At 42.8% G+C, this 130,189-nt stretch overlaps 22 protein-coding genes and 1 long non-coding RNA gene across 28 annotated transcripts in view; 10 read left to right on the top strand and 13 right to left on the bottom strand.

Moving 5' to 3' along the window:
• The first annotated feature begins 15,507 nt into the window (after window positions 1-15,507).
• LOC115771159 (carboxypeptidase B) lies at window positions 15,508-17,124 on the top strand. Its single transcript, XM_030716731.1, has 3 exons — window positions 15,508-15,753; window positions 15,825-16,715; window positions 16,774-17,124. The coding sequence occupies exons 1-3, from the start codon at window positions 15,683-15,685 to the stop codon at window positions 17,069-17,071; spliced, it is 1,260 nt and encodes a 419-aa protein (XP_030572591.1). The 5' UTR covers window positions 15,508-15,682; the 3' UTR covers window positions 17,072-17,124.
• A 639-nt stretch (window positions 17,125-17,763) lies between these two features.
• Window positions 17,764-19,221, bottom strand: LOC115771102 (carboxypeptidase B). The gene is made up of 3 exons (XM_030716662.1): window positions 19,146-19,221; window positions 18,201-19,091; window positions 17,764-18,144 (listed from the first exon to the last, which is right to left on the bottom strand). The coding sequence occupies exons 1-3, from the start codon at window positions 19,217-19,219 to the stop codon at window positions 17,838-17,840; spliced, it is 1,272 nt and encodes a 423-aa protein (XP_030572522.1). The 5' UTR covers window positions 19,220-19,221; the 3' UTR covers window positions 17,764-17,837.
• An 8,516-nt stretch (window positions 19,222-27,737) lies between these two features.
• Window positions 27,738-29,170, bottom strand: LOC115771081 (carboxypeptidase B-like). The gene is made up of 3 exons (XM_030716632.1): window positions 29,100-29,170; window positions 28,141-29,043; window positions 27,738-28,076 (listed from the first exon to the last, which is right to left on the bottom strand). Exons 1-3 carry the CDS (start codon window positions 29,168-29,170, stop codon window positions 27,779-27,781), a joined length of 1,272 nt encoding a protein of 423 aa, XP_030572492.1. The 3' UTR covers window positions 27,738-27,778.
• Window positions 29,171-29,326: 156 nt separating this feature from the next.
• On the bottom strand, window positions 29,327-30,840 carry LOC115771207 (carboxypeptidase B). The gene is made up of 2 exons (XM_030716807.1): window positions 29,867-30,840; window positions 29,327-29,639 (listed from the first exon to the last, which is right to left on the bottom strand). The coding sequence occupies exons 1-2, from the start codon at window positions 30,838-30,840 to the stop codon at window positions 29,327-29,329; spliced, it is 1,287 nt and encodes a 428-aa protein (XP_030572667.1).
• A 788-nt stretch (window positions 30,841-31,628) lies between these two features.
• Window positions 31,629-44,910, bottom strand: LOC115771173 (carboxypeptidase B). 2 transcript variants are annotated; one of them, XM_030716755.1, is made up of 8 exons: window positions 44,845-44,910; window positions 44,666-44,759; window positions 44,462-44,564; window positions 44,353-44,397; window positions 33,287-33,950; window positions 32,312-32,422; window positions 32,071-32,225; window positions 31,629-31,920 (listed from the first exon to the last, which is right to left on the bottom strand). In XM_030716755.1, the coding sequence occupies exons 5-8, from the start codon at window positions 33,899-33,901 to the stop codon at window positions 31,629-31,631; spliced, it is 1,173 nt and encodes a 390-aa protein (XP_030572615.1). In that variant the 5' UTR covers window positions 33,902-33,950; window positions 44,353-44,397; window positions 44,462-44,564; window positions 44,666-44,759; window positions 44,845-44,910. The 2 variants fall into 2 exon arrangements, with proteins under 2 accessions (XP_030572615.1, XP_030572616.1); XM_030716756.1 differs by lacking the exons at window positions 44,353-44,397; window positions 44,462-44,564; window positions 44,666-44,759; window positions 44,845-44,910 and adding an exon at window positions 37,834-37,943.
• On the top strand, window positions 36,695-38,073 carry LOC115771174. The gene is made up of 2 exons (XR_004018921.1): window positions 36,695-37,045; window positions 37,843-38,073. It is a non-coding gene; the product is annotated as an uncharacterized LOC115771174 (long non-coding RNA).
• Window positions 40,782-43,044, top strand: LOC115771171 (myosin-2-like). Its single transcript, XM_030716754.1, has 2 exons — window positions 40,782-40,903; window positions 40,971-43,044. The coding sequence occupies exons 1-2, from the start codon at window positions 40,901-40,903 to the stop codon at window positions 43,005-43,007; spliced, it is 2,040 nt and encodes a 679-aa protein (XP_030572614.1). The 5' UTR covers window positions 40,782-40,900; the 3' UTR covers window positions 43,008-43,044.
• An 85-nt stretch (window positions 44,911-44,995) lies between the features above and the next one.
• Window positions 44,996-46,385, top strand: LOC115771206 (carboxypeptidase B-like). The gene is made up of 3 exons (XM_030716806.1): window positions 44,996-45,066; window positions 45,124-46,026; window positions 46,088-46,385. Exons 1-3 carry the CDS (start codon window positions 44,996-44,998, stop codon window positions 46,383-46,385), a joined length of 1,272 nt encoding a protein of 423 aa, XP_030572666.1.
• Window positions 46,386-47,272: 887 nt separating this feature from the next.
• Window positions 47,273-48,902, top strand: LOC115771267 (carboxypeptidase B). Its single transcript, XM_030716883.1, has 2 exons — window positions 47,273-47,934; window positions 47,985-48,902. Exons 1-2 carry the CDS (start codon window positions 47,383-47,385, stop codon window positions 48,804-48,806), a joined length of 1,374 nt encoding a protein of 457 aa, XP_030572743.1. The 5' UTR covers window positions 47,273-47,382; the 3' UTR covers window positions 48,807-48,902.
• LOC115771265 (nuclear valosin-containing protein-like) lies at window positions 48,882-53,179 on the bottom strand. Its single transcript, XM_030716881.1, has 9 exons — window positions 52,764-53,179; window positions 52,464-52,587; window positions 51,823-52,161; window positions 51,684-51,749; window positions 51,232-51,620; window positions 49,916-51,169; window positions 49,520-49,852; window positions 49,234-49,458; window positions 48,882-49,167 (listed from the first exon to the last, which is right to left on the bottom strand). Exons 1-9 carry the CDS (start codon window positions 52,818-52,820, stop codon window positions 49,096-49,098), a joined length of 2,859 nt encoding a protein of 952 aa, XP_030572741.1. The 5' UTR covers window positions 52,821-53,179; the 3' UTR covers window positions 48,882-49,095.
• Window positions 53,180-53,260: 81 nt separating this feature from the next.
• LOC115771266 (sphingomyelin synthase-related 1) lies at window positions 53,261-56,809 on the bottom strand. Its single transcript, XM_030716882.1, has 4 exons — window positions 55,866-56,809; window positions 54,469-54,972; window positions 54,235-54,401; window positions 53,261-54,174 (listed from the first exon to the last, which is right to left on the bottom strand). Exons 1-4 carry the CDS (start codon window positions 56,521-56,523, stop codon window positions 53,785-53,787), a joined length of 1,719 nt encoding a protein of 572 aa, XP_030572742.1. The 5' UTR covers window positions 56,524-56,809; the 3' UTR covers window positions 53,261-53,784.
• A 1,328-nt stretch (window positions 56,810-58,137) lies between these two features.
• LOC115771250 (akirin) lies at window positions 58,138-60,384 on the bottom strand. Of its 2 annotated transcripts, XM_030716850.1 has the most exons (4): window positions 60,107-60,379; window positions 58,771-59,156; window positions 58,330-58,695; window positions 58,138-58,275 (listed from the first exon to the last, which is right to left on the bottom strand). In XM_030716850.1, exons 2-4 carry the CDS (start codon window positions 58,997-58,999, stop codon window positions 58,265-58,267), a joined length of 606 nt encoding a protein of 201 aa, XP_030572710.1. In that variant the 5' UTR covers window positions 59,000-59,156; window positions 60,107-60,379; the 3' UTR covers window positions 58,138-58,264. The 2 variants fall into 2 exon arrangements, with proteins under 2 accessions (XP_030572710.1, XP_030572711.1); XM_030716851.1 differs by lacking the exon at window positions 58,138-58,275 and having other exon boundaries at window positions 58,319-58,695; window positions 60,107-60,384.
• Window positions 60,385-60,828: 444 nt separating this feature from the next.
• LOC115771205 (glutamic acid-rich protein) lies at window positions 60,829-64,764 on the top strand. Its single transcript, XM_030716805.1, has 5 exons — window positions 60,829-61,196; window positions 62,161-62,601; window positions 63,430-63,528; window positions 63,770-63,821; window positions 63,884-64,764. The coding sequence occupies exons 1-5, from the start codon at window positions 61,152-61,154 to the stop codon at window positions 64,762-64,764; spliced, it is 1,518 nt and encodes a 505-aa protein (XP_030572665.1). The 5' UTR covers window positions 60,829-61,151.
• An 841-nt stretch (window positions 64,765-65,605) lies between these two features.
• LOC115771248 (translocation protein SEC63 homolog) lies at window positions 65,606-69,502 on the bottom strand. The gene is made up of 4 exons (XM_030716849.1): window positions 68,947-69,502; window positions 67,868-68,577; window positions 65,940-67,203; window positions 65,606-65,868 (listed from the first exon to the last, which is right to left on the bottom strand). The coding sequence occupies exons 1-4, from the start codon at window positions 69,068-69,070 to the stop codon at window positions 65,690-65,692; spliced, it is 2,277 nt and encodes a 758-aa protein (XP_030572709.1). The 5' UTR covers window positions 69,071-69,502; the 3' UTR covers window positions 65,606-65,689.
• Window positions 69,503-92,580: 23,078 nt separating this feature from the next.
• Window positions 92,581-100,877, top strand: LOC115771190 (serine-rich adhesin for platelets). Its single transcript, XM_030716784.1, has 4 exons — window positions 92,581-96,853; window positions 97,404-98,181; window positions 98,253-99,696; window positions 100,082-100,877. The coding sequence occupies exons 1-3, from the start codon at window positions 92,762-92,764 to the stop codon at window positions 99,683-99,685; spliced, it is 6,303 nt and encodes a 2,100-aa protein (XP_030572644.1). The 5' UTR covers window positions 92,581-92,761; the 3' UTR covers window positions 99,686-99,696; window positions 100,082-100,877.
• A 30-nt stretch (window positions 100,878-100,907) lies between these two features.
• LOC115771195 (TOX high mobility group box family member 4) lies at window positions 100,908-103,309 on the bottom strand. Of its 3 annotated transcripts, none has more exons than XM_030716793.1 (2): window positions 102,025-102,458; window positions 100,908-101,906 (listed from the first exon to the last, which is right to left on the bottom strand). In XM_030716793.1, exons 1-2 carry the CDS (start codon window positions 102,037-102,039, stop codon window positions 101,187-101,189), a joined length of 735 nt encoding a protein of 244 aa, XP_030572653.1. In that variant the 5' UTR covers window positions 102,040-102,458; the 3' UTR covers window positions 100,908-101,186. The 3 variants fall into 3 exon arrangements, with proteins under 3 accessions (XP_030572653.1, XP_030572652.1, XP_030572651.1); XM_030716792.1 differs by having other exon boundaries at window positions 102,181-102,458; XM_030716791.1 differs by lacking the exon at window positions 102,025-102,458 and adding an exon at window positions 102,946-103,309 and having other exon boundaries at window positions 100,909-101,906.
• Window positions 103,310-103,384: 75 nt separating this feature from the next.
• Window positions 103,385-118,709, top strand: LOC115771191 (2-oxoglutarate dehydrogenase-like, mitochondrial). The gene is made up of 9 exons (XM_030716785.1): window positions 103,385-103,674; window positions 103,740-105,114; window positions 105,177-105,504; window positions 105,572-105,644; window positions 105,704-106,829; window positions 106,894-107,048; window positions 107,297-108,194; window positions 108,257-108,411; window positions 117,962-118,709. The coding sequence occupies exons 2-9, from the start codon at window positions 104,887-104,889 to the stop codon at window positions 118,686-118,688; spliced, it is 3,690 nt and encodes a 1,229-aa protein (XP_030572645.1). The 5' UTR covers window positions 103,385-103,674; window positions 103,740-104,886; the 3' UTR covers window positions 118,689-118,709.
• On the bottom strand, window positions 111,900-114,843 carry LOC115771193 (AF4/FMR2 family member 4). The gene has a single exon (XM_030716788.1). The coding sequence runs from the start codon at window positions 114,444-114,446 to the stop codon at window positions 112,341-112,343; it is 2,106 nt and encodes a 701-aa protein (XP_030572648.1). The 5' UTR covers window positions 114,447-114,843; the 3' UTR covers window positions 111,900-112,340.
• Window positions 118,710-118,824: 115 nt separating the features above from the next.
• Window positions 118,825-119,625, bottom strand: LOC115771196 (protein OPI10 homolog). The gene is made up of 3 exons (XM_030716794.1): window positions 119,526-119,625; window positions 119,114-119,473; window positions 118,825-119,045 (listed from the first exon to the last, which is right to left on the bottom strand). The coding sequence occupies exons 1-3, from the start codon at window positions 119,553-119,555 to the stop codon at window positions 118,845-118,847; spliced, it is 591 nt and encodes a 196-aa protein (XP_030572654.1). The 5' UTR covers window positions 119,556-119,625; the 3' UTR covers window positions 118,825-118,844.
• An 86-nt stretch (window positions 119,626-119,711) lies between these two features.
• Window positions 119,712-125,156, top strand: LOC115771192 (ATP-binding cassette sub-family B member 7, mitochondrial). 2 transcript variants are annotated; one of them, XM_030716786.1, is made up of 6 exons: window positions 119,712-119,884; window positions 121,650-121,779; window positions 122,922-123,048; window positions 123,129-123,283; window positions 123,342-124,690; window positions 124,748-125,156. In XM_030716786.1, the coding sequence occupies exons 1-6, from the start codon at window positions 119,774-119,776 to the stop codon at window positions 125,000-125,002; spliced, it is 2,127 nt and encodes a 708-aa protein (XP_030572646.1). In that variant the 5' UTR covers window positions 119,712-119,773; the 3' UTR covers window positions 125,003-125,156. The 2 variants fall into 2 exon arrangements, with proteins under 2 accessions (XP_030572646.1, XP_030572647.1); XM_030716787.1 differs by lacking the exons at window positions 119,712-119,884; window positions 121,650-121,779 and having other exon boundaries at window positions 122,981-123,037.
• On the top strand, window positions 119,805-121,728 carry LOC115771194 (SET domain-containing protein 4). The gene is made up of 3 exons (XM_030716790.1): window positions 119,805-119,884; window positions 120,122-121,582; window positions 121,650-121,728. The coding sequence occupies exon 2, from the start codon at window positions 120,185-120,187 to the stop codon at window positions 121,550-121,552; it is 1,368 nt and encodes a 455-aa protein (XP_030572650.1). The 5' UTR covers window positions 119,805-119,884; window positions 120,122-120,184; the 3' UTR covers window positions 121,553-121,582; window positions 121,650-121,728.
• Window positions 125,157-125,365: 209 nt separating the features above from the next.
• LOC115771188 (vitamin K-dependent gamma-carboxylase) overlaps window positions 125,366-130,189 on the bottom strand; it is a 6,155-nt gene continuing 1,331 nt past the window's right edge. The window contains exons 2-4 of the mRNA XM_030716782.1: window positions 127,160-127,780; window positions 126,756-127,102; window positions 125,366-126,698 (exon numbers count right to left, since the gene is read on the bottom strand). Of these exons, the coding sequence (XP_030572642.1) occupies window positions 125,587-126,698; window positions 126,756-127,102; window positions 127,160-127,746 (2,046 nt within the window). The 5' untranslated portion in view covers window positions 127,747-127,780 and the 3' untranslated portion in view covers window positions 125,366-125,586. The remainder of the gene's footprint in view (window positions 126,699-126,755; window positions 127,103-127,159; window positions 127,781-130,189) is intronic.
• LOC115771189 overlaps window positions 128,703-130,189 on the bottom strand; it is a 2,265-nt gene continuing 778 nt past the window's right edge. Inside the window, exon 1 of the mRNA XM_030716783.1 lies at window positions 128,703-130,189. This exon is cut by the window's right edge and continues 778 nt beyond it. Coding sequence (XP_030572643.1) covers window positions 129,645-130,189 — 545 coding nt within the window. The 3' untranslated portion in view covers window positions 128,703-129,644.

Below are 130,189 nucleotides of genomic sequence, written 5' to 3'. Positions count from 1 at the left end.
CCCAAGCCGGGTCCACCCACTCCTGAGCTGTGTCTGTGCGTGCAGGATTCGGATTCAGTGCAGAAACTGCGCCACGTTTTTGTTCGGCATAGGATTTATAGTATGTTTGCAGATGTGTTTGGCTTTCTTTGGCTGTGTGTGTGTGTGTGAGTGAGAAATGGGCGTGTCTCTGGCATGGGCTGTATGCCGGGTAATGCATAAGGCAAATTGCTTGTAAGTTCAACTCGTATTTTGCATTGTGTTTCACTTCCGACAGTTAAATTAAAGCCATTGTCTGCTGCCCGCTTTGGTGTTAGTTTGTGCGCCTAACGTAACAATTGCCAGTCGGACGCGTTTTTTATCTACAACTAACCGCAACAACAACAACAGCAACAACAACAACTGCGGGCTGTACACTCAAACAGCCAAAGTACGACAGCGAAAATAATTTGTTAGCCTAAAAGTGTGCTACAAATCTTTGGCTGACCCGTTTCCGGTTACCCTCTAATTACATATACAACTAAGGCTTTTCTTGGCATTTATTTCGGGCTATATATGCTGGCTTTTGCGGTTTTAATTAGTCAAACACTCGTCGACATAGGCTAATCGCAATCTCAAGTTGATCTAAGATTATGTAGCAAGAGGGAGCGAGAGAGAGAGAGAGAGAGCGGGCGAAAAAAAACGAGAGAGAGGGAAAAGGAAAGGAAATCGTTAGGCATAGTGCTGACAAAAAAAGTTATCGAACAGCTCTCGAGATTCATTTCTACGTAAAATAAGCCAATAGAAAAAATTTTTTAAAAATATAATATATCGTTTAAGGATTAAGGATCGTGGACTAAGCATTTGTTTACTAAGGTTCAAATTTAGCCCGCATTTTGCATATGAAAATATTTATAGCTTGCAATATTCTCAGTACAACGGGCAATTTATTATTTATTATTATTAGTTATTATTTATTAATTAATTCAAGAATTAAATTATTGCTTGATAGTTTTGAAAATATATAACAAAACCAAGCTTTAGCAAAAACCCCAGATTTCCAAGCTCACGAAGTGAACCACATATGCCTTAAATATTGAACCAAACCAAGAAACATGTTTTTGAAGCTTCTAGCCCTGATGCTGATTATTAACTGATTGAGATTACATTCATTTAATTCAGCTTGGTTTATCGAATACGCTAAATATAACAGCTTAGAAAGAGACGAAGCTAGTCTCAAAATGCGCTTGAAGCTGTAAGCTTTAATGTGCTTTTCCAGCACTTGCATCCAAAAGCTCATTGTCATAAAAAGCTGTTTAATTAGCAACGTTTGATTTCTGTCCACGAAATATATTCAAACGCACGTACATGTGTATATGCATTTATGTATATTGTAACCTAAGCCCGCTGAAAAAAAGAACTAGTGTTGGAAAACGACCCACTCAATGCAAAAAAGAAGAGTACTGCAAAATTGCATTCATTATGTGGCAGTGGCACAAAAGCTGGCAACGGAAAACGAGGCTAGAGCCAGCGGCGGTTGCTGCCACAATGCAGACACCACAATGACACAGAAAGTGTTGAGCTGCAAATGAGGAAACAATGCAACAACAACAACGAGAACAACAACGAGAACAACAACCACAGCGACAACAATGGGAAAAATGCAAAATGGGAAATGCTTGAAGTGGCAGGGCATGCGTGGAAAAGCAAACAGTGCAAATGCAAAACGGATGTGTAAATAATTTAGACGAGTTGCCAACTGCGACACACACACTCACACACACGCAAGCACATACACACATGCATATGCATATAGTTGTTGTGTATCTTTTTAGTTTATGTATCATTAAAAAATACTTACAGCAAGAGGAAGAATATAATGAAAGCCAGGCAGAGCGAGGGAAATGTGCCATTTGCCAACTGCAAAACAAACACTCGAGAGTGAAGCCCGGGTTTTGTTCTGTTTCGTTTCGGTTTCTGTCTCGGAACGTGCCACAAATGCAATAATTATATGCATACAAAGACACACTCACACACACACACGTGGCCGGCTTTTTTGACATGCTGCAAATTAAACAGAAACTTACACACACACACACACACACACACACCCATCGCTTTGCTCGAACTAAATTACTTTTTTGCGCCAGCTGCATACAATCAAATGCAAACGGGATTAAAAAGCAAACGTGTAACGGTAACCGGCAAACCTGCAACCGGCAACCGGCAACTGCGGCTTTGTCAGTCTCTAGATTCGAGAGCTGTTGTAAACCAGGTAAACCTGTTAAGCCAGGTAAACCTCTAACGGCATTTGCATTTGCTGCTGCTGCCACTAAAAAACTATGTTAATGTGTGAGCCGCACTCGCAATTTAAGCGAATTTAAGTCCAAGCTCTGTACAAATACCAAAGAATTGCCTTAAGGGCGCACACACACACACACACACACACACACAAAGTAACCGCAGACATTGAAGAGCGTCAGCCCTGTCTCTATAAATCTCAACGGATGTGTCGTTAACTGCTGCCGGCTAACGGTTTTTTATACCAGCTATGACAAGAACAAGGCCCCCTTCCACACACACACACACACACACACACACACAACCAGGCAGCCCACGCACACAGACAGGCAGAGAGAGAGACAGAGAGACACGCAGACATCGGCTCAATTTGCACGCTTCGTTATTCAATTAGACACTTCACACTCACACATACTCTCACACACACACACTCACACTCACACACACACACAGCTGGCATAATTTTGATTGATGGCCCAATAATGATGGTGATTTATCATATTTGCATGCTAACATTTTACTCGAAACGCGTTTTACACTTCAAAATTGCACATGTAATTGCTGCAACAATTTTTTTAACCATTCTAATTGTTTTAAATTTCCAAAATTATTTTCCAAAAAATAAAACTGATTTTATGTTAAGCTCAAAGTTGTATACCTAATTTCTCTATCACCATATATAAAAACCTCTCTATATATAGAGAACTGTTTGTCCTGGCAAAATGTCCCACCCCCATAACTCGGTCAAAACTCAACCGATTTCCATAAGGTTTAGCTTTTTGCTCATGGTTTTCCCTCCAGATTAATCTGGCATTCAAATCTGAACACGTATTTTTTATTCGAAATTCATGTCAAAATCTTAGACCTAGTTTCTTATGTAGACATGGGTCAAAATTTCCCATTCCCATAATTCGGTCAAAACTGCTCCGATTTTTACGAGGTTTGGCTTTTTGCTCATGGTTTTCCCTCCAGATTAATCTGGCATTCAAATCTGAACACGTATTTTTTGGTCGAAATTCATGTCAAAATCTTAGATCTTGTTTCTTATATAGACATGGGTCAAAATTTCTCATTTCCATAATTCGGTCAAAAATCATCAGATTTTTACTAGGTTTGGCTTTTTGCTCATGGTTTTCCCTCCAGATTAATCTGGCATTCAAATCTGAATACATAATTTTTAGCCGAAATTCATGTCAAAATCTTAGCCCAAGATTCGTATATAGACGAGGGTCAAAATTTCCCATATTAATAACTCGTTCAAAAACCATCAGATTTTCAGGAGACTTGGCACTTTCTTCATAGTTTGGCCTCTAGATCAATTTGGCATCCAAATCTGTCAATATTATTCTGATTCTAAATTCATGTATAAAATAAAGTACCCTTAAATATCCCATATAGGTCATATAAGTTAACACGCGCAAGACAAATTGTGCTGACCAGGTCATTGGACCGGACGCTTGTGCAACTAAGTTGCCAACGGAACCTGACACCTGCATGCCTGCGTCGAGTGATCGCCGCAAGAACGGTCACGAGGCGCCAAGTCAGCGTTCTGCTGCCGGCTCTGCCACGAACCATGGGCTATGCTCCAGCGCTGCCGCGAGCCATGGGTTACGTTGTCAGGAGCTTAACTATGTTTAAGTTAGTTCTTAATTTGAAACTCAAGTGCTCAGTTGAGCCGAATAAATATTTTATATCGAAAATCGGGATCTTGTTACTGGCGCCCAACGGTCGAAGTACCCGCGATTAAAATCGAAAAATCAGTAATAATTGCATCGTGATGCCAACGCCGCGGTGACAATTAACAAATAAACACAAAAAAATTAATTAAATTAAATAAATAAATAAAAAATCGTATTGCAAACGCCGCTATACAAACTCTAAAAAACAAAACTAAAGGAAATTTCAACATTTGACCAGCGAAAGCTATAACCAACGAAAAACTACATAACTGCGCTGCACCCCGCATCGGCCACCAACAGCTGCTAGCATTTTGTCAGACGCGGAAATATGAAATTCATGTAAGTGGAGTGCTCATTTTGTCTGCTAAAAATAAAGTATAAAAGTTGTCTAGCAACGTGTGTCCAGAATTAGGGTGAACCAGTTAAAAAAAAAAAAAAAAAAATTTTCTGTTTATTTTAACTTGGTTAGAAACTTGATGTGTGTAAAATTTTTTACAAATCAAAAATTTGCATAAGGTTTTTATAAATCAAAAAATTTGTGCAGAATTTTTATAAACCAAAAAATTTTTTTGTAAAATTCTTATAAATAAAAAAATTTTTTTTTGTACATATTTTTATAAATACAAAAAATAGAAACAAAAAAAAAAAATAAATTATTTTTACAAATCCCGTAAAAACATATAAAATACCATATAAAAGTTCACTGCTCGACAAATATTCTGGGACTTGATGTTTAGAGTTAGAAGACGGACAGACAGTAGCGACGAAGAACTGATACCTTCATACCGAGAAAACAGGACAAATAACAATATGAGTGAACAACAGCTAAAAAGTCTGGAAGAGCAGATGCGTGCAAGCCTTGCCTGTCAAGCACAGTTATTTGAGCAAAAATTAGCAGCAGTCACCCAACAGTTAAATAGTCTTAGGGCGGTCGCGCCAGAAGTAGAAATTTACCAAGCTACCGAAATTATTCGAGGGAAAAGTTGCGACGAACCGCTAGACATAGTAAAGTCTCTTCCTGAATTTGACGGGAAACAGGACAACTACGTCTCATGGAGACAAGCGGCTATCACAGCCTACAAAGTTTTTGAATCCTACAATGGGAGTTCTAGGCATTATCAAGCCATAGCCATTATTCGAAACAAAATAAGAGGCCCAGCAGATGCAGTGCTTGCATCTTTTAACACAGTACTTAATTTTAAAGCAATTATTGCAAGATTAGATTTCACGTATGCCGACAAAACACCGGTACATGTGATACAACAGAACCTTAGTATCCTAAGACAGGGTGATTTGCCCCTCTTGAAATACTATGAGGACGTAGAACGAAACTTAACTCTACTAACAAATAAAACACTCATGACTTATGACCCAGCCTCAGCAGCGATTTTAAACGAAAAATATAGAATCGACGCGCTCCACACGTTCGTTTCGGGACTTAGAAAGTCAATTAAGTGGGCCGTTTTTCCGGCTCAGCCGCGCGATCTGCCAACAGCCCTAGCATTAGCACAGGAGGCAGAATCAAGTAACGAACGAGGCATTTTTATGGCAAATTATGCAAAACACACTGAGGAAAAATCTCACAAATCAATTGGCCAACGTTCCCAGGGCTCACGTCAGCAGGAAAACGATTATAATTTTCAGGAAAAGAGTCCAGTTTTCCAAAAAGGGCAAAAAGAAAAACAGGGACAACAGAAAGCAGGTAGTTCAAAGCAACGCTTTCACAATCAGAAAACACAGGGACAAGGTCCTGAACCGATGGAGGTAGACTCATCTTCGCGTTTTAGGCAGCCAACTCAGGCACAGAATGGCAAACAATCCCAAAAATATAGTGACCAATCAATGCGAAGTCAGCAAAGATTAAACCATTTGCCTCAAGAGAGAGGTAACGATGATTACGAAAATCATTCACAATCGGAAGCAACAGCAGTTGACGATGATTTGTCTGAGGCTGAAACTTGTAATTTTTTAGGGGTAGCTCCCTGCTTCCGTACATCACACGTACAGTAGCAGGTTATACCATTAAGCTCCTTATTGATACGGGCGCATCCAAAAATTATATAAAACCCCTTAACATATTATCACATTTTGTACCCGTTGACACACCATTTCAAGTAAAGTCCTTACACGGACACACAAAAATTGAGCAGAAATTGCCCATTCATTTATTTAACGTAAAGACATATTTCTTTATTTTGAAAGACCTTAAGGAATTCGACGGCATAATTGGCCTCGATTTATTAAAACAGGTAAATGCAAATATCGACCTTACAAAAAATATTTTAAGGTACGATCACGGTTCGGAACCGATAAATTTCTCTAAATGCCAAAATGTAAATTTTATACAAATCGATGATGCGGACGTTCCCACCGCAGTCAGGGAATCTTTTAATAAAATGATAGACCAGACGATTATGGCATTTGCAGACGTTAATGAGTCCCTACCCTACAACATAAACACTGTCGCCGTTATCCGTACGGATGGCGAACCAGTGTATTCCAAGTTGTACCCATACCCAATGGGCGTATCCGAATTTGTCAATGCAGAAGTTAAACAACTTCTAGCGAATGGCATTATAAGACCGTCCAAATCGCCTTACAACAACCCTCTGTGGGTCGTCGACAAAAAAGGTGTCGATGAAACAGGCCATAAACTCAAGCGATTAGTAATCGATTTCCGTAAATTGAACCAAAAGACAACAGACGACAAGTACCCGATCCCAACCATTTCGACAATACTGTCTAACTTGGGTGACGCCCAATATTTCACAACATTGGACCTCAAATCGGGCTTCCACCAAATAGAATTGGCGGAAAAGGACAGAGAAAAGACTGCATTTTCTGTCAACAATGGGAAGTATGAATTTTGCAGACTCCCCTTTGGGTTAAAAAATGCTCCAAGCATATTCCAGAGAGCAATAGATGATGTTCTCCGGGATCAAATTGGGAAAACTTGCTACGTCTATGTAGATGACGTAATAATTTTCTCCAAAAATAAGGAAGACCACATAAAACACATTGAATGGGTCTTGAGAAACCTTCGTGACGCAGGCATGAGGGTCTCCCAAGAAAAGTCTAAGTTCTTCAAAAAGAGCGTAGAGTATCTGGGATTCATTGTGAGCAGAGGTGGAATACAAACATCACCTGCAAAGGTACAGGCCATTAAGGATTTTCAGCCCCCAAAAACACTGTTCGCTCTCAGGTCATTTTTGGGACTGGCTAGTTATTATAGGTGCTTTATAGCAGGATTTGCCTCTATCGCGAGACCCCTAACGGACGTCCTAAAAGGCGAAAACGGCAAGATTAGTGCCAACCATTCAAGAAAAGTTAACCTTGAATTGGCACCAAACCAACTCGAAGCTTTTAACAGGCTGAAAGAAGTACTAGCTTCCGAAGATGTGATACTAACGTATCCTGACTTCAAAAAGCCATTCGACCTAACGACAGATGCGTCAGGCCATGGTCTCGGAGCTGTGTTGTCTCAGGGCGGGCGCCCCATTACACTGATTTCGCGAACATTGCGCGATAATGAACAAAACTTTGCCACAAACGAAAGAGAACTTCTAGCCATTGTATGGGCTTTAAAAAACCTCCGAAATTATTTGTACGGAGTCAGAAACTTGAATATCTTCACGGATCACCAGCCCCTGACATTCGCAGCGTCAGACAAAAACCCAAATGCGAAAATAAAACGCTGGAAAGCCTTTATTGACGAGCATAACGCCAACATTATTTACAAGCCAGGCAAAGAGAATTTCGTGGCAGATGCCCTGTCCCGCCAGAATGTAAATTCCCTCGAAGACTCTATAGATTCAGACGCTGCCACAATGCACAGCGAAGAGTCTCTGACATACACTATCGAGGCAACTGATAAACCGGTTAATTGCTTTCGGAATCAGATAATCATTGAAGAGAGTAGCATACCCACAGTAAAAACGGTTATTCTTTTCAAGGAAAAGGTTAGGCACATTGTTAATTTCTCTGACCGAAACACTCTCTTGCAAACTTTGCAAGACGTAATAAAAGCAGATGTCGCCAATGCAATACTTTGTGAATTGCCTATACTAGCTTTTATTCAACACAGGCTAGTCGAAATGTTTCCCTCCACCGTGTTCAGATATTGCAAGAATATTGTCACAGATATTACCAACAACACAGAACAAAGAGAAATCGCCACTGTAGAACATAATCGAGCTCATCGCGCAGCCCAAGAAAATGTGAAACAGATACTTCGGGATTATTTTTTCCCAAAAATGCGGCGATTAGCAACAGAAATAGCCGCAAATTGCAGAATATGCGCTATAGGGAAATATAACCGCCATCCCGTCAAACAAGCAATAGGCAAAACCCCAATACCGTCATATGCAGGCGAAATACTGCATATTGATGTTTATTCTACAGATAGGAAATACTTTTTGACTTGTGTTGACAAATTCTCTAAGTTTGCAGTGGTGCAAGCTATTCAATCACGCGCAATCGTAGATATTAAAGCCCCGATTTTACAACTAGTAAACCTGTTTCCGAAGACAAAAACAATATATTGCGATAACGAAAAATCGCTGAACTCGGAAACTATTAGATCAGTCCTAACAAATAATTTTGACATTCAGATTTCAAATGCGCCTCCCTTACATAGTACCTCTAACGGACAGGTCGAGCGTTTTCATAGTACGCTTGGAGAAATAGGTCGTTGCCTGAAATTAGAAAAACAGTTAATAGACACTGTGGACATAATTCTCCTTGCGACTATAAAATATAACAGATCAATACACTCCGTGACAGGAAAAAAACCAATAGAAGTTATTCACTCAACTCCCATAGAACTCGCAGCCCACATTGAAAACAAAATTAAATTAGCACAGGAAAAAAGTCTTGAACAAACGAACAAAAACAGAGCCCATAAAACCTATCAAGTAGGGGAGAAGGTATTGTTGAAATCAAATAAAAGATTAGGAAATAAGCTATCACCCTTATGCTCAGAGGAAATAATAGAAGCAGATCTGGGCACAACGGTTCTTATAAAAGGGAGGGTGGTCCATAAAGACAGCCTAAAATAACCCCCGTACTTAATATTTTTTTAAACTTTACATTTTATTTGGAATTACTTTATATTTTTGGTTTTACCTTTTATTTTGACTACCTAATACTTTTTTTGTATTTTACATTTTATTCTTACCTGGTTTAAAACTTAGATATATCACACTTTAATTTCGTTACAGCTTGGGATATTTGCTCGGACTGAAACTGACGTTAATGACTTTAACGACTGCAACATCAAGACTTACTGACTACTCTCACGCTGACTACATTCCCGTAACGGACGGAGACGTGACTATTTGGGACGAGTACGGCTACCTAGGACATACAACGAACATTACGTCATACGAAACCTACGCCGACGAGACTAGAAAGACACTGAACTTATTCACTAAGGACCATATGAAAAACCTACTCAACACGGACCTCGGACATATAGAATCACTAATAGACACACTGAAGGTTCACCACAGACACGCTCGTAGCATAAACTTGCTGGGAACTGCACTGAAGGTAGTGGCCGGTACACCGGATTTTGACGACTGGGAACAGATTAAGTTTCGGCAAGGACAGTTAATAGAAAACGAAAACAGACAAGTTGAAATAAATACCAAATTTCAAGCACGACTTAATGAAATTACAAAGACTTTGAACTCAATTCATAAAAAGGAAGACGCGGATTATGAACATTTATATGCAACCATTTTAGCGAAAAATAGAATAATTATTACTAACTTGGAAGACCTAATATTATCCATAACACTAGCAAAAGTAAATATAATTAGCCCCCTCATTCTGGACAGCGTAGACGTCAAAGAAATAGCAAATGAGCACTTCACAAATGTTAGCGTAGCGGACATTTTAGGTGTAGCCAATATTAAAGCCTTTCAAAATAACGATATGTTACACTTTTTGATCAAATATCCTAAACCTAAGTTAGTCTGCAAAAAAATAAATGTTTTTCCCGTTCAGCGTAAAAAAATAATCTTAGATTTAGAAAACAGCACGGTAGCCGATTGCGGTGTGCAAATCTTCGCCGTCTCTGGGTGCAAAGCCGCTACAAGCTCCACTTTCTGCAAGAGGTTGCAGAACACAACTTGCGCCCAACAACTGGTGTCCGGCTCCATTGCACACTGTGCCACTCGCCCTGGACATCTAGAACCGATTACAGTGGTTGACGAGGGCCTTATTATTATCAATGACGCAACCATCAAGGTCGAAGATAATAATGGCATCAGTCAGCTGGTTTCTGGCACACACCTGGCAACCTACGACGACTACATTACCCTGAATGGCACACGATACGTAAACCGTCGAGGCGTCCTTAGGAAAAAACCTGCGGTGTCCGTCACGTCACAAATCAATGTGACCAGCCATCGAGAACACCTGAGTTTGCCTTTCCTCCATGACCTTAGTCTGAGAAATCTTCAACGAATCGGCGATCTCCAATCTGAGCTGATGTCAAAGCCGCTGTTGAGCTGCTGTCTTACTCTTGCCCTTGTCTTGTTGTGTTATCTCGGCTTTTGGATAGTTCGTCGAAACTTGGCCCTTAAACGCCGAATAAAACAAACAGCACATTTGGGGAAACCCGAGGACGGCTCCCACTTAGCCCCGGGAGGAGTTAACACGCGCAAGACAAATTGTGCTGACCAGGTCATTGGACCGGACGCTTGTGCAACTAAGTTGCCAACGGAACCTGACACCTGCATGCCTGCGTCGAGTGATCGCCGCAAGAACGGTCACGAGGCGCCAAGTCAGCGTTCTGCTGCCGGCTCTGCCACGAACCATGGGCTATGCTCCAGCGCTGCCGCGAGCCATGGGTTACGTTGTCAGGAGCTTAACTATGTTTAAGTTAGTTCTTAATTTGAAACTCAAGTGCTCAGTTGAGCCGAATAAATATTTTATATCGAAAATCGGGATCTTGTTACTTATATATCGAATATATAAAATTATTATTATTTCTTATAACGATCCTGACTTCATCGTTGCAAAAAAATAAAAACCTTAAGGAAAGCCTTGAACCCAAGCACGGACTATTATCCCAGGATTTGCCAACATGCTATACATGCATAACCATATGAAGTATTTGTCATATGTGCATTTACTTTTAACGCTAATTGGTCTCTGGCAAAGCGTCGCGTTGGCAACGAGACCTGCAGCTGACCAAGTGCCTGTTGGTCTCTGGCTTACGGCTGCCTTGGCGTATACGCAATATTTGCTTTGTGTTCCAACACTTTTCACTGTTTGTTTGCCTGTTTCGTGCTCTGTGGGCCGGGTGGGGAGTCCATAAAATCCGGCTTAAGCCTCATGCTACCTGTGATATGTATGAAATTGTTGCTGCCACACACACACACAAACACACACACACACACACCATGCAACATGGTGTACAAAAAAAAGTAGGTCGCACGCATTGGGCGAGGCTAAGAGCAAACTGGATAGCTTCGGCTGGTGCTTGTGGCTTTGCCGACGGCTTGTGCCGCTGGTAAACACTCAAATCCAATTAAATTTAATACGACTTACTTGGCTCCGTTGTGTGTGTGTGTGTGTTGCATGTGTATGTGTGTCGCATGTGTGTGTGCAGTTCGTTTGTCATTTGCTTTGCGCGCTCTCTGATTCTCTGATTCCCTGGTTTTCATTTTGTTTGTTTTAAATTTTCAGCTTTGGTTTTTTTTTTTTATTCTTTTCTTTTTTTAATGTTATTACTGCTGCAGTGGCAGCCGCTTTCGTTTGGTTTACCTCGGGCTTGGCTTAATTAAAGCTTAATTTCTCGAATAACATTTGCCGCTACAAATGAGCTCAAACAAGCTAATTGAGTTTTGTGTGTGCGTGTGTATATAAACACAAGTGTGTGTGTGTGCTAAACTCTCTTTGTCAGTGTTTGCTGTTCAATAAATCCGAATGGGAACGCTCTGCAATTAAAATGTATCTGTATCTTACGACTCTCAGCGCGAAGCATTTAATGTATGCGACAATTTCCTTTCTATTGTGTGCGATACGTGTCTCACACTATTTGCAGGCACTGTTATTTGTACGTACAATCCAGAATTGTGTCATATGCAAAGCAAAACAAGTCTCTAGATGTTTCATTTATAGCTTGCCCAGAACTTGTCGAGTCCTTGCGAACTATGGCGTTTAATTTCGTTTGGAAAACTGACGCAGACAACTGCAAGCAGTGCTGCCAACTCAGCCGTTTTCTAGCTAAACTTGACTTGATACTTTGGCTGTAATACTAAAAAACGAATTACAAATTGTTTAAGCCAAAACAAATAAGAAGACACTTTTGTGTGTTAAATATATGCGAAACATAATGCTTTTAGCTGCCAATTAAGAAAATTGGCCACAGGCAGCGCTTGTTTTAATTAGCCAATTGTTGGCCTTAACACCTAACTACAAATACATCCGTACACGTAATAGATTGTAAATATTTGACACCGGGTTGGCGCTCATCGCACTTTACTTAACCCCCCACCACCCACCCTCGACCCCACGCCACACCGCAGAGTGTGCGCTATTGTTGTGGCCTTAATCCAACAACAATAGCAACAGCAGCAACAACAACAACAATTGCAACAACAAATACTCCACTCAATTTACAACTTTGGCTGGCGGTGAATCGTCAAGTTCAAGCCAGGGAAAACAGTTTGCCCGGCTTATACCCCTTTGGTCCGGCGGCGGGGTGTGCTGGCGAGTTGTTCAATTACTTTTTGCACGATTTGATTTTACATTTAACGATTTTTCGCACTTAATTAGAAGCGAGTGTCGATGTCAGTGGCAGGCAGCTACGGCTGCTCAGCCATGATTTGATTAAATGTGAAGATGAATTTTAATTAAAATCTTTGCGCAACAGCAACTTCGAAGCAACCACCCCTTATCCACTTCAGAGCCCACGGCTGTGCGTACAATTTTGACACTCAACTCGCCGGCCAAAGGGGTTCGGGTCTTAATAGAGCGATAAAGCCGCAAGTTCATGGCAAGGATGGCAGGTCCTTTGTGGGCATAGTCATTGTGTCATGGCATTCGGCATTTAATTTATGCAAAATGAAAATTAAAGAGCGCTCTGCCGAAAAACTTTTCCGTAATGTTTGGCGCATATTTATGCAAATGACTGTCTAAATGAATTTTCAAAACTACTTACGAGCAATTTGCCAGCAGCCTCGGCTATCAATTTCAATTAAAGACAAGAACTTTAAGGCATGTCGACAACTCACAGCACAGCCCCATCAAATACTTAGCAAATAATTTTACATAATTTAACAGCAAATTGCAAACAATGCCGCTTTATCTTTTGTCAATGCAAATACAGAGAGCGCCACAACTTTTGCCAAAGTTTTTGAAAAACAAAAAACCCAAAAAGCAAATGCCAAAATAAAAACACGGCCATACTCCAAAGTGCACACACACACACACACACACATTTGCTGGCAGTCACGTGCAGTACAAGATGCTTCAGTGTAGCGTATGACTGACTATAGGTTATCCTATAAAAAGAACTTAATATGTATTTATTATGTTTATATTACAAGATCTCATATCTGAATTTCTAAAATTTTTCTGATATCCAAATATTCTGAATGAATGAAGCGTAGTTTAGCTAGTTCATAGCTAAAATCCATTTGAGTAGCCGCAAATTAATCGATTTATCAAATTCGCTCTAACTGTGTACCGTTGGCTATACTAAAATTCCGCTTGCGGCTAGAGCTTTTACTTCTATAACAAATCGTAGCCAATTAAAACCAGACCATCATATAATAATATATAAAACTATAATATAAATATTGATCGATTTATAGGCACCTCGTCATACCTTTTTCAAACCTGAAGCATTTTTTTTAACTGAAGCTTTTTAAGTCTTCGATTTCGATGACACAACATTTATCGAACAACAAATTAATCGACTTATCGACTCCTCTCTATCAAAATACCGTTTCCCACGCTAAAGCTGAGCTTTCACAAAACATATCAAATTTTCAGTTATAGCTTCTGCTGTTTTCGTTACAGGGTATCAAAACTTTTCCGCACTGTGGCTTAGCGGGGGCATGAAGGGAATTGACTGTCGCGTCCAATGGGCCATTCAAAATTACGAGCCAACAGTTTCCGCAGTGTTTTTTGTCATTTCCATGCGCTCATTGTCAGTTTTAAGTAAGCAACTTTTTCTCTATTCTCGTTGTTGTTCCTGTTTCTCCTGTTTGTCCTGTTATTGGTCTCGTTGTTGTTGTTGCTTTTGCAGCAGCCGGCAAAAGTTGTTGGCCAAAACTGCCTACAAATGCAGACAAATGTGGAAAAACGCATGAAATGCAATAAATTTTCAAATATATTTTGTGTGCGCAGCAGAAAAGCGGAAATTCTTTTTTATTATTTTACCCTTTGAAAGGATGTATGAACTTGCTTTGTCGGTTTATATGACACTACCTACTGCATGCATCAAGTTTTAAGCTCGGTCTGTTTATAGAGTTTTTTTTTTTCAATTCTTCTTTAACACGCTCATCCGTAAACGTTGTCAGTCTTTTGGGAGGCAATCTTTTGTAGTTCTGCTTAATGTTTGAATATTTATTCTTATATTTATAGCTTCCTAATCTTTTGAGAGCCTTTTGATCTATCAATTCTTCTTTATCCCGCTCTTTCGTAAACGTTTTTGCTTAGTGGGACAGTCTTAAGAAGTTCTCCCTTATATGTCCGACTAAATTCAATTTAAGGATGCATTTTAAAGGGTATAAAAGTTGCGATAGTCTGCCTAAGACCTGCATATCGTGTTGTTCCTTTAACATAGACTAGTTTTCATTGTTTTGACTGGCAGAGTTTTTGCTTGGTGCAGTGCACAGCAAGTCAAAGCGATAAACTGATAAAGCTTCATTCTGCAAGCGATCAAAACCAAAAATGACCGCAGCCAAAGACAATATATAAATCAATTGTTTATTACGCAAGGCGAGTGACAAATTTACGACATAAATTGAAAGCGGGCAATAAAAATAGACAAAGTCGCAAACAAGACGCGTGACTTGCATCCTGCCACTCAAATCGAACTCCTTGTATATTAAAATTTTAATGCCAAATAAAGGATAGCTAGATAATTAACATAGATACTTGCACAGATAAATTGTATGCATTTTTATCTAGAGAGAAAATACAAATATAGCTAAAATTGGGCATTTCCCAAGGCAGTCAATGGAAAGTTCTTATCTTCTTCCATAGACAACAAACGTCTAGCCATATACCCTTTAAAGCTAAACAACCAGGGTATATTAGGCTCTAAAGAATATAGCTCAAATGCTTTGAACTATATAAATAATATTTCCATTACATCTGAACCCTTCCCTGCTGTATATCGAGCGCGTAGAGGGTATCTCTTGGCCGTGCAGTGCTGAGTTACGCAAGATCGCCCTGCGGTTTACTTATTAGTTATCAATGAACATTTTGTAGATTTCATTTAAAATTTTGTAAACAGTCAACTGTCATCTATCGTGTGTATTGTAAATTTTGAGAGATTTTCCAATGAACTTAGTCAAGCGCTTGACACACACAAGCCGAACGCTCACACTGATAAGACTGATAAGATTTTTCTGATCACACTTTTTTATCAATCGCTGGCATTGCGCATACGTCAAGTGCTGCGCACACCGGCTACTATATAAAGAACACAGCTGAGGCTCAGCAATTTATTAGGCGCTTTGAGCCGGAACGGAACAGAGCCAAATACAAAATCAAAAATGTTTCTAAAAACTTGCCTGCTGCTGCTGCTCTGCGGCGTCATCGCTCTGTCCGCCCATGACTACGATGGGTGAGTGGAGCTGGTCTTCGTGGATTGTCCATTGTGCGTCAGCTTATGTCCAGTTAATTTCCAATTTGCAGCTACAAGATTTACGACATCAAGGCGGACAACAGCTTCAAGAAGGAGCTGCTGCTGCATATTGCCAAAAATACGGAGTATGACTTCTTCAATATGCCACGCGCCTTGGATGCTGCCACACGGGTCATGGTGCAGCCCAAGGATCAGGCGGGCTTTGAGCTGCTGCTGAACGGTTTCGCATTGGAGTATACGGTGGTGGAGGAGAACTTGGGCAACACGTTGCAAAAGGAGCAGTTGGAGAACCAGAGCCAGCGTCTCGTGGCCCAGCGTAATGCTGTGCGCAGCATCAGCTTCACGGCGTTCCATCGTCATGCGGAGATCAATGCCTATTTGGATGAGCTGGCCAAGGCCTATCCCAGCCGTGTTACAGTGCAGACTGCTGGCAAATCCTACGAGGATCGCGACTTGAAGACCATCACCATCTCCAATGGCGATGGTAAGAGCGGCAAGAATGTGATCTTCCTGGACGCGGGCATTCATGCGCGCGAGTGGATTGCACCAGCGGGCGCACTCTATGTCATCTATCAGCTGGTGGAGAACTTTGTGTCCAATGCCGATCTGTTGAAGAACTACGATTGGGTCATTCTGCCCGTGGTCAATCCCGATGGCTATGAGTACACGCACACCAACTCGCGCATGTGGCGCAAGACGCGCAAGCCCGCGGGCAGCTCCTGCTATGGCACCGATGCCAATCGCAACTTTGACTTCCACTGGGGCGAGGTGGGCGCCTCCAGCTACTCCTGCGCCGATACCTTCAAGGGCACGACAGCCTTCTCTGAGCCCGAAACGAAAATCGTGCGCGACCTGCTGCTCGGCCTTTTGGGCCGCGGCAAGTTCTACCTGACGCTGCACTCGTATGGCAACTACCTGCTCTATCCATGGGGCTGGACATCGTGAGTAAGCCAAGCTGTTTGAGTAAACCAAGCTAACTGCTCCATTGCTTGATTTCAGCGATTTGCCTAGTGACTGGCGTGCCCACGATGAGGTGGCCCAAGCGGGTGCCGCTGCCATCAAGAAATCCACCGGCACCGAATACACAGTGGGTAGCTCCACGAATGTGCTCTATGCCGCCGCCGGTGGCAGCGATGATTACGCATTCGGCGTGGCCGGATTCCCCGTCTCCGTTACCATGGAACTGCCCGCTGGCGGCACTGGCTTCGATCCCACCACTGCCCAAATTCTGCCATATGTCACCGAAACCTGGACTGGCATTCGTGCCATGGCACAAAAGGTCATTGAAAAATACTAAAGCTGAATGTTGCAAAAATAAAACAACGATATTTTATACACGAAATTAAATGTGTGTGTGTGCCTCTGTGTCTGGCGTTCCATTTCCGTTGCCCACGATAAGTGCCCACCCATGGAGCGTGGCAGCATTCAGAGCGCAGCCCCAACAATGACACACTTGGCCAATTTGGCTCAAAGACCTGCTGTGTTGCATGCCAACACTTCAAGTTATCGTCGCCAATTAACTGGGCTCATAGACTCCACTCCCACAGTAGCATTTCGCACTTGTTAAGTATTGCTCTGAGCACCTTGAAAAATCGACTTTTCTATATAATTGTAATCGCACAATTTATTTTGTTTACTCGTTTGATTTGAGTTTTTTTTTAGCTACCTGATTTTTCTAGTTAAGCTAGTCGGGAGTGACCGACTAGTAGTTGCCCTGTATCTTATATCTAGCTAGCTTTACCAACGTCTTGAATTCCTGTTATTGAAATAACATTCATAATAAAAAGAGAAAATTAATCTGTTTTCTTAGTTCTCTAAAACTAGAAATCGGTTGCCCTATATACCATTTATTTCCAAAGTTATTACGGGTTTGAACCAGGGACTTTCCCTTTAACAGCTCTAACCGCAAAGTCATTTAGATAAAAATTTCTAAAGATATATTTTTGAATGAAGCTGTTCAACAACTTAGTATATTGCTTGTGGAAAAGAATTTATAGACTTAAATACTCGTTAGGTTACCCTAGGAGGGTTTTCCAATTTATTATACATTTAAAGATGGGGCTTTAGTTGAGTGGATACTTTTCAATCACCTTACGGGCCATGGCTTCGATGCCCACCCAGGTTTCCTTAACAAGCCTATCAATATCTGACGCAGGTGGATCAAAAAAATTGGCTCCACCAGCTGGCAGCTCCATGGTAAATGATATAGGAAAGCCCGCATTAAATGCATAATCATCGCTAGCGCCGGCGGCTGCATACAACAAGGTGGTGGAGCAGCCCACCTGGTAAACGGTGCCGGTTGCCTTCTCTATGGCATCACCACCAGCGCGTCCAACCTCATCCAGATCCTCCCAAGTTTCTGGCAGTTCACTGGAATATTCAACATTTTAGTAAAGGCAAGAGTCGAAGGAATTGTGGCCACCCACTCGATATAGCCCCAAGGGTACAGGATATAGTTTCCATAGGAGTGCACTGTCAGATACAGTTTGCCACGATCCGCCAGACTGTGTATGAGATCACGCACCACAATTGCCTCCGGCTCGGAGAACGCCCTTGGTCCCGCATAGGTCTCAGCGCAGGGATCCGAAGAAGCGCCAGTTTCATTCCAATGAAAACCAAAATTCCGATTGGGATCAGTGCCGATGCACTCGACGCTGCTCGGCTGGCGTGTTTTGCGCCAAAAACGCGTATCCTCCGACAGCTGTGTGTACTCATAGCCATCGGCATTGACCACGGGCAGAATGACCCAGTCGTAGTCCAGCAACAGCTGGGCATGCGCCTCATAGTTGTTCACCAGCTCACCAATGGCATAGACGACGGCAGCCGGTGAGATCCATTCACGTGCATGGAAGCCACCATCCATGAGTATAACATTCTTATTGGCCCGCCCATCCCCATTGGTTATCCGTATGGTCTTCAGCCAGCGGCCCTCAAAGCTTTTGCCCACCGTCTTGATAAACACCCGACTCGGATGTTCCTGGGCGAGCTGCTCAATATATTGATTAATCTCTCCCTGGGTATAGTAACGCTCGGTGCCCAGGCGTCCCTGGTAGGGATACCAATTGCGCAGCATGCGATTCGTTTCGAATTGGCGGCGCAGCGTAAGGCCCACATCATGATTAACAATCTTATAGCTCAGCGTGTGGCCGGTAAGCAATTCAATAAACTCCGGCTGCGCCTCAGGATGCACCATGATGTGGGCAGCTGCACCATTGTCCGAGTACAGATCATAGTATGACTCATTCTTAACCAGCTCAGACAAGAGTAAATTGACGGCAGCGCTGCGACTCTTTGTTGCCAGCTCATAGATCTTAAATCTGTTGTTCGGTTAGTTAAGCACTCGAAACATCTTTCCAGCTCCAACCACTCACCCATCATAGACGCCACCCTCAACGTGGCTGAGCGCTAGGCCGAGCCAAAACACAGCGAAACACAATATTTTCATCTTTACACGTTGCCGACACGAACAAAACTGGCTGGGTATCAAAATGATCAAGCTCACGAATTCTAATCAGAGTACCTTATCAGTTAAGAATTGCGTAAAAGTTTAAAAACCCACCCAAAGTAATCAAGAAATTGGTTGTAAAATCATAAAAATCGGCGTTATGCGTTGATAGGTCATTTTGCAACTAGTCTAAGCCCTAGGAGAGCGCTATTTTTGTTATATTTTATCTAGAATTTCTACTATACTAAGGCTCGCAAAATACACTGCTATAAATGATAACAACTTTATTGAAAAGCCATTCATATTAGTAAAATATATATTCGAATGTATATATATTGATATAAAACAGTTTTTCTTGACTCAAACCTTGTGCAAATCTGATGAGATTTGACCGAGTTATGGGGGTGGTCAATGTTGACCTATGTCTATATAGTATAGATGTAGACATAGGTCGAAATTTCAATCGATTTTCATAAGGTTAGGCTTTTTGTGAATGGTTTGGCCTCAAGTTCGAGTTGGCATCTAAATCTTGCAACATTATTTTTGATCAAAATTCATGTAAGAATTGAACCCTTAAATATCCTATATAGACATAGGTAGAAATTTCCCACACCCATAACTCCGCCAAAACTCATCCGATTTTCACGAGGTTTGAGTTTTTGTTCATGGTTTGGCCCTTAGAAAAATATGGCATCAAAAGCTGGACACATAATTTTTGGTCAAAATTCATGTATAAATAGTACCCTGAATTATCCTACATAGACATAGGTCAAAACTTCCCACCCCCATAACTCCGTCAAAACTCATCCGATTTCCACGAGGTTTGATTTTTTGTGCATGGTTTGGCCCTTAGAAAAATATGGCATCAAAAGCTGGACACATAATTTTTGGTCAAAATACATGTAAAAATAGTAACCTGAATTATCCTACATAGACATAGGTCAAAACTTCCCACCCCCATAACTCCGTTAAAACTCATCCTATTTTCACGAGGTTTGAGTTTTTGTTCATGGTTTGGCCCTTAGAAAAATATGGCATCAAAAGCTGGACAGATAATTTTTGGTCAAAATTCATGTAAAAATAGTACCCTGAATTATCCTACATAGACATAGGTCAAAACTTCCCACCCCCATAACTACGTCAAAACTCATCCGATTTTCACGAGGTTTGAGTTTTTGTTCATGGTTTGGCCCTTAGAAAAATATGGCATCAAAAGCTGGACACATAATTTTTGGTCAAAATTCATGTAAAAATAGTACCCTGAATTATCCTACATAAACATAGGTCAAAACTTCCCACCCCCATAACTCCGTCAAAACTCATCCGATTTTCACGAGGTTTGAGTTTTTGTTCATGGTTTGGCCCTTAGAAAAATATGGCATCAAAAGCTGGACACATAATTTTTGGTCAAAATTCATGTAAAAATAGTACCCTGAATTATCCTACATAGACATAGGTCAAACCTTCCCACCCCCATAACTACGTCAAAACTCATCCGATTTTTACGAGGTTTGAGTTGTTGTTCATGGTTTGGCCCTTAGAAAAATATGGCATCAAAAGCTGGACACATAATTTTTGGTCAAAATTCATGTAAAAATAGTACCCTGAATTATCCTACATAGACATAGGTCAAAACTTCCCACCCCCATAACTCCGTCAAAACTCATCCGATTTCCACGAGGTTTGATTTTTTGTGCATGGTTTGGCCCTTAGAAAAATATGGCATCAAAAGCTGGACACATAATTTTTGGTCAAAATACATGTAAAAATAGTAACCTGAATTATCCTACATAGACATAGGTCAAAACTTCCCACCCCCATAACTCCGTTAAAACTCATCCTATTTTCACGAGGTTTGAGTTTTTGTTCATGGTTTGGCCCTTAGAAAAATATGGCATCAAAAGCTGGACACATAATTTTTGTTCGAAATTCATGTCAAAATAGTACCCTGAATTATCCTACATAGACATAGGTCAAAATTTCCCACCCCCATAACTCCGTCAAAACTCATCCGATTTTCACGAGGTTTGAGTTTTTGTTCATGGTTTGGCCCTTAGAAAAATATGGCATCAAAAGCTGGACACATAATTTTTGGTCAAAATTCATGTAAAAATAATACCCTGAATTATCCTACATAGACATAGGTCAAAACTTCCCACCCCCATAACTCCGTCAAAACTCATCCGATTTTCACGAGGTTTGAGTTTTTGTTCATGGTTTGTCCCTTAGAAAAATATGGCATCAAAAGCTGGACACATAATTTTTGGTCAAAATTCATGTAAAAATAGTACCCTGAATTATCCTACATAGACATAGGTCAAAACTTCCCACCCCCATAACTCCGTCAAAACTCATCCGATTTCCACGAGGTTTGAGTTTTTGTTCATGGTTTGGCCCTTAGAAAAATATGGCATCAAAAGCTGGACACATAATTTTTGGTCAAAATTCATGTAAAAATAATACCCTGAATTATCCTACATAGACATAGGTCAAAACTTCCCACCCCCATAACTCCGTCAAAACTCATCCGATTTTCACGAGGTTTGAGTTTTTGTTCATGGTTTGGCCCTTAGAAAAATATGGCATCAAAAGCTGGACACATAATTTTTGGTCAAAATTCATGTAAAAATACCACCCTGAATTATCCTACATAGACATAGGTCAAAATTTCCCACCCCCATAACTCCGTCAAAACTCATCCGATTTTCACGAGGTTTGAGTTTTTGCTCATGGTTTGGCCTTTAGAAAAATATGGCATCAAAAGCTGGACACATAATTTTTGGTCAAAATTCATGTAAAAATAGTACCCTGAATTATCCTACTTAGACATAGGTCAAAACTTCCCACCCCCATAACTCCGTCAAAACTCATCCGATTTTCACGAGGTTTGATTTTTTGTGCATGGTTTGGCCCTTAGAAAAATATGGCATCAAAAGCTGGACACATAATTTTTGGTCAAAATACATGTAAAAATAGTAACCTGAATTATCCTACATAGACATAGGTCAAAACTTCCCACCCCCATAACTCCGTTAAAACTCATCCTATTTTCACGAGGTTTGATTTTTTGTTCATGGTTTGGCCCTTAGAAAAATATGGCATCAAAAGCTGGACACATAATTTTTGGTCAAAATTCATGTAAAAATAGTACCCTGAATTATCCTACATAGACATAGGTCAAAACTTCCCACCCCCATAACTCCGTCAAAACTCATCCGATTTTCACGAGGTTTGAGTTTTTGTTCATGGTTTGGCCCTTAGAAAAATATGGCATCAAAAGCTGGACACATAATTTTTGGTCAAAATTCATGTAAAAATAGTACCCTGAATAATCCTACTTAGACATAGGTCAAAACTTCCCACCCCCATAACTCCGTCAAAACTCATCCGATTTTCACGAGGTTTGATTTTTTGTGCATGGTTTGGCCCTTAGAAAAATATGGCATCAAAAGCTGGACACATAATTTTTGGTCAAAATACATGTAAAAATAGTAACCTGAATTATCCTACATAGACATAGGTCAAAACTTCCCACCCCCATAACTCCGTTAAAACTCATCCTATTTTCACGAGGTTTGAGTTTTTGTTCATGGTTTGGCCCTTAGAAAAATATGGCATCAAAAGCTGGACACATAATTTTTGTTCGAAATTCATGTCAAAATAGTACCCTGAATTATCCTACATAGACATAGGTCAAAACTTCCCACCCCCATAACTCCGTCAAAACTCATCCGATTTTCACGAGGTTTGAGTTTTTGTTCATGGTTTGGCCCTTAGAAAAATATGGCATCAAAAGCTGGACACATAATTTTTGGTCAAAATTCATGTAAAAATAATACCCTGAATTATCCTACATAGACATAGGTCAAAACTTCCCACCCCCATAACTCCGTCAAAACTCATCCGATTTTCACGAGGTTTGATTTTTTGTTCATGGTTTGGCCCTTAGAAAAATATGGCATCAAAAGCTGGACACATAATTTTTGGTCAAAATTCATGTAAAAATAGTACCCTGAATTATCCTACATAGACATAGGTCAAAACTTCCCACCCCCATAACTCCGTCAAAACTCATCCGATTTTCACGAGGTTTGATTTTTTGTGCATGGTTTGGCCCTTAGAAAAATATGGCATCAAAAGCTGGACACATAATTTTTGGTCAAAATACATGTAAAAATAGTAACCTGAATTATCCTACATAGACATAGGTCAAAACTTCCCACCCCCATAACTCCGTTAAAACTCATCCTATTTTCACGAGGTTTGAGTTTTTGTTCATGGTTTGGCCCTTAGAAAAATATGGCATCAAAAGCTGGACACATAATTTTTGTTCGAAATTCATGTCAAAATAGTACCCTGAATTATCCTACATAGACATAGGTCAAAACTTCCCACCCCCATAACTCCGTCAAAACTCATCCGATTTTCACGAGGTTTGAGTTTTTGTTCATGGTTTGGCCCTTAGAAAAATATGGCATCAAAAGCTGGACACATAATTTTTGGTCAAAATTCATGTAAAAATAATACCCTGAATTATCCTACATAGACATAGGTCAAAACTTCCCACCCCCATAACTCTGTCAAAACTCATCCGATTTTCACGAGGTTTGAGTTTTTGTTCATGGTTTGGCCCTTAGAAAAATATGGCATCAAAAGCTGGACACATAATTTTTGGTCAAAATTCATGTAAAAATAGTACCCTGAATTATCCTACATAGACATAGGTCAAAACTTCCCACCCCCATAACTCCGTCAAAACTCATCCGATTTCCACGAGGTTTGAGTTTTTGTTCATGGTTTGGCCCTTAGAAAAATATGGCATCAAAAGCTGGACACATAATTTTTGGTCAAAATACATGTAAAAATAGTAACCTGAATTATCCTACATAGACATAGGTCAAAACTTCCCACCCCCATAACTCCGTTAAAACTCATCCTATTTTCACGAGGTTTGAGTTTTTGTTCATGGTTTGGCCCTTAGAAAAATATGGCATCAAAAGCTGGACACATAATTTTTGTTCGAAATTCATGTCAAAATAGTACCCTGAATTATCCTACATAGACATAGGTCAAAACTTCCCACCCCCATAACTCCGTCAAAACTCATCCGATTTTCACGAGGTTTGAGTTTTTGTTCATGGTTTGGCCCTTAGAAAAATATGGCATCAAAAGCTGGACACATAATTTTTGGTCAAAATTCATGTAAAAATAATACCCTGAATTATCCTACATAGACATAGGTCAAAACTTCCCACCCCCATAACTCTGTCAAAACTCATCCGATTTTCACGAGGTTTGAGTTTTTGTTCATGGTTTGGCCCTTAGAAAAATATGGCATCAAAAGCTGGACACATAATTTTTGGTCAAAATTCATGTAAAAATAGTACCCTGAATTATCCTACATAGACATAGGTCAAAACTTCCCACCCCCATAACTCCGTCAAAACTCATCCGATTTCCACGAGGTTTGAGTTTTTGTTCATGGTTTGGCCCTTAGAAAAATATGGCATCAAAAGCTGGACACATAATTTTTGGTCAAAATTCATGTAAAAATAATACCCTGAATTATCCTACATAGACATAGGTCAAAACTTCCCACCCCCATAACTCCGTCAAAACTCATCCGATTTTCACGAGGTTTGAGTTTTTGTTCATGGTTTGGCCCTTAGAAAAATATGGCATCAAAAGCTGGACACATAATTTTTGGTCAAAATTCATGTAAAAATACCACCCTGAATTATCCTACATAGACATAGGTCAAAATTTCCCACCCCCATAACTCCGTCAAAACTCATCCGATTTTCATGAGGTTTGAGTTTTTGCTCATGGTTTGGCCTTTAGAAAAATATGGCATCAAAAGCTGGACACATAATTTTTGGTCAAAATTCATGTAAAAATAGTACCCTGAATTATCCTACTTAGACATAGGTCAAAACTTCCCACCCCCATAACTCCGTCAAAACTCATCCGATTTCCACGAGGTTTGATTTTTTGTTCATGGTTTGGCCCTTAGAAAAATATGGCATCAAAAGCTGGACACATAATTTTTGGTCAAAATTCATGTAAAAATAGTACCCTGAATTATCCTACATAGACATAGGTCAAAACTTCCCACCCCCATAACTCCGTCAAAACTCATCCGATTTTCACGAGGTTTGAGTTTTTGTTCATGGCTTGGCCCTTAGAAAAATATGGCATCAAAAGCTGGACACATAATTTTTGGTCAAAATTCATGTAAAAATAGTACCCTGAATAATCCTACTTAGACATAGGTCAAAACTTCCCACCCCCATAACTCCGTCAAAACTCATCCGATTTTCACGAGGTTTGAGTTTTTGTTCATGGTTTGGCCCTTAGAAAAATATGGCATCAAAAGCTGGACACATAATTTTTGGTCAAAATTCATGTAAAAATAGTACCCTGAATTATCCTACATAGACATAGGTCAAAACTTCCCACCCCCATAACTACGTCAAAACTCATCCGATTTTCACGAGGTTTGAGTTTTTGTTCATGGTTTGGCCCTTAGAAAAATATGGCATCAAAAGCTGGACACATAATTTTTGGTCAAAATTCATGTAAGTAGTACCCTTTTCACAGATATATATAATATATATATATACTTAAGGTATGTGGAGTAAGATATAACAGTTTGTGCCTATGTACGATATATTGCTATGTCTTAAAATTTATTCTACTTTCTATAGAAATGATATGGGTATTATGTACTTACCCCACTCCTCCTTTTTTGATATGTGTTTTATGACTTGTCCCACATCCCATTCATTCAAATAGTTAGTATATTTCCATATTTTCATAGGAGGAAGCAGTATTGATCGAAGTTATATATTGATGATAAATGCAGATATTTGTATCCGTATCCAGGTCTGTTTATGCTTGATATTGTTATTGTTATTGTTATTTAAATATAAATGATCATATTTAATATGTACATAAATAAAGATAGTAGATGTATATGTTATATGGTACAATAGAATAGCTCATGCCCAGGTCGAATTTGCCCTATCATATATTCTTATGCAGATATAAATGGCCATATTGAGAATTTATATAAGTAAATAGTATATGCAGATATTAAAAGATATAATTCTTATGTATATACAAATATTGTATGTATAGCGTACTCACCCCGCATCCGATACTGCTTGTTAGATATGTGTTTTATTTTCTTACCCCAAATCCCATCCATACGAATAGGTATTTTTGTCCATATTTCGATAGGAGAAAGCCTTCTTGTTCCAATTTTTATATTATTGGCAAATTCAGGTGTAATGATGGAGCTCGTGTCGTGGCTTAACATATTTTCTTCCTTAAAGAAACGACCAGGCTTATAATGTCGAAAGTAGATGCAACGTATAATAGCCCGTGCCCACAACTGATTTGATATACTACTGTTTATCATAATGAATATATATGTAAATGATATATGGGTTATGAACTTACCCATTCCTTCCCATCCATTTAAATAGTATGTATATTTCCATATGTCCACATGAAGAAGCAGTGTTGTTCGAATTTATATATTGATGATAAATGCAGATATAATATTTGTATCCGTGGACACATGTATATATGCATCCGTGCATGCATGCATACATGCAGACATGGATACATGCAGACTTGCATAAATTTATATTTGTATACACATATACATGCATACATGTATTTATGCATATATACATATATAAATACATACATGCATGCATGCATGCATACATACATGCATACATGCATGCATACATGCATACATGCATACATACATATATATGTATGTATATATATACATACATACATACATGCATGCATACATACATACATACATATATACATACATACATATATACATGCATACATACATGAATACATACATACATACATGCATACATGCATACATACATGCATACATAAGTAAAACAAAATAAATAACAAAAAAAACACAAAAAAAAAATACAGAAAAAAACACTAAAAAAAAAAAACACAAAAAAATACACTAAAAAAAACCAAAAAAAAAAACACCAAAAAAAAAACCAACAAAAAAAACCACAAAAAAAACACTGCACTACTAGCTACGCGTGAAAAACTGCAAAGCCTACTTGAATTCTTGAGAATCGAGGAGTAGAGCACTTGGTAGAAGTTCGTTTTATTTAAATTTGGTCTGCGTTTGGTATTAGAAAACAAACTTGCATGCAGACATACATATATAAATGTATACATACATGCATACATATACTAACACACACACGCCCACACACACACACACACACATACATAATACTTATGTGCCTTCATAAATATATAAATACTTGTTTAAAATATAATTAGAGAGTAAAGCCACCCCGGCGTGCAATTGCGAATCCTTATACCAACAAATAACTTTTTTTTAATGAAAACGCAGTTTTGGTTAAGCTAAACCTTAAATCTTCCTTTGCATCTGTGGATTACATTTTCCGATTTCGAATCTCCGCATTTTTAGAAGAAATTACCCGCACGAGTTATGTAAACTTAAGTCAAACATTCGACTTGAGGGCTCTGCTTTATTTAATACTTTTCGATAACCTTTTCGGCCATGGCACGAATACCTATCCAGGTTTCGGTTACAAACTCATCGATCTTGCTGGCCGGTGGATCAAAGCCCGTCAAGCCACCTCCACTCAACTCCATGGTGATCGATATATTGAAGCCGGCGTAGAAGGCATAGTCATCGCTGGCCCCAGCGGCTATATACAGCACATTTGTGGAGCTACCCACCTCGTAGACCGTACCGGTTGCTTTCTCTATAGCATCTCCACCAGCACGGGCCACTTCATCGAGATCCTGCCAAGTTTCCGGCAAATCGCTGCAATATTAATCATCATATTAATCAAGAGCATATGAAAAGAGAAGGATATTCAGCCACAAACCTGGTCCAACCCCATGGGTAGAGCAAGTAATTGCCATACGAATGGATGGTTAGGTACATAATGCCGCGATCCGCCAGTGAATGCATCAGATCGCGCACCACAACTGTCTCTGGCTCGGAGAAAGCGTTGGGACCAGCAAAGGTATCCACGCAGGGATTCGATGAGGCGCCCTCCTCATTCCAATGGAAGTCAAAATTGCGATTAGGATCGGCGCCATAACAGGTCTGGCCCAGATACTTATAGGGCTGACGAGTCTTGCGAAATATGCGAGCATAAGTGCCTGTCTGGGTGTGCTCATAGCCGTCCGCGTTAACCACTGGCAAAATGACCCAGTCATAGTCCTGCAGCAGATCAGCATTCTCTTCGAACCGTTCCACCAACTGGTCAATGACATACAGCACAGCTGCCGGAGAGATCCATTCGCGAGCATGGAAACCGCCGTCCATGAAGATGACCTTCTTGTTGGCACGACCATCCCCATTGGTGATGGTAATGGTCTTCAGTTCGCGCTTTTCAAATGACCAGCCGACAGTCTTGACGAGCACACGCGACGGATAACGAGCGGCCAGGTCATCAATGTAGTTGGTGATCTCCTCATGGGAATAGTAGCGCTCCGTGCTGAGGCGACCCTTGCCCGAAATGGGTGAGAGGCGTCGCTGCAGCTGCCGCTGGGCAAACTCCGCTGCAATCGTGGCGCCCAGGTTGTCATTTAGTAGGCGATGGCTCAACTGCTCTACCGACAGCAAAGCTTCAAAGTTGTCCAGCTGATCAGGACTGACAATGACACGAGAAGATTTACCCAACAAACGAGGTAAACTAAGGAAGTCATAACCCTGGAGGCTCAGCCTGTGCAGCAGCTCTCCCTGTGCAGCTGAGGTAGGAGTCAGCTCATAGATGCGATAACTGCAAGCAACATTTGTCAGGACTACTCAGCCGGCATAAGATCCTGATAAACTCACCCTTCATAGTCTTGATTGGCGGCCACCAGAGCCAATCCCAACAGCAGTGTCAGCAAGCCCAAACGCGACATGTTTACACGCGATCACACTATAGTTACGCGTGCCTGAAATCCAGCACTTAAATAGCCCAATCATATCTAATCTTAACTCGTAATCGATCTATAAATTAGAAGCGTATCTTTTGTATAAACCGAAATCAACGTCGTTGGACACAAGACTATCTTTATTTACGACCGAGTCTGGTAACGTCTTATCACCTCCAGGGCCATGGCACGCACACCCACCCAACTTTCGGTGACAATGCCTTCGATGTGCGAGACCCACGGATCGAAGCCAAGGAATCCGCCAGCTGGTAGCTCCATGGTTATCGCCACCGTTGCATTGGCAACGCCCACAGCATAATCTGTGGAATCACCAGACGTAGGGTACATCAAATGATATCCACTGCCGTAGCTATAAATGCCATTGGTAGCCTGTACGATCGCCATGGCGCCCGCATCCGCCACTTCCATCATATCAAAGTAATTTGAGGGGAAGGCACTGCGAATGGCAAGGTTAAAGAGCTGTTTAATAGGGTTTACTTGGACTAAAAACTTTCAAAATATGTCTTGACTATTATTTAACATAGACATATATTTAGCATAGAACATATATATCATAATTCCTCAGTCCAACTGAATCACGAGAATCCTTGCTCGATTCTCACATATTGGAATTATTCAAGTATATATTTTCAGGTAATTTAGAGGCATAATTCTTGGGCTTACCTTGTGTGACCCCATGGCAGCAAGAGATAGTTTCCATACGAGTGGAGTGAGAGGTAAAAGTCCAAGCGATCGCTGTAGTGCAGCAGCACGTCGCGTACCACCTGCGACTCGGGCTGATCAAACGCGTGCTCGCCGCGATAAATTTCCTCAGCGGGATCCGCTGAGGAACCTTCGTCGTGTCCCCACTCGTAGCCAAAATTCCGATTCAGATCGGTGCCAATGTTCTCCGGATCCCAGGTGGGTTTGCGCGTCTTGCGCCAGTAGCGCGAGTCTGTGTGAGTAAATTCATAGCCATCCGCATTAACAACTGGCATAATAACCCAATCATAGTCCTGGAGCAGATCGGCATGCTCCACATTATGGTCCAACAGCTGCTGAATGATGTACAAGGCGAATGAGGGCGCAATCCATTCGCGTGCATGCATTGTGGCATCGATAAGGATCACCGGCTTATTCGGTCTTCCATCCCCATTGTTGATGGTCAGCAGCTTCAGAGCACGTCCCTCGTAGCTCCTCCCAAACTGTTTGAGCAGCGCACGCTGCGGATATCGCTGGGGCAAGCTCTTCAGATACTCATTGATCTCTGCATGCGTATAAAAACCACCCAAGACATCGATGAAGGGCAACGCGGAACGCGACTTGCTGAGCTCATTCTCAGCACGCTGTTGCCGCAGCAGCAAGGACATATCATTCCAGAGCAGCTGATGTTCTATGTGATGTGTCTTCAGCTGTTTCAGCAAACTGTTCACTTGGTTGGGCGCCACCAGGACACGCAATCCGCTCTCATTGTAACTGCGCCGTGTGCCCAGAATGTCCCAGTGGGGCTGCTCCCGCGCCAGCCGACGCAGTAGCTCCAGCTGATTGGCATCTTGTGGCTTCAGCTCAAACACCTTATAGTCCTTGTAGTCCTGCCAGGCCAACAGGCCAGCGAACTGCAGCAACACCAGCACCAGCAACAATCTCAACGATGTCATTTGCGGCAAGTTCCGAAAAGACTATGCCAAAAATTTCGATACCTTTGCCATGGCAAGCCACTTATCACTTAATTGGAACTGCTGCCGACTATTAGACTCTGGGTTACGATACCAATAAGTCCATTTATCGTATGTACGTAGACGCTTCTGTTTATGGCATAGTGTAAACATAAAAAAAATCACCAATAAGTTCAGGGAGTATGAAGTACGCTGAAGAGAACTAGTTCCTTTAATGTATAGTTCTTCTGTGGAATATGCAATTGTTGATTCTTGAATAACGGCGGTGCTTATTATCCGATCTCTATATAACTTTAAAGCTGAAAGTTGACATTTAAATTAGTTCACATACAATATTACTCTAAAAAGTCGTAAGAGATGAATTAAAGAAGATATCCAGAAAGAAAAGTAATCTAACACAAGACTTAAATGCTTAAAATCGATATTTATCGGTATGAGACGGTGCGTGCTATCGATAATTTTAAATAAATCTAAGCTACGTGGGCATACAATAGCCTTTGCCTCCAAATTTGAGGTCTTTTACAAAAATAGACTCACCAATTATTATTTAAATTACAGATTTATCTGCTCTTACCCGTTACGCACATATTGCCCATTTACATTGAGTACAGGGTATTGATAATTTTAAGTTACCGATAACGAACATCAAACCGTGTATTTGTTATCTTTTGTCTCACTTTCTCACTTTAATGCCTAACAACAATGACACTAATTAGTTAAATTAACAATTATAAATTCAATTGCTTAAATGCTAAGGACGGCCAAAATACTTAATAGAGACTAACGTGCCGGATGAACTCGACGAAGCCGGCGAATGTCTCCTTGCAGACGTGTATGATATCATAGGAGGGCACATGGAATTCATCGCCGGGTAGCTCAACCGTGTACGACAAGGGTATGCCCAGGCTGCCATAGGCAAAGTCATCCAGACTGCCAGAAGCCTCGTACAGTATGGAGGCGGAGGTGCCGATGGTGTATCGTGTGCCGCGATATTTGCCGATTTGGTTGGCGGCCCGCGATGCCACGGAGCGCAATGTGCCCACGGTGGGTGGCACTGTGTTTCTGTATGGATGCGAAATGGGTGTTAAAATGTTTACAGTGCCAGCCAAAAATATTCGCATTTTAATTGCTTTTAGCAATTAATTGAAAAGTAAATTGAATTTCTTTTTGCCCCTCAGAGCTGAAAGCTCAGACCCCAAAGGCCGTACACACCTCGCATAGCCGTAGGGATAAAAAATGAATTTGCCGAATGAGTGCACATCCAGGCTGAGCTTCACACGATGACGATTGAATTCCAGATAGCGAACCACCGCCGATGTTTCTGGCTCCGAATTTGGCGCCGTGCCCGAATAGACCTCCGAGCAGAGCTGTATACAATAATGGGGTTGAAATTGTGTTATTCATTATATGGAGGTCAAAGTCAAAGTTACAAATGCTGCAACAGGTCGCTTACATTCTGGCTGGCGCCCTGATAGTTCCAGTGATTGCCAAAGTTACGATTGATGTCCACCCCGCTGCATGAATGACCAGCATAGCGATGGCGATTCTTGCGCCAGAAGCGATCCTAAGAGGCAGATAAATTAGAAACCAATTAAACACAATTCTACGGAAGTAATTCCAAGATATCTGCAGGCAATCTTTGAAGTTTCCATGGAATTAGATTAGCTATCGGATTTTCCTTATCACATTATTATTTCGTTCTTGCAACTACTTATTTGCAGAATAAACTTTTTAGTGCGAAAAAGGTTGAAATTAGTTTTCTGATATATGTTTTTAGCCTAACTTAGCTTATTTAAAAATGCTAAGTCTTAGACCGTCTATACTTAAATGATAATGAATAATTTTACCCTAATATTAACTTAAGCTTAGCCCAATGTATTCCTACATTTCAAGCTTCATCTTAAAACAAGTTTATATAAATTCTGACCTTGATATGTGTTTAATTTATTCTTGATTAAAGAACTTTCAAACCCAAGCAAGTAAGTGTGCTCTACTCGTGAGTGACCGACTACGAGATACCCTTTCAAGCTACCTTTTCAAACACTTTAACTTTTTCTAAAGTGGCCAAAAAAGATTTGTTCCCAAGCTGTATGTACTACATGAGAAAATACTTCTCACGGTTTGGGTATACATTTATAATCTTAAAAAAACATGTTTCAAAATCGATATTTATCCATGAAAGGAGATATCGAAAGAAAGAAAAATATATATATATATATGTATACATAAAGTCTCAACGATTTATAGATTTCGAGATCGAAACAGATGGACAGATTATCGAACAGACGGAGATGGATATCATTTATAATGTTAGAGATGCTTTCTTTTACCCTTAAGCTGTTTACCCATTTTACCCTTTGTAGCATAAAGAGGCTTATTTATAGCCCGCCATCAAATTGTTTGTTTGGGAGTATAATCTATTGCTTACCGTTGTGTGCGTGTACTCATAGCCATCGGGATTGACGAGCGGCACAAGGAACACCTCGACATCGTTCAGTACCCGCTGGAATGCGCGCAGATTGCTGAGCAGCTCGTAGGCCAAGTAGAGCACCGTCTGCGTTGTGATCCACTCCCTGCCGTGGGCAGCTGCCTGAATGTAGGCCACACGGCGCGGGCGAACACGCTGGTTCAGTGATATGGACAGGCCGGCAATGTGACGGCCCTCGTTGGAGCGACCCAGCGATTCGTAGCGACAGTACTGTGGATAACGTGCAGCCAAGCCGCTCATGAAGTTGAGTATCTCATGATAGCGCGGATAATGCGAGAAGAAGCCGCGTGCCTGACGACGCTGCCGATTACGTGGACGCTCCGACTTGCAATTCCCCGGCTGGCATTCATCCAAGTCATCGGCATCCGCATATGTGCTATTCGCTTCTAGCGATGCCATCAGATCCATCAGTGGCTGGGTCTGATATTCCACACCCAACTGGGACAGGCGCGACTCGAACTGTGGCTTACGCTGCGGACCCACCGTCAGCACAGACATGTTCCGGGTAAGCAGCCAGAAGTCCACCTCAGTATCGTTCGTCTGCAGATCGACCATATAGCGAAAGGCGCTCTCATCGCCATGCTGCACCGTGTACTTGGTATAGCTGCAGGAAATTGTGGTAAAAATATTCAAATAAAAAGATTAATAAATAATTATAATCATAAGGCAGACTAAGTCTTTATTGAGTTATTCAATAAATCTAGGAAGGATCCTGGTTCGAATCCTAATTATATCCGCTGACTCTGCTCGCAAAAAGGGACTGAAAAACCTTAAATTCGCAAAAGGAGGTACGCTTAAGTGCCTGACTAGTAGATACTCTGCGTTCAGGTAAACCTAAGCTACAAATTTCAAGTCTGTAAAGCATATAGTTCCCGAGAATGTGAATGCTTAACAAGAATATATGATTTGTAAGGTCAGAGAAGCCGCCTTTTAACTCTATCAAACACTTGCAACAAAACAGTATACCCTTTTTTAACCTGGGTTACAGGGTATAACAACTTTCTAACGTCACAGCTCTCATCATAACGTAGCTAAATGTTAAATTTAGCATAACTGTTTCCAAATGATCTCATAAGTTCTATTATAAAAGTTCTTGCTAAGATTATGAAACTTGTGTTCGGGTATTAAATCACATTTGCAGCCAGTTTAGATGCTCTCACAAACGAGTTTATGTTGAATATTTCATTTGTTCTTTTTGAAACCAATTAAGTTTAGGCTACATAAAAAAAACTTTTGAAATGTTTGCACGTTTTGAATCTTAGCCCATCAATGGGTTATCCCGATTACGTGCAATTGCGGCCAACTAATTGTTGGAATAATAGATATCCAATTAAAAATTCGAAAAACCCAATAAGATTGCTTCACACACACACACACACACACAGGCACCCAAAGAGCTGTCTTGATCTAATTGGACAAGAAAATTAATTTGTGGCGCCCAAAAATGAGTTGTTGATTCACAAATTTATGCAGAATGCTCGTTCTAGTTGTCGTCGCCTGGCCAATTGGCGTTTTGCCACCTCGCTTGAATTTGTGGCCAATTTATCATTTCAGAAAATTCCACAACGCCAGCAGACAAGATGAAGCAACAAGCTGGCCCACAAATATTGAAAATCTATGCATATTCATCTTGTGCAGCAGCAGCTGCTAGGGGAGGGGGGTAGGGCGGGGCAAGTAGCCAAGTAGCCGAACAGAAGACAAAGCTGCGGCTAATCACGTGTGGCAGTCGGCATACAATGAATAATATATAATTGAATTAAACGCCCGCCAACAATGTTTATCTCACACACAGAAACAGAAGGCAAAGAGCGGGCACAAATATTCAAAATTAAAAACAAAAGTTGGGTGTGACTGACGAGGAAATACCCTGTAGCCAGTGTCGAGAATCCAATCACAAACAAAGGGAATCAAAATCAAAATCGATATTTATCAATATTATGGATATAGGAGAAAATATTGAATAAATAACTTTCAAATTGAATTTGATACATTTTTATATCGATATTTATCGATATTATGCAAATGGAAAAAGCAATATATAATGTTATCTTATAAACTTCGAGATATGCCTAAAAACTTTTATTACAAATTTGTATTTTTGAACAATTAAAGAAATGGAAGAATGGAGATATCACCAAATATAATCTCATCAAGAACATACATATGTATACACTTTATGGGTTTGGCCTCAAAACCAATATACCCTTCGTTACCCGCTTTCAATGGTTACAGGGTATTAAAAATGAAAACCCCGCAGGCGGCCGCATAGGCCAACTAATTTTTCATTTTTACATAAAGAAACTGTTTACATGTGATTAGTTTGATTTTCATTTGAATTAAACGTAGCTGCTGTTGCAGTAATTTTCCTTAAATTATGGCCAAATGAAGCGCTATTGTTGGCTGCAACCTTGTCAAAACGATATCTATGCATATTAAGCATCTACTTTCAAGCATTCCAATTTTAAATGTTTTGTGTCGAAATAACAACAAAAACGACAAACTGAACACACGAACGGAACGGAAGGAAGCAAACATTTTGCGTGCTAATTAAAAATCAAGTTGTTGTTTTACGCTCGTTTTCAATTTTTATTTTCATCACTTGAAGAGATCTCAGTCCAAGCACAGTTGCTCGCATCCATTACACATACGCCGCGTGCGCCCCCTCTGAAAAAACAAATTCAGCTGAAATATCTTTGGGCAAACATTTGCACTGCGATCGCTTGGCATTTGCATACGGCATTTGCTGTGTCATCGGCGGATCGTCAATAGAAGCTGCCTTCTGCCATGGGTGTGATTTTTTTTTTGGTTTTGGTTTTATTTTGCAGGCACGCCTGACTAGCGTAACATTTAGTCTAAGTACTAATGTTAATGACAGCGTCTAATCACTGGCATTGACAGTCGCTTCTAATAACACGTTAATACATGTGTGCTCATGTGTGTGTGTGTCTGCGTGTGTCTGTGTGTGTGTGTGTGTGTGTGTACATATCTAGCCAAACATTTGCCAGCCACTGAGACCTCTCTGAGACTCTTAAGACCTATAATCGCACATAACTGAGAAACTTGTAAAGAAATATATATTTTTATATATTTTATTTTAAGATAGATCTGAAAAATTTCTCTCAGTGCATTTCACATTTCAGGATAAAAAATAAAAGATCCTCAACAGCAAATCCAACTTCTTAAAAAAAAACGATCTACCTATGCCTACACCCTAGCAATAGCCGAGGGTTTGAACCCGCATTCTCCTTATCTACCGAGCTGGAAAATTCTTACTTTAACTTTCCCCATCACATGAGCTACGTTAAAAATGTCATTAAGCAATTCTTAATTCAAGAAACAATTTCTTTCAGTTACAATCTTTACAGCTTACACTTGAGATTCAAAAATTTAGTGTTCCTTCATTGAAAAGTTAACGTTATTTAAAGCACAAAACTGCACTGAAATTTTTGCATATAAAGAGTTGAAAATATGTTTGGCAAACTAAAGGAATTCACTTTGAACTGGGGCTCCAAATTGTATCGCAATTCGCTGATCATATCTGTTTTGGCCATACCCTATCTAACATTCAAGTGTCAAATAGACAAACTGTCCACATTCGATATTGGGCTTATGTATGCCAGTATTGCAATCGGTGTCATCAGCTGTCTGGAGTATGATATGCAACGGCATTAAAAGGGAGGGTCACCTTTTGGGCAGTTGGTAAGTACGAATTACAAACAGACGATATTTTAAGCAGCTTCACAAACCGGTTATAAAGTGAAACGGTTCGTTTCGGTAAAAACAGTTTGCATTTTACCGGTTCGAAAATAAAGCCAGAGCCTGTATCAAACGTTATTTAAAATAATTTTCGATTTCTTTTTCTTTACAAAAATAAAATAATGTCCGCATACATATGTATATGCATATTTATATGTATATATACATATATTAAGTTAATTCGTATTAGATTGAAAAAAAAGTGTGACCAGCTAAATTTGGAAAAAAAAACAGCTACACGAACTGAACCAAAAGTCAAGGCATTGGATCAGTTTTGTCCTCCCTTTTTTGGATTTCAAAAATGAGAATAGTATTAAAATTTTAATATTTTGAAATTTTGACAAACTTTGTAAAATTACAAAATTGTTCAATATATAAAAAAAACTTATTGAAAATGCCAAATTTCGTGAAAAAAAGGCACCTGGTTAATATATCTGAAGCCTGAACCCAAAGGCAAGGTTCAGTTGTGCCCTCTCTTTTTTTGGATTTAAAGAGACGAACACTTGGCTAGTTATAAGGTAAAATTCCAAACCAGTTTACCAACTAGCCGGCAATCGTTAAATACAATTTTAAATATTATCAAAAAAAAAAAACAAAAAAGATAATAAATGACTGCCATAAGAGGGCCGCCTGACAGATGTGCTTAAAATATTTATATCAAAAAAATGAATATATATATATATGTATATGTATCTGAACAGAAATGTATTTATAACTATTGTGTTAATTACCCTTCATAGCCGGCCAGATTGTTGGAGCTGGTGCTGGAGCACGCCAAGCCGAGGAGACACAGCAGCAAACTGCACACGATTTTATAAAACATTTTGCGCTTAACAATTGGCCACAGCTGTTCGTACTTGTGTTTGTTGTTGATAAATTTGTTGTTTAGTATTTGATTGTTGCTATTTTTTGTTTTTGTTTTAACAAATTATGTATTAAAATATGCAGCTGAGCGCTGAATGTAGCATGGATGCACTTGGTTTTTTTGTTATTTGCTTTTCCTTCAACACAATTATAATAAATTTGTTTTTAGCTTTTTACTCGTTGGTTGCACTTGAAAAACTGATGTAACAAAACCACAAGCTTAAGTTAACTTAAGCTGAGCGCCGCCCAATTCGTGTGTGTCTCATCTTCGTTTCGGCCAAAGACTGTCGAATGGTCCGAAACGCGGCTCAGCAAGAAGACGTTGCCACAGCCAACAGAAAAGAAAAAAAAACAAAAACAAAAACCCAAAAAAAACAAAAACAACCAAAATTGTTTCGTTTCGGTTTTTGTAGAAAAGTGAGTGTCAAGGTCAGCCGTGTCCAGTTCAATCCAACGATCCAACAACCGTGGTCCAACCAAATACAAGACGATCTTTTTTTTGTAAACCCGTCACGAGACAAAATGCGGAAAGCGTTTTTTTCCAAAATGTTCGCGGCACGCGTCGCAGGTTTTTTCTTAGTTCTGTTTTTTAAGTTAATATATTTCGATTTTGATTAGAATTCGCTTAGTTCTTGCCAATTAACTTTTGCATAATTTATGCCAGTTGCTAAGAAGCCAATTTTAATGGGTTTTCGGTTTTTTTTTTTATATATTTTTCAAATGAAATTTAATGAATTTTTTTTTATTTTCTTTAAGAGAATTGATGGTGTTGATTTTTTATATTTCGAAACTTGTTTTAAACAATTTTATCACTTTGTTATCCGCACACACACACATAATTGTGGCTCAATTGTTGTTGTTGTTTTTTTGGGTCTAGTTCGGTTTTTGATCTTTAAGGGGTTTTGCATCCGCGTGTTGCGGGTCTTGAAGTGATTCTGAAGCCGTTACTTGTTTTCTTACTGGTTTTTATAGAGGAACTTGAACTATGCGAATGTCCGTGTGTGTGTGTGTATGTGTGTGTGTGTTATGCTTTGGGCCAACTTTGCGCTTTGTCTGCCTAATGTCACGGTCTGACATGGAGATACATAGCCATAGGCCATATTTTGCGCGCCAAATATCAGATTCCTGTTCTATTCGAATCGAATTGAAAGTTTGACAAGATGCGCGCCAGCTAAATTCTATTGGGCCAAGAGCTGATCTGAACTATTTGATTTTGCAAGGTCAATTATTTGAGTTGGCCGGAAGCGATGCTCGCAAATACTTGTGGTCCATTACACTTAGACCAAAGATGAGACGCAGAAGAAGCGCTTTAAAAAGCAACTGATGAGCCCATTAAAAATCCGACGATGCTTGGTTCGAGTTCATTAAAACATTAAGTGGTTGATTGGCAGTCGAAAAGATCTGTAAATAACCCGACGTCATGGCTGAACAGAAGCCATTCACAAATCATCGAGCGCAGCTCTTCGGATGATACCATTCTCTATGTCTCTCGTGACGACGTCTTAGTTTCTTTTTTTTGTTATTTTCATAAAATATTTTCGGTTTGCTTTTGTGCGTAATTATGACACTTGTTTGTAGCTTTGGGCACTTCCGCTTGACCGACGATATTTTCATTGATCCGATCTGCCATCATCGAAGATCAATAGCTATAGCCGTAGCAGAACTTTACGTTTCCGGTGCACTAGAAGAACGTCTATTCGATCGCATTTGCATTTTTAATTTAACCAGCTGTTAAATTTAATAGCTGGCTGGCTTAAATTGACAACTCGTTTTTGGGGTTCTAAATCATTTTAGTCTCAGCTTAATGGGTTCTAACTCAAAACTCAGGGCATTCAACTTTTTCAACTTGACCGCGTTGTCTGAATAGCCAAAAAAAAAATCGCCCGACATGCACAATTATTACTTAACAATCTTACAATATATATAGATCTATAGCGCATATCATTCAAGGCGTGCGCTAAACGAGTTTTGTTTCTATACCCATTAAAATTTGGTAAAATAAAATGTGCCACAACCGAATCTGCTTTAAAATAACTTATAATAACTATTAGCCTAACCAATATACCTTAAATTTCTAGATTAAGAGAAGGTAAGTTTCAGCTTTAAAAATGGGAAGAGCATTTGCTCTGGATTTTAATATTACAGCGTATCTGTTAGTCTAAGACGTTTAGCAACAGCACTCCAGTTTGTTTTTATTTGGTATTTCTTTTGTTTTGGTCTTTGTCAACGCCCCAATAATCATATGAAAGAGCCCTCCGGGGGCAAGAGACCCAGCTATACTTTGTGACCTTAACCATGAAAATAATCTTTGCCAGCTTCAATCTGTGAACAGACTGAGATATCTGTTTGTATGTTTACAACGATACCGCGAGATATTTATACTCTTGAGCTAGTTTGGATTGTTGGAGACCATAAAAACTAGGAACACCAACAATGTTGCAAGTAGCTGCAATCGCAGACCAAATAATACCTTTTCTTTCTCAAAAAGATTGCTGCAAAGTATTTAAAGATAGCCTTTCTATGCGATTTTCATATGCTGATATAATGGTGTGGGCTTGGTCGCGCTCTATCACGTAATCCCCCTCGCTCTCTCTCTCTCCCGCATTCTCTGCGCGTCTTTAACCATCTATTTCACCACCCTCTCCTTTTCTCTCTCTCTCTCTCTCTCTCTCTCTCTCTCTCTCTAACTCGCTGACTCACTAGCTTTCCTCCCACTCTCAGCTACCGCCTTTCTACGTGATTCTCATGAAACCAGGTAAGGCTTTTCTGCTTCTCTTTCTGTATACTTCAGTTGCACCTCTCGGTCATTAAGAGACACAGCATGCAAATCGATTATGTTCAAGAGTGTGCACTAATTGCGTCCAGTGTTCCCCAACCATTGAGTCAGTTTCACAGTATCCCTTGGAGGCACAACGTCGAGAATCGCAAGAAACAATGGTGAGTGCTACACTTAAAAGCTAGAGAAGAGAACAACCCACAGCCCTGTTAACAATCTCGTGCACAGTTCTTGATGACGTCGCTGCAATTGTGGCTGCTGCTCTTATCAGCCAATTTGCAAATGGAGGCATTCAGATATTACGACTATGACGACAACGGAGAAGTTAACTTTATGTCGAATGGACATGGTTACGGTCGTGTTGTCACAAAAAGAACATGTGAAAGTCATGAAGAGATTGCACGCTGGATCAACGAGCAGGTGGTGAGAAATGCGAAACTTACGAGCCTCAATCAACAGCTGGGCAAGTTATTGGATGCCTTGCATACGAAGCGCCCGGAGCAGATCGGAGACGAGCACTGTTGTTTCTATGAGAAGGACACCATGGAGAAGATATTGAAACACATGACGAGCCTCTCGGCCAGCAGTAGCATCGGCGTGGGCAAGCCTCTGGAGTCAAGCGGCGACATTGGCAAGGATCTGGACAGCATCCTGGACAGAATGAAAATACTGATCGGGAAAGACACGAAAACCTGCTGCGATCAGTTGATGGACAATCTTAAAGCCATGGAAGTCGATTTGGCTAAGCAATTGTATGAGCTTAGCCGCAGATTGAACGAACAAAACGAGGACAACACTCGGAAACGAGATAAGCTAAAGGTCAAGGAAGCTGATCTAGAGAAGAAGCTAAAGGATATAGCGCAGCGCATCGAGCAACTGGAGCAGAAACAAAAGGACAACAAGGCGGAGGCGGAAAAGTGTTGCAAGGAGCTGAACTCGCGAGTCGATGAGCTTAACCAACAGTTGGAGAAAGCACAAGCCGAGACCCAAAGGAAGGCCAACGAGCTGAAGAAAGAGCTGAAAGACTTGCAGGATAAACAAAAGGAGCAGCAGGATCAAATAAATAACATCCAAATAGAATCAGAGAAGCGCATTGGGAATATTAAATTAATAAAGGAAAAATGCGACAAGACCTGTGAAATAAACAAACTGGAAAACCAATTACTTCAGGGCAACAGCACAGAAAACAGCCCGCTGGCGAAAATAACACAATTGGAGCAGGCGGTTAACGAACACAAGGAACAGCTGGAGAAACTCGTGAAGCTGGCAACAAGTATTTCCCACTGCAGGCAGTTCCATGATGAACTGAAAAAAATGGAAACCACAGTGCAAGAGTTAGAAAAGCAAAAGACGCCCGAACCACAAGATATGAATAATTGTCCAGGACTGGACGAATTGAAGGCGGAAGTTAATAGGGCCAAGGCCTGCTGCAAGAACATGGACAAGTTGTCCAAAGATCTGGAGCAGCTGCAGCAAAATGTTGACCAAATGGGCGCCAATTACAGTGATCATATTGCCAAACTGGAAGCGGCTCTAAAGGATTTGCAGCAGCGTCTGAACGAGGCGCTGGACAAGTTGAACTCGGCGAGTTCCACGACTGTCAAGCCCACGACTGCGGGTATCGATGCCCAGGCCGTTGATGACCTCATAAGACAGCTGCAGGCCAAACTGGCTGCGACAAATGATTTGCTTTCGGTAATCCAAAAAAATCTCGAAGATAACGATAACAAGCTGAACGAAATCAAGGATGATCTAATCAAAAAGTACGACGAGCTGGCCAAGCTGAATGCGGAACGGCAAAAGGATGCGCAAGAATTTAAGAAACGCGCCGAGCAACGTCTCAACGAACTGGAGAAATTGCTGCTCCGATCGAATAATAATAATCATAATGATCCCGTCAAGCTGGATGGCAAAATTGTGCAGCGTCTGGCAGAGCTGGAGAAACAACACAAAAAACTGCGCAAGGATACCGACAAGATATTGGAGCTGGAACAACGAATTGCGGAACTGGAGGCGAGACTTAAAGATGCACTCGAGAACCTGCATGAAAACGATGCTGAATTAAACAAATGTTTGAGCTCGTGCAAGGGTCTGGACAAGCTAGACGATCTTATCGATCGCATCGAGGATCTGGAGAAGATTGCTGGCATTCCCCCAAAGGCCAGAAGCTCCACAATCCAGACAACACAGTGGACGACAACAAGGAGACCGCACGGCTCAAAAGGAAGCGTTGATCATGCAATGCCTATTTACGAGGTGAAATAATAATAATAATAATAATATTAATAATAATAATATTAATAATAATAATAATTATAATAATAATAATAATAATAATAATAATAATAATAATAATAATAATAATAATAATAATAATAATAATAATAATAATAATAAATTAATATACCTTTCATAATTCTTTCATGAAAAACTCATAAATTCATGCGCCTTTCTATGCGATTTTCATGAATTTAAGTTATATTTTTAATGCATATGTGAATCATATTTGTTATCCTTGGGATTATAATTTGGAATTATCGCAAGAAATACAGCTGGTGCATATAAATATGTTCTGTCTATCAAAGTACTCTCATATGAGCAAAGTCTTCCCATATATGTCATATATGTTGACGATCGAGAAATAAGTAAGTAAAAGATTGCATGGCTCAAGCTTAAAATTAACAAGCTGCTCACATATCTGCGAAACTGTAGCAAGAAAGGGTATTTAGCTTAAAGTTTTTGTTCTTCTAATCACATTTGTTTGAAAGCCCCTTATTTTAGACACGACTGTTCATGTTAACCGAGACTGTGGCAGTAGGTTAAATAAGGCAGCATAAATTTTTAACTACCTGTCAAATTGACGACATAACTTTATACGCCATCCAACTATGCCAAACTGCAGAACAAAGTTAAATTGCTCTGCCATATAAAATGCATAAATATGCGGGGCATAATAATTTCTGCCCGTACGAGTCCATGTCCTTCCATGTTGGGGCAGGTTTGAAGCAAACCAAACTGACAATTTTCGTTTATGTAATTTAATTGCTGGAATTTTGTTAATTCGTAGTCGGTTTTATTTCGTCATCAAATGCCCGGAACAGCTGCCAGGCCCAAAGGAACAAACGTCAACTGGGAACATTTAAGCCAGAATTTTTTAGTTGGCGTTCCGAAAAAAAAAACTTGTAGCCCTTTTTATTTTTGCCAACATGCTAATGACATAATGTGCATACTTCAGAAACGCCCCCTAACAGGACCAACTGACTGGCGACCTGTCTGAGTCCTTGCGTGTCTCTGGCAAGTAGAACCAACCAAAAAAAACCAAAGGGAATAATTTTAATTTATGATAGCAAATTCATGACTGGCAGATAGCCTAGACTGAGCAATCCAGAAGGTTTCCTGGCAGTGAAAAAGGTTTCCTAAATGCATTCTTCAATACATTAAGGGTATGCTTGAAATAGATCGTAAAAAATATTCTAGAGCCTGTTTAACTATTTGAACAGCAACAAATGAATTTCTAGGATTAAGTTTCATTTCCTGATAGCCTACATTTTACAGGGTATATTGACGTACCGTTATTATGTAGAATGTATTATGTAAAATCAACACGAACCTTGTTTTCCGTATAAATCAACTGGTTGCGTCGTTGGCGATGTTCCTGCAAATGCATTCGGATGTTTGTACGTAAATACATATTTGTATATAGGTTTGTATATATATACACATGTCTGTGCCGATTGTTCCGACCCCGCACTTTTCAGTTTTGCGTTGACATGACATTTGTCGGGCACCAAGTTACACTGTCCAACCAAAGACACATTTCATCTAAATAATGTTAATAAAAAATATAAACTATGTAGTTTAAAAAGCGTACGATAACTGGATTGGTATTCGAAACAGAACTAATTGTCCGTTTTCAAACTCACCTGTTCCGGACTCGGCGAAAAGTTAACACAAGTGAAATTAACTGTTCCACATTCCACTGTTCCTATGCGTCTTTACTTATACGATTATCGGTCTCTTGGTATTACAAAAGTTTAAGAAAATATATTTGAAAAGAAAAGAATATATTCAAAATGAATGGGAATCTATGATGATACTTTACCATATTTAATTCCCATGATAAAGACAGAATAAAGTCCATCTTCGATTTTGGTTTTGCACAATAGATACGCTTCTAATTTATAGATCGCTTTCGAGTTCAGATTAGATATGACTAGGGTATATAAGTGCGGTATTTCGCGTTTCGTGTAACCATGTCGCGTTTGGGCTTGCTGACACTGCTGTTGGGCTTGGCTCTGGTGGCCGCCAATCAAGACTATGAGGGGTGAGTCTATCAAGGATCTTTACTGGCTGAGTAATCCTGAGCAACTGTTGCTTGCAGTTACCGCATCTATGAGCTGACTCCTACCTCAGCTGCACAGGGAGAGCTGCTGCACAGGCTGAGCCTCCAGGGATACGACTTCCTTAGTTTACCTCGTTTGTTGGGTAAATCTTCTCGTGTCATTGTCAGTCCTGATCAGCTGGACAACTTTGAAGCTTTGCTGTCGGCAGAGCAGTTGAGCCATCGCCTACTAAATGACAACCTGGGCGCCACGATTGCAGCGGAGTTTGCCCAGCGGCAGCTGCAGCGACGCCTCTCACCCATTTCGGGCAAGGGTCGCCTCAGCACGGAGCGCTACTATTCCCATGAGGAGATCACCAACTACATTGATGACCTGGCCGCTCGTTATCCGTCGCGTGTGCTCGTCAAGACTGTCGGCTGGTCATTTGAAAAGCGCGAACTGAAGACCATTACCATCACCAATGGGGATGGTCGTGCCAACAAGAAGGTCATCTTCATGGACGGCGGTTTCCATGCTCGCGAATGGATCTCTCCGGCAGCTGTGCTGTATGTCATTGACCAGTTGGTGGAACGGTTCGAAGAGAATGCTGATCTGCTGCAGGACTATGACTGGGTCATTTTGCCAGTGGTTAACGCGGACGGCTATGAGCACACCCAGACAGGCACTTATGCTCGCATATTTCGCAAGACTCGTCAGCCCTATAAGTATCTGGGCCAGACCTGTTATGGCGCCGATCCTAATCGCAATTTTGACTTCCATTGGAATGAGGAGGGCGCCTCATCGAATCCCTGCGTGGATACCTTTGCTGGTCCCAACGCTTTCTCCGAGCCAGAGACAGTTGTAGTGCGCGATCTGATGCATTCACTGGCGGATCGCGGCATTATGTACCTGACCATCCATTCCTATGGCAATTACTTGCTCTACCCATGGGGTTGGACCAGGTTTGTGGCTGAATTTCCTTCTCTTTTCTTATGCTCTTGATCAAGATGATTTATATTGCAGCGATTTGCCGGAAACTTGGCAGGATCTCGATGAAGTGGCACTTGCTGGTGGAGATGCCATAGAGAAAGTAACCGGTACGGTCTACGAGGTGGGTAGCACCACAAATGTGCTGTATATAGCCGCTGGCATCAGTCACGACTATGCGTACAACGCCGGCTTCAATATATCGATCACCATGGAGTTGAGTGGAGGTGGCTTGACGGGCTTTGATCCACCGGCCAGCAAGATCGATGAGTTTGTAACTGAAACCTGGATAGGTATTCGTGCAATGGCCGAAAAAGTAATCGAAAAGTATTAAATAAAAGGTTCTGAGAATCTCATGAATTTAAGTAAGGCTCACAAGCCTTGAGGCTTTAGTGAAATCAATCTTAAATCAATTTATGACCGTTTTTTGGGTGTAAGTATGTGTACGTATGCATGTATGTGTTTGTTTGTATATGTGCGTGTATGTATGTACACTGCGCTGCGCTGCATAAATATGTATTTCTCATTATTGCCTTACTATGCGATTCTCATGAATTCAACTATGTCTTACCGGTTTTTACGCATACATTTTTGGGGTTATTCCTGTGTAGCACAGTGTTATTTAGAGGCAATCTCCAAAATGAATTTTCTTGTCTAGAACGCTTGAGTCCATAGAGAGCTACAACTGCTCCGATTCCGGGACGGCACGCCAATGTTGGAAGGCTTTTGTTGGCCGTACGCTTCCTTGTTTATTTGCATAGCACGTGCCTGCGCTTTTGGCCGACTCCCCCAGCAGGACCCCAAGCTGTCTGTCTGACATTTAGCATATTTGCGTTTTGTGGCAGCGCCAGTTGCAGACCCCGATCCAGAACGGATATACAAATCCAATTCCGCATTACAAGCTGCCGTGCCCAACTTATTAAACGTTGTCGCTGTCCCAATTTACCAAATGCGAACTCCATGCACGCCTCCGCCCACGCCGACGACCATAGATGATCCACTTTTCCATAATGCACATAATGTTGATAAAAACTTCGGCTGGCAAACGGTTTGGCTGGCACAATGGCAGCCAGGCCCAAAGGGCTCGCACGTATCGTGATTGTCGAGCAGCTGCTGCAAGTCGAGCGCCAGGTGAGATACTCGAGGCATCCAAGCAGGCCCTGGCCGAATTTGAAGCAGCTCCAGCAGGCGTACCAAAAAAAAAGAATATAAATTCATTTAGTATTCACTTTGCTGATTTGTTGTGTGTGAAAATTTTTAGTGCCAATTCTTTACCGTTCTTAACTGTTTTTCTTGGTTTTCTATTCTGTTGCCAATTTTTTTAAATTAATATGCAAACCACAAAACGTGCCAAAAAGTCAAAAGGGCGAGCTGCGCCCAAGGTTACCGCCGTCACGGTGCCGCTGCAGGCGTCCCGCCGTATGGTCATACCACGTCCGGATGTGCTGCACACCTATCTGGAGTACAGCCAGATCAATCAGTATTTGGAGTATATTGTGCATCGATATTCGAATTTCGTCAAGCTTTACACGCTGGGCATCACGCACGAGAAGCGCGAGGTGCGCGCCGTGGAAATCAATTGGATGAACGCCGACAATGTGGAGCTGTCGTCCGTGATGCGCATGCAGGCGGCCAAGAACGCCGAGCAGCACAAGAACAGCGGCGCCAAGGGTCCCATGGTGCTGTCGGGCGATAAGAACCGCAATATCATATTCATAGAGGCGGGCACACATGCGCGCGAGTGGATTACGGTCAGCACGAGTCTCAATTGCATTTACCAGCTGACGGAGCGATATACGCGGAACATCGAGCTGCTGCGCAATCTGCGCTTCATCATTGTGCCGCTGGTGAATCCTGATGGCTACGAATACTCGCGCACCAAGGTGGGCAATCACAGTTGGCCTCGACTCTTACTAATCCCTCACTTTTGCAGAATCGCAATTGGCGCAAGAATCGACGCCCGCATAAGGCCTCCAAGATTGTGGGCACCGATTGCAATCGGAACTATGATATATTCTGGGAATGCGGGCCCACGAAAACGCATCGCAACACGTACAAGGGTGAACGACCCTTCTCGGAGCCGGAGACACGTGCCATGCGCAACATACTGGACAGCTTGGCGCCGAATCTGTTGTTCTTTCTGTCGCTGCACTCCTACGGCCAGAGCATCATGTATCCGTGGGGCTATTGCCGCGAGGCGCCGTATTATTGGCGCGAATTGCACACATTGGCTACAACCGGGCGAACCGCCATCAAGTCGTACAATGGACGCGAATATCGTACGGGCAGCATCAGCTGCCTGACGAAACGCACCATTGCCGGCTCCGTGGTGGACTATGTCTACGGTGTACTGAAGTCGCCAATGGCGTTGGTAATGGAGCTGCCGTCGCGCGAGCTGGGCTTCCAGCCGCCCGTCGAAATGATCAGTCAGATTGGACACGAGAGCTGGTTCGGCATACGTGAGATGTGCAAGAGTGCATTCGATTTGCGGCAGCGCATCCGGCGTGACGAGGAGCCCATGGCGCCCAAGCCGCCAGGTGCCAGCAATTCCGGCGGCGGCGATAGCCCCTCCAATGTTAGCAACAGCGAGGGTAAAAAGAAATCACCGCAAAAGAAGAAGATCAAGAAGCGTTCCAAGCGTTCGTTGCTTACGCAACATGCCGAAATCCTAGAGCTGCAGAAGCGGCAACCGATGCGACGGGCAAAGACGGCGCCGCTGAGAACACGTGATGGACACGGCGATGGGCCATCCTAATTGACTGACTACTGACTAGGCGATGTGTGTGTGTGCGTGGATACATATATGTATTAAAAGTATAGACAGACGTCCTGGGCTTGGTCCCAAAGTTTATTTCGCTTGGGCATTTTTATTCTGTATTTGTGTGTTGTCTGTGGTTTCTCCGTATTTGGTTGCTCCATTTGGACTTGATTTTGTACATTCTAAATCAAATGAGGAATATGCGCAATCTCTCTCCGATTGCTGCCTGTGGTGTGTGTGTGTGATTTCTTAAATACTAGTACAACAGTGCCAAGCATTCAGGTATTCACTTGGTCTCAAACGACGGCACTCGCGGTGCTGCATACTTCTGACGCAGCTTCTCGTACACCTTGCGATCCTGTCAAGCAATTTACATACACCGGAATTAATACAGTAACAGCTGATGGCACAGGGAACAGCTTACCTGCTCGCTCACTGACGGACGCAGCTGCTTGAGCGCCTCCTCGAAATGCTGTTTGCACACGCACAGTTCGTCGACTTTGGTGTTGCCGTTGTTGAGCGATTGGCGCAGCGAAAACATTGAAGCCTGCTTCACCAGACCGGCCAAATCGGCGCCCGTATAGCCATCGGTTTGTGCGGCCAGCTCCTCCAAATTGACATCATCAGCCAGCACCGGACGCTTGCCATCCTTTGTTTTAATCGCAATTGGTAAATTTTCACAGCAAACGTTCGTTTCTCTCTCAACTCACCTTGGTGGTGGCTTTAAGTATGTCGACACGCTCCTGCTCCTGCGGCAAGCCCACATACAATATAGTGTCCAGGCGGCCCGGACGCAATATGGCCGGATCTATGATGTCCGGTCGATTGGTGGCCGCCAGCACATAAACACCTTTGCGCTCCTCAACGCCATCCATTTCGGTGAGCAGCTGATTGACAATACGCGTGCCGGAATTGTTGCCATCGCCGCCATCCGAGCGCTTGGGGCACAGCGAATCGAACTCATCAAAGAAGATGACGCAGGGCGCCGAGTTTCTGGCGCGCTGGAAACAAGCGCGCACCGCACGCTCACTCTCGCCCACATACTGCACATGGAAGATGCATATTAGCGAAGGTAACTGACAATGGGAAAACGCTGATTACTTTACCATGTTCATCAATTCGGGTCCTTTGACGGATATAAAGTTAATGCCCGCCTCGTTGGCAATGGCCTTGGCCAGCAAAGTTTTGCCGCAACCGGGTGGGCCGCAGAGCAATACACCCGATGGCGCCTCCAGGCCGAGGCGTGCCAGCATCTCCGGATACTTGACGGGCGCCAGCACGGCCAGCTTCAGCTCTTCGCGTATGTCATGCAAGGAGCCAATATCATCCCAGGTGGTGTCCGGCACAGTGATGAAGCCTTCACGCTTGGCCGACGGCTGCATTACCTTAATGGCCGCCATAAAGTCATCCAATGTCAGACAGAAATGCGGATCGGCGAACTCCTCGGGCGGATTGTCCAGGAAATTCGTCAACTCGGCCAACGTCGGCTCGTAAAACTCATCGGCTTCGACGGGCGACTTAGCAACAGTTTCGACTTGCTGCTTGGGTTCAGGTTCCGTTACTTTTGCTGGAGCAGCATCCGCCTTGTCTTCCACGTCCATGGGCACAGCAGCTTCGCTCACATCATTTGCCTTTTCGCCATTTGTGGCTTCTGGCTTTTCGGCTTCCGAGCTTGGCTTGTCCGCAACTTGCGCGCTAGGCTTGTCGGTTTCCGCGCTCGCTTTGTCAACATCATCCGTCTTCTTCTTGGCCTGTTCATCCGGCTTGGGATCGTTGGGCTCATCGTCGTCCAGCGTGACAGTGGTCATGTTCAGTTCGCTGGCTGCGTGCAGCTCACGGAACTTTTTCATTGAACGCCGCTTAACGGCAATGGTGGCGGCACGCGAGACCAAGGCCAGCAGATCGGCGCCCACATAGCCGGGCGTCAGTTCGGCAATTTTATCGTAGTTGAGCTTAGGATCAATGGACAGACCCTCACACTGAATGCGTAGGATCTCACGGCGCTCCTTGCGCGAAGGAATGTGTATGGCAATTTCATGATCAAAGCGTCCGATGCGCCGCAGTCCCGGATCCAGTGTGTCCGGACGCGTTGTGGCCGCAATAACGACCACAGATTGGCCAAACTCGGTGCCCTTAAGCTGATCCAAGCTGGTTATGAGCTGTGAAACAATACGGCGTTCCATATCCTTAGAGGCCCACTGACGATTGCCGGCAATGGCATCGATTTCATCAATAAACAGAACACACGGCGAATTGTCAATGGCCTGTTCGAAGACATCGCGTATACGCTCCTCGGACTCGCCAGAAATGCCGCCAATCAGCTCGGTGGCAGGCACCTCCAGCAGCGGCATTTTCAATTGCTATTAAGAGCAAATTATCTATATTAATATGCATGAATTATTATGTTACGCCCGCTACTTACGCCCGCAATGGCGCGTGCCAGATAGGTTTTGCCACAGCCGGGCGGTCCGTGGAGCAGAAGGCCACGTGAGGGCAGCAAACCGAGTTGAAAATAAAATTCAGGTGATTTGATATGTATGAGCATTTCGCACAGTTCTTTAAGTGTGCCATCCATGCCGCCAATATCACGGAAACTCTCTGAAGTGCGTGCGATCTCCAGTTCCTTTTTATATTTGCGCACACGTATCTGACCGCGTTCGGAAAATTCACGCGAATGCTGCTGCTGAAATTGTGCATGCTGCTGATGCTGTTGATGCTGTTGATAGCCATGCGCTGGTCCATGATGCGGCGGCTCTTTGCCGGGACCAGCCTCAGAGTTGCCCTTGGCCAGGCTAGCCGTGACGGCCACAACTAAAAAGACGAAGGGAAATGGTTTAATAAGGGATTAAGCGACTGTGATCCTTTGCTACTTACACTTCTTGGGCGTCATTTGACCCGTTGCCGAATTAACGCCCGGCAGGCCGCCATCCTGACGTGAGGCTTCAAAGAGTTCAAATAGCGTGCTTTTATCTTTAAATGTGTCATAAATGCATTCAATTTTCGATTAACTTACATTTCTTGGCCTGCACGCCGGCCGGCGACTGGCCGGCATCCAGCGGACGCTTCAGCGCTTTAACGGGCGCTATAACAAGGGCACCAGTTCCACCACCATTTGCCGGACTGATGGGCCCATCATCGTTTTCATCCCCGCTGGAAATGTCGATTGGCTCGCTGCTCGTCGGCTTTGTGGCTGGCGAAATGCGAACTGTTGTTGTATTGTTGTACAATCCCTGCATTAAGTTATTCATGATGCTGTTATTGGGCGCGTCTGCTTCGTCAGATAGTTCGTCTTCGTCGTCGTCTGAGCTGCTCGCCTTATCCAAGTTATAGCTGTCCGATACAATAGAAAATGCTGCGCAGCCGAGAAAAGATAACAAACAGTGGAAAATAGTAGATGTTAACTACACGAGGCTAGACGAGAATGTGCTGCACGTTTTATCACAAAACTATTGTACACTTGGTTAGGGTATGGCAAACATCAGGCTAGCATTCCGGGCCGCAGTCTTGGGCCGCATGTGGCATGCTTTGCCCTGCTTGGCAGCCTGCCCCAATACATATAATTGCAATGTGGCAAACGGCATTTGTTACATTCGCCGTCGACGTGCGGGCATGTCATGCGCAGTAATTTAACAAATATTTACTTTCGGCTCTTACCTTGATGCACAAGTTGTCTGAATGGTCCGAATTTGCGACGTGAATATTCAGGATATTTGCGCATTAACTCTTTGGTCATCTGCTTCACATCCAGGTAGGTTTCGTCAATGTGCTCCTCCAGATACTGCCATTAAATGATAATGCAAACAAGAAAAAAAATTACAATTTGCTATCGTCTGTCAAAATCTAACCTTGCTTTTGTCTTTTTTTTTTCTTATTTTTTTTTCTGCTTGCAATTGACTTGCCGGTTGCTTGTCGTAAATTAACAATTGACAGCTGGCTAAATCCTTCAATAATTACCTGCTTAACACGATTAGTTATCAAATGGTCGTGCAGTAGTGGTTTGACTTTCTTCATATTCTGTGTGGGCAAATTAAGAACTGCCAAAATTCACACGAGAATTATTTCGCGTTAACCGCTAAAAATACGACGCCGACGCTTGGGAAGAAGAAGAAATGGCAATCGCCAGCCTCGTTGCACGCCAATTATCGAATATCGCAACAGTGTTCGCAATGCGTCAAACGTTATATATTCAAAAAAGAAAATTGCTTATTCGATAAATTATTTAAACAAATTGTTGATCGTGTACACTTATGACCGTTGGGCTTTCAAATGATTAATGACAAATTGAAAATGTGCTGGCAAAATCAGCTGCTTAGTTCGACTATAAATTATCGACTAGAGCAGTATTAAAATACTACTATCGATTAAGTTATCGAACGTAAGCCAGTGCGCGGCATAATTTGAATTCGAATATTTTTTGCACTTCACATTTGAATTTTGATTTATTGAATTTGTGCGTTCAACAGAAACTTTGTAACTTACGACTAAATAACTTAGTTGTTGTACTTGCTTATAATTACATAATAATGCATTAAATAGTCTTCAATTATAAAACTTAACTGAGCGGAATGAGGATTATCATCAATTAGCTAAACAATACATTTCATAGTACAATTCCATGCAATTGACTGATTGACGTTTATCCAGTTTGTTAACTAAAAGTTATTTATCTAAGAGAAGGAGGGCCTGCTGTGTGGAAGTTGAGACTACCCGAAAGGCACTACGAGTGGTATATACACATATGTATAGATCTATACATACATATATATATGATAATACAGAAACAGGTGCTGCAATGGGAAAGTAGTAGAAAGTATTAGTATCAATTTAAAAAGTACAAATTATCAGTCGGTGTGTGTTCGCGTGTCTTGAGTGTGTGTGTGTGTGTGTGTGTGTGTTTTTCTTTTTCCACAATGTTTTGATTCATTCATGGAACGACGATAAACAAATAAGAATTGTGTGTTACAGCTGAACAGACTCAGAGTACTTTCTTCTCTGTGAACGAAGTTCTCAAATCTGTTGCAACAACTGTGGCAACTGCATCCTTTGTTGTCCGTTTAAACTGTTGCGGTGCCTGCGCGGAAGACCTGCGTAATTTGCTGCCCATCGCACTATTTCTGTTATCCAAGTCGGAGTTACGAAATATGTCCAATGATGGCCTCTGCGAAACCTGCTGCCTGGCCAGCCACATCCGATTGGCAATAAACACAGCCTGATCCTTAATGCGAACGATCTGCTGCACCAAAGAATCCATCAGCGTGCCAGGCGTATCAAATTCATTCGGTATAATGCCATCCACAGAGCTCTCAAAGTAGCTAAACATGGGAAACCAGATGCGCGTGCGCGTCGAGTCGCTCTGCATGAGGGCCTAAAAGGATTTTGGTTGCTTGATTAGATGAGGAGCTACACGAGCTATCCAGAAACTTGCCCGATTGTTGGCCAGCGTGTGATAGTAGAGAAATAGACGTGAGGTTATATAAAAGGCGACAAACACATCGATCGAATAATGCTCATGGGCGGCCAGTATAAAGAAGATGCCGAACATGTTCAGCAGCCAGGTCAGCGTGTGCAGGAAGTAAAGATTGCGCGGCGTATCTGCAAGGTAAGAAAATCAAATTGAAAAAAATGCAATTAAATTGAAGCCGGATCCGGTTCTACTCACATTCCGTGATGAAAAAGTTGAGGAGCGTCAAAGCCACCGTATGACCGCTAAACATATAATCGCCGCACGTGCGCACACCCTGTATGGACATGCCCAGGCCGCTCCAGATGCGATAGGCGCGCGTCATCCGTATGACCAGGGCGCCGAACACATCCACAGTCGGATCATCGATGGCAAAGTCCTTCTGGTTGCACTGCAAGTGTGTGCCCGGCACACTCAGCGATGTGATCAGCATGGTGACGCACCGGAGCAGGAACACGGTGCCGGCCAGTGCAAAGAAACGGCGCAGCAGAACCATCCGATATTTGTGGAAGATTAGGACAACCAGCCAAATGGTGAACAATAGCGAACCGGTTATTTCGCACATATTGAAAGCCCAGGGTATGTGCGGCACATTATCGAGAAATATATCCGGCAGTGGGGGATAACGTTTCATATCGGGCACACGCTCGTGCACGATCACCATCACAAACGATGTTATCCAAGTGACCATGAAAGAGTAGCCTGCAATGGGACGCAATTGAGACATAAATAAACAAAAGTAATTAAGTCTCACAGCACATTTAGCGGAAAAGCTGATGATGCCTTCTGGGCTGGAACACTTGGTGGGGGACGTGACTGTTTGCAATTCGAGGTAGGCACATAATATGAGACCACTAGTGTAAGCTGTTATATCGAACAACAAATTATGCTAATGTAAACACTTGGCTAAATCACTAAGAAAGACAAATGATATATTAATTTAAAGCTTAAAACAATTACAAATTGGCGCTTCTATTTAAAACTGGCCAACGAGAGTGTGCCCAGAACTAAATATTTCTACTAAACAACAGATTGGTATATTTTAAAGTGTGCTAAAACACCTTTTTATGACTTAAAAGAACGCATATATTCTCAAATAAATGTTTAAATGTTCCAACTTAACAAATTTGATGACAAAGTGTGCATGCTCACTGCCAAAGAAGTGTACAACTTCTTGAAAATTTGTGCACGCAAAGTTACACAAAAACGTATATAAAAAGAAAACAACAACAATTATATCAGCGCATGCAGCAAACAAAACATAGAGAACGTAAGTGGGAGAGAGACACATGCATTTACATATGTATGCTGCTTAACCTCCAAATCGAAATAACAGCAGCAGCGCGCGTCACTGGCGTAATAAAACTGTAACTAAATTCATAATTAAAGTGACGTACACGCACGCATGCGACACACACACACATATGAATGTGCATGCGTTCAAGTTGGAAAAACTGATAAGGCAATGGGAGTCCAATTAGATACAGATATATGAATGAAATCAAGGTTATTTATAATTGGTCAAGCGACCGATTAGACCCACAAATTGACCCAGCCCCCGCCCCCCCCTCCCATACCTTTACCATAATGCTCACCTAAACTGATTGCGGTCTTAAAATATTCAGGCGCCTCCAAAAGCTTGCTCTTCTCCTGCTGTGCATCGGACATGTCCTGTGCCTCCGGACAGGGACACGTCTCGACGGCCACATTGGAGGCTAAAAAAACATTGCCAAGCGATGTCGGAGAACCCAAATTACTGGAAATGCCCAGCACCAGAGGCGCCGACGAGACGGCTGGGCCGCCATTCAACAGCACCTTCTGCGCCGGCTGCTGTAGCTGTTGCTTTTGCCGCCACTGTAACTGCATATTGTAAACCGTTAGCCAGAACTTTTTCATCTCGCCAAAGGTGAGCTTGTAGTTCAACTTGTAGCGCATATCGCGCACATCCTGTTCCGTCAGGGCGAGCAGCACCTGGCCGTCAATGGCCTCGTTGAGCAGACAATCGCGCAGCTCATCCGAGTAGGGCTCCACGGTGCCCATCCATTGCTGCACATCGTCCAGCTGCCAGCTGGCCACACGCAGCACATCCGGCGGCGATCTTTGTTTGTTCTGCGGGTTTTTGCTTTGTACTATTTGCTCCCAGAATGGGGCATCCGTTTGGGTCGCGGCTGGGTTTACTTCTGGCTGCGCCGGCGAGGCCTGCACCGCCCGTTGAGTCACCGTGTCACAAGTTTCACATTCTTCGTCGCACATTTTGTTAGCTTTCTTTTCTCTCTCACTTTTTTTTTTTTTGTTGAATATTTTTTTTTTTGTTAGAGATTTAGGCGATTATCAATAAATTTGGATTTGGCTATTGTCTGGGTTTGCGGTTGGGTTTAACGGCTGCAGCATTTTAAGCGCAGGCCGTGCCGTTTACGCTTTGGGTATACAGCGGCACATAATATTGAATTTCAATATTTGTTGTTCAAAACACACACGTTCAATTTAGTTGCTCTCGAAATTCCAGCGACTGCTTGTTGTGTGTTTGGCTGTTTCTTATTGTGCCAGTGTTAACAGACGCATGTTGGCTGTGCCGTGTGGAGCAGCGCTGTTATGTGTGGAGTGCGGCCAAGTTCACGTGAGCGTTAAGCTGCGCGCAGCCAACTTCACGCTGTCTGTAACAGTGACACGGCTTAACACTATGTAAACGGTCTTGTAACTTTGCGCCAATTTTGAATATAGTTAAGAATGTTGTATATGTTCAGCTTTTGTTAATTTGAGTTAAAACTACCATTTGGTTTCCTCAATTCATCGCTTTTTCTTTTTATTTTAATATAAAAATGGCATTTCTTTACTAATATTAAGTTTAAATTACTAATGTAAAGTATTTATGATCTCGGCAATTGAAAAATAGATGTGTGTGTGTATATATCAAGTGAAAAATATTTATAATGAACATGAAACGTCTTCTCAAGCGTGAACATATATATATATTTATATATGAAAGCGTTCAATATGACTTAAATCATAAATGTTCAGTTTACTTGTTTTAAAGCAATTTCAATATTGCAAACGAATTATTATTCTGGTGTTTTCATTACTTTGCAAAAATGTACATCAAAGGAAGAAACAATTAACAAACGATCGTAGAAAAACAAATTCATATTTGATTAAGATACATAAACTTATTTCTCTCATTTCTTTTTCATTTTCTTTTTTTTTTGTTTTTATACAGATGCTGTTCACTCACTTCAATTGTGTTTAGGAAAATGATTATGCAAAAATAAACTATGAAAAAGTTATTTCATGAGTAGTTGATTTTTCTTCCTCTTTTAGTTTCGTCAGCTTTCAATCATTGCTATTTCGAAATACAATATAGTTTTGATACCTTTTACAATTATACCTTATACGCTATGTACCTAACATATATACTTTTTTGTTTTACCAATTTTTTTTTTCTATTTTTTTTTGCTTTTTATATATACGAAGCTACTGTTGAGGTTTCATTGAATTGTGTGTGTGTGTGTGTGTGTTGTTTTGCTTTCTTTTTTCCTTATAGATGTGTTTTTGTTGCACCTTTTGCAGTGTGTTGATTTATTTTTTATATATTAGCTTTCTGTGTAGTATTGTTCATACGTCCTATATAGATATTTGTCATTTTTATTTAGAATTTTCGTTATGTGAAAACGTAAATGTAACAAGTTTGTTTTGTTTTGTTTTGTTTGTTTGTTGTTTGCTTTGCGCTTAAGCCGTAAAGTATTTCTTCCCGCTTTGTTGCTTTTTCAATACATTTTTGTTTTGTTTTTTATATATGTAATTCTAGTTTTAAACTATAACTCTTTTTATATTTCAAAATATATAATAAACACAATGCAGTTGTTTTTTTTTTTTTTTTTTTTAAATGAGGGCTTCTATGTTGTTGTTGTTGTTGTTTTTCTTTTAGCATTTGCTGTTGCGGTTGGAACCACCGTCACATAAGATCGTAGTGCATTTCATAGTGAGAATTTGGGCTGCCTTACGACAAATCTGAAAGTAAATGCGATTAATTAACGAAATTAGGCCAGATATTCTAGGACTTACAGCTGGGCGCTGCCTCGTAACGACGCTGGATCTGATCGTACGTGAATTTCACAAAGGCATCATATTGCTCGGCCAATTTGGTGGTCAGCACCGATTCGTAGCGTTCGCGCAGCTGATCCTCGCGCTCCTTGATCATGCCCTCGCATATTAGCTGCACCTGTTTGAATGTGAACAAGGCCTTCTCGCCATGGTGGCGCATCATCAGATGACTCGGTGGGCTATCCGGGCGATGCGGACTCTCCGGTCCCATTTCAGAACCGCTCGACTCCGAGTCCTGCATACGCTCCAATGCGGCCGATGTAATAGGCAATTGCTTGCGCTTGTGCAGTCTTTTGATTTCATTGCACAAATTCTCAGCCATTTTATCTGCAAAACAACAAGCCAGCGGCATCAAATGATAGGTGTCGGTGCAGGTGGTATATTAATAAGATGCTGGCTTACCTGGCGACATCTTGGCCAATGTAGACTCCAGGAACGGACTGGGCTCATTGCTGTCTTTGGCATAGCGATTGCAAGGCGTCGTCGAGCTGTTATTGGCGGCATCATTGCTGCCGCTGCGCGAGGGCGAGCTGCTGCCGGATTGCCCGAAAGGATTGCAGCGACGACGTTTCGTTGGGCGCTGGTTGAGCGACTCCCAGTCCAAGGCGCGTTTGAGTGTTGCACATGCCATATTTATGATATAAATGTGCTCCGTTAACTTGCTCTAAATATAATAATATATCTTTATATATATATATATTCAATAGCTTAGTTCTTAAATTTATTGTTCTTATTTTATTTGATTTATTTTTGCTTATTATTGCCACACAGTTTGTTGGAAGCGTTCGCTGTGAATGAAAAAAGAAAAACAAATATGGAGAACAATCAATTGCAGAAACTAGAGAAGCGCGGCCAACTGAGACTAAATGTAATTCAAAAATGTGAAACTGGTTTCAAGGAAAACAGGATTCACCTGACACACACACACTCGCACAGTACAAAAGAAAATGGTGCTGCGATTTATGGCTTGGCAGCTGCTGCCTTGCTGCTTGGGCGACGGATAGGGCATTAAAAAGAAACCGAAGCAGCGATGCCCAATTAAAGGGAGTGTTCGCCACAAGCCAGCAACAACAACTTTCCAACACTACCACTGCTACAACAACAACAAGAACAGTACGTGCATAGCAATGCACACACGCAAGGAAGAGACCAAAAGGCAAAGAAAACTACAAGCGAGGCGAGTCAACCACCAAACACGCGCGCACACACACACAGACAGACAGGCACACACACATGCATACTACTAAACTACAACAATAAAACCGCGTATGCGTATCCTTCGAGCTGTACCAGCTGTTTTTACACAGTAACGCTGTCTCACTAATGCACACACACACACACACACACGCACATGCAGCTAATGAACCCAAATTACATTTGTATGGGCATGCGTGTGTAGCTTGCGCGTTTGTGTTCTGTCGTCATTTACAGTATTTTAAAGATTTTTAATAATGAATTATTAGTGCTTTTTTACGTGACGAACGCCATGCCAAAAGCAAAAATAAAAAAAAAAAAAGAGATTCGTTTCAAAGAAAATAAAATGACAGCAGCTTATACGCTGAATGGTTGTCTCGCTCTCTCGCACAAACACACACACACACTTGCAGCTGTGAGTTGGAATTTTGATTTCGTGAAATTTTTAAAAATGGTCGCAACGCATATCATTATCAGGGCTCTTAAGATTTCATTAAAGAAAAAAATGACAAGCTGCGATATTGTTGTTCACAATTGCACTTACATTGATTGATGTTTGCTTCTGCTATAATTTCTGCACCACTTCACACGCGTTTTATTTATTTTTTTTTGTACATACGCACGAACGTTTCAGATTCAGTTGAATTGTAAAACTAATTGTATTGCTATTGCTTATTGGGTTGAGCAGTATTTCAAAGGCCACTGAAATGCACTGTGCTGTTGTTTGAAAGTGTTACAAAGTATTTGATTTGTGAAATTTCTGTCTTTTTGCGATGTAATTTTCAGTTTTTTGTCGAACTCTTACGAAAAATGGACGACCGATGCATGCGTGACGACGATTCGTGAACAGAGAGGAGAGTTCAGCGATGGCAGAACGACAATTTCCACGCCGTTATCACAGATGCAGCCCTGTTATCGACGCTACGAGCTATCGATTAACTGAACATGTTACGTTTGGTATGCAGCTCTTTTAAATTTATTGCTTGCTAAGCAAATTTCGGATTTAAAGTTATTTCATTCCACAAAACCAAAATCTTCTTATACATGCTTAAGGTATTTGTTCAATAATAAAACAGGCTTAATCTGTAGGGAAAGCAATTTGCAATGCGCTCATTTTGCGGTCATGCGATGTACATGCAAGTGCTTAAACAAATTCTTTATACAAATATCGAATTCCTACCAAGTGAGTTGCTCAAGCTATGCAGTTAGTATTTTTCGTCTTAAATATTCGTATTTTCACCCCGCCTCAGTTAGGTCACATTGGATCGACCGAATAAAGTAGGCATAAAAGGCAGAGCTCGAAGTGAATTTGTGCGATTTATATTATTAAATATTTTTACACTTTTATAGAACACATTTTGTATACGCTTTCACAGCCAATTTACAGCGTATCTCAACGATAAGCCCAGTGCGTGCATATTTTTAAACAACATTACGTATCGCGGTAGGGGCCAAGAACAGACACAGCAAAAAGCAGAGCAAAGAAAGAAAGTTCTAAAAATATTTTTATCGTCGTGAAAGTCGATTTTATTTCGCGCAGCCAATAAAGCTTTAAATTAAAGACCAGCGGCGCATAATTAATTGCAAAAATGGTATTGAAAGTGTACGTCAGCGGCATGTCCGGCAACAAGGAGGTAAGTGCTGCAGTTTCGGTGTGGGCGGGGCAGCTGAAAAGCACACACATAATGACAAATGCACAGACATGTATGCATCTGTGTGTGTGTGTCTGTCTGATTGAATTGTAGGAGTCAGTGTAATGTTAATGGAATGTTGCCTAGTTAGCGAAATAGACATAAGGAAATACCATATTGCATATTCTATTTTATGCACATTCCTTTTGTTTGTTTTTGCGCTTGAATGTGCGCGTGTGTGTGTGTGTGAACGATGATGTAGTACGTACAGTCGAAACGTCATCTCTTTAGCGTTTGGCCTCTCCCAACAAAACAGAACAGCAAGTGGGTATTTTGATTGGCATACGCATGTGTGTATGTGTGTTTGTGTGTGAGCGAGCGTTTTGATGGTGGTGGCAAGAAGCAGCGCAACGACCGCAAACATTTCCATATAAGCTTATTTGTTTGTCTGTGTAAACGAATTCATTGATCACAGTTTTTCATATGCGTGGGTACGGGTTTGTAAGTGTGTGTGTTCGTCTGCATGATTCATTTGTGTGACACTCTTCTTTTTCCCTCTCTTTGTTTGATTCGCCTTTGCCAATAAGAACTCAAACAACGGTCATTGTGCAAAAGCAACAACGGCAACGCCCGTAGATGAGGGGGGTTGGGCGAAAGAGCAAAGCTTAAATGCGATTTATGTTCCGTTGTTTATTGTTGTAGACTTTTGAGACTGTCAGCTTCTAAAATAGGGTATGTAGACATTGTTGCATGTGTGAGTATATAGGCAATAAATAAAAACAACAGTTTATCAAGAATTAATTACAAGCATGCACTGATAAGTGCTGGAAGTGCGAGTGAGAGATAGTTTGTGTGTATATGTGTGTGTGTGTGTGTTCATGTTTAGGCTTGCCGGCATTTGAAAACCAGGGCTGGGCCAGCTAATCAAATTAACAGCTAAACTTATTACTGTTATGTGCGATTTTAGGTGAAAAAACGCCAACAGCGCGTTTTGATGATCCTGGACAGCAAGAACATTCAGTACGATACCGTTGACATCACAGAGCCCGGCAAGGAGGGCGAAAAGGAGCTGATGCAAAACAAATCGACTAGCAATGGCGGCACAGTCAGCGATCCAGAGCCGAGGCATCCATTGCCGCCGCAGATCTTCAACGATGACGAATATTGCGGTGATTACGATGCCTTCGATATGGCCAACGAGATTGATACGCTGGAGGTGTTCCTCAAGCTGGCGCCAGCTGATACAACGGCCGTGAGCAGTGCTCAAATCGAACTGAAGCAGGAGAACGGCGTCGCCAAGGAGGAGGAGGAGAAGAAGGCTCCAGCGGAGGGTGAAGCTGAAGCTGAAGCTGAATCTGGCGCTGCCGAGGAAACGGGCGAGGCGGACAAGGAGAAGGAGAAGCCAGAGGTTTGAGCGCTTTGAGCAATTTGTACTTTTCTGTTTACTGTTATGACGCGACAACAACAACAACAACAACAATAAGCCTGCACAGAAGCAACCACAATGACAACAACAATAACATTAACATTAACAGCAACTTCTACTAATGAGACGCAATTCAAGTTCGACGCCATCCACGTTAACAGTAGCAATAACATCAAAATGTACTCTAACAGCATTTCGGCAATTGGGCGCAATATAACGGTTTGTTCGAGCTTCTATGTTACCACGACTGCGGTTCTTTAAGTTAAGCTACGATATTTATATATAAAGCGCGTATATATATATATATAGATATATATATTTATGTCATGCATACTACACACTAATTTAATGAAGTGATTGTGTTCACGCTGCGGTCAAAATTACAACTTTTAATCAAAATGCATATTTATTTATAATAATACACTCACACACTTTTGTATGTCTGGTAACATCATTTGTATTGATAACATTTTGTTGAGAAACACAAACACTCGGAAAAAATTGCATATTAATTTAATACTAAATTGAATAGAGTGTATTTAACTATGATCTGTACGATTTGTGCGGCTGAGTTATGTTAATGCGAAAACATAAAAATCCGCTGAATATATAAGTAAATATTTAATAAAAACGAAGTATATTTGTATTTACTAAAAAAAAAACCACCAAAAGCTTTTATAACCCAAACTTAACACAAGCCGCGTCTCAAAAGCTCCAGCGTTTAGCAGTTGTTTAACAGCGCATGTAAGATAACAGCGATCGATTGTGTAAATGCCAATGTTAACATTATGCGCTCGTCCATTTTCAAAGCAAAAGGAAGAAGATGGCGAGCAAACGAGCGAAGATAAGGAGAAAGCAGCTAAAGAGGGCGATGATGCAGACAAAAAAGATGAGAATAGTGAAGAAAAGGTAAAACCTAAATGTTGTGTAATGCATGCTCGAATGTTAACATTAGACCTGTAAATGCGATCGAACAGCTAATCAGGCACGTTTCTGCTCTAAAGTTAAAGCTGATTTGAATAGTTTTAGAGAATTTTTACCGATTTTGTATAGACATTTAACCATTTTTACCATCCCCTGCCACACCCACAACAACAATACTCACTGAAATGCACCACATCCGCAATTTAAACACCAATCCCCACAACAGACTGAAACCTCAGGAGAATCCGAATCCGAAGAGAAGAAAGCGGAATCCACAGGTAATGTAAAGGTTGCGATCCCTTGGGACACTAATCATAATTTTTCCCCGATGCCGAGGCAGACAAGGCGGACGATAAGAAAGAGAAAGATGCAGAGGAAACCGATAAAAAAGATGGTGAAGGTAAGGAAACGAAAGAAACTGCGGAGAATTCGGGAGACGAGTCGAAGGAAAAGTCCAAGGAAGAGAAGTCTGAAGATGCCGAAGACGAAACGAAGGAGAAACCGAAAGACGCTGAAGAGAGTAAGAATGATAAAACTGAAGATAAGTCAGAAGAGGTAGACAAAGAAACTGAAGAAAAAGGAGAAGAGAAAGTAGAACAAAAAGAAAGTGAAGAAAAAGAAGAAGAACAAAAGGTAGAAGAACAAAAAGAAGCTGAAGAAAAATCCACCGCCGATTCAACTCCAGAGGAAGCGAAACCGGAAGACTCCTCAGCGGAAGAAGAGAAAGAAAAAGAACCGAAAGAAACTTCAGAAAGCGCAACAGCCGAAGAGGTTGAAGAATCAGAGAAAGACGAAGTAGAGGTGGAAGAATCAGGCAAGGAAAAAACGGAAGATGAAGTAAAAGCCGCCGAAGAAACTGAAGCAAAAAGCAAAACTGATGATGCTACAACAGAAGAGCAAGAAGTCGAAGAAGAAAAGAAAGAAGAAGTTAAAGAATCAGAAGACAGTTCCGATAATAAGGTTGAAGTTGACGAAGAATCGAAAGAAAAAACAGAAGAGAAAGTTGAGGAAGAATCGAAAGAAAAAACAGAAGAAGATAAAGTAGAAGAAACTACGGAAGATAAAGTAGAAGAAACTGCGGAAGATAAAGTAGAAGAAACTACGAAAGAAAAAGTAGAAGAATCTGAAGAAAAACCAGAAGAAACTGCAGCGGAAAAGAAAGAGATTAAAGATGACGAAGCAAAAACGCCCTCCGACGAAGAAGAGAACAAAGAGGAGTAACTAAAAAGAAAGAAATGGACGAACCACAAACTTACGAACGAAATGAACCACAACACAATGAACCAAACCCACGCACACGCACACACATAAAGAAAAACCGCCTCGCCCACACACACACACACACACATGCATACACGCACACATTAGCAAATAGTGAACATGTATTGTAAATAAGAAAACAAGCAACAAAAACAAAACCAAAGAAATTACTAATAAAACAAAAAATCTCTGGTGGAGGGTAATGAGAAAATGAGCGCAAAGCAAACAGAATTTACGCGAGTTTAAAACTTTCTTCCACAGCTAAAAGCAGCAGCAGAAAGAACAACAACAGACGCTCCGGTTCCAGTTAGAGTTCCGATTGGAACCGGAACCGGAACCAGCTCGACTTCGGCTCAGCTTTTGGACAGCGAACGCGAAGCAGCTGCGCAGTAGAAGAAGAGCAAGAGGCAAAGGCACCGTTATCTCAACTTCTTATCTTGTTTTTATTTTGAAAAATCGTTTTTTTTTTTTGTTTTTGTTTTGTTTTCTATATTCTATGTTTCTTTTCGTTTCTTTTGTATCCAAATAATTAAATATACAGTACATTTATATAATTACGTTTAGTACAGAAACATTAAAATGAAGTATTCTTTTACTTATTTATTTACGCTCTAGTTTCGGGCTCTTTATCCATGTTCGTTTGTCTGTTTCGTTAATTACAAAAACTAGTTAAAAAGAATATGCGAATAGTTTTCGCAAACGCAAAATCATTTACTAATTAAAAAAAAAATAAAAGTTTTGGGGCAAAACAAAATCAAAAACTCGTTAGATTAAAAGACGATTGTTCTGTGGAGGGGGGGGGGGGGGGGGGGGGCGGGGGGGAAATTCGCTCAATGTCATGAGAAACTCTCTCACTCTCTCCCTCTCTCTCTCTCTCTGTGGCTGTCTAGTCGCTGTCCTCCTCGTCGGATGTGTCCGTTGTGTAATCGCTTAGATTCTCCTGCTGATCATTGTGCTCCGGCTCCGATTCGCTGAGATCCCATTGGGGATGATCTGTGGGCGGTGCGGGCGCCTTTTGCACGTCCAGCTTCAGCTCCTGCTGCTGATCCATGCCCAGATACGAGTCTGTTAAGGAAAGGAAACATGTATTAGTGGAATCGTTTTGGATTTTTGGTGCCGGGTTGGGGCGCACTCACCGGAACGCAGGCAGACCGTAAAGGTGTAGACGCCGGGCCAACGCGGCGCCGTAAACTTAAGCTGTATCTCCTCCTTCTCGACGAGATTTGTGACATGGTAGGGCGCCGTCAGTAGCGTGCGCGACTTGCGATCGCATATGTATGTCCACCAGTATTCCTGCTTCTCCTCGGGGAAGAACGGACAGTGCACCGTGTGCGACATACGGGATTTGCCCTCGAGGCGTTCCCGCTTGTTTAGCTTGGCTTGCAGGCGTTCCCATTCCTCGTCATCATCGTCGTCCAGCGAGGAATTGTTTTTGTTTTGCTTATCCTCATCCTCGGAGCCGGAGCCGGCTGCAGACTCCACATCGCTGTGCTGCTCGCCGGCCTCTGACTCGGCATCCGAATTGGCTGCCGTTTGTTCATCCGTCGTAGTCGAGGAGACGGTGGCTGCCACAGCTGCCGCCTTGGGCTGCGTCTTCTTCTTCTGATTGTTGGCCGGCTTCTTGCCGCCCTTGCCCTTGCCGCCCTTGCGCGGCTTGGCCCAGGCGGAGGCCTTCTTGACGGGCACCGCAGCGGCGGCGGCAGCGGCTGCTTCATCCTCATCGCCCGCCGCTGCCTCCTCGTTGGCCTCGTCCTTGATGCCCTGCTTCTCGGGCACCTTGGTGTCGCCGAACAAGGTTCTCATGTCCTTGCGCTCCAGGGTCACGGTTACCGTTACGATCGCACCAGCCGTAACCACATTGGTGTTCTCATCGTCGATCACCTCGCAGCGTATGGAGAAGTCAATCAGCGGCATCTTGCCCAGGACACGCATTATGTTCTCGTACTCAAAGTCTGTCAGGTTCTTGAGCAGCATGCGGCTCTCCTCCGGCTTCAGCTGGGCGAACTGTTGCAAGTTCTTGACATGCCGCTTCTTGTTCATGAAATACAAATGATCCTCGGTCAGATGGGGCAGCTGCAGCAGCGGCGACTTGAACTCCCACAGACCCTGGATAATTATTGGCGACATTTTCATGCAGTTCTCGATGGTCTCGATGCTGGGCAGACGGGGCACACGACGGGCGTAGGCCATCATCACCAGCTGATGGACACAGCTGACCATCTCCTGCACCAGATACGGACACTTCTTCACAATAAACTGACGATCGCGCTCCAGCGTCTCCGGATTGAGTGGAATGCGTGAGAGATGGGCGTGCAGAATGGCGCGCGCCTTAATGGAATACATACGGCAGAGCGGATGCTCCTTGCACTTCTCGTTGAGATTGGGCAGCTGCCGAATGAGCTGTGCGGCAAATTGAAATAATTGAGAAACGTTAGTTATGTTAAAGGATTTAACAGTGCTGTTAGTTTACAGCTGTTTACATAAAGTGTACATAAGCTGAGCATGAAATTGAAATTATTGAGAAATGTTAAAAATGTTGAATAATTTAACAGTTCCGCTAGCGCGCTGTTAGGTTACAGCTGTTAACATGAAGTGTTCATAAGCTGTGCAGGAAATTGAAATGGAGATATGTTAATAATGTCTAAGGATTTAACAGCTCTGTTAGCGCGCTGTTAGGTTACAGCTGTTAACATGAATTGTACATAAGTTGTGCAGGAGATTTAAATAATTGAGAAATGTGAATAATGTCTAAGGATTTAACATTGCTGTTAGTTTACATCTGTTCACAGGAAGTATAGATAGGCTGTGCAGGAAATTGCAATAGAGAAACATCGATAATGTCTAATAATTTAACAGCTCTGCCAACGCGTTGTAATGTTACAGCTGTTATGAACTTAACAGTTCTGCTATCGCGCTACTAAGTAACAACTGTTATCATAAAGTGTGCATACATGTTTACACTCTGCATTGAACAGCTCTGCTAGCACGCTGTTACGTTACAGCTGTTATCGTAAAGTGTACATTTATGTTAACATTCTGCATTAACATGATTTTCCATACGTACCGCCGGGACCTCGTCGTTGTCCGACTGGCGCTCCACCACCTGTGAATTGTGGCGTTTGTCAAACTCCAGACTGGCCGCCAGCACCATCAGGGCGCGTTTGAGCAGCATGTGGGGTGTCTTGTGTATGAAATAGAAGTACATTTGGGTGGTGTCCAGCAGGACTTTGTCGCCGCTGAAGCGTATGGAGCGATACCACCAGACGCCCACAGCGGAGGGCATGGCCACCATAAAGACCAGTCCATAGAGACCCAGGACCCAAACGCTGTTCTCCTTCTCAACAATCCACGAGGGCAACGCAATGCCGAAGGACATGGCACCGGGGCCATCGGGATTGCCGTATTTCTCATAGTTCTCCTTGGCCACATCATCGGTGAGCGCCTGATAGGCTTTGCTCAGCATCATGAAGGACTTCTCATCGCCCGTCTCCTTATCGGGATGGAGTACCTTGGACAGCTTGTAGTAGGCCTTCTTGATCTCTGCCTGCGTTGCTGTCGGCGGCACATTCAATATCTCGAAGGGATCAAAGCTCGCCATCTCGTAGTCGAACTGGGAGACGCGATAGGTGAGGAACAGAAGCAGCGCCCAGCCGAGCACAATCGCCAGCTTGATGGCCAGCGATTTGAGTGTGCGATAAGGCTCTGCATTGGCCAAAATGATCTTCTTCTTCAAGCAATCTGGACACTGGCATTCATCCTTCTGCTTGCCGAGATCTGTGCGAAAAAGAGGTCAGAGATTAGAATCGCATGCGGTGGGAGAGAGAGGAAGGGAGAGGGAGAGATCGCGAGAGCCCTGCATGTGCTTGTCTCTCTTTAAGGTGTATGCATGTGTGTATGTGTGTGTCTGTGTGTTCCATTTGTGAAGTGAGCTGGCTTAAGCTGTTGTTGTTGTTGTTGCAGCAGTCACAGCTTTCACCAACACTGTTGAGCGCTCAATTGACAGCACTGTTAGAATAACTTAATGGAACGTGTCCATTTGCAACACATGTTTGTATTTGGGAAAAACACACACACACAAAGACACGCATACACGCATAGGCTTAAAGAGAGAGCTGCAGTCTGATTACAATCGGCGACACTAACCTTCTTTCTTTTTACGTGGCCAATAGTAAATCGTAGTTGGTATCAATACCAATGCTAAAAACGATAACACAAAGTAATAAAACGTGCCGCCGCTCTCATCATATTGAAATTTTTGACCCGCCATTTGAAAAGTAGTTGTTGCTGCCTCAGCGCCGACCCCCTAATTATTTACAAAAGCAGCGTTGGTTTGGGTTTGGGTTTTGGTGTGGTCTTTTTTTCCAAATCGGCTGGGGCCCCAGCTGATGTTTGGCACGCTGGCAGCTTGTAACTGCACGCGTTTCCAATGTTTTTATCCAATATGTTGGATCCAAACGTTGAGGAAGTCTTCGGCTAGTCCCAATTATAATACACAGCGGTCAATTGCACCATTAAATGCCGCGAGTTTAAAAACTTATGTATTTACAGCAGTCGTCAAATGACACGTCTGTACAGTGTGACCAAGCTGGATTGCATTGGCAAAACCGCAAACAGTAAGACCGTTTAGAAAAAATGTAGCATAAATTCCAGGGTAATTTGCGCGCTTTAGGAGTGCAACTTAGTTAAGTTTTTTGTTTTGCTGGAAGTTTAATGTATGTATGTTAATTGATGCAAACCCTCCGCAATGTTTTCTTGTTTAATTTTCGCTGGAAATTTATAGTTTTAAGATATAACGAAATTTCGACTAAATCTCCATTAAAACCGTTTGTCTAAACACGTCGTTAAAAGTTTAATTTTATATTGTAATGCTCGTATTGTACGTTTACTAATCAGTTTTTTGTTTTTATTTTTGGCAGCTATATTTAAATGATGTTGTTAATTAGGCATTTTAGCAGTGCGGCCACACTTTTCATTTAAATCGAATAAAATATCGATATATAAACTGTATAGCTTGGGGATATCGATACCACCTTCAAATTTCTGGCCACCGCAAGAATCTGATTATCACCGCTAACAGAATAGTGAGCGCGTTGAACGCGCAATGAGAAAAATTTTGTTCGCTGTCCAGCAAATTTGAGTATTTAATACAAGTGGCTGATTTTAATAGTTTTATAAACAAAACGGTGCATGTATAACAGATGGTGTGAGATATTCAAGCGTCATTAAAAAAGGACAGCAGAAGCGAACGCAACTAAAAAAAAATATATGAAAAGAAAAGCAAGGTGCCAAAGAAGAAAACCAGTTATGTATGCCGAGTTGGTGTATTTCCTTTTTGCTGGGCGAAAAATAAACATTTTTATGGCAAAAAAATGTTAAATGAAAGTGTTGTGTGCGCGTGTTTTAACGCTTTTTAATTATTTGGGCACAGCAATAGCAAGTGAAAAGTGACAATAAAAGGCAAGTTTATAACCAGACAAGGTTACATTTTCCATGACAACTTCCAAAACCAGAGACGGACCCCCTCCTCCAGTTTAGTTAAAACAACCGAAAGCCGATTTCAAGCGAATTTCTTGCGAAAAAACAAAAACCAAAAGTAAGTACAAGCCAAGCATACATACTTACAAATGCATGTGCATACTTACCGTAAAAAATATGTGTATATATATGTATGTAGCTGTGTGTATGTATGTGTGGGTTTTTGGCGTCGTCAAAGAGGCGGCGGCCGCCTCTGCGTCTGTGTTTGTATGTGTGGATGTGTGTGTGTGTGTGCATAGGCAGGTAGAAGAGCTAGATAAATAAGACTCTCAAGGGCAGCTAAGAAATTATATGTGTGATTTGTTCTTGTGCGAAAAAAAAAAAACAAAACAGTGTGGCGCATCTTGCATCTCGCTCCCTCTCGCTGGCCATCCTGGGGCAGGTGGTTACAGTTATTTGCGTTTGCCAAATTATTTTTGATGTTGCTAATTTTGGATGCCCGTGGCCTAATGCTATGCTAATTTTATTTGTTTATATTGGTCGCTCATCCCTTTTGTTTTGTGCGCATTTTATATAATTGCCGAATCGAAATCTTGGTTAAGAATGAAAAATCGATAAATCAGCGCCGCTGCAGCTGTTGGGCGATGCGTGGGCCGTGGGAGCCCACAGCGTAATTGGGGTAGGAATCGCATACACATACACATGCACATGCATACACAGAGTTGTATTTGTATGAGTGTGTGAGTCGCATATAAAACAAATAAGCCGCTTAATGTAAAAACGCCAACGATGCCCAACGTATTTTTGGCGGCTGCAGCAAAGCCTCTCACACACACACACGCATACATTTATGTGTGCATATGTATGTACGCATGCAACATTTCGTGCATTTCCCTTATGCACTTGTGTGCAAATAAGAAAAATCAATAGAGCTGTAAAATAAAGTGCCGAAAGCAAGACTCAGCCTAACAAAAACAGTTAAATGTGTACACATGTTATTAACCCAATTTCAATATGGCAGACAAATGTAGCGGCATTAGAGAGCAGGCCCAAGTGCGAGTGAGAGAGCGAGAGAGCAATGACTAGTGAATAAATTAAAAACGAACAGAAAAAAAAACAAGCTGCAAAACAACAACTAAGAATTTGGTGAATAGTATTAACAAAAAAAATGGTGTGACTCATGCGACGTTTTAGCCACATTTCAAATTAAGTGAATTCAAATTAAACAGTTTTCAACTGTTTTGTTTTTCTCACACGCTGCGTGAATGACAAATGACGATTGGCCAGCCCATTGGAATTGAGCGTGGGCCCTGAGCAGCTGTCCAAAAGTCAAGTGGCTTTCGCATGCGTCAGCGTAGTAATGCATTCTTATCGCCGTTAAATAGAAAAGTGCAGCGCAGCAATTTAAGAGTTTTCTAGCCGCAATAACCGTTTAATTTTCGCATATGATATCATATTTGTTGATTGTTTCAATTAAAGTGCTGGCCCGCAGAAAAGTTATGCGGAAAGCATGTGTGAAAAATTGTGCTATTTATATCTGTATATTGAACTTATCTCTTTTCATTTTAAACGTTTTTCTGCCGAATTTCCGGCAATCGATCAGCATTTATATCGCATGCGATATTTTCTGTTGCGACATCGTTTACATGCGGCGCTTATCACGCAGACAAAACTCATGCTTAAAGTGTCAGACGCATTTATTTACTTATCGACGAACATGCAAAGGGAGGCATTGTCATTATCTGTGATTTAGAGATGAGCAACTTATCGCGTGAGTCATTGCCAGATGTGAAGCCAACTGACTAATTATATGAATAATGTGTACTTAGTAAGTAACCAACAACGAACTGTTGTCCATTTACGATACATTATCGCAGTCACGGTCCCATCACTAAATGCTGACCTAGAATTGTTGTCCACCATCTCGCTCTCGCTCCTTCTCGCTCGCACAATGTCGTTCACTTATTTAATTGTCACGTCCATTGTAAACTGCGCTTCTGTGGCTGCCAAAGAAATGACGCCATATTGCGTGCCACACTCTCCACAAGCTTGCCACTCGTGTGTGTGTGTGCGTGTGTGAATGGATTGCGAAAGGGCTAGTGCGCTAACAGCTGACATTTGACAAAAGAAAATAACAGTCATAAGTTGGACATATGTTTTTACCGTTAGGTTGACACCCATATCTCCAAATACATGTGTGTGCATGCCCATGTATGCTTAAATAACTGCGCCAACAACAAATGCAAAACATATTTTTTCAATTTGTTTAATCAGTATGAAATATGCATATTGAGCTGTAGAATTTAAAGATTACGTCGACCTAAACAGATGTGTGGGTGTGTATTGTATACAAACATGAATAGGAGCATTGTATGTGTGTACACAATATATCGATATGTGTGCATGTATGATACATACATATGTATGTATGTGTGTATACAATGTAGTGTTTACTGTCATATCTGTCAGGTTTTGTTTTTGCATTTGACTTGCCGTCAAAGAACTTGCACTAGTAAAACGGGCCTTACTTTGATCTCCAAATGAATTTAAGAGAGGCAGCGAGAGAGAGAGCGCGAAATGTGGAGAGTTCGATTAGTTTTCGTCTGTGTTTGTTCGTCTTCGAACTGTTTGTTGTTGTGTTTATTTGCTTTTTGTTTGTTTGTGTGAAAGTGAGTCTAAATGCGTTTGGACATACGTTACAGCCGCTCTGTCTTCTGTCTTATCAGCATTCTCTCTTCTCTTTTCTTTTGCTTTCGAAGTTCGTTGCGGCTGCCCATTGCTTAGGTCATTTTTCCATTACAAACAAAAATTGTTACCACTTGCGACAGAGCTGATTTGATTATTTCAATTAATTTATATTTTGTGTTTATTGGCTGCTTGCTTCATGCAACGAATTCGCTGTGCCACTAAATTGTTTACCCTTTCGCGTAGCTAATTAATTATTTTTAATTAGTTTATCACTCTGGGATATCGATGTCTGCGCACATTTAAAACTTAATTAGTTTAATGGCACACATTGCAAATTAATTTGAAAATTGTTATACACGCTGCAAATGATACACTTCTTCCGCTCTCTCGCCCTCTCTATCTCTCTCACACAAAGACACACACACACGCGCGCGCCTTAATTGTTTTCAGATTAGTTTCAGCTGGGTGTGGCCCACGCGGCGGGTGTGAACAATTAGACAGCGGCAAGCAGCAGAATGCCTGATCTGGGCAGTGTGGCCGCTTGGCAAAAGTGTCACGCAGCCTGGGCACACCTGGACTCGACTCAGCGCCCATCACGTACAGACACATCGCCAACTGATGCTAATCAGCTAAAAATTGCGCTATTTTTGGGCACGCTTTGTGCGTGGAATGCGTAGGTTACGCTTTATATGGCCATGATTTATGTTTGGCACATATTCTTCTAGCTATTTGCCTAATTTGTGCAAGTTGTAAATACTTGAGCGCTATTATGCGTGGGTCTCTCCCTTTTGTCCTTGACTGTGGTCAGTTTGTCAAAGTGTCGAGACATGCATATTCACCATTCACCATTCCCAATTGGACTCAATTGAGCGTGCTTTATTATGCAAGATCGTAAAAAGTGACAGGGGGAATAGCTCATCAATCATTTCTATCGGCAGTTTGGAGCACATAAATCAAGCGAGAAAAACCAATTACACCAATCAAAATACAACAGAGTGTATATTTCTAATAGCAGTAACATATATGTACATATTTTAAATATCAATTTATGTACATCAACTATGATTTATGCGGCTACAAAAAAGGCATATCAATAGACGATGCAATCGCCGCCAAGAACAACAACAACAACAACAACAACAATGGCTGCAAATAACCTTCAGCAGCTTTAAATTTTGCGCAATGCCAAAATCAGCGAATTTAACGAAAATCGATTTTCAATTTGCATGTGATTTCTTTTGAAGTGTTTCTCGCGTGCAAATTTATGCAAATTCAACAAAAAGTTTTGATGCTGAATGAGGTGCTTTACGTGCTGGTGGATCGCCGCGGGCGGGTGTTAGCGTAATGCGGAAAATAAAAACAATGAAGAATCGCAAAATTACACTTCAACAATTTTTTTCGACTGCACGAATTTGTGAAGCGCGTTGAAAGCAAAGAACTAAAACACGATGCTGACAAAAGGAGTGTGGTGGGAAGGGGGAGTCAGAAAGAGAGAGAGAGAGAGAGAGCTGAACTAAGTCATTTGCCTGTGAATGAATAGGAACAGTTCAATTAACTGTAGCTCTTGAGCCACTTTATTCATAAAAGTGTGTGGGAGAGGGGGGTGGTGGGTTGAAAGAGAGAGAGAGGGAGACAAAGAGAGAGAGAGAGAGCTGAACTAAATCCTTCGCATTTCAATTAATAGGAACAGTTCACTTAACTTAAGATCTTGAGCCAATATATTCTTTATAGTGTCTGGAAGGGGGGGGGGGGGGGGGGGCTGGTGAGAGAGGGAGATAAAGAGAGAGCAATAATTCCTTTGCCTGTGAGTTAATAGCAACAGTTCAATTAACTGTAGCTCTACCCTTTTTTCTTTCATAAAAAGTCGCCCTGCTGCATTGTTGATCAACATTCTAATATTATTAATATTAATATGCAAATAAATAACGAATAAATCGAATACCACCTGCTGACTAAGCGTCATTTGATATACAGCAAGTTTACATGTTGTTTATAAATCACAATAACATCACACAGCGGCTTATAATGGCAATATACTCAAAACAAAACAAAAATCAGAAAATGGTGTCGCCCATCAAAGAAAAAAAAGGTCACTCAATTAATCCATTTGTGGCGGCGGCACGACGATGACTCTCTGGTCATTTACCTAGTGCTATCGCTGCTGCGTAAGCTCCCCTCCTCCCACCAACCTGAACGAATCAAGATTAATTGTTTATGGCTAAATTTTCGCTGTTGTTGTTGTTGTTGGCTCTGTGGGGCGTGTGCTGGCATTGGCCCGGCCTACTAACAGCGGGCTATTAAGTTTTCTTCTTTTTTTTTGTGCCACTTTGCATATGATTCACGCGAATTTTCTTGCCTCATTTCCTCTCTTCGCATGTGTTCTTTGCGCCATCTCGCTCTCTCGCTCGCTCGCTCGTGACTTTCTTTACCGCTCGCTTTTAATATATTTGCTCAAGTGTTGGCAAATTTGTCAACTTGTTTTGATACGTGTCTCTATCTGTCGCGTCGCACATCTGATTTTGATTGTACAATTGTGCGGCTTACAACATAATTTGCCAAATGTGATTAGCAAATTATATGGACGGACATGAAGGCGGCCTTTTGGAGTCGGCCGCTCGCTTTCAATTCAACGCTTCGTTTAACTGAGCCAAATTGAAAGCTTGCCAGCCGCAATAACAGCGAATTAAAAAGTCTACAACTAGTAGGCAATAAAAATTGGACAGTGAGACGACGCTCGCGAGTTCGTCAACCTCTCTTCTTCTATTATGCTTTATTTACGTATGTGTGCGTGTGTGTGTGTACGTGGCTTATGCTCTGCGAGCTTTGCGTTGGGCTGCTGCTCTCTGCTCCTCTCTGCTCTCCGGTTGTCTTTTGGGCGTCCATTAGAACTGTTGTTGATGTCGTCACTGTGTGGGCGGGCGTATGCGCTTATTCTTTGTGCTGCCTTTTCTGTGTACTTGGCGTATTTGTTTAATTGTTGTCATGTAATTATTCATTTAATGTAATTTGCCTAGCGTGTGGGTCGCTGTGACTGTCAATATGTAAAAAGTGGGCTTAGCGCAGCCAACTTCATGCAATTATCGTATTAATAATAATCGATGTGTGTATGCACGCACACACACACACACACACACACTCACTCATTATGGCGACTTTCGTTTGTGCATAGAAATAAAAAGAAACCTGGGCAAATCATTTGAAAAGCATATCAAGCAACATTTGCGCAATTATAATAAATGTAGTCGCATTGTTTTGCGCAATACAAGTTTATTAACATTTTGCACATTTGCCTAGCAACAACAGAGACAACAAATAATACACAAAAAAACAACAACAACAACGGTAACGACGGCAGACTCAGACGGCCAGACAACCGCAAGAGTTGGTTAGCATTAGCTGTTGGATTTATGTGTGTATGTATGTACGTAACGGTACCTGAGCATTCAGTGTTGAATAATGGTGGCGCATAAAAAGGCAAAGATTAACAAATGAGCAAACGTTCGTTTTTTATTTTGTTTTTTTTTTTTTATATGCAAATGCGGCTGCCACGCCCACTGTCAGTTGAAATTTGAAATTATTGCACGCTTCCTTGTGAGCATCAGCATCAAGCTTACCCTGTAAGCTGCTGTGCAAAATGCGAAGATTCTATCTGTTACATGCAGTGCCGCAACTTTATTATACCCTATATTTTCAACTCATTTACAGGGCAGTAGAGCATAATAAAGCCAGCTCACAGAATAGAAGGAGAGCAACGCTTAATGAGCTTTACTTTTGCCTCTGCGGCTTATCTGCGCACTTTGCATCTAAGGTGCTGCACACACTAACATTCACACACACACACATACACACGGAAAAAGCGGAACAAAAGCAAACGCCATAACTTTAATCATAAACAATGGAAATTTACAATACATATGGAAAGTTAGAGCCAACGAACGTTCGGGAGCGGGCAGAGGGTCGATTGCCGGCCTATCTATCGAATGTGCTTAAAACGCGCTGCCAAACACTGCTCTATGCTCTCGCACAAGTCACAACAACAACAGCAGCAACAACAACAACAACAACAGATAGAGGAATATTTCGAAAAACTGTTGTATGCACAACAACAACAGCTTTTTCAGCGTAAAGTTTTGTTGCTATGTTTGTATGTGTGTATAACTGCCACTGCGCTCTAATAATTATTTATAATAATTACTTTTTTTTTTGTGGCCTGCTGTTTAAACAGTAAATTATTTTTGTTTTACCCTAAAAGCAACGGGTATGTGAGCAACTTAAACACTTTCAATTTACTTTGCTTTAAAGCTCACATAAACGACAAACTAACAGATATTATTTTTAATAATTTATATTTATATTTATATTTTTGATTGAACATCGTTTTTTTTTTGCTTTAAAGGGTATTTACTTAGTCGAACTTTGCCGCTGATTTTTTTACAGTTTCGCTTTGTATTGACGCTGTCCAAATTCGTGTTTTATACAGCACTCAATATTTTGGCTATCTGTCGCTGTCTGTCTCGCTCGCTCACTCTTGTGTGTATTGCTTTTAATTAATCTTTTGCTTTGGCTTCTTTTTTGTGCTTTGCCAAAAGCTGCGAAAGCGATCACAATCGTGCGCTGACCTTGAACATTGTCCAACACAGACAAACACACACACACACACACATGTGTACATAGGGGAGAGCAGAATTATTTGATAGACATTTACTGCATTTTGATCGAAGAGAAAAAAAAATCGCATTTGCAATGCACACACAACGCACTTTTCATGCCTGAATGTAGACCAAATATTTTTCTTGGCACGCACAGCACGCAGAGGAGCTGCAACTCGGCGTAGTCTGCCTTTTTTTTTGGCGCACATCTCATTTGTCGTCAAACCTGACATTAAAATTTTAATGCAGCCCCAGCAAAGGAGCAGCCGCAGTCGTCGCCGCAGTCGCCGCCGCCGCCGCAGCAGCTGAGTGCATTTTTTCGCCGTCTTCTTTGTTTTTGTTTTGCTTGCTTTTTGACTTTGTCGCCTCGAGGCCATAAATATTTCGTTTTCGTTTCTAAAAAGAAAACAACAAAAATATATGTACGTATAATTTTTGCAAGAGTCTCCTCTCAGGCGCTGCTAAATTTGCATATCAAAACTGAATTTCATTTTTATTGGCAAGCAAAATTTCTTTTTTTCTGCTTCTTCTTCCAACTCTTCTTCTTCTTCTTTGTTGGCCTGTCAAACTTGACACTGTGCCGAAAAGAGTCGACGCATATATTTTTGTGCACTGTGCGCTGCAGCAGTCGCGATTGGTTGATGACATCAGCAGATGTCGACGCTGCTTTGATGAGAGGCGAAACTAAACATTTGGCCACCCAAAGTTTTACGTAACTAATTTTGTGTTAATTTGGGCATTTTAATGATCAAAACGCAAAGCTGAATAGCACGTACCAAAAGCATCAAGCAACAATTGTGTGTGAAAAAAAAAATACATAAAAACGTGTATGTATGTGTGTGTAATTTTATGTTTGTAATAAAAGCGCAAAATTGTTGTTCTTTTTGTCTTCGTTGTTGTTGTTGTTGGCCCGCTATTTTGTGTAATCAACGTGCATTGAACTTTTTTACAAACACACAGAAAATATCAACACAGAAACAAATTGAGGCAGGTTCTCGTCCGCGCAGCGGCTGCTGTGTTAGGCCGTTTAAAAATTTAGCTTGGTCGTATCACACACTCATTGTACCGTATCAGCACTTTTTTGTTTTGTTTTGTTTTTATTGTCAAAGAAACTGACATAAACTTTTATTTTCCGCATATACAAATACAGGCTAATTTGCATAAAGTTTCACACGCCGGTAATCACACACACACACACACAAACAAACACATGCACACAAGGCAGACACAGCCCACTCTCCAAAGCAATGCACTTGCTCCCAGCAGCGCTCTCTCACATTCAGTCAGCAGCAGCTGTATGTCATTGTGCTCTCCACTCAGTCTGCGCTCACTCACACACATAGGCGGCTGCTGCTGCCGTGAGAGCTCTATTGCTGCTGTTAACGACGCGTCGAGCTTAGTAAGTTTTTAGCTTTGCGCTCGCGCGGTTGTTGACGCATCGTCGGATCGCGTCTATCGGTAGTCGATTGTTTGAAAATAACGTCGTGTTTAATAAATAATCTTGTTGCTGATTTGTGCCACGCTTTGTTGGTTCACTTTTTGATTGTTAGTTTCTAATTTGATTTTAGTTTGTAGAAAATTTCGCCGAAATCGAAACACAGCCAATTAGATTAATGTTTTGCTATTGTTTTAGTTGTACTTTTTAATCAGCGCAAATATTTTGTTGTTGTTGTTCTGTCTAAAATTCAACGAAAATTCAATTAAATCTAAAAGCCCTCGACAATACTTAATAAACTTCCGCAACAACTTTATATGGCCAAACAATTGAAATAAACCATAACAAAGACATGCTAATAAATTTTGTAATAAATGCAAAAAATGGTAGCAGAAAACAAATAAATGCTGTGTAATTATCGAAGCGTGGGCAGCACATGTATTTAAAATATTCATAGAAATGTGTGTGAACAAATTCCAGCTGGTAACTAAAGAGCAATAAAACACAATAAAAAGCAAATAAATGCGAATACAATCCACATACGATGCACACACACACACATACACACATACAGCACGCAGCTGTGCTTAAGCTATGTTTTTACAGTTGGCTTGAAACCAACCAGTGTTGCTAACTGCCGCTACAAGAAAGTAGCCTGATCCAATGTTAAACAACAAAAACTAAAAGGAGCTGTATTAGCTTTCTGAGCCCATTCACAGGGCGGTTAGTTCTAGCCAAATATAGCTATAAATAGCTAAAACAGTTTAAAAAGAGCAAGATCTAGCTCTTAAAGGGCTTTAGGTATGTTTTTTTTTCTAGTTGGCTTGCAACCAGTGTTGCTAACTGCCGCTACAAGAAAGTAGGTGAATCCAATATTAAACAACAAAAGCTAGAAAGATTTGTACTAGCTTTTTAAGCCATTCACATGGCTGTTAGTTTTATTCAAATATAGCTTCAAAATAGCTAAATTACCTACATTGCCTCTAAAACAGCTACATTCAGCTCTAAAATAGCTAAACAGGCAACACTGATGCTTAAACTATGTTTTAACAGTTGGCTTCAAACGCTGCGTCTCATTTGACGTCAAGGGCCTCCACATTTTGACGCCTGATTGAGTTACAAATGTGCCCCACGCGTTTGTTTCACAAACAAATCTTCAATTTAACAGCGAGGGTTAACTGGCGGTTAGCTTTTAGCGCTGGCTTGTAAATAGTGTTACACATTTGTATTTAACATACATTCAAACAACTTATTTATATTCCAAGTGCCATAATGCTATTATAAATAATAATATTATGTCACACCTCGAATTTTCAATCGATAATTTGTGCATTTTGTGATCTTTGCCCGCTGTAAACCAGTTCAAGTTGATTATTTCGCAAATTTAATGCTAATTTAACTACTGTGAGATTTTTGCCAAATAAAGAATTTATTGTATAAAATGATTAATGATTTGCATACGTTGCAAATTTAACTAATAGACTTGACAGCTGTGTTAAACAAACATAGACAACGCATTCTGAGCTAAGGTGATTTCAAGTTTAATTCCTAATGTTAAATCTATGTGAAGAAGGTTAAGTATCTGTTATAATAAGTCTTCAGCAGTATGCATATTAAATAATAAACTCTGTCAATAGCTTTGACAGCACAAACGTTTTGACATTAGCTTTGACTTAATCTACAGTTTTGCAACTTTAGTATCAACTCTCGTTTAAGAAAAATACGCTTAATTTTTATTGTAATTGTGAATTACAACACAACAAAATGTGTTCCCATCATTTGCAATTGTTTAAATTTAACTTCAAGAGCAGCTTCCCCTTTGTAAGTTTCATCTTCATGTCGCTTGACAAAGGTCATGTTAAAGTCAATGTCAGAGGGGCCAAGTCGCGTTAATAAGCGATTCATTGCATTGCATAGGCTGCAAGTCTTACATTCAGATATGATTCGGACTCGTATTCGTATTCGTATTCGTCGTATTCATAAATTTTTATTTAATTATAATGCGGTCTTGTTCCGTCTGATTGCGTTGAGCTGCCAAGTTTGCAGTTAATGTTAAAAAATGATTTTATTATTTTTGATTTATTACCCAGCACGTTTTGGGCTCTTGTTATTGCCGCTTGGCAGCCTCTGTCCAGGGTCAGTTGGCTCTTGTTTAGTCTTGTCTTCACAAAGTGTTGATACCTCTTTGTTAGCTGTCGATATTTGCTTGCCAAATTCTAAACTCACATGCGAGATCTTAATCCGTGCACCCTGGCGTGCCGCAAGGTCCTTAAAGCCACAACCGCCAACTGTTTGTTCAAATCAGGGCCCATTACTGACCTCGTAAGCGCTTTTCAGTTTACCGTTCTGTGTTGCAACACCAAATGAAGACCCACATTATCCACTTGCCACATAGTTGGCCAGCCAGTTGACGCCTCAATTGGTTTCTTGGTTTCTGGGCCACAGACCCGCACGACGAAAGTGAATTTCTAGCTTTGGCTCTCGCCGCCAGCACGAAAGCCATCAAATTTATTGAGACTCTTTGGCACTTTATATGTTTTCTTTTTTGGCAAGGTGTTTGTTTGGCTCATAAAACGTCAGCATTTTTGGCATATATAGCATGCTGTTGATGATTGTCAGAAATCAAATCAATTGCACTTTAAATCTAATCTATAGATAAACTACCTGACAACTTACTTGTTTATGTAAGTGCTGTCATTTTACCGAACTTACTTAAAGTAATGTATTGAGACTATGATATATGAACTTTTATATTAAAACAGGCCAAGTTTTTTATTAAATTTAGTTAATTCTATGATAATTTATTACACAAGTTTAACAGCCACTTTGTCCAACACGATTAAGCAGCTGTTAAATATTTACAATTAAGGTTTGCGGGATGTTTTAAAAAAGGCCTAACTTATTTTTACATTTTTATCGTCAATTTTAAGTAATGTAAGTTTTCATAAGTGAGCTAATTGTTAGCTAATTTAGCAGGCACTTTAGCCAGCTGTTTAATAATTGCAATGCACAATTTCAGTGTTGCCACCTTGTTATAAAGCTGTTATAAGCTTATAAAAACCCCAATTTGTGGATTGTTGCACAGCATTTAATTAAAAAAAATAAAAATTTTCCCGCTTTTACGTTCATTGAAAGAACATTTCAAGCGCTTTTCAGAGCTCACAAGCTACTTATCCATAAAAGAAACTCATTTGGATATATGAATACTATAAATATATAAAAATTGTATGCATATATAAATATATGTATGGTTATATACTATGTATATAGATGCGTTATTAAACAAAGGTCGTGTGGGGAATGAGTAATGCCCCATCGCTTAGAACAAGCCTCTGGCCAGACAGCGAGTATAAAATAGAAATACGACTGAACAGAACCAAGATTATATACACAATCGATAAAAACAATCAAAGAGACGTAAGATTTGAATTTTTGCTGCCAAATATGGGCGTAACAAGTTGACGAGACTACAAAATCGATGACAAAGACTATCAACAACAACAACACAATCTAAACATGTAAATTCAGATTGTGTAAGATTGAATATTGTAAATATGTGTGTGTGACGCTCAAAGCCAAGTAAACAACATAAACAATATACAATATAACAATGCCTCACATAAGGAAATGAGGGGGCCGTGAGGAGAACTCTAGCTTACTGTCAAAACACATCAGATACTCTATACGAATCCGATTTAATTGCAAGCGACAGTTGAGTTGAGAATTATAGGTAATTTTTACTAGAAAACATAGAGGAACACTTATCTTGTGGCTTATCGTCAGCGCAACATTTATCCTGTGGCTTGTCGTTAGGGGAAGAGTTATCTTGCGGCTTGTCGTTAGGGGAAGATTTATCTTGCGGCTTGTCGTTAGGGGAAGATTTATCTTGCGGCTTGTCGTATGATCAAATACACTAGAAAGCATATTTATGCAATATATTTCTATACTTCATCACATATTTCTGGAAAAGTGAATAACCGAGCTATTGTTCCTATAAAAGCTTTATTATGTAGACTTTGATGAAGAAGTTTTGCGAAACAAACAAGTTTTTCTTATTGGAAATGCCAAAATTGCCCGTGTCAGCTATATATATATATAAGAGTTGGCCCATATTCTGCTGTTGTTCACATGTGAGAAGCTTTAAAATATCTAAGTTTAGTTAAGATCTCTTCAAAAGCAAAAATAATATAAGGAGGAACAATCCAACGTTCTATCTATAGGGTAACTTAACTGAGAGATTATCGTGCACTATTACAGGCATTTTCCTGATCAAGATAAATCTTTATAGAGTCTAAGAAGTCCTCCTCGATACATGACTCAAGTCATCACAAAGCTATAATACCCTCTGGTAGAGTATTCAAAAAATCTTAGATTCTAATAATTGTTGAAATATTTATCAAATTAAAGACAATCGCAACGTGTTTCGAATGCCAAAAATTCAACAGTCTGTGTGGATCTAAAGTTGGAAAAAGAAAAAAAGGCAAACCGGGAATGGTTTATACAGATAAAGAAATACTTTTGCGTATATAGATAGAGAGGGAAGTGACAAAACGATATGTGTTTATAAATGGGGCTACATTGTTGCCAGTCGATAGGTGTATAGATAAAAGCTGATATTTTATACACATTGTAATAATAATGATCAACAATGGAGCTCTGTATTTATATATAGAAGAAGTAAAAAGAAAAAATAAACGCGCGTCGTGCGATGAGTTTGCAAAATTGTCAAAGTATTCGCGAAGTCAAAGTTGCTGTCTCCGTTTTGTTGCTCCTCCGGCTCGGGCCGGTCCCGCCTCCGGTTTCTCCTGACAACGGCGACAACTTGAAACGACGCCTAAACAACGCAACACACACAAACAACACACAAATTGCTGTACAAATTGCCCCTTGGGGCGTGCCTAGCTAGAGATGTGCGTGTTAAAATTTATCGTGAGGCTTGCAGGTCGTATGTTGCTATAAAGAGTCAGGAGTGTACAAAAAATACATTAGGAAAGTTGTTCAGCATTTCGAGTTGCTTCTGTTGGTATACTTATAAAATGAAGGCGTGAATATTACACACTTTTGGACTATCAATTATTAAGTTTCGTTAATTGCCTTTAGTTAACAACTTGTGAAAAAATTGTATCTAAGAAAAATCTGCTCGTGAAAACTTACTTGAATTTATATTGTAACAATTGGCATTAATTGTCTTGAATAAAGATCTCAAGAGCAATTTAATGCTTAGATCTGTTCAGCCAAGAAAAGCCTTCAAGAAAGATAACACCAAATCCCTCAGTCCACATAAATATAACACTTGGAATTAATTGTTTTGAGTTAAGTACTTAACAGTCAAGCAAGGTCTCCAAGAAAGATATCCCAAAAATCCTTTCAATCAATTCACATAAATATAACACTTGATAAGGCGCGGTTACGTGCTAGTTATGCCAATTCAGTATAACAGAATTATAACTCTAAAATATAACACTTGGCGCCTGTTCGCGCTGTTGGGAGTAGGAATGTTCTATGAAAACCACAATTTCCATTTGACTTTTAAGCACGACTCGCTGCGAACATTAAATTTATTATTCTTTTTTATATTGCGTTGTAATTAAGAATTTGCTGTGCAAATGGCAACTATTGAAAAATTCTGTCATATGCTTTATATGGCCGGCTCGGCAGTTCGTGCGGACGGCGCGGTTCTATAAAACTAACTGCAACTGCAGAAATGAATGAGAAAAAAAATAAACAAGTAAGAGGTTCTAGTCGGGAGCTCCCGACTAGGGCATACCCTAAACCCTCTTCTTCCAACATCAAATGAATATATATTCTATTTTAGAAGCTATATGTCAAGTTTGGTTACTCTAGCTCTTATTGTTTACCAATATTGCCCAAAAAACAGGATATCGATATCGATTTTTATCGATTACTTGGAAACGAAGTAAGTTATCGATTATAGGAAACAAACTCGATCTGCGCGGGAACTAGGAGCATCTATATCTAAAATTTCATGCTCTTATAGGTTCTGAGGTACATACGGACGGACAGACAGACGGAGAGACAGACGGAAAGACAGACGGACATGGCTAGATCGACTCGGCTATTGATGCTGATCAAGAATATATATACTTTATGGGGTCGGAGAAGCTTCCTTCTGCCTGTTACATAAGTACATTTGGATTTTGCACAAATACAATATACCCATATACCCATTTTTAATGGGTTCAGGGTATAAAAAATGCTAAACAAATCGACGATGCGAGTAAATCAGTTGTTTTTTATTATGTTGTTGTTTTTGCATTTTATATTTTTCTGACCGAACGTGCAATTATCGAGTTACAAATGAATTTGTTTTTTATGGTTCCTTTTTTTTTATATATATATATATGTATATATTTTGTGTGCTGCTGATTATGGAGCTGGTATCTTGTTGACTTCGCTGTTCTCTCAACATGCATATCGTGCAATAAGTCATAAATTACATAATTGCTGTCCGTTTATCTATTTGTTGTTATTTTTGTTGTTGTTGTTGTTGTTGTTGCTTGCGATTTGTGACCTTTTTTTTCTTCTTTCAGTATTCAGTTTGAGTTTTGTCTAGTTTTATGGGTTGAACGAACCTTAAACTCGGCACTTTAATCTCTTCTACTCAGCTCAATTTTTGTTTTTAATTCATTTCTATTTTTTTTTTTGATTAAACTAATATTTTAGTTTTCTTCTTGATATATTTCTATAATAAGTTGTAGCTTTATTGCCGCGTGCACACGATTTGCATGTTTAACTCTTTAGATTCCTTTATGTGGAAAGTATTAATTTTCATGTTTAACGCTTTGCCGTGATTTGCCCATACGTCAAAGTCGCGCCTTTGTATGCAAATGAAGCCGAAGCCAGAGAATATATCCATATACATAATATAATTAATATTAAAGAAACCGGAAAGAACAGAGCCGAAGATTGTATACCCTTGGGAAGTGCTACGGCAGCTTTATTCCGACGGTAGGTTCCTAAAGGAGCATGAATATAAGTCTGATTGGGTCAAATTACGATCGATTAAATGATATCCTCAAATATAGGTCAAAACTTCCCACCCCCATAACTCCGCCAAAACTCATCCGATTTTCACGAGGTTTGGGTTTTTGTTCATGGTTTGGCCCTTAGAAAAATGTGGCATCAAAAGCTGGACACACAATTTTTGGTCAAAATTCATGTAAAAATAGTACCCTGAATTATCCTACATAGGCATAGGTCAAAACTTCCCACCCCCATAACTCTGCCAAAACTCATCCGATTTTCACGAGGTTTGGGTTTTTGTTCATGGTTTGGCCCCTAGAAAAATATGGCATCAAAAGCTGGACACATAATTTTTGGTCAAAATTCATGTCAAAATGGAACCCTGAAATATCTTATATAGACATGGGTCAAAATTTCCCACCCCCATAACTCCGCCAAAACTCATCCGATTTTCACGAGGTTTGGGTTTTTGTTCATGGTTTGGCCCCTAGAAAAATGTGGCATCAAAAGCTGGACTCAAAATTTTTGGTCAAAATTCATGTCAAAATGGAACCCTAAAAATAGTATCCTACATAGACATAGGTCAAAACTTCCCACTCCCATAACTCCGCCAAAACTCATCCGATTTTCACGAGGTTTGGGTTTTTGTTCATGGTTTGGCCCCTAGAAAAATGTGGCATCAAAAGCTGGACACAAAATTTTTGGTCAAAATTCATGTCAAAATGGAACCCTGAAATATCTTATATAGACGTGGGTCAAAACTTCCCACCCCCATAACTCCGCCAAAACTCATCCGATTTTCACGAGGTTTGGCTTTTTGTTCATGGTTTGGCCCCTAGAAAAATGTGGCATCAAAAGCTGGACTCAAAATTTTTGGTCAAAATTCATGTCAAAATGGAACCCTAAAAATAGTATCCTACATAGACATAGGTCAAAACTTCCCACTCCCATAACTCCGCCAAAACTCATCCGATTTTCACGAGGTTTGGGTTTTTGTTCATGGTTTGGCCCCTAGAAAAATGTGGCATCAAAAGCTGGACACAAAATTTTTGGTCAAAATTCATGTCAAAATGGAACCCTGAAATATCTTATATAGACGTGGGTCAAAACTTCCCACCCCCATAACTCCGCCAAAACTCATCCGATTTTCACGAGGTTTGGCTTTTTGTTCATGGTTTGGCCCCTAGAAAAATGTGGCATCAAAAGCTGGACTCAAAATTTTTGGTCAAAATTCATGTCAAAATGGAACCCTAAAAATAGTATCCTACATAGACATAGGTCAAAACTTCCCACTCCCATAACTCCGCCAAAACTCATCCGATTTTCACGAGGTTTGGGTTTTTGTTCATGGTTTGGCCCCTAGAAAAATGTGGCATCAAAAGCTGGACACATAATTTTTGGTCAAAATTCATGTCAAAATGGAACCCTGAAATATCCTACATAGACATAGGTCAAAACTTCCCACCCCCATAACTCCGCCAAAACTCATCCGATTTTCACGAGGTTTGGGTTTTTGTTCATGGTTTGGCCCTTAGAAAAATATGGCATCAAAAGCTGGACACATAATTTTTGGTCAAAATTCATGTCAAAATGGAACCCTGAAATATCCTACATAGACATAGGTCAAAACTTCCCACCCCCATAACTCCGCCAAAACTCATCCGATTTTCACGAGGTTTGGGTTTTTGTTCATGGTTTGGCCCTTAGAAAAATATGGCATCAAAAGCTGGACACATAATTTTTGGTCAAAATTCATGTCAAAATGGAACCCTGAAATATCTTATATAGACATGGGTCAAAACTTCCCACCCCCATAACTCCGCCAAAACTCATCCGATTTTCACGAGGTTTGGGTTTTTGTTCATGGTTTGGACCTTAGAAAAATATGGCATCAAAAGCTAGACACATAATTTTTGGTCAAAATTCATGTCAAAATGGAACCCTAAAAATAGTATCCTACATAGACATGGGTCCAAACTTCCCACCCAAATAACTCCGCCAAAACTCATCCGATTTTCATGAGGTTTGGGTTTTTGTTCATGGTTTGGCCCCTAGAAAAATGTGGCATCAAAAGCTGGACACATAATTTTTGGTCAAAATTCATGTCAAAATGGAACCCTGAAATATCCTACATAGACATAGGTCAAAACTTCCCACCCCCATAACTCCGCCAAAACTCATCCGATTTTCACGAGGTTTGGGTTTTTGTTCATGGTTTGGCCCTTAGAAAAATATGGCATCAAAAGCTGGACACATAATTTTTGGTCAAAATTCATGTCAAAATGGAACCCTGAAATATCTTATATAGACATGGGTCAAAACTTCCCACCCCCATAACTCCGCCAAAACTCATCCGATTTTCACGAGGTTTGGGTTTTTGTTCATGGTTTGGCCCCTAGAAAAATGTGGCATCAAAAGCTGGACACAAAATTTTTGGTCAAAATTCATGTCAAAATGGAACCCTGAAATATCTTATATAGACATGGGTCAAAACTTCCCACCCCCATAACTCCGCCAAAACTCATCCGATTTTCACGAGGTTTGGGTTTTTGTTCATGGTTTGGCCCCTAGAAAAATGTGGCATCAAAAGCTGGACACAAAATTTTTGGTCAAAATTCATGTCAAAATGGAACCCTGAAATATCCTACATAGACATAGGTCAAAACTTCCCACCCCCATAACTCCGCCAAAACTCATCCGATTTTCACGAGTTTTGGGTTTTTGTTAATGGTTTGGCCCTTAGAAAAATGTGGCATCAAAAGCTGGACACACAATTTTTGGTCAAAATTCATGTCAAAATGGAACCCTAAAAATAGTATCCTACATAGACATAGGTCAAAACTTCCCACTCCCATAACTCCGCCAAAACTCATCCGATTTTCACGAGGTTTGGGTTTTTGTTCATGGTTTGGCCCCTAGAAAAATATGGCATCAAAAGCTGGACACATAATTTTTGGTCAAAATTCATGTCAAAATGGAACCCTGAAATATCCTACATAGACATAGGTCAAAACTTCCCACCCCCATAACTCCGCCAAAACTCATCCGATTTTCACGAGGTTTGGGTTTTTGTTCATGGTTTGGCCCTTAGAAAAATGTGGCATCAAAAGCGGCACACAATTTTTGGTCAAAATTCATGTCAAAATGGAACCCTAAAAATAGTATCCATAGGTCAAAACTTCCCACTCCCATAACTCCGCCAAAACTCATCCGATTTTCACGAGGTTTGGGTTTTTGTTCATGGTTTGGCCCCTAGAAAAATGTGGCATCAAAAGCTGGACACATAATTTTTGGTCAAAATTCATGTCAAAATGGAACCCTGAAATATCCTACATAGACATAGGTCAAAACTTCCCACCCCCATAACTCCGCCAAAACTCATCCGATTTTCACGAGGTTTGGGTTTTTGTTCATGGTTTGGCCCTTAGAAAAATGTGGCATCAAAAGCTGGACACACAATTTTTGGTCAAAATTCATGTCAAAATGGAACCCTAAAAATAGTATCCTACGTAGACATAGGTCAAAACTTCCCACTCCCATAACTCCGCCAAAACTCATCCGATTTTCACGAGGTTTGGGTTTTTGTTCATGGTTTGGCCCCTAGAAAAATATGGCATCAAAAGCTGGACACATAATTTTTGGTCAAAATTCATGTCAAAATGGATCCCTGAAATATCTTATATAGACATAGGTCGAAATTTCCCACACCCATAACTCGGTCAAAACCCAACAGATTTTCACAAGTTTTAGATCTTTCGTCATGGTTTGGACTCTAGATCAACTTGGCATCCAAATCTGGCAACATTATTTTTGATCGAAATTCATGTACATATATTCTATATAGTCACAGGTCAACATTTCCCATGGTATACCATACAGTATAGTATAAGCAGGGTGTTTTAATATGCGCAAATGTCAATTTCGATCAAGATATCTTGTTCTAAGCAAGAACTTAATTTATGATCGATCGAAGCCTATGACAACTATTTGATTTAGTGGTTTTTTCAGCAACAGAAAAAGGGATCAAAGTTTAGAGCAACGTTTTTGCACAGAAACAGACAAAAAGTCTTGGCTAAATACATTTCTCTATTGCTGCTGATCAAGAATATATATACCTGATGCTGTTTGAGTTGTTTTCCGCCAAGCGTTACATATTACTCTATATAGTGACAATAACCTCTGGAAGAGTTCAAAAGCAAAGAAAAACTGTATTCATTGACCGGATTAAGTTCTGTTTAACTAAGCGCAATTAAATGCCAGACATTCCATACATTAAATTGTCTTCGAGAAGCTTTCCTTATTCAAATTTCAGTGAACTGCGCGTAAATATTTATATTAAGTCTGAGTGTGTAAGGTATATAGTTGTATCTGTTGTGTATATAATATCAAGACTTTTGTTTACTTCAATAAACTTGCAAAAAAAGAAAAAAAACATTCAAGGTATGCCTCGGGGCGTCCCTCTTCGAGCTGTATCCCTTCCCCCTCTGTAAACAAGTGGAAAAGCAAATGCTTTTAGGTGACAAATTTAATGCTTGCGCCGCGCAACTCATTTCCATGTATATATTATATAAGTATTTTCTTTTGCCTGCATATTAAATAACAAATGAGCTGCTTAAATTTCCATGCACTTGCACTTCCGAGATAACAAATTCAAATTGAAATTCTAGATGTTTGCCCAATGGGGGAAACGATAAAGGAAGCAACGGGAAACTGTCGCCACATCAAGCTTCGCCGAGAGGGTCAAGTTGTCAATGCCTTTTTGTTATTGTGGTTACACAGTTTGTCTAAGGGGGTGGGAGAGGGAAGGGGCGCAGAGCTGGGGCTAATGATGAGTCGGGCTTGGGTTTTGGGTGCGTCGCATTGACGTCAAGTCGTTCCCAAAGTGTTTTCCGATTGCATAGAACTCATTTAATTGGCGGCCCATTCGAAGGTAATGCGAGTGGACTGTAAGTGGACTCCAAGTGGACTCCATGTGGACTTTAAGTGGACTTCAAGTGCATCGTAGTCGATTCCAGGGAAAATGCGTTGAGGTAGAGCAGGAATAAATGTGCAAAAAACTAATTCACATTAACTTCCAGTTATATAGAAGGCTTTCAAGCCTGATTGTCCAGATCTTGAAATGAATATTTCCGAACAAAAACCGCGAACCGAGAAATAATATGTCATATTTCACGTGCGTTTTTCTCAGTTTGTGCATTTAAATTGTCATTTCATGTATTTTTGATTATGACTTTTTATTATAAGTATTATCAAAAATTAATTAAGTTTTTAAACGTCGCATGCAGCGTTTAATCGAGTGTTCGCATCTTTAATTCAGTTTATTGTACTTATTTAAAGAAACAAGATTATAAAATGTTTATACTATATGCGACATTGACAATTTGTTGTTTAGTTTATTTCTTGTTTCCATGTACTTTAAATTGAACCGATTTTGCATTGATTAAACTTGGGATTTAGTTGAAATGTCGCGGATTTATTAAGATCTTATGTTATTTTGTCCTTAACAGAAAAATTCTGCTTAAAACTCTACTGTCTTCTTACTTTAAGTGCATTAAATCTTCATTTAAGAGTAATTTAGCCTTATTTAAAGTTAATACTGAGAGCATAACTTCGAACTTCAGTCAAAAACTTGAACAAGAACTATAAAACTTACATTAAGTATTCAAATGATTGATTTATGATTTAATTTAACTTGAATTAAGATCTTCACTGTCTTAAAGTGAGAACAATCTCGCAGTTGATCGCGCTGAAAAGAGTTGGGCATTCAGGAACCTCTCTGACCGAAGAAACATTTAATAAATTATTATAATGAACTACATATCATATATGTCTTTATGAGAACTTAATACTGCAGCCGTTATAGATCGTTATTAATTCCTGTTAATATTAAAAAAAACTTGCTAAGACTTTAGCTAACATTGTCTTAAGTGCTCACAATTTGAGGGTTGACTCATAAAATGATTACTTTTTTTTGTTGTTTAAAAAGTCTTCGTTTTATGTATTTCCTGCTGTTGACTCAAAGCTTTGTGACTTTAAATAAATAAAGTGTTTATAACTTTTATCAGAGAAAAAAAAAATTGATATGCACTAAAGAATTGCAGTTTATTTATAAAGTACATAAAATGAATACTTGAGCATTTTGTAGTTGGTTTTAACAATTTGTATTTGTTTCACTTTTTCTGTTTGCAGTTTAATTGTACAACAAAAACAAGTGCAACAATTGGCACAATTGGCAATAAATCAGCAGCAACAGCAACAGCCGAGACGCCGCTTGAACTTTAGGCAGACGAGAAGTAGAAAGAGACGAGAGAAGAAAAGAGAAGACAAACGAAAACGAAACGAAACAGGGCGCAGACAGCAGGAGACAGTGCATCATTAGCCCCCGTCTTGGTATCAATTTCGCTTGAGCTATTTTGGTAGCTGAAAGATACTTTCGCAGCGCGAAAGATACTCTGCGTATCTGTGAGATACAATTTGCAGCGGGCTAGTCGGTGCCCACGCCAGACGGGCATGCAGCATGCGGCAAAACAACAAGAAGTAAAATAGCAACAACAACTGCAGGACCCACTTGACAGTCACTTTAGCACGCACTTGATAGTCCCTTTAGCGCTCACTTGGCATTCGAACAGCGGCCGGGAGCAGCGTCGATGAGTTGAGCAGCCGCGCCAGCAACGCGCCCGCCCTTCCCCTCTTGTGCAAGCCCATACAAAGCGCTCTCGAGCAAACAATGGACGCAGCGCATCCAGCAGAGCAACCACCAGCAGCAGCAGCAGGAGCAGCAGCAGTAAACGGAGCAGCAGTTGCCAGGTCATTGGACCAACAGGTGGAGGCGACAATTGGCTCACCCAATCACTCGCACTACTCGAATCTCACAAACAGCAGCAGCAGCAGCAGCCACAACAGCAACATTAGTAGCCCCTCCGTGGCCACGGACAGCAGCAGCTCATCCTCATCCTCCTCGGCGCCGCAATACAGCGAGGATTTGCGCACAGCCGCCGCCGTCGCCGCAGCTGCCGCCGCCGTCGCTTGTCCAAGTCAACGTGGTTCGCATTCCGGCAGCGGGTCAACCAAAACCTGTGAACTGGACGTGGGCGAGGAGGAGCGTGATACCTTCTCGCCAGTGTCCAGTCCGGAGTGCAACGGCGCCGCCTCAGCTGTCCTGGTGGCAGCTGTTGCCGGCGGAAGCAGCGGCAGGGACAACAAAAGCTACGACAGCAAACTGAAACCGCCGTCGAAGGAGGAAAAGCAGCGCCAAAACGAGGAAATCGTGTGCATGGAAACCTCCACGGTGTCCACAGAGACGGGCTCCTGGGAGTCCGTCTATCCGACAGCAACAACAGCGACGGCGACGCAGCCAACGGCACCGCCGCCGCCGCTCCAAGCGGAAGAGGGCATCAGCGCCAGCTGCCTGTTGCGTGAGTTTGAGAAGCGGGAACAGCCGCTGAGCAGCTCGCAGAATAGCGCCTGTTTCATAGATGCCTCCTCGCTGCGCGATGAGGAGGATGTGCTCTGGTGTCCCAGCCTGGATGGGCAGGATGGCGCCCAGGCTAAGCCCGAGGCGGAGCTGGAACTGGAGCAGTTCCACAAGGCATTTGCCAAGTGCAAGGCGCAGCCGCGCACCAGCCAATCCAACTGCAGCTCCGACGTAGAGCCCGAGGATGATGAGCCGCACCCGGACTCCAATAGCGCCACCAACAATCTGTCCGACGAGGAGAAATTGTGGAAGCGGGAACAACAGCTGCCGGCCAGCAGCGGCGCCACAGATGCTACCGAGGCTAGCAGCGTCTCCCTGGCCGCCGATGCGGACTCCTCCGATTCCTCGCTGAGCGCACGTCGGCGTCGCGCTGCTCCAGTTGCGGTGCCCTATAGCTTCCAGCATAATGCACAACAGTTTAGCGTGCATCCGCTGGGCAGCAGTCCCAAGTTTACGCCACATCATCATGGGCACGATCTCAGCTATACGACGGACTACTCGTCGAGCAGCCCGGCGCACAGTCTGGTCTGGTCCGAGCAGGGCAACAGGCAGCAGTCGCAGCTGCCACAGCAGCAGCAGCATCACCATCTCTCGCAAAAGCAGCTGCCGCCCCCAACGGACACGCCGCACAATTCGATGGTGCACGTGCTGGAGCCTGTCTCGAGCAGCAATAATAGCTCCATACACAGAGATTACACGCTGAGCTCCTCGCTGTCGCATCATCGCGACTCGGGCGCCTATTGCAGCGATGCCACGGACTCGCCGCTGCCACTGCCGCGCACGCCCAAGCGCTCCAAGTTCGACGAGGCGAATCCCATTGTCTCTGGCGGCGCGTCCATTGAGGATTTCAGGCAGAAGCAATGCGATAGTCCCAGCTTAAAGCGCCGCACGGATGCCTGTCCCATTGTCTCGGGCGGCTTTGTCTCGCTGGACTTTGCAGCCACGCGGCCACAAGACGATGATGATGATGATGATGATGATGTGGAGCATGGACAGCAGGCGGATGAAGATGCCGATGTGGAAGGCGTGGAACTGCGCGTCAAGACGGGCCAGCCGTTGCGCAAGCCTCTACCCGGCATCGCCTCCTGGGTGGTGGACATGAGCGATTGCAGGCCAGAGCGGCGCAAGAGCAGCAGCTCCACATCCAGCCTGGAGGCAGCAGGGCAGCCGGCACGTTTCCGTGAACGCTCCGATTCGAATAGCTCGCACAAGAGCGGCTGCGGGTTCTATGTGTCACTGGACGACATGGACAGGAAGCCCAAGGTGCAGCAGGAGCAGCGACAGCTGCAGACGCCCTTAAGCAAATCCTATACAGCACCCAAGGCGGCCAATTTCTTTGTGAATCTCTCGCAGAGCGAATGTCAGGCTAAAGAGCAGGAGCAGAAGCAGGAGAAGCAGGCGACCGCCGATCAGCAGGCGGACAAGAAGAACATATTCAGCATGTTCATAGACTTTGGCGAGTCGCCCAAGCAACAGCGAGCCACGAATGGACGCAAGGAACCATTCAACTTGGCACAGCGTCTGTCCAGCTCGTTGAGCGTGGCGCAGCGTCGCGGCGAGGAGCTGATGAAGTCCAGCGCCAGCTCCACGGAAACTCTAATGGCCAAGAGCGGCACTCAGCAGCAGTTGCCCAAGGAGGAGAGCAAATCCTTGGATTATCGCTGCAATTTGGAGCAACAACAGCCGCTGACAGTCGCTGCGCTGCGTCGCATGTCGCGCCAGCAGGAGCCCGGCAAGCGTCACAGCTGGGGCAGCAACAACAGCAAAGAGCAGGCGCCCGCCACGGGGGATTACAAGCGCTCCATCAGCTTGAACGCAAATGGCGGAGATCAGTCGGGCGCCGGGCTGATGAGCATCATCGACAAGCTGCCCATTATATCGAAGGCCAGCTCGCTTTCGGTGGACAGTTCCCTGTCGCCCTATGATGAGTATAGCGGCGGCGCCTTGAGCAGCTGCTCCGATGAGGAGCAGCAGGCGGCGCGCTTGAAGAAGCGACGTCGCGATGCCCAGCTGAATGAGACGTACGACAAGAGCAGCAGCATGGCCTCGGGGCTGACGGAGGGTGTGCTCTCCAAGGACATGTCGCCGGCATCCAATACGGACACGGATGATCTCACCTTCCAGCAGGACGAGCAGCTGGCCCTGCGCGAGGTGCAGCTACAGCAGCAGGTGGCCCCGCCGCTGCAGCTAAGCAGCAGCTCGAATCGCACATCCATCATGGAGACCATCATCGAGGCCAAGGAGACAGCATCGCCCAAGAAGCAGCCACCAACTCAACTAAGCAATGGCCATACCATGGAAACCCTGCACGCGACCATTGAGAAGCAAAAACAGCTGCTGGAGACGGTCAACGAGCATTCGGATCAGCCGGCCAGTTTTGTGAAGCTCTCCGACATGGACAAGCCGCCCGTCGTCAACAAGCACGAGCTGCAATCGCCGGATGCGATGAGCAAGAGTGTCGGCAACCAGCGCAGCGCCAGCCAACGTTTCTATAGGGATGAACAGCAACGTGCCACAGCGCGGCCGCATTCCTGGGCCATGACCCGTTCCACCGGCGGCGGCAATAATAGCAATAATATCCAGCAATTTGCCAGCTCGGTGGACAATTTGCGCAGCTTGTCGCGTCTGTTTCCCAACTTCAGCAAGGAGTTCTCCAATTCGCTGCCCGGCGACATGCCCCTGGATAATGCCCAGCCGCAGTTGGATTATATCCAGGCGGATTTGAGTGGCGATTCCAGTTTGGCTTCCAGTTTCAGTCGTTCCGGCATGGACGAGTCTTCCATGAGCTGTCGCCAGCCGCGGCGTTTGGGCGAGGATCTGCTCAAGATGTTTCTGCAGGAGATCGCCACCGATATGCTGGTGGAGGTGCACGGGCGTCGCATACGCGCCCACAAGTGCATCCTGCGCAGTCGCTGTCAGTACTTTGCCGCCATGTTGGCGGGTCATGGCGCCCAGAGCGTCGTCTCGCTGCAGGGCTACTCCTATGCAGCCGTGCACTTTGCCCTCTGTCACATCTATTCGGGCGCCTCGCATCCGCCGGATGGCATCAGCCTCATGGAGCTGGCCGCACTGGCCGATCTCCTGGGCCTGGAGGGGCTCAAGGAGGTGACATCGCATGCTTTGAAAACCAACTACTGCCACAACTTCCATAAGCCCTGCTCCGGCTGCATCGATGGCATCCTGCAGGTGCTGCCCGTTGCCCTGAATCATGCGCTCGACGATCTCTATCGCAAGTGCTTGCGCTGGACCTGTCGCCACTATCTGAGGGTGTGGCCCACGCGACAATTTGCCCAGCTGCCGTCGGACATACTCGGACGCTGCCGTCAACAGATTGTTGCCTATTTGGTAAGTCCCAACAATAATCAGTACATATATATACATTTTGTAAGGCAGATTGTATATAGATATATATATATTATCTTGATGAATCTCACATCATAGCTCGATAAAGGCATGTCCGTTTGTCTGTCTCTATAAACATGCTCAAATCACAGACTTGACGAGTTAGAGACAAGCTTGAAATTTATTGATAGCTTCCCATTTTGCCTCAAACTTAATAAACATTGACTTTAGGTCCTCTTTGTATACCCTTCCGTTTAAAGCATCTATATTCTTGATCAGCATCAACAGTTGAATCAATATAGTCCAGTTCGTCCGCCCGCCCGTCATTTTCCCGAGTTCCTTTTGCAGCAGTGCATAAATAAGAGTTGACCAGAACGGATAGGGATCCGTCATATATCTACCTTGGGAACAATTCGTCAAAGCTGTGTTATAGAAAACTCTTCCTTTTCCGGCCAAGTCTATAAATATATCCCAGTTGCTATATGTGCACGGATATTGAGCATGTTGAAGCTAATGACCTCTTCTTCCACACACACACACATTCTGCGCTTAGACCTCCGAGACGGTGCTGGACACGGTGCTCGATTGTGATCATCTGCTGGCGCAGCTGTCGGCCTATCGCTGGGGTCATGTCTGTGAGCAGCTGGTGCGCGACATACTGGACGCCGCCTACGGCTATGTGGGTGATCATTTTGCTAGCCTGATAGCCAGCGATTCGTTCCTTTCGCTCGGACACGATCGCAGTCGCCACATTCCACGACTCGAGACGCTGCTGCTGCAGACGGCGGCTGCACTGACGCCGGAGCAGGCGTGCCGCAGCTACCAGCGCGTGACGCGGCTGAATACAGTGCTGCAGGCGAAGCTCATCCAGATGCCGGTCAATCTGGGTGAGCTGGCCAAGGAGCTGCAGGGCCTGCAGGAGGAGCAGCTGGACTGGCAGCCCGAGTACATACGCTTGGTCAGCGCCTTGGTGTATGCCGTGGAACAGTGCCTGATTAGGCAATGCTCGCGTGCGATGCGTGTGACGGCCTGGCAGCGCATGGATCTGGAGCTGCGCAAGAAAATCCAGACCATGGCCCGGCTCACCGAGCCGCTCGATCTCAAGCGCAACAATGGCAAGCCGGTGAGCAAGGCCTTCTCATTTGGCGGCAGCACACGCAGTCAGGATCTGGTGCAGATCAAGCTGGCCATACAGGCGCAAACGAAGCGCGCCCAGGCGCAGGAGACGCAGCTGTACAAGGCCACGCAGACCAACTACGATGCGGTCCATGTCCAGACCACGGAGCGCGGTGTGCAGGCCCAAGGCAATCACGATCTGCGCGAGGGCAACAGTGAGTACCAAATCATATACATACTATATATACCCAAGCGATGCCAACTTTTACTCCTTCTGTGCCCACAGGTAAATTGCTCAAGTCCAACTCGCGAGCCTATGTGCCGCAGGCGACGCAGCGTGCCAGCTCCCAAACGGCAGGCGAACGGCACAGCCTCAACACGCATCGACGCACACAGTCCGAGGCGCCGCCCGTGGCACAGAGGAAGCCCGAGCAGGCCGCAGCCTCCAACAGTGCCAGCGGCAGCCACGCAGTGGCCAAATCTGCGGCGCCTGTGCGCATGGGTGAGGTGCGTGCACGCTACCTGGAGCCGAGAAAGCCGCGCGCAGTTAGTGCAGGGAACAGCACGAAGGGTCCCATACGCAGCGCAACCAGCTCCAATATACCGGCAGCACGCAAGGCGCAGGCCAAGAATCTGCACATCTCATCCAGCGACAGTTCGCGCAATTCCAGTCCGGCGGCAATACGACGTGCGGCCAATGGCACGCGGCTGGGCAACAAGTCGAGCAACTTGTCCACGGACAGTTTGGCCAAGAGCGGCTCACGTGAACGCTACTCGTCCGATCTGAATGTGGATTCGCTGGCGGAGAGCATGAAGAGCTCGGTCATAACCAATAAAACGATCTCACACGAATCGCTGTCGAGCAGCTCTAAGCTGGCGCGCGTGCAGCAGCTCAACGGACATGGCGGAGGCGCAGCAGCCAAGCAGTCGGCTCCACTGAGGGGCATACAGCGTGGCACAGCGTTGGCCAACAAGTCGACGCGCCAGCTCAAGCAGCAGCACAATGCGGCCGCAACGGGCGCCTCGAATGGCTCTAGTCCCAGTTCAGTGCACACCACCAAATCGGCCACCAGTCGCCTATCCTCGGTCAGCAGCACCTTGTCCACGCGGGAGCTGTTCAAGCAGCGTTCCATATCGGTGCCGGCTGGCGGTGAAGCGCCAGCCAAGGGCCGGCACAGCTTCCTATCCGCCAAGTCGCGAGAGATACTCGCCAAGCGCGCCGAGAAGAACAAGCTACAGCAACAACAGCAACAACAACAACAACAACAACAACAACAACAACAACAACAACAACAGCAGCAACAACAGCTCAGCTCTGGTGAGACGCAACTGCGTGCCTCGGCCGGACCGTTGCGCTCCTCGTCACATTCCGCCGTCAGCAGCATGCTGCAGCAGCACAATTTGCGCAACAGTCTGCCCTCCAATATACCCACACGACGTCCCAATACGCTGCAGCTGCGCAAGACCACGACAACTGCGACCAACGGCTATGCGGCACCGGCAGCACCTGTCCACAGGCCGAACACAAACGGCGTCCTGAATGGCGGCTATAAGGCCGCCCAGGCGGTTAAACAGAAATTGGATTTGCTCATCGATGCACAGCTGGAGAGCGGCAACAATGGGCAGCGCGTCGAGTCCAAGCTGGAGCGTTCCAGCACCTTTTGCAAGGACAGCGCCGACTTGGACTTAAATGTCCCCGAACTGCAGATTGTGGAGTAAATATACGAACGGTGAGAGGGTCGACGAAACTCCTTTGAATGCTTTTAACTGAAAATGGCACAATTTTGATATATATACACACAATTGCTGTGTAATTAATGTAAAATCATGTTCTGTGCTCATCTTCATTGCAACATTAATGGCAAATTCTATGAAATAGGGCAACGCCGCGTACATAAGTTGACAGTTCAGGTGCAAGAGTGGCCAGACTGTTTAATGAACGTGATTGCAGTTTTTGCAATGCACATGCACAGCTAACATGTTCAACATGAGAAAACGATATATAAAAGCTCATGTTAACTTTGCCATGATGTTACAAGTGGGAGCGCCCTTAATCCCATTATTATTTTATTAACTGCAAGCAGCATTATTTTCAAGTATTCTCTGCATTCACAGGTCCATATCAAATATGAGCCGAGCGAAACAACCCGTACACGTCCCATAAGGCAACTCTAGTCAATAATAGCATGTAGTTGCAGGCACAGGAAACCATTAACAATAAATCAATAATCAATAGAGAGAAGCGGAGAAATAATAAAGAAAAAACAAACATGTTACTACAAAGCAAAAAGATGCACCCACTAAAATTATACCAGTTATATACACAATTACAACATAAACTTATTGTCGTTAATGAAAACCCTCCCCCCTCCTACCCCCACAAAAGAAAAAATATTCAACATATTTAAATACTTATAGTAAAGAATTGTATGCCAGGTAAAGTCAAAGCAATGTCAAAAAGATAAATGAAAATTTGGTGATATTATTTAATGTGCGCTTGCTTTTTATTTGGTTCTTCCTCTTATGCTGCAATCTGTGTGCTTCGAGTACTCGTATAAACTATATAAAAAGAATACTATACAAATATATATATTTATGTGCTTTGCCAGCTGCATTTAAGTAGTCTCTGCGCTGCGGCTTATAAACCTATTGTTAACAATTGATACCCTCTCTCTAACCCTCCTACTCGTAAATACTTTAAGCCATGCAATTTTTTATACTGTTCTTTATTTAAAATTTTAAACGTAATCGGGCGCGCAACCAAGAACAATTTTTTTTAATTTATTCATTTTAAATCTATATATATATCTATATATATATATATAGAAAAAAAGGAAACAAAGATGTATTTTGTAAGCGAATCGACATTGATATATTGATAATGGAGTGCAAGTTTAATAAATGTGTGTATTTATTAAAAGTTATATATAAATATATATATGTAAAATTGTGTTCTCATTTTATTTATAAATGCATAAATACTAAGCATGTGTATAAAAACAATGCGCAGACACGAATTTAAATGTGCGCGCCATTTTGTCTGTGCCATATTCCAGTGTTCCAAATGTTGTTTGTATTTTTTTGACAGCTGGCAACGCTGCGCTTGCGTGCCAAACAGCTGTTCGGCGATTGTGTTTTATTAGCTACGTTTTATTGTTGTTTTTTTTTTCTTTTTTTTTTTTTAGTTAATACCTACAAGTGCGACAACTAAGTACAGTTACTACGTGGGCGAGTTTTGCAGCGAACGCGCCCACTCCGTAAACACATTGCGACAATGTATGACAACGCACTCATTACTGCAATATTCGTCCTCCCAATCGGGATTTATTATCGCCGGCTTATTGCATTGTTCGCGCGTACATTTTTGCACGGCAGCCGCTTCCGTTAGCAGCTGTATTTGATCCGAGGGCGGCGGCAGCGGCGCTTGCGCCACAGCTGGCTCAGCAGCGACGGCGGCCACTGCGGCTGCTGCTAGCGGCTCCTCTTTGCTGGGCAGGGCTTCGGCCGGCGACGGCTGCTCTGCGGGCGGCTGTTGTTGTTGCTGAGCTTCAGCTGCGTCGGCTTGCTGCTGGCTGCGCTGATAATCGCGCAGTTGTCGCACATATTCGCGCTTGTCCAGCTCGTGCCGCTGATCGTAGACGTTCTTCTGCTTTTCGTCCATGGACTCCCACATGTTGAGCGCTATGGCCGTGATCTGCTCCAGCGTGCAGGCGGGATTCTGTTGCTTGATGGCCGTCATCGTGTCGCGAAAGAAGAGAGCGTACGGCGCGAGCGGCTTGGCGGGCGCCTGTTGTGGCAGCTGCTGCTGCGGCTGTTGATTTGTTGTCATCTGGTTGCTGGTGTAGCTGCTGGGCGTATCGTAGTCCATGTGCTCCTCCTCGTCGTCGTCATTAACCAGCGTGGAGTGATCCAGGCTGCTTAGCCTACTTATTCGCCGTGACTGCAATGAAAAAACACCAATTGTAAGAGACACATTCAAGTTTTTATTAACAAACTAATATCTGGGCATTTAGTATATATATGTATATGTATGTATGTATATAGTTCGGGCGGCTCACTAGCAACTTCTTCATCTGGGCGGCGGCTGTTGAATTATAAATCAAATGACAAGCAAACTAAATGTATTTAATCGCCTCGCGTCCCCAGCTACTACTCTATATTAGACAAAACGTATGTACGTATGTTTGTACATGTGCTTTGTGCATAACACGTACGGCTCTGTGGAGGCGCATATGGTTGTTGGGCGCGCAGAGAGACGCGGCAGACGCGTTGCGTCCACACAACCTGCTGGTTGAGTGTGTGCGTGCGTGCGTCTGTCCGTGTGTGTGTATGTGTTTGTTTGTGTGCGTGTTGTTTGTTGATAAGCGTTTGCGATGCCTTTTGCTGTTAATTGTTGTTGCTTTGTATCGATAACCCTCATGCGCTTACTGATGCCATCATCTAGGGCTGGCGGGCACACACTCACACACACACACACACACACGCGCGACACGCACACGTACACACACTAATACAAATCGAAGAGAAGCGCAGCTCCACTTGAACGCTTCCAATTGGGCGCTTTTTCAACTATTATAAAACGATTATCAAACTGATATCCAGTTGCGAGCCCCTTCATTAATGCATTTACTCAGCTGGAAAACCATTCGATTCAGTTGAATCCAGTAAATATCGTTTAAAATATCAGTTTGTTGCGGCAGCCCGACATCGTTTGGCTCCTGCTGCCGGCTCCTGCTCTGGCTATTGAAGTATGCGACAATCTTGAATGATTTTATTCAGAAGTAGATAAGTTAACAATAAATTATTAAACACAAGCCTTAGACTTTCTACAACCGTTTACAAAAAAAAAAAGAAGCAAAAATAACGCAATCGCAGCAATTGTTATATTTACAAAAGGACGCGCACTTTGTTTGGACCCTACGTCTCGCTCATCTGGACTAGGGGCAGCTCCTAGATCCTGGTCGAGCTCTTGAACTTACAGCAGTTTGTTGTTGTGTCTGATCCACGGGGGTTTCATTCATCTCGAACACTTCGTCACCGAATGAGGGTGTGTGAAATTGATTCATAGCTGCGTCAATTGTTTCAGTTGGTGTTTATATTTATACCAATAATAATAAACAAATCAGTTTTGTACCCAGCGTGGACTTTTGTGTCGTCCAGTTGCAGTGTTTTCTAAGTGTTGGGCAATTGCATCTGACAGTTTTTGCCAGCACTTATTTTGTGAAAGTATGACCAACACGTCGTTAGATACTTAATACCATATACACAGCAACAGTTGCCGCACAATCGTTATTCAATACTGTTGCGTGCGTTTTGCAGCACTCAAACGTTTGGCCGTTAAAATAGTAGGCCTTATATTGGGCAACACAGTTGTATGCGTGTTAGTTTTTTTTTTTTTTTGGAAATTAAATTTTAAGGAAAAATAATAACAAGGAGATATGTCTGCTTTTACAAAATTCAAAATTGTTTCACTGTTCTCATTTTCAGGGCCACGAGTTCAACGTTTCAGTAAAGGTTGTCAAAATGATGGGGGTTCAAAGAAAGATGCCGACAAAAATGGGTCCAGACTTAAAAAAGAACTAAAATTCGATGCTTTTAAATTGTCCAAGGATAAGCTCAATCCAAATTGTTTCGTTAGCGATGCCAATGCAAATTATATGGAATATCTCTTCTCGAAATGGATTAGGAACCCCGATTCTGTACATAAGGTAAAATCAAAAATCATAATACCGTTTCATAAATTATGTATACAGTATATGCGTTTCTATGACAGTCCTGGCAGCTATATTTTAATGACGTTTTGCAAAGTAATAGTGTGGGTAAAGTAGAAAGCTTTTCGAGCACAGCAACTCAAGTAACTGCTGAGCAATCTCCGAATCAAGATACTCTTTCCAAGAACTGTGTCTTGTTTGATGCAGCGCTAGAAAAATTGGGTGAAGTCGATTTTTATGATCTATGCGCCAAACTGGAGACAGCCAAGGCAGCGAAAACTGTTAGGGATAATCCTGTTAAACATAATCCGGAAGACGTTCAAATAACTAATCAGAAAACAGTCTTTGAAAATGTAAGCGATTCCGTTGAGAAAACAGCTCCGAAAGAGAAATCAGAAAACTTAACCAATTCCGTTGGAGTAACTAACCAGAACGAAGGATCAGAAAGTTCAATCGATTCTGTTGAAATAATCGATCAGAAAGATAAATCCAATAGTTCAAACGATTTGGCTGAAATGACTTCGAAGCCGCCATCACAAGAGAAAAGTTACGTGATTGGAACCATAATCCTAAGTCCAATTAACGAAGATTTAACTGGTTCCAAAGATGTAAAAGAGGAAGCTAAGAAACCGAATAACTTAGACAGCATAAAGGTCGTATCCAAACCCAAGCAACAGCAAACCAACAAAAGTACCTCCAATAAAGACAATGTTGAACCGAAGAAACCCGTCGAACTGGCCGAGCATCTGCGAGCTGTGGAACGTGTTAAGGAGGCTTTGAAGGAGAAACCCTTTTGCACGCGCCGAGATTTCATCAAATCGCAGCTGGAGCGCATTGAAAAGCTGAAGGATCAGAAGTCCTTGGCTCGAAAGAAACACGAAGAAAATATCAAAATTGTAGCGAAGACTCCAAAGCCAGAGGAGAAGCCACGCAAATAGAGTTAGAGTTAGAGTCCGAATCTCGGCATGCCTTGTTTCCATATGAACACATAAAACTTCAAAGATGTACAAATTGGTACAAAGCTCTGACAAATAAAAATTTATTTACATTTTAAACCAAAAATAATTCAAATCGCTTAGCATGTTGTAATTCGGAGAAAGTAAAACAAATAAGGAAACAAAAAATACGGATTAGTTGCCGGCCAAATTAATATTTTCTTCAAATTTAACGTGAAGTTTAAACAACTGTTTTAATTCTGCGGGTGCAGCCATGAATCCCAACCAGGGCCGCATCGGGCAAGCAATTTTAGCCCAGGGCCTGAGGCATGAATACTCGCGCTATAATGCAGCCCGGCGATCGCTGGTAATTGCCTCAAAGCTCTATTCGAAAAAGACTCGAACCCCCGATGAATCAGATAGTTTGGCCAACGGCAGCAATGCCATATACATTGACAAATTGTATTCAAAGTGGTCCAAGGATCCCGGCTCTGTGGATCAGGTAAACGAACAAGTTCCGTCACGAATTCTTTGTATGATTATAATTGAAGAATTTCTTGACAGTCCTGGGATGCCTACTTCAGTGGCAAGCCTCGGAGCATATTGTCCTCCCGGCAGCGTCAGCCCAAGAAACGTAAATGGCAACCAACCTCAGTAGCAGAACGTCCCGCATCTTCTGCTCCAAATCCTGCTCCGCAGGCCGATTGGAAATACATAGACGATCATTTGGTCGTACAGGCCATTATCAGAGCCTATCAGACGCGCGGTCATCTGGCTGCTGACCTGGATCCTTTGGGCATTGTGGGACCAACTGGTCATTCTCTCGCCACGGATGACAAGAAGCTGCAAGCCACGCGGGCTGTGCTGCGACAGCATTACTCCTATATCTTCAGTAAGATTTAACTTAAAGATTTCGAGATTTCCAGATCATAACCTGATCCTCCCCTCTCCACACACAGATGATTTGAATGCCCTGTTCAAGCTGCCCAAGTCCACGTTGATTGGTGGCGACGAGGAGTTCCTGCCGCTTAGGTAAGTCCCACAGATTTCTGGCACTATCTTATCTATAGCTATATCTATAATCTTCCCAGAGAAATACTGGATCGCTTGGAACGCGTTTATTGTGGTCATATTGGTGTGGAGTACATGATGATAACGTCGATCTACAAGAGCAACTGGATACGCGAGCAATTTGAGAAGCCCGGCGTGATAAACTTCAAGCCCGAAGAGAAAAAACTGATCCTTGAGCGTCTAACGCGCTCCACAGGCTTTGAGAACTTTCTGGCGAAAAAGTTCAGCTCTGAGAAGCGCTTCGGACTGGAGGGTTGCGATATTATGATACCCGTCATGAAGGAGATCATCGATCAGTCGAACAAGTGTGGCGTCGAGTCCGTCCTCATTGGCATGGCGCATCGTGGACGCCTGAATGTGTTGGCCAATGTCTGTCGCAAGCCCATGAAGGAGATTCTGTCACAATTTCATGGCCTGAGAGCCAGTGACTGGGGCTCTGGTGATGTCAAATACCATTTGGGTTTGTTTACGGAGCGCCTGAATCGGCAGTCCAATAAAAATGTGCGCATCACCGTTGTGGCCAATCCGTCGCATCTGGAGTACGTTAACCCGGTGGTACTGGGCAAGGCACGCGCCGAGATGTTTCTGCGCGGTGATTATCAGGGCAATAAGGTCCTGCCCATGCTGATACACGGAGATGCATCTTTCTGCGGCCAGGGCGTTGTCTACGAGTCCATACACATGTCCGATCTGCCGGCCTACACCACGCACGGAACAATTCATGTGGTGTCCAACAATCAGGTGGGCTTCACCACAGATCCGCGCTTCTCCCGCTCGTCACGCTACTGCACGGATGTTGCCCGCGTTGTCAACGCGCCCATATTCCATGTGAATGCCGACGATCCGGAGGCGTGCGTCCATTGCGCCCGTGTGGCTGCACTTTGGCGGGCGAAATTCCACAAGGATGTGGTCATCGATATTGTCGGCTATCGCCGCAATGGCCACAATGAGGCCGACGAGCCGATGTTCACCCAGCCGCTAATGTACCAGCGCATACGTAAGCTCAAGAACTGCACGGTGCAGTATGCGGAGAAGCTCACCCGGGATGGCGTTATCAAAATGGAGGAATACACGGAAATGGTCAAGAAATATGATACTATCTGTAATGAGGCCTTTGAAGAGTCCAAGAAGATCAAAACATTTAAGGTCAGTCCAACTAACCAAGCTGGAAACAATATAAATTTTAACTGCCATTGTCTATGCCCTGCAGAATTCACACTGGCTGGATTCGCCCTGGTCCGGCTATTTCCAGGGCCGAGATCGTCTAAGGGTGTGCCCAACGGGAGTTAACCTCAAAACTCTACAGCATATTGGCGAAATATATTCCTCGCCGCCGCCAGCTGAACATAAGTTCGAAGTGCACAAGTAAGTTATATGGTATAGAAGCAGAAATTACCCGGCGACGCCCGGCTTAAATGATTTTAGACAGACACCAAGCCAATCTTATTCGTTTGCTAATTATTGAGTAAGCAAATAACTAACAATTATTGCTGAATTTGAACCGGCGACTTCTCGTTTGCTGGTCCGACGCTCAAACAATGGTTTATTATTATTACTCAGTCAGGACAAATTATTACTATGCAACATTCACATGGACTATTTTCTTTCTTCAGAGGCATCTTGCGTATTTTGGGCCTGCGCAAGAACATGGTCAAGGAGAAGATAGCTGATTGGTCGCTGGGTGAGGCGTTTGCCATTGGCACGCTGGTTAAGGATGGCATACATGTGCGCGTATCCGGGCAGGATGTGGAGCGCGGCACGTTCTCGCATCGTCATCATGTGCTGCACCATCAGACCAAGGACAAAGTGCGCTACAATTCGCTGCAGCATCTGTATCCGGATCAGGCGCCCTACGATGTCTGCAACAGCTCGTTGTCGGAGTGCGCCATCTTGGGCTTCGAGACGGGCTATTCAATGGCCAATCCCAACACTCTGGTCATCTGGGAGGCGCAGTTCGGAGACTTCGCCAACACCGCTCAGCCCATCATAGACACCTTCCTTGCCAGTGGCGAGACCAAATGGGTGCGTCAATCCGGCCTGTGTGTGTTCCTGCCCCACAGCATGGAGGGCATGGGCCCCGAACATTCCTCCGGCCGCATGGAACGCTTTCTACAGCTCAGCGACGATGATCCCGACTGTTTTCCGGACATGTGCGATGCGGACCTTGTGGCCCGCCAGCTGATGAACACCAATTGGATTGTGACCAATGTGACGACGCCAGCGAATCTCTTCCATGTATTGCGGCGTCAGGTGGCCCTGGGTTTCCGCAAGCCGTTAATCAATTTCTCGCCCAAATCTGTGCTACGTCATCCGAAGGCGCGCAGTCCTTTCCGGGACTTTAACGAGTGCAGCTCGTTCCAGCGTATCATACCCGATACGGGTAAGGCCGGCGAAAATCCGGATTGCGTCAAACAGTTGGTTTTCTGCTCTGGCAAGGTATACTACGATCTGCTCAAGGAGCGTGAAGATCACGAGCAGGAATCAACTTGCGCCCTTGTGCGAGTGGAGCAGGTAACTTGACTTTGGAACTTAATCAATAAAATGATGTAATATTCATTTGAATTGGTTTACAGGTCTGCCCGTTTCCCTATGATCTGATCCTGGAGCAGATAAATAAGTATAAAGGTGCAGAGCTCGTCTGGTTCCAGGAGGAGCACAAGAACCAAGGTGCCTGGAGCTATATCCAGCCACGCTTCGACACAACCATTCTGAAGATGGAGGGCGAAAGGTAAGTGTGACTTTTCAGTGCTTTAGCAGCAGCTCGTATTTCACTTGTATAACAGGGTTGTCACCTGCCATTTTCCAACGTTTTGGCAATCTTTAGTCTTTGGTTTATCCGAACGTTTCGCTAAATGCCAAGGCGCAATGCCAGGCCTTGGTCTACTGCCACGTCGCCAAATGATTCAGGTGCGACGCGCCTTCAAATTGTTCGATTGATGCCCGATTCTCTGCGTTGTCGGTGACGAGTTTTGCCAGCGCCAAAACGCTTGCCATGATTCAAAATGGCGTCGGGCCACATGACGCCATATCGTGCAGAGGCAGCAGTTGACACCAAAAGCAACTATTAGCTGATTTTTCACATTAATCGATTTTCGAATCAGAAAACCCCAAAGCGAAACGTGTGCCAAGCAACGTCCGTCGCCCCCAAAAACATCGCGACAATCCTCCGGCAAAGCCGACTAGCTATATACCCTGTAAATAGATGTGAGCAAAGCGAGTACCTCATTTGATAGTCGCTGGACTATCATACTTTATGACAAACTTTTTGTGAGTTAGAACTTTGAGACTACATTTCGTATAATCTCTGATATTCAGCTTAATTTGCAAGTTTTGAAGCAAACTTTTTGTGAGTTAGTTTAATGGAAACTTGGATATTACAATTTGTGTAAGTTATTCATATAGTCTCTGCGATTGAACAGAAATAACTTATAATGTAAAGAAATCAATAGAAATTTCCTATTTCATATAACGTGGATGATTCTTTTGGATTTTAGCTTAACCTAATTGGCAGTTCCATGATTCAAAGAAATCTTTTCCTGCGTTAGCTTGATGAGAACTTGGATACTAAATTTCGTATAAGTTATTTACGAGAGACCATTTAAGTTTCATATAATATTACATATGTGCTATACTTTATCAAATGCGTATATACCCCACTGACACGCTCAGTATTTACAGGGTATGCAAGAAGAAGAAAAACGCTTGAAGGCTGATCTGTCTGCTCCTCCCATTAGATTTATAGAGAATGCGCGTATTTTGTAAACATTTAAAAATATTTCACGTCAGATTAATGTTTGGCCTTTCTTCTAGTGATCTCTTGGAAAGTTTTTTCTCATTTTTTTGTATTTTTCGATTTTTTGATTTGACCTTGCCAAAGTTCATGTGTTGATGCAACATTATTTCTTTGATTTCGCTGAGTAATTTGTAGAGAAATGCTGCCATTCTCTGTGATTGCGATAAATGGCAGCATGTTGGCCATTTGAAGGCTCCAATAATTATTTTCAATTTGGTTTTTGCGTTGTTAGTAATTAGCCTGGCCTCGCTCTCTCAGCTATGCACTTTGAACAAATTGCGAGACAGACATCTCGACGTGCTTGTGGTTGTGGTTGTCGCTGTGGATGTCCATGTCGCTGTCGCATGAAACTAGCGCAAGGAACTTGGCACAGTTTTTAGTCGGCGTTTGATACTAAACAAATCCCTCTCCCTCCTTCCGCCCGCACTTGTAGCGTCTCGCTCTTTCGGCCCGGTTTTTATATTGAATTTAGCATTTGTGCCGTTGCCATTTCTTATAGAATTCGACATTAAATTTAATGTGGCGACATATATGTTACATATATCGCCTATGCGCTAGTCGGCCTGCTAATGGTTCGCTAAATTTGTGCGCTGATTTATGGAAATTTTCTGTGGTCCCCAAAAAGTGCTACAAAGTTGTTTCCCTAAACATACGGAGGCCTCGAGCGGAACATTTCGCACTGCAGAAATTCACGAAGAAACAGAAAAAAAAACGAAATCTAAACATTTCGACATTTTTCGAGATTTTATTAACAATTTCAACTTTGATCAGACAAAATTTTAGGTTAAATTACGAAATTTTTGAATTAAACTAGCGAGGGATCCACTTTTTTTTCTTCAAATTTTTGAGTTTAGTTTACCAACCTTTCTGCACCTGATAAAAATTGTATTTATAGATAGTGGAAATTGATGAAAAACTTAATAATCGTTAAAGTAGAATGCATTTTATAGAGTAGATATTATAGTAGAATTTTCATGATCCTTAGTTATGAGTTTGAATCCGAAAAGCCCAACTTATCTTTGATTCCAATTTTGCGAAAACTGTGAAAAGCTCTCTCATATGATTTTTCACAAAAATCTTTGATCTCCCAACCGATTGGATGGTTAACAAATAAGTTTCCTATGAATATTCGTTTCCGCGAATATTCCACGCTTGCGGGTGAATCTGTTTTTAATAACTGAAGCGCTTACTAAATATGTTCTTTTCGAAATAATTTTGAAGGCGATCTTACCTTTTAAGCTGAGCGCTGATTATCAATTGAATAGGTTTGTCTAGAGCTGTATAAACATTTCTTCAATTAAAACATAATATCCACAACTTACCTCCCAAGCGAGAAGCATTCACAATGTTTTTATCTAGATATGATTTTCAATGTGCATGAAATTGTGCATGTCTCTGTTTATAATTCAATTATGCACTAAGCATATATATATATACATATATATATTCTTAATCGCGTCTGCTCAATGTTGCCAGCCATCAGAATTGAATGAAAAGCGCCGGGCACACAAAGACGCGCTGTTAAATCCCAGGAATGTAGCATATTTGCCAGACTATCTCATATATAAGTACCAACATATGTATGTGGCATATGGGTACTAGAATATACTATATATATAATAGATATTTTCATGTCTATTTCTTTGTTGTTTGTTGTTGTCAGCGCAAATGAAATGTGTTCTTGTACCAAAGGCAAGGCAATAATTTTGAGGGATTTCTCTACCAAGCGATGCCTTGGCAATCAATTATGAGAAAGGCCCCGCAACGTTTGGCAAAAATTGTTGTCGCTTTTGTTTTTCTAAAGTGTCTCGATTTTTGGTTAAATGCATTACGCCAAAGTTTTATTAATGACACGCATTTCTCTGCCACATCTCAGGGATGCGAACGCAGACGTTGATGGAGTGGGCGAGCGATAAATGCCCGATTTTCTGTTCATTAGTGTATATAGATAAGATATGGCAAAGCTGGCCGGAGAGCTATATAGCCTGAGGCCTATTTATAAAACCGACGACCCTGTGGGGCAAAAGGCACAAAAGCGGGGAAGGGCGAACCACGGGCACAGGTCAGAGATCTGTTGTTCGTCTCGCCTGGGTTTTTTGATTTTATTCATTCATTTCAATATATGATGTTATATATGCACACAGTCGCAAAATCTATAAATATATATTGAATAACAGGGCGGGAGAGCGGCGGGCTTAGGGTAACACGAAAAGAAAAATAAAGCACAACTTTGATATAAACAAATTCATAAAAATTTTATGAGTAATTGTGCTCAAAATTCTTGCTGTTCGTTCTTTCAATGTGATGATGTAAATAATACGAAATGCGCATAGTTGAAATATTTGGTTCTCTTTATTTAACATTTGATTTCATTGTTTGTTTTTGAATTTGTTTTTTTTTATTTTTATAAATATATATTTTGGTTTTTTGCTTAAATGGTAAACTAAACTTTTAAACGAAAGGCAACGTGAAATTTTATAACAAATTCGTTACTTTTGAGCGAAACGCTCGCTACTCGTTACTCGCCACTCGTTACTTTGCAGCGAGCAACAACAGTTGAACAAGTCGCTGAATCCTTGGAATAATTTACGTACATAAAAAATTAGAACTAACACTAGGATATAGAGCTAAACTAACAAATACATATACATATATTTACAGGTTATTAAACTAGCTAGAGACAAACACTATAAGTTAACTGAATGTCATGCCTGAGATCCTTAAAAAAATTCCATTGTTGCGTGAACAAGCAAAATTTTTCTAATTCCACTCAAAACTCTTGGGGGTTAAGGGCGACGAACACAATCCGGAGGACACACTTACACAGATTTATTGCTGCTTCAATTTGGGCGCGATTATATGGATTAGACCATGTTCCAGATGCTGTAGCTGCGCGCTCGTCGCTCCTCCTCGACGACCTGCTCGTAGTCAATGTCCAGATACTCTTTGCCCACAAACTTCACCTTGCGTCCCGTGTACTTCTTGATATAGCTTATATGGGCGGGCACCTCTTTGCCCTCGATGTCGAGCTTATACGAAATGCTGGTGATGCGCTCCAGGATGCGTCCACGCTTCCAGCGCACCTGGGTCTTGCGATATCGTTCCGCATAGAGCACCAAGTCGCCAATTTTATATTCGCGCACATGCAGGCAGGATTTCAGCGGTTTCGGTGGCTCCGTTTCCAGCGGCTCCGGCTCAGCGTCCGCCTCATCATCTGTTACGTAGGCAATGGCCTTTTCGATTGTCTCAATCTCGTCCAGCTTGGGCTCCGGCTCCGGCTCCTGCTGCATGAAGAATGTGTCGCCAATGGAGAGGCGTCGCTTTTGCCGCTTGATGATCACCTTCTTCTTGATCTGGCGCGGCTTTTTGGCTGCTGGCGCTCTGGCAGCTTCCGCTGCCTCCTTGTCTGCTTCCGTTTCCGGCTCAAGGGGCAGCTCGAGTTGCGTTTCATTTGTGATTTCTGGAACTTGCTCATTTTCCTGCTGCTGCTGCTCTGTGGCTGTTGTGGCTGTGGCTGCTGCCGCCTGCTCCTTGCTTGGCTTGCTCTGTTTCTTGGGCGGCGTTTGCTTGTTGAGTCGATTCGCCAGATCCCCGATCTTGTTCTTATCCTTGAGTATGTTGTTCAGCTTGACCGAATCGGTCGACTGGATCAGCTTCTCCTTGCCCTTGTCTATGGAACTCTTGCGCACCAGTTTCTTGAGATGCGGCGATCTCTTTTTGGCCACCACCAAATCGGCTTCATCGTGCCGCTGCTCAACCGTCTCAATCTTGACGGGCTGCACGGGACCCGCAACTACTTTCAGCTCCGGCATGGCGGCTAGACTGTTGCTGGGCTGCGCCTGTGCGTTGTCTTTTGTAGCAGCGACTATCGGAGGTTGTTGCTCTTGTTGTTGTTGCTGCTCTTGTTGTTGTTGCTGCTCTTGTTGTTGTTGTTGTGGCGATGACTCTTCGTGCGACACTTCGCTCAATGTCGCTGCTATTTGTGGCGTCGCGGCGAATGCAACATCAACGGGGGCGTCTTCAATGTCAACGCCGACAACCACCTGTTGGGGCAGGCTAATTGACGACCGATTAATGGGTTCCTTGCACTGGCTCTGGATTGCACTAGCAACTGTTGCAGCTGTTATTGTTGATGTGGCTCCTACTGCTCCTACTGCTGCTGCTGTTGCTCCTGTTGCTGCTGCTGTTGCTGCTGGCACCACCAGCACCGTTTCACCCACCAATTCGGCTAGTTTGAGGCTGTTCCGTCTGCTTTGCTCGATGCCTGTTGCTCGATTGCTGTCGCAACCATCGATTGGCAATTGTTTTGGCGCCGCTTGCGATGTTGCTGCTGCTGCTGTCGCCTCGGTTGCTGCTGTCGCCCCTGCTCCTGGCAGCGTCTCGGCGCTTTTGGCAGTTGGCTTCGTTGCGCTTTTGGCAGTGTCTGCATGGCTGTTGTTGACCTTTGCAGTTACAAGTTGTTCATTTGTTGTCGTTGTCGCCTGTTGCAGTTGTGGCCGAGCTGCTGTCGCCGAGCTCTGATTGCTGCCGGAAGTTGTTGCTGTTGCTGCTGCTGTCGCGCTGCTCATTAATCTTTGCTTCTTCTTGCGCTTGACAATCGCTTCCGAGTCGGAGGGTCGCCTTTGTATTAGTGCATCGATCTGCACGGGCTCCGGCTTAATCTTGGATGGCTCCACGACCGCAATCGATGCACGTCGTGGATTCCTCACCTTGACAATTATTTTCTTTTTAGTGGCGCTCTTGGACGTCTCTGCCGGCTGTGTGGCTGACTCAGCTGGCAGTGCTGCTGCTGTTGGGGAGCTTGCCTCCACGCCCTCCACAGGCTGCTGCTGCAGCTGCTCCTTGACTGATGCTGCAGGCGTTACCATTGCTTCCGCTTCCTTGGGCTGCATTTCGACAGCTGTTGCTGCTGTGTCTGCCTTGTGGAGCTGCTCCTCGTTTGCTGTTGCTTTCTTGGCTTGCTCTCTCATGTCTGTTGCTTCTGTGGCTGCCTCTCTAGACTTCTCCTGGGGCTGTTCATGGTTTACTGTTGCTGTTGCAGCTGCTTCCTTGTGCTGCTCCTTGGCTGATGGTGCTGCGGCGACTGCCTCCTTGACTGGCTCTTTTTCCTTTGGCTTCGACTTGAGTTCATTTTGCACCTTTGCTAGGAACTCCAATTTGGCTTGTATTTTTGCGTTTTCTGTTGCTCTTGATTTAAGTTCTGCAGTGGCAGCTGTTATATGCTGCTCCCGCTGCTGTTTCTCATTAGATGTGCTCCTTGGAGTTTCCTCTGCTGGCTTTTTCAGATTCTCCAGGACCGCACCAGTTTCTTCTTTGTCCTGTGCCTGCTCCTCAATCGCTTTGCTTGCAGTTGCATCCTTTGCTTGCATCTGCTCCCGCTCCTTGTCCTCGTCTGCTTCGTTGAAGTAGCTGCGCCTGCGAACTTTCTTTATAAAACGAAATTGCACTGGCTCCGCCTCCGCTGCCGCCGCCCCTGTCGCTGCCGTCGCTTCCGCCGCTGACGTTATCGCTGGCGGTCCGAGCCACTTCTCGCCGGCTGCCTCCGCTTCGCTCTCCGTGCTGTACTGCTTGAGCACGCCCTTGACCTCGCTGAGAGCGCCCGAAATGCGCGCCTTTAGCTTGTTGAGGCGCTCGATAACATCCTCCGGCTTCTCCTCGACCGACTCCTGCGAGCGCATGCGCCGCTGGCGTCGCAAACGCGTGCGCTCCGGCAGCAGAGAGTCCACATCGATTGAGATGTCGTCACGAGATGTGGAGCTGCGCTTTATATCACCCAGCAGCGGACGCGATGTGGCTGCTGTGGGCACAGCCCCAGACACATCACGTATACGACTCGTTAGACCCACGACGGGAGCAACTGTTGCTGGCGTTGCTGTTGTTGCTGTTGCTGTTGCTGCTGTGCTGGACAGACGACTCGATAGAGTTTCTGGCAGGCGAGCTGTGCTCTTCAGTAGCTCATACTTCATGTCGCCTCCCTGGTTGCCGTTGTTGTTGCTGTTGCTGTTGCTCTCATCCAGCTCCGCTGACGGCTGCTCGATTTGCTCGCTAAAAATGTCAGCAGCTGCGGCTGTTGTTTCACTATCGTCAACCGCTTTGGTCAGAGTCATGTCCGCACATTCACCGACCACCTGCTCAACCGACGGCTGTTGCTCGCTGCTCCAAAGGTTACCCGTGCTGCTCGTAGGCGTAACAATCAACTGCTCAATCAGCTGCGCCAATAGCTCCACCAAATCGAGATCCAAAAGCGAAGCACGATTCTTGCCCTCGTCTAGCAACACGCGCAGCGCACTCTTGAAGGATTCTATAGACGCTGATTCGTTAACGGGTGGGATGATTACGTATGGCGTCTGATGCTGACCATCCACTTGCTCTGACGACGATTCGCGCGCGTCTGACTGGCGTTGCTGTCGATTGGAGGCGTTTGGCACGGCCATTGTTTGATTCTGCTCAGTGGGCAAGCATATTGACTGCCGCTCTTTAGTCATATTTAGCTCATTATGAGCTGTTGCCGCCGTCGCCTCTAAATTGTTGCTTTGCTCGCATACTATGCGTTTATTTTTGGCCATATTCATGGCGTCGCCATCGCTATTGTTGTTATTGTTATTGTTGCTGTTGCTGTTGTTGTTGTCATGTCGCCACCCGAAGGCGTCATTAAAATTTTCCGCCTGTTGCTGCTCAATTTCCTTTTGCTCGCCAACGACAACGCCTTCGGCTTCCACGTTCAAGTTTAATGTTTGCTCGCGAGCGTTGAGTTCATTATCAAATGCCGCCTTCCGTACATCATCATCAACATCATTATGATGATGAGCATCATCATCATTATCGTTGACAGCATCAACAGTCAAAGGCAGGTCTATTTTAGTGCTCATATTGTGGCTCGCCTGCGTCATTGTTGTTGTTGCTGTTGTCGCTCGTGTTGTTGGTGTGGGCACCACATCCGCTCGCAGCGATGTTGTTGTTGTTTTTGTTGCTGCTGTTGCCCCGTTTTCATTTCCATTGGCATATTGCGGCTCCTTACAGCTAAGCTGATTATTGGTAAAGCTAACAAATTGTTTTTTAATTGTGGGAAATACGTTAAGCATCGTCGACCTTGACGTAGACACGGTTGGTCTGCTCTCCCACAACGTGCTCATCGATTGAGCTGCATAATTGAAATTCCTCTTGGTTAATTGGCATAGCAGAGGAAATCTGTGCATGTGAATCACTTGCTCGGGAAATCTATTGGGTATTATGTGTAGGGTATTATTCTCGATCTGTTTGTCAGTGGCATGTGGCTGCTGCTGCACTGGAAATTGTGGTGTGGCATGTTCAGAATCTATATGCCACAGCGGAAATTTTCCAGGCGCAGCCTTTGCAAATCTCGCTTGTTGCTGCGACTGTCGCTGCGGTTGGGCTTGCGGCTGTGGCCTGTGGCACAGCAGCGCCCTCTGTTGCGGAAATCGTTGCTCATCGATTGGCACTTCCGGCAGCGGAAATCCATTCACAATTGCTGTTGACAACATGGCTGACTCAGCCTTATGCTTTATGATGGCGTCAGGCAATATTTGCGTATTATGATGATTATTAGCGACCGATTTGTGGAACGACAACGCCCGCGCGTTTTTATTTTGATTGCTCTGTTGTTGACCTATTTTTGGTTTTGAATTTTGCGTTTATTTATTTTTCAAAATACGCACACGCGCTGCAATTTGTTGCTGCATTCAACATTAGGCTGCAATCCGAACTGGCAAAAAAACGCGGGGCATCTATCAACAAGCAGCAAATAGCTAGACAAATGTTGCCTTGTTGCATATACAGATGCGAAATCAATATAAAAACATAGATTTGCCAATTAATTTTGTGTGCATTTACATGCCGAAGTTTATTTCGTAATCAAAGTCGAACTTTGAATACACTGCGAAGAACCGTGTGTTGCTTAGCAATCATAACTTAATTCTTTGTATACAATGGGGAGAATTTCTAAGTTTTAAAGTTATTTTAGTGCTTTAAATAGCCTGTAACAAAGATAACCAGAACAATGAGTGTACCCTTGTTGGCCCTAGCAAAAGGGTTAAAAACAAAAACATTCCCAGCTCTCTTCTGGCAATTAACACAAATTGTGTCTACAACTACAACATATATGTACATATATATATAGCATGTTGTGTCAGCTTGCCAAATTGTTTTTTGCAGACCACAAAAAAGAAAGATTGGCTAAGAGAGGAAATTAAAAAAGCCCTCGTGCCAAGCAGCGCCACAATCGCATTGTTCAAATATACCTATATATATATATATATATATATATATATATATATATATATATATATGTGTGTGTGGGTATACAAATTATATAGTATGTATGTATATGGGCACACGAGTATTTGTATGTCGCAAGCTCTTGCCAAAAGTTGCCGGCTGTTTTGCGGCAAGCGAAACATAAATAACCAGAGCACAATTTGCTTTAGTTTTGATCCCTTGAAATAATTAAAACGCATTCAACCCACAGCCGTGGCATTACTTATCAGGGACGACCACCAAACTCGGCCTCATCCACCGGGAACAAGGTGCAACATTATTCGGAATATGATGCTATCATGACTGGCCTCTTTGGTGAACTGACCGAAGAGAATAAGAAGCGCATCAAGGAGATCAAGGAGCAGGAGCAAAAAGCGGCCGTCAAACAGTCCGAAGCTAGCTTGGCGAAAGCCAAACAGGCCAAAATGAAGGAGGAGGCCGAAAAGAAGGCGGGCGAAAAGAAGGCGGGCGAAAAGAAGGAGGGAGAAAAGAAGGAGGACCAAACGGCAGGTGCCAAGGGGGCACCACCAGCACCAACAGGAAAAGCTAATCCACCGAAACCGTCCGCAAAGGCAACACCCGCTGCAGCAGCAGGGCCACCAACAGAAACTTCACCCTCACCGGCACGTAAGCCCATGGCAGCAGAGCCACCGACAGAAACTTCACCATCACCGGCACGTAAATCGGCACCAGAAGCACCAACAATGGCTCCATCACCAGCACGCAAGCCTGGACAGGAAAGCGCACCAGGAATGAAACCCAAGTTAGCTCAAAAAGAAGTAATGCCGTCAGATAAATCAAATGATAAGAGAGAAGCACCCAAAAGAGCTGCTGACACAGATAATAAGCAAGATAAGCAAGATGAAAATAAATCTGCTAAGCGATTGAAAAAATCTGAAGATGAAGAGGCTCCCAATGATCCCACAAGCAGCCTGTAAAAGTCGAATGAGGTGAACTAAATTTCAGTTTTGCCGTATTTCGTTTAGAAAAATGCCAAGTATTGTATTTTAACTAAAATTAAAAGTCTTTAGTTAATGACATCAACATGTGTACTTAAAATATATTCTCAGCTTACTGATATGATATAAATACAATTAACACTGCTTCCAATAATTGGGATTCTGCTCCATGCGCCTCTGGAAGTTTGTGTACCAGTTCTGGACAACGGAAAAAGGCACAAATGTTTCTGTTGTGGCGGGCGGTATCTCCGGCACGCCTACACAAAAACTGGACGCATAATTAAAGAAGTTCTCCAACATGCGCTGGCCAAATTGTTTATTATCGTTGGCGCTGGACTGTGCGAGGGCAAATTGTGTAAATATTAGTGTTTATATTTCAAGTGTGGCATAAATTGATTACTTACAACCGCCGGAGTTTGCTGTGCCACCGTCAACTCGGGCTCAATGGAAATGCCAATTTGTGCTATATGCGAGATTTCCTGGGCGCCAAAAACCATGCCGTTTGCCTGCGTCTCCAGCTCGTGGCCCTTCTTAAGCTGGGCTATTTTAAATATCGCTGATGGCTTGTTGTTGTTTATGTGGCCCAGATATTGCCAGGTGGGTGCTGCATTCGCGTCCGGCCAGCTGAAGTAGATGGCTGCTGCGGTGCCCAGGGGCAGGGGTGAGATGCCAGTTAAAAAAATAACAACATAATTGACTGCTTCAATGTCTGGCACGTTTATCAATAGCTTGTTTTCATCTACCGCGACAAAATCGGTTTGGGGCTGTGTGGTTGGGTGTGTATTAGATTATCTTATAGTGTTTAGAATAACTCACCAGTCTACCGGAAATAATTAAACCAAACATTTTAGCCGGCTGTGTTAGTTTTTTCTAGAATAAGCCTTTGACAATCACAAGGCACGTCAACAGCCGCCAGCAGTATTTTTTGGTATTTCGATTCTCACGCGGTAAACCTGGTCACACTCATGTAATATCGCAATACATCGCTTCAAATACAATGTATCGATATTTTTAGCAGTCCCTACCAGAATATTAGAGTTTAGTATTTGTTTTCGCGTAAAGTTATGGCCGGATTATTATACTTAAGTAAATTGTGCAGTAAAAAGAAGACACTTACATACACTTTCCACATTGCATGCCACAAACAAACTTGTACTCGACTGCAAACGCGTGTGGTAAGTACAATAAATATCACAGCAAAATTCAAGGCCATCTCGTGATAGGCATAAATGGTTAGATTACGATTTCATAAGTTTGATAAATAATAATGATTAGGACAGAATGTAAGTTAATAGTTAAAACAGAACGACATCAAAGAGGTCAGGCAACAATGTGCGTGTGTGTTGTTTTGGCCCCTTTTCGCAATTAACCCAATGCACTAAGTACGTACGCACTTGCTTCTTTCGTTGCAGCAAGCCTAAAGCAAATTTCACATCCTAAAGCATTTACGGGCGCCAAAACAGCACACACGCAGAATGGGACGCACTCAGCGCCAACGACTTCGTCGCGGCCCACAAACAACAATCGATACTAGCGATTCACTGCACGTGCTTTTTGGCCAGCTGCACGCCTTGGGTTGGCGCAATCATAGTCAGCTTTCTGCACTTCATTTCCCCAAAACTGGACGCGGCTTGTGCTCCAAGCGTCTACGTTTTCAGGCTGGCGATGAGTTGATACGCCTGCCCGCCAGCTGTCTCATAAGCATAGCCACACTGGAGTCGGATGCACAGTTCAAGGCGCTCTTCAATACTGATTTGTTTGACAAGGATTCGCGCATGTCCTTTCAGGCGCTTGTCGCCTGCTATCTAATGCATCAACAGCATCTGCACGAGACCACGCAGGACTCGCCATGGTCTGCCTATCTGGACACGCTGCCAGGCAGCTATACGACGCCCTATTTCTGTGCCATGTCCGAGCTGCAGTGCTTGCCCGAGTCCGTGCTGGAGCGCACAGTGGCACAAAATCGTCAGATACGCGATTATTACCAGTTGTTGAAGAGCCTGGTGGGTGCACAGCATTGCGAGTGCTGTGGTCAGCGCTATTGCGAGGACATTTGGACTCTGGAGGAGTATCGGCGCGCCTATTTTGCTGTAAACACGCGTAGCGTCTACCTCAATGCCCGTCAACTGCAGCCGCCAGCACGGAGTCATTTCCAGGCGTTGCTCAGCGGCAGCGCCAATCTGGCACTGGCACCGTTTTTGGATCTATTTAATCACTCGGACAGCGTGCGGACAACAGCAGAGCTGCAGCTGGTGCCCGGCAGTAAGAGCCAGGATTATGTCCTTACGCTCGACGCGTTGTCCAAGCCCGAGCTGAGGCCATATGAGCAGCTGTTTATCAGCTATGGAGCGCTGCCCAATCTGAAGCTGCTCACTGAGTACGGCTTTTATTTGGAGCGCAATGCGCACGACTATTTTGAGTTTACGCTGTCGGACATTGAACAGCTCATCGCGCACAATAAGCAGCTGGCGGCGCAGAGCTATCATCGCAATATCTTTAAGTTCATCAGGGAGCATAATTTAATGGACCAAATGTTTGTGCATATTCAGGATGGCTGCTCGCACAATCTACGCGTGGTGCTGCACCTGATCTTCAAGCAGCAGGCGTACTTTCCCAATGTGCTCAATCAAATTGCCTTCGGCGATGTCGACCAATTCGACAATGTACAGCCGGAGCTATCATATTTGCTGGCACACAAAATTAAAGAGTATCGTGGCTTTGTGGCCGCGCTGGAGCAGCTGCCACAGCTCACGGAGAGCGGCACGGTCGCGCATGGTTATCTGTTGGAATGTTTGCGTTACCTGCGCGAGTTTGAGGCAGCGCATTGCGAAGCTAATAGTTAAACCTAATTGAGTTTTGTTTTATGCAATAAAGTATACATATTTTAATTTTGTAAACATATGTTAGTCATTTATTCTAAAGATCTCATTTACTTTGCAGCTTTATGCCACGCTTGCCAGATCGGACGATGATTCACAGCACAATTCCAAGTCCAACAAGAGGATAACACCGTTTACGCCCACACCAGGCAACAAATTGCTTGGCGGCGTCTTTGCCAAGAAGTTAAAAGGTAGGTCCAAGTGTAGCCTAGTACATTGTAGATAATTTGCTGTAGTATATCCACGCAGAGTGTGTTTTTAATGCTTCCATAACAGACAAATGCCACTGAAAGCGCGCCACGTCTATGTTAAATTCGATGTTATAAATAATCTGTTTAAATATGAACTGTGATCGCTTCTAAATTAGAAATTAGATTCGAGCTTATAGGTGATTGCCTTTTTATGCGCTGAACATATATAGTGTGGATAATATAGGTATAATGGACTTGTCCTAATGTTTGTAACCGGCATAAGGAGGGATCTTCGTTCCTATAAGGAATATATACATACATATTCGTCAGGAGGACTTACTGTGCCGATCTATCTATGTCTGTCTGTGTGGACACGTCGATCTTGGAAGCTACAAAAGCTAGAGAACTGGATATTTTTAATATATATTCTGTGATATTCAAAGGACTTGGAGACATTGTATATTAACCCTTGATAGAGAATATTAAGATGTAGATATGTCAAACTTATGGAGTTCACCTTTTGGATGCCTGCCATGAAATTGGACTATATATACACTATTTCGCTTAAGATGTAAACAGTTCAGAAAGATCGGACTATGAATACCGAAGTTAATCTCTTGATTATGCATTATGCATTTGCAAAAGTATTGTGGAGTTAGGAGGAGAAAAAGCAGAGCCGCAGGAGGATGTAAATGTCCAGTTTTAGTTGTTGGGAGCTCACATGTTCGAGTGATTACTGTACCGTGTATTTAAATAGCAGTACATAGACATTTTTTACATTTGTCTCGTATTTTCGACTTCTCTCAGAGCTTTTAAAATCTCTTACACACTCCCGCAAGGATATGCGCAATGTTTAATGCTATTGTTTATTTTGGTTATTGCATATTTGTGCTTTTACTTTGACTAACCAATTTTTGTTTATATTTGAGCTAATGTGTAACATGATAAGCCCAAAAAAAAATGCACTCGTTTGTTTGTTTGTCTGTTCGTTTGTTGTATTGGCGCGCCTGTTTGGATTTAGCTGCATTAAAGTCAATTCGATGCAGTTGCAGCCACAGCAGCAGCAGCAGCAGGGCTACAACAACAACAACGACTGCCACAACAACAACAACAACAATCACGTCTATGTCACGTTCATATAGGCAGCGGCGGCAACGATGGCGGCGCAACGCTGGGCAAACTGGACGCACCCGAGGTCACCTCGAAGGACATGCTGCGCGCCATGATGGCGTACATTTGGCCTAAGGATGATGCACTGGTGCGCAAGCGGTAAAGCTGAAAAACATTTAAAAAAAAAAACAAAAAAAGGCCTTTATATATACGTCAGCTAATTGTCTGCCCTGTCGCAGTGTGGGCATCTCGCTGGGTCTGCTCGCCGGCTCCAAGCTGTTGACCGTGTGTGTGCCATTTATGTTCAAAGGCGCCGTGGATACGATGACAACGCTGAACATGGACACAGCGCCGGACGCAGTGTTGTCGGCAGCCACGGCCTTGCTGCTGGGCTGTAAGTGCTCCAAATCTCAATACCATTAGATGCGATTCAAAAATTGCATCATTTGCAGATGGCATTGCCAGAGCCAGCGCCGCTGGCTTCAATGAGCTGCGCAACGCTGTGTTCGCCAAGGTGGCCCACCATTCCATACGTAAGATAGCCACCAATGTGTTCCTGCATCTGCACAATCTGGACTTGGCCTTTCATTTGAACAAGCAGACGGGCGCGCTGTCCAAGACAATCGATCGGGGCTCACGTGGCATTAACTTTGTGCTGTCCGCCATGGTGTTCAACATAGTGCCCACCATATTTGAGCTGACGCTGGTCTCCAGCTTATTGGGCATTAAATACGGTCTAGCTTTCGCCGGCGTAAGCATGGGCTGTGTGGGCGTCTATGCCCTGTACACACTGAGTGTGACGCAGTGGCGCACACGCTTTCGCGTCTACATGAACCAGGCGGAGAACGAGGCGGGCAACAAGGCTGTTGATTCGCTGATCAACTATGAGACGGTCAAATATTTTAACAACGAGAAGTACGAGGCCGGCTGCTATAATGAGGTGCTGAAGAAGTACGAGACGGCCAGCTTGAAGACCAGCTCCAGCTTGGCGCTGCTCAATTTTGGACAGAATGCGATCTTTAGCAGCGCGCTTAGCTTAATTATGGTGTTGGCCGCCAAGGAGATTGTCCAGGGCAATATGACGGTCGGTGATCTGGTCATGGTGAACGGCTTGCTATTCCAGCTGTCCATACCATTGGGCTTTCTGGGCAGCGTGTATCGCGAGGTACGGCAGGCGCTGCTGGACATGCAGGCCATGTTTACGCTCATGAATGTGGACAGCGGCATACAGTCGGCGCCCAATGCGCAGCCACTCTACGTGGACAACAGCAATGCGTCTATTGAGTTTCAGAATGTTAGTTTCGAGTATGAGCCGGGCAAGGCCATTTTTAAGGATCTGTCGTTTAGCATACCCGCCGGCAAGAATGTGGCCATTGTCGGTGGTTCCGGTTCCGGTAAATCGTCTATGGTGCGTTTACTCTTCCGCTTCTTCGAGCCGAATGCGGGTCGTATTTTGATTGGGGGCCAGGACATCAGCGGCGTTGAACTGGACAGCCTGCGCCGAAGCATTGCTGTCGTGCCTCAGGACTCCGTGCTCTTCCACAATACCATCGAACACAACATACACTACGGCAACCTGAGCAAATCGCACCTGGATGTGCAAAATGCGGCACGTATGGCCGATCTGCATGATTCGATCATGAGCTGGCCCAATCAGTACCGCACCCAGGTCGGCGAACGGGGTCTTAAGCTCTCCGGCGGCGAGAAGCAGCGTGTGGCAATTGCGCGGGCCATCCTGAAGAACACGCCCATTCTGATCTTCGACGAGGCTACCAGCAGCCTGGATTCCATCACGGAGCATGTGAGTCTCTTGGCCTGCTTGAGTCGCCGACTTAGCTGATGCCCTTTCCTTTTGTAGAACATATTGCAGGCTCTTTCACGCGCTACCTCGGGCCGCACCAGCATTTGCATAGCCCATCGTTTGTCCACAATCAAGGATGCCGATGAGATTCTGGTACTAGAGAATGGCTGTGTGGGAGAACGTGGCACTCACATGGAGTTGCTCAAACAAAATGGCCTCTATGCCCGCCTGTGGGAAACCCAGACCCAACAATTCGATCCCAGTCGTCGCGCAGAGGAGGCGTCGCAGCAAAAGACAGCGAACGTTCTGTAGTCCTTTTGTTGGCCACGTTGATCACGTTTTCTAGTTTTAATGATGCGCTTTGTTAATTGACGAGGTCACAAAATTTTAAGTGCAGAGATTTGTTATTATTTAGGTTGAAAATAATATTGTGTCCGGTTTGTAAATACAGTTATACATATAAGTATATATTTGCATTATGTAAATATATCATAATATTGTTTGGATGGATAAGAGAACAGTACTTGGGTCTAGTATACCCTGTGACTAGCTCGCAGTAGACCATATTGAACTCCAGATAGAAAGCAGTTCGACGACTTTTGTGGAAATTCGTTTGATAACTGTTCCACGTTTTCGAAAAATCCATTATGTGAAGTTTGTTCCACATTATTTGAAAATCGGACTAAAATTACCCGAGATATTCCAATTGATCACTGTTCAACATTAAATGAAGTTCTATCATGGAAACTCAAAGCTACCATGGTTCAACATTTTTCTGAGGTATAACATTTAAACATTTATTATCAGTTTTATCACCCACACATTATGTGACACTAAGGGACTTAGGCAAGGAAATACATTGCAGCATGTGGAATATAATCTCGACTGCTTCATTCTTAATCTCTCTCTCTAATGGAAATTGGTATGGGCACATCGTATAGCAGGTAGAGCAAGCAATTGGCCAAATGCTTGAGGAACTGTTGGTAATTGGCAAGGCGTTGCTTGAACTCCTTCCAGAGCGGCAACAATGATCGCTCCTTGGACTGACCCACATCATCTATGACAATGTCCTGCTCCAGCATGGTCTTGTTCACATAGGTGTACAAATAGGAGGCTGGCTTCTGGCCAATCGTAGTCACATAGTGCGTGGCATTGCTCTCCAGGCCAATGCTCTTGCCGGCTGTCAGGAAGAAGGCCTCCCCATCCTTGGCGCTCTTGTAGCGCACATTACCCTCGAGTATTGTCAGGCTGCAGTTGAACAGAGTCGGAGCGATGAAGTTGCTCAGCGTTAGACCCGGGAAATCGGCGACAAATATAACATCCGAGTAGTTGTTCCAGGCCAGCACCTCATTGGCAATCGTTTTGAGTTTCGGACGCATGTGATTCAGCTCCGTGAGTAGCGGCAGTGACCAGGGCGTGCGCTTAAAGGGCGACCAGGGCGCCTTTAGCAGATCCACACGCGGATCAAAGGTGCGCTGCTGGAATCGCCCGTTCATGGCGCACCAAATGTCAAAGTAAATGGAAATGTTGCTGCTTGTCAGCGGACTGTTCTGCGGATGCTGATCCATGTCCTCTCGGATGTTCTTCTCAATGCACTTGGCATACTGGACAGCCATGTCAGCATACTTTGTCCAGCGATCGTATTCGGTGAAGGCATAGGGATTCAGATGGTGCACCTTCTGGTTGTCATTGTCGACCACCTTGATGGAGGTCAGCACCGTATCGTAGGAGTGCACCATCATGTCCCAGGAGTAGCCATAGAGACCATTCGTCCAGTTGTTGTAGCCCTTGGTGATGAAGTGCGAGTAGGGCAGAAACAGCTGCAGCGCGCAATAGAAGATTATGATGCAGCTGCGCAACTGGTCCTTGAAGCCAGGTTCATCGCCGATTGGAGCTTTCTTCTCCTCCTTTGCTGCTGGCGTCGTCTTGACCAGGCAGCTTAAGCGTCTTGGCCAGTCGAAGCTGAAGAAAAGCGGCACCTCCGCCAGGCAGACCCAAGGGAACATACCTATACAAACGATAGAGACATTAAGGATAAAAGCAGGGAATTCCTTTCAGAGCTCACCTATAATAAAGAGTCGCGAGTTCATCAAGTGAAAACTAATCATGAACGGAGTAACCAGCAGACGCGTCTTCTCGCAGGTCATAAAGAACGCTATGGATAGATCGAAAAAGGCCGTAAACCAATGGATGATCAGCAGATCGATGAGCTCCTCGTCCAGCAGCTGGCGAAAGGGCGCAAAGACCCAATGCTGACTGAGACTGGACATGGCATAGCCTGACAGCCACTCCAGCGAAAACTTCTTCAGGCCCGCGTACATGTACAGCACAAAGAACTGGAACTTGATGAGGAAGTAATTCCAATACGGCACCGGCTGCCTCAGGTCTGGTCTCAGCCAACTGTCCAGCGAGCTGCAAGCGAAGTCACAAGATTAATTGAATTGGATACGCTCGCAGGATTACACTCACCAGTAGCTGTGCGCCTGGGTGAACAGCAACAGCGTGCCGACCAATCCAAAAAGATAGCTATGATTATTCCACGCCGGCTTGTCCAGCAGAAAGATGTACCAGTAGCCCGTCACAAATGTCAGGCAGCTGAGCCGGAAACGATAGCCCAGCATAATGCCCCAGGCGCCCAGCCACATGGCCAGATAGACGCAGCCCATCAGCGGATAGTCCAAAGCGGCCATCCCGTTGAACAGCGGAAAATGACAATGATGCGGTTCGCCGTAGCGCACGTCCAACTGCCCCCCGCCGCGCTCCTCCGCAATATCAATCAGCATGGCGGCGCCGTAGAGCATACGGAATACACCCAAAGCGGCGCCATCCACAGGTCGTTGCAGCCAGCGCGTGAAGCTCTGCAAGCTATCAAAGTTTTGCGGCTCATGGCCAAAGCAGAGCTTAAAGAACTGAGCGGTTGGACTGGGCTCCGGAGCTGCTGCCTCTTCCGGCCCGGTTGTGCACGGCTCATCATCTGCAGCTGGGGATTTGTTTTCTGCGGCGGCATCTGTTGTGCTTGTGGGTTTTGTGGGCTGTTTGCGTTTCGAGTTGGTCATAATGCCTGTGGGATGGGGCTGCTTAAAGTAGAAACTAAAGCGTGGTATAAAGAGATGTGCCTTGAATTTAAAGTTGAATGCAAATAATGCCCCTGATAGGAAAACAAAACTTAAAAGTCGTTAAAGCTCATTTCGAATGCATTGAGTGTGCCTTTGGCTTGTAATTCACAAACAGTTTAAGCTGAATTTTCTATATATGCCCAAACAGAATAGATTATAAAGATTATAATTCACAATCAGTCTTGGTTGATTTTGCTATTTACATTCGTACATAAATAATATTAAATTGTTTCAAAAGTGGTTTTGGCTTATAATTCGCAATCAGTTTAAGCTGATTTTTGCTCAGTTGAAATAATAATTTCAAAAAGTGCTTTTGGATTGTGACTCGCGATTAGTTTAATATATATCCTGCCCTGCCAATAATTCAGTCGTTTGAACAAAATTAAGCTTTGGTTGGTTTTTTTTTTTTTTTGTAGAATTTATTGAAAAAGTTGACATAAATACATGCATGCATATTGTTGTATACTAAATATATAATATATGTTTTTTTGCTTTTGCTTTTTATTTCTCTTGCGTAAATAGAAATCTACGTTTGCTGTCTTTTTTTTTATATGATGCACACCTCCAACGAACCCCTGCCCCCGTTCCATACCCAAAACCTAACGTCGAAGGTTGCGATCATTGAAATATTATTTTTTGCCATCCTATTGTGTTCCTGTGTGTTTAGCGAAACGGGTTTCGCGTACAAAAAAATACATCAATTACGAAATATATATATTTATAATATTTATTACATCTCTATATATTCTTGAGTTGAGTTTATTGCAACATTTATTTGCCCAGCTGCCGCTCTATGTAAATTCTCAAACCCCCAACTGATGTTCTTTAAAGTTGTTTTGAACAGGTTTCTATATTTTTGTTTGTTTCTTTGTTTTTCATTTGACATTTTAATATAGTTTCGAATATAGAAATACATATAAGTTTTGTTTTGAATATGTTTTACAAATTGCAATTTGCAATTGTTCATTTAAGTGGTTCGCAAAATTTCTAGAAATTTTTGGGAACAAGCTTTGAAAATGCCTCAAACTACGCAAATACGAATACAATATAGCTGAATATGCTTATTGAGAATAAGTTGTATATAAGCTAATGCTTTGGTTTAAAACTTCTTTGGTTTGGAATTGCGGGGAAGTACACTAAAATAGGTAATAAAAAAAAAAACGAAAAGGGGAAATTTGATTGTTAGAAAGTAGATAAATTAAACTTGGTTTTGGTGCCTCTCGTTTAAATAGCTTAAATATTTATATATATTTGTTTGTGGTTTAATAGTTGAGTTTCATTTTGTTTAATTTAAATATGACAGTTATGCATAAATGACTAATATTTGACTCTGCTGCACATTTAAGTATTTAACTTTGGTTTTGTTTTGTTTATTTAAAAATATTAAGTTTTGGTTTTCTTTTGCATTCTTATTAATTGTTCGATCATTTTACGCAACGCTAAAACATTTTAAATTGCATTTTCAAAGTTAATTCTTTAAGTAATCTGTGTGGCTGCAATTCTTGCCTTTAAGCTTCGAAAAGTGTTGAGACAAAGTTTCGAGTTGTCAGTGTTGAAAAATTTTGCATACAAAGTGAAGCCAACCCGGCACAAAACATTATCGAATGAAAACTGTATTGTTGTTGTTGTTGTTGTTATTATTATTATTGTGGCTGCTATTGTCGCTGACCGACCGGCACAGGCAACCCTCCTCCTTCAGCAGCCGCGCGCGCTCTCTCCATTACACTCTCACTCTCACACTCTCTCTCGGCAGCCACCCCGTCGCCCATTGGTGCGCAGGCGCGCTCTCTGCCGCTGCGGCTTGCTCTCGCTGCTGCGCCCGTTCGGTCTCTCTCGTTTTATATGCGATTCTGATTCAGCTGAGAGCGTGGTGTGAATGGGCTAACCATAACGCCACTTGGCCAAATCGCCTCGTTGAACAGCTCATTGAAACGATAGTCCGGTATGGATATCTTGAATTTGCAATAGGATAGCTGCGATAGGTTGGCATCGTTTTTGACCAGCTTGGTGCACTTGACCAGATTCTTGTTGATCTTTAGCTCCTCGGCCAGGTGCTCGATAATGTCATCCTCGCTGGTGTTTGTCGCAAATTTGCCCACCTGCACCCAGCGACCGTAGTCGCAGACGACCTGCAATCGATCCGAATTGCAATTGTTGCCAACAACGATGAGATTGTTTTGCTGCGGATGCTTTTTGCCATCCAGATTGTTGACGGGCTGATTGCCAAATTGGAAATACTGTTGGTACATCCGACCCTGGATCTGATTGACGCCGTTGCACACCTTGTTCACCTTCTCCTCGATGGTGTGCAGCTTGGCGGACAGCGCCTTCGGTGATTGATTTCTGCACTCATCACAGTTAAACGATATCATTGGGTTCTTCT

Source organism: Drosophila novamexicana, unplaced genomic scaffold (genome assembly GCF_003285875.2).
Source record: "Drosophila novamexicana strain 15010-1031.04,08,12 unplaced genomic scaffold, DnovRS2.1 tig00000024-arrow-pilon, whole genome shotgun sequence".
NCBI classification, from domain to species: domain Eukaryota; kingdom Metazoa; phylum Arthropoda; class Insecta; order Diptera; family Drosophilidae; genus Drosophila; species Drosophila novamexicana.
This window is presented reverse-complemented; position numbering and strand designations above follow the sequence as displayed.

Excerpts from the sequence above, each read along its gene's own strand:
- LOC115771159 (XM_030716731.1), top strand. The coding sequence starts at position 15,683 with ATGTTTCTAAAAACTTGCCTGCTGCTGCTGCTCTGCGGCGTCATCGCT. Across the intron at positions 15,754-15,824 it reads TCCGCCCATGACTACGATGG|CTACAAGATTTACGACATCA; the intron begins GTGAGTGGAGCT and ends TCCAATTTGCAG. Across the intron at positions 16,716-16,773 it reads TATCCATGGGGCTGGACATC|CGATTTGCCTAGTGACTGGC; the intron begins GTGAGTAAGCCA and ends GCTTGATTTCAG.
- LOC115771102 (XM_030716662.1), bottom strand. The coding sequence starts at position 19,219 with ATGAAAATATTGTGTTTCGCTGTGTTTTGGCTCGGCCTAGCGCTCAGC. Across the intron at positions 19,092-19,145 it reads GAGGGTGGCGTCTATGATGG|ATTTAAGATCTATGAGCTGG; the intron begins GTGAGTGGTTGG and ends ACCGAACAACAG. Across the intron at positions 18,145-18,200 it reads TACCCTTGGGGCTATATCGA|TGAACTGCCAGAAACTTGGG; the intron begins GTGGGTGGCCAC and ends TGAATATTCCAG.
- LOC115771081 (XM_030716632.1), bottom strand. The coding sequence starts at position 29,170 with ATGTCGCGTTTGGGCTTGCTGACACTGCTGTTGGGATTGGCTCTGGTG. Across the intron at positions 29,044-29,099 it reads GCCAATCAAGACTATGAAGG|TTATCGCATCTATGAGCTGA; the intron begins GTGAGTTTATCA and ends TGTTGCTTGCAG. Across the intron at positions 28,077-28,140 it reads TACCCATGGGGTTGGACCAG|CGATTTGCCGGAAACTTGGC; the intron begins GTTTGTGGCTGA and ends TTAATATTGCAG.
- LOC115771207 (XM_030716807.1), bottom strand. The coding sequence starts at position 30,840 with ATGACATCGTTGAGATTGTTGCTGGTGCTGGTGTTGCTGCAGTTCGCT. Across the intron at positions 29,640-29,866 it reads CTGCCATGGGGTCACACAAG|TGCCTTCCCCTCAAATTACT; the intron begins GTAAGCCCAAGA and ends TGCCATTCGCAG.
- LOC115771173 (XM_030716756.1), bottom strand. The coding sequence starts at position 37,925 with ATGTTTTATAAAATCGTGTGCAGTTTGCTGCTGTGTCTCCTCGGCTTG. Across the intron at positions 33,951-37,833 it reads AATCTGGCCGGCTATGAAGG|CTATACCAAGTACACGGTGC; the intron begins GTAATTAACACA and ends AATTTCCTGCAG. Across the intron at positions 32,423-33,286 it reads ATGAGTACACGCACACAACG|GATCGCTTCTGGCGCAAGAA; the intron begins GTAAGCAATAGA and ends TCTGCCTCTTAG.
- LOC115771206 (XM_030716806.1), top strand. The coding sequence starts at position 44,996 with ATGTCGCGTTTGGGCTTGCTGACACTGCTGTTGGGCTTGGCTCTGGTG. Across the intron at positions 45,067-45,123 it reads GCCAATCAAGACTATGAGGG|TTACCGCATCTATGAGCTGA; the intron begins GTGAGTCTATCA and ends TGTTGCTTGCAG. Across the intron at positions 46,027-46,087 it reads TACCCATGGGGTTGGACCAG|CGATTTGCCGGAAACTTGGC; the intron begins GTTTGTGGCTGA and ends TTTATATTGCAG.
- LOC115771267 (XM_030716883.1), top strand. The coding sequence starts at position 47,383 with ATGCAAACCACAAAACGTGCCAAAAAGTCAAAAGGGCGAGCTGCGCCC. Across the intron at positions 47,935-47,984 it reads ACGAATACTCGCGCACCAAG|AATCGCAATTGGCGCAAGAA; the intron begins GTGGGCAATCAC and ends TCACTTTTGCAG.
- LOC115771265 (XM_030716881.1), bottom strand. The coding sequence starts at position 52,820 with ATGAAGAAAGTCAAACCACTACTGCACGACCATTTGATAACTAATCGT. Across the intron at positions 52,588-52,763 it reads TAACTAATCGTGTTAAGCAG|TATCTGGAGGAGCACATTGA; the intron begins GTAATTATTGAA and ends ATTTAATGGCAG. Across the intron at positions 49,459-49,519 it reads TACTTAAAGCCACCACCAAG|GATGGCAAGCGTCCGGTGCT; the intron begins GTGAGTTGAGAG and ends ATTAAAACAAAG.
- LOC115771266 (XM_030716882.1), bottom strand. The coding sequence starts at position 56,523 with ATGTGCGACGAAGAATGTGAAACTTGTGACACGGTGACTCAACGGGCG. Across the intron at positions 54,973-55,865 it reads TAAGACCGCAATCAGTTTAG|GCTACTCTTTCATGGTCACT; the intron begins GTGAGCATTATG and ends GTCCCATTGCAG. Across the intron at positions 54,402-54,468 it reads CAACTTTTTCATCACGGAAT|ATACGCCGCGCAATCTTTAC; the intron begins GTGAGTAGAACC and ends CTTACCTTGCAG.
- LOC115771250 (XM_030716851.1), bottom strand. The coding sequence starts at position 58,999 with ATGGCATGTGCAACACTCAAACGCGCCTTGGACTGGGAGTCGCTCAAC. Across the intron at positions 58,696-58,770 it reads ATTGGCCAAGATGTCGCCAG|ATAAAATGGCTGAGAATTTG; the intron begins GTAAGCCAGCAT and ends GTTGTTTTGCAG.
- LOC115771205 (XM_030716805.1), top strand. The coding sequence starts at position 61,152 with ATGGTATTGAAAGTGTACGTCAGCGGCATGTCCGGCAACAAGGAG. Across the intron at positions 62,602-63,429 it reads AGGAGAAGGAGAAGCCAGAG|CAAAAGGAAGAAGATGGCGA; the intron begins GTTTGAGCGCTT and ends CCATTTTCAAAG. Across the intron at positions 63,822-63,883 it reads GAAGAAAGCGGAATCCACAG|ACAAGGCGGACGATAAGAAA; the intron begins GTAATGTAAAGG and ends ATGCCGAGGCAG.
- LOC115771248 (XM_030716849.1), bottom strand. The coding sequence starts at position 69,070 with ATGGCGGGTCAAAAATTTCAATATGATGAGAGCGGCGGCACGTTTTAT. Across the intron at positions 68,578-68,946 it reads GCCACGTAAAAAGAAAGAAG|ATCTCGGCAAGCAGAAGGAT; the intron begins GTTAGTGTCGCC and ends TTTTTCGCACAG. Across the intron at positions 65,869-65,939 it reads TACGGTCTGCCTGCGTTCCG|ACTCGTATCTGGGCATGGAT; the intron begins GTGAGTGCGCCC and ends TTTCCTTAACAG.
- LOC115771190 (XM_030716784.1), top strand. The coding sequence starts at position 92,762 with ATGGACGCAGCGCATCCAGCAGAGCAACCACCAGCAGCAGCAGCAGGA. Across the intron at positions 96,854-97,403 it reads AACAGATTGTTGCCTATTTG|ACCTCCGAGACGGTGCTGGA; the intron begins GTAAGTCCCAAC and ends TTCTGCGCTTAG. Across the intron at positions 98,182-98,252 it reads CGATCTGCGCGAGGGCAACA|GTAAATTGCTCAAGTCCAAC; the intron begins GTGAGTACCAAA and ends CTGTGCCCACAG.
- LOC115771195 (XM_030716791.1), bottom strand. The coding sequence starts at position 103,032 with ATGAATCAATTTCACACACCCTCATTCGGTGACGAAGTGTTCGAGATG. Across the intron at positions 101,907-102,945 it reads AGACACAACAACAAACTGCT|TCACGGCGAATAAGTAGGCT; the intron begins GTAAGTTCAAGA and ends TTTTCATTGCAG.
- LOC115771191 (XM_030716785.1), top strand. The coding sequence starts at position 104,887 with ATGAATCCCAACCAGGGCCGCATCGGGCAAGCAATTTTAGCCCAGGGC. Across the intron at positions 106,830-106,893 it reads AGAAGATCAAAACATTTAAG|AATTCACACTGGCTGGATTC; the intron begins GTCAGTCCAACT and ends TATGCCCTGCAG. Across the intron at positions 107,049-107,296 it reads CATAAGTTCGAAGTGCACAA|AGGCATCTTGCGTATTTTGG; the intron begins GTAAGTTATATG and ends TTCTTTCTTCAG.
- LOC115771193 (XM_030716788.1), bottom strand. The coding sequence starts at position 114,446 with ATGAGAGAGCAAGCCAAGAAAGCAACAGCAAACGAGGAGCAGCTCCAC.
- LOC115771196 (XM_030716794.1), bottom strand. The coding sequence starts at position 119,555 with ATGTTTGGTTTAATTATTTCCGGTAGACTG. Across the intron at positions 119,474-119,525 it reads TAATTATTTCCGGTAGACTG|CCCCAAACCGATTTTGTCGC; the intron begins GTGAGTTATTCT and ends CCAACCACACAG. Across the intron at positions 119,046-119,113 it reads CACAGCAAACTCCGGCGGTT|TCCAGCGCCAACGATAATAA; the intron begins GTAAGTAATCAA and ends GCCCTCGCACAG.
- LOC115771192 (XM_030716786.1), top strand. The coding sequence starts at position 119,774 with ATGGCCGGATTATTATACTTAAGTAAATTGTGCAGTAAAAAGAAGACA. Across the intron at positions 119,885-121,649 it reads CTCGACTGCAAACGCGTGTG|CTTTATGCCACGCTTGCCAG; the intron begins GTAAGTACAATA and ends TTTACTTTGCAG. Across the intron at positions 124,691-124,747 it reads TGGATTCCATCACGGAGCAT|AACATATTGCAGGCTCTTTC; the intron begins GTGAGTCTCTTG and ends TTCCTTTTGTAG.
- LOC115771194 (XM_030716790.1), top strand. The coding sequence starts at position 120,185 with ATGGGACGCACTCAGCGCCAACGACTTCGTCGCGGCCCACAAACAACA.